Source organism: Salarias fasciatus, chromosome 7, assembly GCF_902148845.1.
Source record: "Salarias fasciatus chromosome 7, fSalaFa1.1, whole genome shotgun sequence".
Lineage (NCBI taxonomy): Eukaryota > Metazoa > Chordata > Actinopteri > Blenniiformes > Blenniidae > Salarias > Salarias fasciatus.
In genome coordinates this window covers 27,564,193-27,686,088 of record NC_043751.1, presented here as the reverse complement: position 1 = coordinate 27,686,088, position 121,896 = coordinate 27,564,193, and the positions used below count along the sequence as shown (strand labels likewise).

Sequence of the window (121,896 nt, the reverse complement as noted above, 5' to 3'; positions counted from 1 at the left end):
ACAAGCACTCAAACACTCGAGTGTTTCAAGAGGTTTACAGACACAGGATTCCAAAAAACACGGCCGTTTATTTAGAGGCCATTGATATGCAGAGTCGTGTAAACGAAGCAGGAATGAAAGCAAGAGTGTTTTGCCAGCAGCAGCTGAATCTCGTGGTGCAAACGGTATTTTGAAGAGACAGTGTAGCTGCATGACTAAAGATGTAAAGAATCTAAAAGAATGCTATTGGCAGTTTATGGATGAGCGCATTTCCATATGACATTTTACAATCAACAGTAGAGACGCAACATGTATTCCTAGGTTAAGTCCTTTTTTCTTACCTAACAGTTGCACTTATTGATGTATAATGATGTGAACCTACTTGTTTCAAAAACTGCTTTTGAAATTAGATACATCATTAGATAATTAGATAAACCCCATGAGATGTATCATCTTGTTTGTAAGCGACAAGACCAAAAATACTGGAGTCCAGGGAGAGGTTAAAATCACCGACCGCCTCCTGAATTTGTTTCCAAGTTTACAGCTGCACTTTCCAGTTTTCAGTAACGTTACATCCGAATAAAGCCACATGCCCACTGTTTCATATGGGAGGAAATAAACCTACGTTGCTTTTGTAGCATGACTGCACAGCTCAACAGACCAGAACGTCGGCCTCTTATTTTACGCGCCGGGACGAAGTGAGGCGCACCTGTGTCATGAGGAGAAGAGTCGAGCTGGACGGGCCGGTGCGCGCCGGGCCCGTGCATTCCTCTGGGCGCCGTGGCGAGCTGGGATCATGGGAGCAGACCTTCCCTGCTAACATGTGAGAACCATTACGAGGCCGGCTGCTGCTCTCGCAGGGAAGGGCCTTTTCGCTTGTCAGCGGGGCCCGGGTTGTGGGGGCGGTTAGGATCCACGCACACCGGCCACATGCACACACACTGCTACCCTTTTTCCATATGGTAATATTTACATGTCTTCTTTGTTGTTGGGAGTTCAAAGCAGAGGAGTTCCATTTGACTTGATTTTATGACACATTTTTGCAAATTTGCAGGGGGGGGGGACTTTAAATGCCCTGTAAAGCCGGTTCCACAGCATGGAAGACCACCCCCATTAAGCCCAATTCCCCCACATGGGGATGAAGAAATCCTGACTTTAAACCTTAGATGTTGGGTAAAAGTCCACAGAATTCATGTATTCATCAGTGCAGATGCACCTCAACAAATTAATAGTGAGATAACACATTAACTAAACCAGGGGGTGTGAAACATAAGGCCCGTGGGCGAAAAGCAGCCTGTCAGAGGCTCCAATCTGGACAAACCACCAAGAAAAATATGAAAAAATTCATATAAAACTTTTTGAATAAACTTTTTAAGAGTAGCAGACACAACACCGGGACCTGAGCTGAGATATCGGTGTTGCTGCCATTAAAGACGGATATCTTGTTGCTATCAAACGAGCCTCAAAGCCATGCTGTCAGGGTGAGTTTGCAAATGCAACTGATGTTGGACAATTTTTTTGTACCAAAATTAACTAAATTTTTAATTCAATACTGACATGAAAGCATTAACTTCAAACTGATTCTGTCAGAGTGAGCTTGTAAAAACACACATGCAAAAGGCTAGAAAATGTGGTTGTACATTTTTACCCAAAGGATTTATTGAGGCAAAACAAGGTCTTAATTGAAGGCTGCTGTGGGCTGAACCCGCTGCTCATCCATGATGATCACAATATCTCCTGGAAGAAGATTCTGTCTGGTGCGCTGCCATTTCTGCCGCTCCTGAAGCTGAGGAAAGCTCTCCTTTATCCAGCGTTTCCAAAACAGATCGGCCATATATTGTACTTGCTTCCATCGTCCCGATGTCCGTAAAGTGGCTCAGATAAACAAGACCCGACTACTTTGTCATTTTCTGTTTCTTCTTTTGCGAGAAGTTTAAACCTTCCTTTAAAAATATCAACAGTCTCTGCGTTTCTGAGGTTCTCCGGCAGGCTGTTCCACAGGCGGGGGCCGTAGTGGCTGAAGGCCGCCTCACCGTGGGTCTTGGTTCTGGATTTTGGGATGCACAGTAGGCCGCTGCCAGAGGACCTCAGGGCCCGCAAGGGTCCATATGGTAAAAACGGTTAAATAACAAGGAGCAAGGCCGTTGAGACACTGAAAACTAATAAGAGAACTTTAGAACCCATCCTGAAGCGGACAGGGAGCCAATGCAGCGACTGTAAAACTGATGTAATGTGGGCCCGCCCCCTGGTCCTCGTCAGCACAGGTGCAGCTGAGTTTTGTAATAGTTGGAGATTTGAGATATTCTTTTTGGGAAGACCAGAGAGCAAGGCATTACAATAATCTAACCGGCAGAAGATAAAAGCTGCATTAGCACCTCTGTGCTGGCCTGAGAAAGAAATGGGCGGACTCTGGCTATGATCATAAAATGATGATAAAAATCAATCTTAGGTATATTTTAATATGTGGGATGAAATTCAGCTCAGAGTCAAAAATCACGCCTAGGCTTTTAACCGATTGTGCTGGTTTAAAATCTAGTAGTTTTGGTAAAAGTTTCTCTCTTTGGCCTTCGGGACCGATAACTAAAACCTCAGTCTGGTCCTGGTTGAGCTGTAGGAAATTCACTGCCATCCATGACTTGATGTGTGAAATACAGTTAAAAAGGGTTTCTATTGGTCCTGAGCCATCAGGAGACACGGCGATGTACAGCTGATCATCATCAGTGTGAAAACTGATGCCGTGTCTCCTGATGACGTCCCCAAGAGGAAGCATGTAGAGGTTAAAAAGAATGGGACCTAAAGTTGAACCTTGGGGAACCCCACATCTAATTTTATGGTTCCCAAGGAACAAGCATCCATAATTACATAAAAACAAACAGCAGAGGTCTGTCCTTCTCTGGATCTCTTCCTTCATCTTCTGACCATAACTTCTGGAGGCTTCTTCATTCAGCAGTGTGTGTTCACTTCTGTAAAAGTTTTCATTTTCATCACCGTCATCTCCAGGTGGTGCTTCATTTCGTGAGTTAACGTGGTACTTTTTATTCCTATTTAAATCCGAATAAAGCCTAGTTCTGCTCTAAAATGACCATGTGAATGCCTGAAAACTTTGAAGTTGAGATTGTACCCGAATTGACCGACGTATTATTCTCCTTTGGAAGCAGACATTCCCGGTTTCATCCACAACATTCATTTCAAGGATGTCCACATCCTGCATGCTCTCGTGATCTTCTTGCAGATCCTCACGTCCTTCCTGAGAGGTGTTAGGTTTAATCAAAGTAAAGAGAAAAAAGTGAAGCCAAACTGAGGGCACAGAGGCAGTCATATTTTCTGTTGATGAAAATAACTGCGGCAAAACAAGGTGTTAACTGAGGGCCGCTGTGGACTGAAGCCGCTGCTCTCTGCCAGACGTGCGTTCCAGTCAAACCTCCAAGATTCTTTCTTGTCAGCAGTGATGGGTTTATTCTTTCCAGTGACCAGTCCAGATGAAGAACAGAGCTTTTACAGCAACACTATATGATATTACGAGCTCACCTCACTTCCTCATCCACTCAAACAGCCAGTGACCCCGGTGAGTCGACACCTTTCAGACTCGGTGACACTCCCACCACCACTATGCTGCACTCATCTGTGCCACGTCACAATCACCCATCTGGCTCCTGCAGGACTTCATTAAATAACTTCATGTTGAGATGGCAGCAAGTTTTGGAAGCAAATGTTCATATTTGGAAAAATAGACATTTTTTTCATTTCGTATAGTCTCCGAAACTGTTGGGATAATGCAGTTATCATCACTGTTTCATGCTTACACTACTGATTTCTCATGTCTGGAATATTTAAACCCTTAAGGGCCCATAAATAATTATGCATATAGTGGAAAATTACAAGCATGTGTACCCAGAGAAGAATGTGCATTATCAGACTGTAACCGCCCACTAATATCCTAATAAAGAAGCTTGGGGATGAGCAGCTCTTTGCAGATGAAGGAAGCTGCCCTGATGGAGCAAGCTGTCTCTCCCTTCACGAGTAAAACTGATATGTCTCTGCCTGGTTCCTCTCGCTGGTGTGTTCTCTTGTCTCCCTATTTCAGGCTTGCAGCTGGGCTCAAACCTGACAGAAACATCAAAGAAACCTTTAAATTTAAAGGTTGCTGCGACACTATTTTACCTGTTCGACCCACTCAAGATGAAATCAGCCTGTATGCTGTCCCTCCACTAGAGTTAATTTGACACCCCTGAACTAGACGCGCTCAAATATTTATTTACTTTGAATTAACTGATCAGTCAAAATGTCCAATATTCCTAAATATCTGTTGGACAGCTATATTTTAAATTCTAATTATGACTTAAAACCAAAGAAGAAAATAACAGTGCTTAGATTTTTTTGTGGAATTAATTTATAATAAATTGAAATTTCCCCACTGTATTCATATTTTTTGAGTAGTCAAAAATAGCTGCAAAAAAAGCCAAACACCATAAATTTTATTGTGGAAAAAAAAAAGCAACATTGGGAGAAAAAAAAAATCTGTTCTGGCACATTGTTCGTTCTTTTCATCTTACAAAAAGGAGAGAGAGGCTACAAATCTTGATAATTTATACAAATACAACTTTCAAAAATAAATTTTAATTTAGTAAACGCTTTGTGAACAAGTGTCTGCAACAGCCCACTGCTTGAGATCCCTGAGCAGAGACACAGAGTGAAACACCTTTTTTTCTTTTTCTTTTTACACCTTCACTCAAGCAGTAACAATATGGGTGTTTCTTCATAAACACTTCATATATATAGATATATATATATATATACACACATGTGAAATCTGCACATCTGGACGAGGGCTGAGTGTGAGCTGTGACTGACATAATGAACATTTTCATTTCACCGTCGTAGTCAAAAACGCAACGGTGTTAACAGCATTACGACCGCAACAAAGTGACAAATATTCAAAGACTTTATCTTCATTTGTGTGTGTGTGTGTGTGTGTGTGTGTGTGTGTGTGTGTTGGTCTGTTTCTACCTACAGTGGGACATTGAAGTGTGTTTGGAGGTATGACTCAGTCATGACCACAAACATACACCTTCCTTCAAGCTTACTTCATTTTACATGAGAAAAACTGAACATAAAACACAGTGCCAGCTGGTTCTGTTGCAATAACTTACTGATAGCTGAGGAGCTTCGTGGCCAATAACTAAAAACGATCACAGATACTGTACATCTCTGCCTTCCAGGAAGGTGCCGTTCCACTTACTGCAGAATCAAACACTGTTCATCACACAGAATATGTACAAATGAGACCTAAAGACTGAGAACATGGAATTATGGGTAATACTGGTGCTGTAAGCCAAAGTTGCTCAGATTCCACGTTTTGCTGGCTACTTTTTCGCTGCATGATTTTCTGTCTACTGTACACGATGCAGGTATATATTAGGATTCATTTATACAAACACACTGAAATCACTTTATTCCAACACAAAGGTATCAAGACGTTTCCCTTGGACGTGCCATGATTGTGCACTTTGTTCTGCGTTTCCGAGACGTAGCTTTTTGTATTTGGTCAGAGGAACTCCTTCATCCGTTTCAGCTCTGCTGAACACACCGGGGTGTGTTTGAAAGCCTCGTACTCAGCTAACAGTACCGTCTCTTAACAGTCTGCGACTTGGAGACCAGAAGGTAGCTTCATTTTTCTGTTTTCTAGCTTCTTACTGCTACAGATAGATTTGTTGTTGTTTTTTATGTTGACTCTCTAATCTTAGCAGAAGAAGTAGCTGTAAGTGTCACACTGTCTGCGACATACAATGTGAATTTTATTCTTGATGTTTATTTTCAGCCTTGAGGCAAGAACATGCTCTCATTTGGCAAAATTCAGTCTTGGTGGAGGTTGCTGCTGTGCTGCAAATGGCTAATAATGTATATTCCCTTTTCAAGTTTTCACTAGATATTAAGATGCCTGCTACACAAAATCTGGAAATCCTCACAGTGTCGTGTGAGAAATCCCACAAGTAAATTAAAGTGAAACAAACACACAGACTGGAGATTTGAGGCGAGATGATCTTAACTTGATTAACTTGGATAGTGTCCACCTTACTGTTGCCACTATATGCTACAGCATCTGGACAGACGGACAGTATGAGACTCTTCGTTTCTTGACATGTTAGCATGAACAGCTTTAAGAAAACAAAAACAAAGTGTTTTGAAAGAGTGATTCATCACAAATGTTGAAGGATGTACCTAAGGTCTCGCTTCAAGTTCAAGTGCTATTGTTATTATAAAAGGAGAGAAAGAGGGAAAAAAGGAGACGGAGGGGAGAAAGTTCCACCAAGTCCAAATACCACAACGCGCCTGCCAACCGGTGAGCAATGCCTGTGAGGAAAGCTGCTAGCCTGAGGTTGTGTGCAGAGCTCAGGAGTCATTAGGAAGGCTGTGCGGCGCAGTCGTGGCCTTTCCGAGCAAACATCCTCCCTGAGTCTCTCCCGCTCGCCACGAGCGAGCGAGGAGCCAAAAGGGTCGCCCTTTCCGCCAATCTGGCGCGCAGATGGCAGGTGGTCGGGCCGGAGGGGCGGCGGCGGCGCTCAGGGGCTCGTGGTCCGCAGGCCTTGCTTCTCCATGATGTTCCACAGCTTCCGCAGGTTGGACTGCGTGATGGTGTCGTCCGGCTTCAGCTGCAGCGCCCGGAGGTAATTGGCTTCGGCGTCCTGCAGCTTCCCGTTGAGGTGGAGGATCGCTCCCAGGTTCATCAAGGCTGCCGGATACTGAAAGCCACAAGAAAATAAAGAGAGAGAGAGATACGCATCGTTTTAGTGCCTGATTAATCGGTCCGATGACTCAAAAAACCCGAGGCTGCTGGTTCGACGCCGAGCTGCAGAGATCAGCCGTCTTGAAGTCGGCCTGAAGGCAGTGATTCAGTGGCACAACAGCAGTGAGCTCATGGACGAATAATGAGAGCGATTTGCACACCAAATGATCTGTTTAGACGTAATCTGATAAAAGATTCACATTTTTAATCCGGGCTCAAGAGCAACCGCCCAATTAAAAGTTCTCTTTTTTAAAAACATACTCGGGTACTGCTCGGAAATTATTACTCTTTTGATTTTATGTAGAGATTTGATAAATTCCTGGTTTCCAAATGTTTGCATTTATATGCATTTTTAGTTTTAGAAAATGCTGTATAGCTTTGCTTCAGTCCTTCTATTCCTTTTTTATTTAGTGTATTTTCACAAAAGCATACATTTACTCATGAAAATGACAACAATCTCAACATAAAACCAATTTTGATCATTTCTGGAGCCAAAATACAGTGAAATATCAAAACCTCTCATGTCATCTGAAGATTCCTCATATCGAAGGAAGTGAAGCAGATAACTTCTGCTCCATTTGACTTCGTGCAACGAAAATGGCTCCAAGCTAGCTTGGCGCTATTTGAGAAAGTTTAGTTGTTTGTAATTGTGGGTAAATGGGTGAAAGCGAGGGAAGTTGGGGACTGAACCTGAGCAGCAGCGCCTCACATGCTGCTGGCTCATCGTCTCTCCCAGACCTCTGCCGCCTCGCGTGTCGCCGTGTCTTCTGCTCTGGAGCCACAGACGACAGACGCTGCTAACCGCCGCTTTGAAGTGGCTCGGGAAGAAAATGCTGTTTACTCCGGCTGGTGCCGACGGGCAAAGCCATCGTCGGCGTGCCGAGTGAGTCACGCGCACGTAAAGTAGAGGAAGAGTGTCGGCGGCGCAGTCGTATCGCCGTGGAGCATCCAGGCCACAGGAGGGAGGAGGAGGAGCCACATCTGATCATCATTTAAACCCCTAAATGTGGAAAAGATGTCTCACCCTGTAGAGAGGCTACCGTTTTACAGCTTTATACCGCCGTAATTGTTCTTCCTGGGAAACAACGGGCATTCCAATAACAGCTGCAATAAAAAAAGGGGCAATTGTGTGTTTTTAATTGCAGCATTTGTGACTTTCTAATGTTTTTATCGCCCTCGTACATCAACGTCTCCTCATATGAAGCACGGTTATAGCATCCTGACGTTTATGTTTGTGCCGTGCCACAAGCTAACAATTTTCTTCTCACTGCCTATTAAGTCATTAGCAGTAATTCCTCGCTCGGTGTTTGCTTGACAAAATGTGTTGTGATGAGAAATCCGGTGCAGGGTTATGCGAATGAGTAACGCAGAGAAGCCACACAATGCTGAAAAAAGCAAACCCTTAACCACTGGAATAATTGGCAACTGAAATTTTTGTGTTTTTTGTTTTTAAAGAAGAATACCTTGGAAATTATGAAAGTGCAAAAACAGTTTCAACAACCTAACTTTTCTGTTATTAACAGTTTTTCCTAAACAGGGCTTTAAAGGTCAATTTGGAAGCAAATACAGAAGCTTCCAAAAAGAGGATTTGAGTTGATATAAATAAAATTGCACTTTAAATAAAATACTCTTCATGAATATAAGCCTCTGAAAAACTAAATGCCCTTTCATCACATGTTTAAAATAGGGGGGTTGAAGAGTAACAGGGAGGTTTCTGAACTCAAGTGCTTACAGATATGAAGACCATTTATCTTACTTTGTCCATACTGTTGATTGCATGAACTGCCGCCCTCTTCACTGCGCCGCTCCACCCGAGTCGCGTAACTTAACTCTCAAAACATCTCTGTTTTTCCACTGTCAAGGTGGGATGAGCGATGCGCCGCGAGAATGAGAACAATATGTTGAACAGTGCTGCGTTTCTCATAGGCAGAATTAAACTGCTGAATAAATCAAACAGACTGGAGAGTAATCCCACTGTCCTTTGGAAGGAAGCCATTTCTTTCCTCAGCAAATATGAAACATAACGCAGACGCTCTGCCAGAAATGAAGGCTGGCATGACTAACAACTCTTCTGTTTTCACCCCAAAAACGAACATCCGTGCCGTTTCAATGTGAGGCGATTCCTTCACAATGTGCAATCAGCTCAATCTTTTAGCCAAACAGAAATTAGTCTCCGTGTTTCAAAAACGACCAGCGTTCTTGAATTTAATGGCCGGGGTAACTCCGAGGCCGTTTGCTCTTTAAATTACCCCGTCTTTGACTCCACCACTCCGGGGTCAAACCACAAAGTTATGGAGGGGATCAATTTGCAAGTTAGTGATACTTTTTTTTCTCTCCTCCGTTGCACTAGTCTGAAAATTGCTTCCCAAAAAGTAATTCTGTTTTCACATGGGCACAGTGAAAAGTGGCAGTGAAGGGACCACACAGAAGAAACTGCAAACGGTAGGTGTGAAGCAGTTTTCAAGTCATCTTTGAGGATTTTCTGTTCAGCGGTGTGCCAGCGAATGTGTCTGAATGGGAAGATCTTGGAAAGCTCTTTTAAACTGAAGAAAATTGTTCTATATTGATAAAATCTTTTTTACCATTGGGTCGGTCAAGTAGGGAAGTCAGTGACCTCTGAAGACGTACAGCTACGCCTCAGCGTCAGACGGCGTGTGTCACTGAAGGAAAACTGGAATCCAACGTTTGTGGAGGAAAAAGTAGAATTGAATTAATGAGATGCCGGTGAAGAGACTGAAGTTACACGACAATTCAAACGAAAACGCAGCATTTTCAAAAAGTAGCATTTTCAGTGTCTCCCAGCATTGCTTTCTTGTAAACCGACACCTAAAATGCAAAGAAAGTTTTTCCATTTTCACTTGAAAACGGCACTCAAAACAATCGAGACGTTGATCAAATTGAAATCCCCGGTTTAAGCAACCAGTGAGCAGAATCTAACATATTTGTTTGCACACCGTCTCGAGCCCTGAAGATAGATAGGAACTGAGGGGCGCAACATATGAAACGGTGAAACCCGAAAACCCTTGGGGCAAAAAGTCAACTGACTCCTGGTTTCCTTCACAGTAAAGCTGCAGCGCAGGTTCAAAAGCCGGTTCCCTTCACCCCATGCAGAAGTGATCAATTCCTGAGTTTATGTTCCTTTCTCAAGTCTCCCCGCAGGCCGCGGCGAACAAACACTGCCCTCTCGCCTTCATATATTTAGGACTTTGTGATTTATACCCTTTCTTGTGGATTCTTCTCTGCACTTTGCAACACTTTACAGAACACAGCCTTGTCAAAAGCTTTAATTTTTTTCTCATTTCCTGCTGCTTTGTAACCTCTCTAACTCTCCGCCCCTGCCAAAAGTGGCATGTAGGAGCAAAACCACGGCCAGATGTAGAGGCGTATTAACCTCCGCTGTAAAGCGCCATGTGCCGTGTTCAGCGTGAGGCTCGGACGGGGGATGACCTGAACGTAACGACTGCAGATCAGCACTTAAGCAAAAAAATACCAGAGCAGATTGGGAAAGTTCTGGGAGTACAGATGTTAAAGGTTGAGGAGGGCAGCCGACGCCAAGCGTGCATCCGATTGGGCTCAGTTCATCTAGATAGAGGGAATCGTGGGACTAAGGGTCTAAATCCCCTGAATGAAGGGAATTGTCCTGTCTCGCTCAGTGGGAGCAGACGTGTGCGCTTAATAAGAAACACCGGTGGAGAGCGAAGAGTCGAGCCGCAATAAAGCGTGAAATGACAAATGAAGATGGACAGGATACATGGCTTTAGTCGAGTCCCGTCGCAGAGAACAAAGGATGATGGGAAAGAAGATGGATGAAGATACTTAATTATAATCGTGACTCCGTATTAAGCAGTGCAAATGGCAGACGGCGGTCAAACACAAGCGACCAAATAGGGGCAAAAAAAAGTCCCTCTCTTTGGAATTTTCATATTCTTCCTCATAATGGTTCAAACTTCAGTTCCTATTTTTGATGGTGGTTTTCTTTCTGCTTTCTCGTTGGAGGCAAGTTGGAATGTGTTCCACATAAAAAGGGTCCCTGAGCACCCTGACCTCTGACCTCTGTCTCCAAGAAGACACAACCATGCAAATATGACGCAACGTGCACGGAAAGAGACGGCCTCGGTTGGTCTGCCTACAGGGCAAGATGGTATTTTACTTTATAAATACAACCTGTGCAAACAGCTGCTGCAGAGACTGTATCTGTACTTCAATAAAGTCTGTGTCAGACTGAAGGGAACGCTGCTGGAATTTGCTCATCAATTTTGTTCACAACAGAAAACAAATATGCAAGATATAAAGACATGATGTGGAAACAGTGGACGGAGGATGCTAACTTCAAATCCAGAGCTCTGTGTAGGTGTAAATGAGGGTGTCATGTGAAACTATAGCTATGGAGTTTGATAATGAAGTGTTTATTATGCTCAAAGTTTCCATCTCATGTCAGTGCGAGCAAAGCATAAATATGCGTCTGCACCAGGAGGGGAAACGTTTCCAACGCTCACCTTTAGCTCTGTGGTTGTTCTTCATTATTCATGTATGCATTTAAACTGGAGCAATAGGAAAAATGATTTTTCTAACTAACTCTCCACATGGCTTTAATTAAATGTTAAAAACTCAACGGAACCTGATCGGAGCTCAGATTCATGGCCTGTGTGGGCATCTTAAACATAACCCTTTGTGATACTTAACTTTCTCTGTTGTGTTTTGTTGAACTTTGTGTAGGTTAAACCTGTGTTTGTCTGCACACACAACCAGACTTTATCGTCTGTGTATCTTTCTTCAGATGTATTCCATCATTAATTTCGCTCCTTCTTCTAATCAAGCTTCAGACATAAACACGGTGACCTGATGCCAAACAAACATCCCTCCCCATGTGGCCCCGGACGTAAAGAGCTTGACCCATCCTGTCAGGGCTCTTAAAGACAGAACCCTCATTCATTCTCAAGATGTCACCGTCCCCTGACGGAGTGTTATTTTCATTATTCTTTTCACTTTGCTTACCCTGGCCTCAGCTTTGAACTTGGTGATGGATGTTGCACAAGCAAACCTCTGAGCTCAGTAAAGACCGAGCCCCTCATTTCTCCGAGCTCGGCTGACAATGAGGGCTGTTGTGAGGAGGCAGAAAGGGCAGTAATAATATCGGAAAACTACCCGACTGATTGCACCGTGTCCATCAGGGCTTTCTTTCTTTCTTTTTTTTTGTTACTCACGTTGGGTCTCAGGCTCGCCGCTTGTTCGTAATACTTCTCGGCTGCCTCATTTAGGCTGGCTTGTCTGCAAAGGGAAAAGAGACAGAGAGAAAGAGGCAATCATTACTCATTTTTATTGCTGCTGGCTTCAGATGAGGCCTTGTACCCTGTGTGTTTACGGGCGCTCAGGGGTCACTGACAGAATCACAGGGAAACAACATGAAGGACGAGAGAAGCGGACCTGAGCGCCCGCAGCTTTCTCCTCCGATCGCATCTTCCACCAGATAGCATCTGAGCCGAGCGGTGCAAAGCAAGCATTTTCGATTTTAATTGAACCTTGAGGTCACGACATTTGGCTCATTGGCTGCTTGAAGAAATAAGGAAAGAAACCGCGGCTGATCAGGAATATTTACTGGACATTTGTGTTTCCATCTGGTCTGGGGAAATGTGGTTTGTCGTGCAGAAATACTGGAGAGAGAAAAATAATTTCATAACTGAAGCAACGGCAGAGCTGCTGGAACAGATGCAGCGAAGTACGGCGTCTATGTGGCACAATGGGAGGAAAAAAGGAGTTTAAGGGCAGATGGTTTGTCTGCATGAGACCCTGAAACCGAAAATACTTTGTTCCTGCGGACATAAAACCTGCAGTGAACGTCCTATATTACGCCACTTATCTTCTTTCATAATCCACTGCTCCACCTACTGCTTTACACAAACCAGCGGCTCCCCATGTCACAAAATACTTCCTGTTCTTAATAGCCTGGTATCTCAGAAATAACTTTTATGATCCGCAGCTGCGGGCTTTTCACTGATGGTAACAATTGTCTAATTGCGAACAATTTCGCTCGACAAAGTCAAGGACGGAGTGGATGACGGCAGACTGCGGAGCCCCTTAAGTCGTAATGATCAAAGGAAACAACTCCTCTGGAGCCGCGGCTTCATTTCGGCTGTCGCAGTGTGTTAAGAAACCATCATTTGTACGATTCCAGATCGGAGCCAAAGTGACCCGAGCGCACACGTTCATGCTTGGTTTGGAAAACGGTGTCCTCTGAGAGCAAAACGGTTTGATCTCTGACGACAGGAGGGAGAACTCTGATATTCCGTGGATCAAAAGCATTCGTTTTGAGCTTCAGGAACAGTTAGGAAGCATCAACGAGTATTTGATGTGTCTCCTCGAGGCCGTGATTCTCTGAAGTATTTAAACTATTGCCTGAAATATGAGTGTGGAGCGTGTGGTAAACAAACTGACACTCCTCCAGTCCCAGCGCGACTTTATCAGCGTCCATCTCATTTACCGACATTCTCAGAAATCGACATGACTGTTTGTATTTATTTTAGCGCGACTGAAACTTTCCAGCCTGCTTCCGAGGAAGCGTTTTACATTCCAGCGATGATCCAAACTCCAGCTGGCGTTGCTGAATTCATCCTGAGATTATAAATATGGGTTTTGCGTCCAACCACAACCATGCGTTTGTTTGCCAGCATAATATTTAGAAAGCAAAACCTTCTGAGAAGAAAAATGGACATATTCATTTGTATAATATTATAATCGCATTTCTAAATTATTAGATGAGAAGTGGCGAGCAGCGGGACCTCCCCGAGCCGTCCCATGTGAACGCCCGCCTGGGCTTAACGCGTCGGTTTGAGATGAACGGTACAGGAACAAGCAGAGAGTGATGAGAAAATTGAGCAAAAGTGAAAGGAATGAGACTCCCTTGAGGAAAATAAAAATTCTTGACCATAATTCAAATCCGCACCCAAACCGCGGATCTCCCAATTTTTTATTTTTTTTTGTCTTTTTTAAGGAAGCGCTATGAACTCCAGACACACACTGACAGATATTGCTCATATGCATGTCATAGTTGGATGCTAATGACTCTGAGCGCAAATTGCATTTTCAACAACAGACATCGACTGGTGCTGAAACCGCAGCCGTCCCATCCGTCTCCGGCCAAAACAATTACATTCTGTCGGAGCGAGATCCTGAAAAACTGAACTACACACAAGCATCTTCCCCAGGGCCAGTAATGGATCTGAGCAGCACCGTATTACCATTATATCATCAATAGTTCCAAACCGTTCTTGACAAATAAGCACACAATGATATATCTGATATCATGACAGCATAAAGTGATATTTCAGATATGGTGGATTAGATTATTGTAAATGACATACAGTTTGAATGAGTTAAACTAAGAGTGGGACTATTGGGACTTTTCAATCACTTCTTAAGTCATCGTCTCATAGCTCTGCCTTCATGTGAATTTGTTTTTAACCCTTTATTTTCATCAATATTTTAGCTCATTTATTATAGTCTATTTTCAAATATATCCACGCTGAAATCATATGTATACTTTAAACATACATTTTATTACAATGAAATCTTAGTAACTGTGAGAATGAAGTGTTTCTACTAAAATATATCTGAATTCAGTCAAGCTGGGAAAATGGGACATTTCAGAATGCTTCCAGAAGCATGTTTTCCATCAAGATGGCAGTGGTTTGGTGGAAAGTTAAAAAAAAAAAAAAAGGGCTTGTTCTGCACACAAATAGGAAATTTTCATTTGATACCTGTTTATTTTATTTTGAAACTTCAGTAAAAATAATTTAAAAAAAGCTTTGAATTTAACTACAGCAAAAGGTTTCGGCTGCTCAACATGCGCGTAAATGTGATGTGAAGGAAAATGAAAACGTTCTTCCTGAGCTTCATTTCATCCTGGCTGAAAAAGATTCACAAACAGCAGCCTCTTTCACGGAGTCTGACAGTGGAAATGGAGCCGTGCTGCTGGAGATGTTTCCTGGTTCTTCCTGTCATGTGAATGATGTGAACTGAGAAAACAGACCTTTCCAAACTGGTCACTCTCCTCTGTTCCTGGCTGCATGGATGGAGATAAACAGTACAGCTTTTTTTTTTTTTTTTTTTTTTTTTGGTACCATAGAAATCTAATAAATTACAGGAAAGCACAAGTACACACCATTTAGCCACACTACCCAACTTTTCTTGACCTCCTTTCACACTATGAAGGAGACGTAGGCTCAATGAAACATGAGGAAGACGGGACATTACTAGAGAGGAAGCAAGGTGGTCAAAAGCCAAACACCCGGGAGGGTAGTAGACGACATTTGTAAATTTAAGAAGCCCTTTTGCTCCTTCTTTTAATCTCCGCTTCTTCTTTGTGCGTAGATTCACTTGTGTCCCCACCGGCCGAGCGCCTTTCCACGTCTGTGTCCAAGACAAACACATAAAGAACCTGAGCCCGGGAGGAGCGGGACCCCATGCTGGGCAGGCGGAGATGAGTTCAACCCCGACCCTGCTTGAAGCTCTCTTTAGCTGCCAGAGGTCCGGACCTGGAAGAGGCCCGAGACCGAAACCGGCTGGTGGTGAAGACCCTCCATGACGGGGCCGACGGGGGAAGAGCAGCTGTTAGTCTTGCACTATTGCAGCACTACTGGGCCGTTTTATCAACGCTCAACGAGCAGTTTCACCAAAAATCCCCAGGTTATTGATCAGGACTTTGACTCAGTCCAAGTTGTAGCTGAGATAATAAAAGCCAGTAACACTGGACCTGTTTACACGACAATGTTTTTAAATGGTTTGCAGCAGAAACGCTGCTACTGCGCATGTGCAACACGACTGCTTTAAAAATCTCAACAACTTCCCAAGTAGATGAACAACAACAACAACAACAACAACAGTAGCAGCTTCCAGAGTGTCAGGACTCCCAGTCCAGATTCTGCTGGGACTTGGTAGTTAGTTGAGAGTCAAATGTAATATAACTACACTAATTTGTAAATGATTACAGCGTGTTGTTCTCTGGACATGTGTGTGATTCCTGCCATTTCTGTGTAAACGGACATTGTTTTCAAAACGTTGCTGTGTAAACGCGAAACTTTTCTGAAACAAAAATGCCAAAATGTGTTGTCCCCTGAAACATCAGATAGACGGGGCCTCAGTGAATGGCTGTATTTCTGCACTTCCACTCCCGATGCTCTGATCATCGCTAATACAGCACCTCGAGAGCTTTTTCTGTTTTTTCTGATTAAAAAATGTGAGTGAGGGCCTCCGGTGAAAGAATGAACCAGGGTGAGAGACGGCTTATGAAGTTATATGACTGCGCTGTGCACTAAGACAAACCAGCAGTTTCTGGGCTGGCGAGAGGATTACAAATCACAGCCAAGCAAAATCACGGCAGCTGAAGAGCGGCGTAAGCTCCCCGGATAAACCGTGCAGACAGCAGACCTCCCCCCCTCCTGTGGCCCACCCATCTCATCAACACAGGCTCAAACGCCCGCTCTTCATCCATGGAAGTCACCAAAATAAAGACCCTGATCAAACACTCACCTGAGCATGTGCGCTGCGCTGAAGACCACATCGAACTCGCCGCTGTCGAGGCGCGCCGCTTTCTTCGCCATCTCTGCGGCTTCCAGGAGTCGTGACTCCTCCAACAAAAACTGACCTGGTAGGAGAGAACGGCACCGCTGTTAAAATGCAGGGACACACACACACACACACACACACACACACACACACACACACACACACCATCTAATAATGTTGCCTTTGGCCTCAGAGAGGGGACAGTCTAGACTCCCTCAGTAATAAGACGCTGAAACGTTAGAAACAAGTGCATGGGACCGTCTCTGCTTGGCCATCTTTCAGGCCCATTTGTTCGGATTAGCCGACCTTGATGCCTCAGTTTCTCGAGGAGTGAAATGTTTCTCACAGGAGGGTTGAGTCTCATTATGGGCGCGCCAGGCCTGCACTGAAACATCTAATAAGTTTGGGTTTGAGGACGGCTGACAAGGCCGTGAACCGAGGGCTGAGCCTCGTGGTAGGAGCAAGGTTTGGACAGGAACTCACACCGTGTTGACTTTGGTTAGGCCGTCGACTGTACCGGGATGCCGGACCACTGAGTGAACCTCGGCCTGTTTTTCTTGGTGATTGTGGATGAAACTGTAGCGGCATTACTAGCCTGAGGTGGGACATGGATTTAAAGAGTCTTTAGACTATGACTCAGAGGAGAAATCCTTCTGGCTGAAAACATCCCTGCAGCCTCAGTTTAGGAATCAGACGGCACTTTAGATGGAATTAGAGACAGAATTAAGACCAGCCTCTATTGGACAATGTGATTTACAGTGTGAATGCTACGCTTTAGGGTCTGACCCTCGTATTTTTTCATAGATGATGCAGTTAATAGAACAATGAATCATTCTGACTCTTTTCAATGAATGAATAATCAGGATGAATTGTTAAAATGGACATAATGCTGTTGACAACAGACATTTTTTGAAATACCTGCAGAGTTTCATTCAGCGTTATCGCAGCAAATAGCCTTTTTCAACAGATTTACAGTTATTAAAATGCAGACTTTACAATCTGTCCCAACACACACACAGTAAACAATACATAAACAAAGTATGACTCTGGCATGAAAAAAAGAAAAGCGACTCGCTGCAGTTTAACCTCGAACACCAGGCGTTAGCCCTGTATGGATTTCTTCACTCCAGTCATCTGAATGGTGCCACAGCCTGTTTACCTGGACGGTTCAGTTGGAACGCCACTGTCTCTGCAGATCAATACAGCTCATCGTATCATTACCAGATTGATTAACCTTTGGCGATGACAAGCCTCAGATAGTTCCTCCACAATCATGAACGTGATGCATCAGCTGCCTTAAATGCCCTTTGTAAACCAGAGCAGTGCTGGTAAGTCGACACGTCAGGCCGTTATAAACAGCTGCTTCAGACAGAAAAGGCTTTCAGACACTGTGGAAGCAGGAGAGCAATTAACCTGTCGGCTTATTCAAACTGCTGCTATGATGGTGATTAAATCGAAGGAGAAAGACGGAAACTTAATTCCACGTGTGAGATTCTGAATGCATTAAAGATTTAAAAAAACAGTATTGATTCTTCTTGTGTTCCTCTAAGACGGGGTGTCAAACATAAGGCCTGTGGGCCAGAACCGGACTGTGGGGAGCTCCATGTAGGGTCATCAAACCACCAAGCAAATTGTAAATATTTCAACAAATTTAGAGATTTTTTTCTGAACATTTCTTAAGAGTAGCAGACACAACACTGAGATTTGAGGTATTGGTGAAATATAGCTACCTTATTGATCGTCTCAAGGTTATTTACATAACAACGGCAAAAAAACCTTTGCAGTTCAAATTTAAAGGTTATTAGAGCACAATTTTATTCACTCAAGATAAAATAGGGCTGTTTGTGTAACGTGAACTAAAACATTTTTGACAAAACTGCTATAAGAAACACACCGATTCTGATACTGTGAAATTGTAAATGCACTAAAAGCTGTTTAAATATCTTCTGAGGCCTTGCTCAGGTGACCCACTGGCAGCGGGATTCAAACCAGTTGCTTTCCTTCTTCCAAATGGACCAACTCTGTCCATCAAACTTCTCCATAATGATACAGAACTAATGAAAACATAATTAATAGTTGAGCATGAACGTGTTAAATTTCCACATCGACTATTGGAAACATCAGAACGAAGTCGGTTTATGTTAGAACCAAAGGAAAATAATCGGCGCTTACCATAATGCATGTAACAGTTGCCTTTTGTGGGGTCGAGTTGGATGGCCTTCAGGAAGAACCTCTCCGCTTCTGTTTTCTGGCCCTGAGAGAGATGGATTAAACACTGTGTCATTATTGTTTCAACTACCCCTCAAAACCCCTCATTATAAAAACACCGCACTCAGCCCGACAGCCAGAATACCTTTGTGTGTAGCTAACGTCCCCCTCTCCACCGCAGACCTGCTTCAACAATAAATCCTAATAAACAGACATGAAACACGCGGACCACCACTGTTATTCTTCCAGGCTCATGTGTCGCGCCGTCAAAGTGCGCACTGTCATGTTTGGCACCGGGAGGCCGACGGGCCAAAGGCTCATTCATTACACACTTTTATCTGCACAAAGAACACTTCCAGAGCACGACCGCGGATCGCTGGCGTGTGTGGCCTGACCGCCGCGGCGCTGCAGGGAGACGGCAGGAGAGGGGAATGGAGACGCCGGGAAACCGACGGAGAGGCTTCACTGGGGGATTTCTCTCATACAGGTGTGCGACGAACGCGCACATTCCTCTCTGCGAGCACAGTGTTGTTGCAAGCTTTGAAGAGATGAAAGAATCCATACCGCGAGGGCGAGCATACCGTGATGAGAAGAGAAAACAGCGAGGGCCCCGAGGGGCCGAGAGCTCTCCCCCGGGCCGCTCGCGCTGTGGCACGTAACCAATCACGGCTCAAACAGAACCGAGCAGCTGGCCGGGGCGCGCGCCAGCTGGGGCTCCGACACGCCTTCGCTCGCAGTTGGGCACCAGATGCCATCTGATCAACAATTAACAACGTGCACTCATCAATAAAAGCCGATGCATTAATAATGCAACTATCAGTACGCGTTTTAGTCCGAGAGCTAATGTCCTCTCCTGAATAAAACATGCTATTAAACCGGAGCTGGAGCAGTTGTGGAGACTTGAGATAATTTGCCAAAGCCTTGGAAAAGATAAAGGAGGATTATATAAAGTCTGAATAAGCCAATAGAAAACTATTTATACAAGTGTGAAATACTACAAATTGCTTGCGTTGAGTCAGTTATGAGAATGAGCTCCAGTCAGTCGGGCACACTGGCGGTATTAATGAACGTGCATTTAGTCAAGCGGCTCCATTTTCACTGAGCAGCAGATTCAATAAATACAGAATTTTCTAGTGTAAATACCAGAGTGCGGTTTCTCTCGATGCTGCAGAAAATCCAGCCCGTGCTAAGTACATGTTTAACACAGCCTGACGGCGTCCAACAGCAGATCACGGCCTGAAAAGCATCATTTCTGTGTGTTTTTACACTCCTGCTTGCAGATGTAGGAATGCATACATTAGAGGACCAGCTGCTTTTATAATAACAGAGGTCAACGCCGCTTTGGCAAATCTCCCAATTACGCTGCAATGAGCCGCAGTAATGTGTGGATGGAAGATTTATGTATGAATGGAGACCATGTCCGGAGTGACGAATATGGCAGTCGTTACTCTGAACTGCTAAAATGTGAAAAGGAGCTCATTTGTCATTAACGTCGGAAGATCTTAAAGCTTCGATTGTTCCCTGAGGTGCCATCCGTTTCACTTTTCGCTCTTAAAAACCCCACTATCTCCCTCATCTTAACATTTTATTGAGGTTTATAACTCAGTTTCTGTTTGACTTTGATAATCACAAAACTCAGCTGTGTGAAGATCAGTCATGGTAATGCTTCGAATCCAACATCAGTCACCCGCATCACATCTCCTCTGAACAGTTGTGCTCAGAAAAGGATGTATATTTTTCTTCATTCGGTCGTTCTCTTTGTTTAAGGAAGGGTTGTATGGGCGGATGTAAAGCTTCAGGCGTGGATATGGATCAAGTTTAGGGATAGTCAAATTTAATTTATCAGATATTTCTCTTTCTTCCTCTGGCTTGTCAGTCTGCGCCCTCCAGGTGTGGATATAGAGAATATGATTCACCGAGTGACTCAAAGCCTAAAGTTTGTGTATGATTTGTGTTCGGGTTCAATCTGGAAGCCACATTTTTTTAAAATTTCAAAAGAGACCACTGATTTTTTTAAAAAGTCATTTCTTAAGAGCAGCAGCCCAACACCACACGAGACCTGAGCAGAGATATCGGTGATGCTGCCATGAAAGACAGCGAGCCAGCATTAGCCTCAAAGACACGCTGTCAGGGTGAGTTTATAAAATATGCATAATGTTTCACTGTATTTTGCCCCATAAGCTTTCATTAAAATTGGCTTTAAGTTGAGAACGTATTAATTTTTAGATGTAATTGTTTGGTCTTTTTTTTTTTTTAAAAAAATGGACATTTTCATCAGCTATACTCTCTGCGCCACAACAAAGAAAAACTTTAAATGTAGAAGTTGTCAAGGCACTGTTTCACTGGTTTGGCCCAATCAAGATAAAATCGGTGTATGCGGCCCCTGAACTGAAACGTTTGACATCCCTGGCTCATTTTCTCATGATTAGAATCCAAACTGAGTTCAGTCGCCATTATCATGTGAGGAATTCTCCAGAGCAGGGGAGACAAACGCTTGAGGCTCCCTGATGATTATTGTGTACTGAATGTGATTGTCTGGGTTTGATCTGTCCACTGTGAACCTTCTTTCATCCACAGTCAGCTGGAATCAGCTCCAGTGGTGTAGAAACTTGATTGATGGACAGTCCTTAATCCTCATGTTGAAACCATATTGGAAAAAAAAAAACAAGAATAGTTTGTGACATTAATGCGCACTCTGCCCGCCTGCTGTCGCTGCACGCTTCACGAGGTTTAGGAACTCCTTTTTTGTTCGACTGAAGGCACCTTGGGGCCACAGAGAGCTCTCAGAAGTATACCCACTTCTTATTCCAGTCAGCCCGTTGTGGGAGAGGTGCATCCTCCCTTTTGTCACGCTCACGCTGAGCTCTGTGGAGCGAGCCTCACACCTCCGATCTGCTGATAACATCAGACAAACTGCAGATGTAGCTCTGGCTCTGAGAGCGCCGCGGTGATTATGAATGAAGCCTGCGTCGTATTAACGGAGGAAACGAGTGACTGACTGAATCCAATATTTGCGAGCATCGCATGTGGCCGAGGACATCCTGACCAGACCGGCTGAAGCACATCTCGCTCCCCTCGGTTTTAAGAGAAGGGTCGGCGCTGCAGGCAGGCACTACTTATCTGTGTGATTTACTCTTCCTGTCCTTCTTTTTTTGGGTCATGTCTTCATTCACAGATTGCAACAACATTCTCCCCTCCCTGATCAACGCCACTCCACCATCCACCTCTCACCCTCCTCTGACCCTGCTGCCGAGCCTTATCTCGCAGCTCCTGCGACCCTCCCGCGGGGACGTGAGCCTGAAAACCCCTGACAGCATCTGAAGTGTCTTCATCAGTCACTGCGATGCCACAGGGAGCGTGCAGGGAGGGGATGACGGACGACTGGCGGGCGGCTCAACTTCCCGCACTGCTTTTGATCAGACTTAAATGCTGTTGTCATCATGCAGAGGCCACCGCCGCCGCAACAGGAAGTTAGCCTGCGCCTACTGGTACGGAGTTTCATTGGAAGTGGCTCTCTTTGGACCGTTTGTCATGCGGACACTGTACAGCAGCTCACTTCTCTCGTTTCATGGCATTATTTTCTCTCAACCGTCTCAGCATCCATCATAATCAGGGATCCGCTGAGATTCATCCCTGCAGGTTTAAACTCTTTCTTCCAAAATCAATAACACTTTCTTAAATAAAATGAGTTTCTCTTCACGGCTCACTAAATTCTTCCCCGAGTCCATTTCATTGGGTTTTAACTCTCCTCTAAAGAATTGTATGATTCCCCAAAACAGTCTTTACTGACGAGATTCGGGTTTCACTTAATTTTTCGGTGTCCTGCAGCCACTTCGGCTTCTCACTTCTTCACACTCATTGTTTTCATGACAGGACTTCATGTCAGTTTAACCATTGACTTTTATCCGTGGTGCCAGATGACCTATACTTTCCAGATGACTATCAGTCAGAGCGCAGGATGGAAAATCAATCCGGTGTGGCGCTGGAGCTGGAGCTGGAGCTCGATTTGATTTGGGCACAGGATGATTGACCACCGTCCAGCTACGTGTTGATAATACTGAGCCAGAGCAGCGCAGTGCCGTGGTGGTTAGCAGTCGGCCTGAGGGTCTTTCCCTTGACGTGTTGGGTTAGCTCTGAGTCGTCTAAGGCCAGGTTTAAGAGACAGTGTTTGAAGTGAAAAGGCATAGTTTCTGCGTTTGCACATTTACATGGCAACCATTTGATCACGACTTTGGGAATCGGACTTAAAAAGTTGTGTTTTCAGTGACTCTGAGCACGCCTGTCGTGTAAACAGACACCCAACGTGCAACAAAAGTTTGAAAGAGGGCCTGATGTCACGGTTGGTCTCTGTTTGCCCTGTGATGAGCTGGAAAACTGAGGCGCAGCGTGCCTTCGTCCATCATTAGCCAGGATCCGCTTCAGACTACTGCCACCCTGACTTAGATAATGTTTTACAGAACATGGATGGATCCTGAGCCAACAGTCTGCTTCTCTGACAGTTTTTTGCAGGGATTGCAAAACTATTTTTGATCTCTGGCTCAGCGGCTGCTGGCACTCGGACGCCTGTGTTGTTGAAATGTGTCGTCCTTAACGCGTCGGTTTGTGTGGATTCAACAGCCAAAATGTAATGTGCTAATTACTGATCCTTGGAGGCCCTGGTAGGTGGATTTTTCTCCCAGCCAAGCTATTCCTTTTCCAACTGGCAGTAGCAGTCTACTTAATGTGGAGATATAAAAAGGGTATCTGCTTCTCAAAGCGGATTTCCACAAATGTCAACTCCGTCTAGCGTAGGCTGAATCCGCGCCGACACAACATCAGACCGTAATTGTAAGTAAATTGTGGAAAAATAGGTGTGCCAGTAAAAGCTCTACAACTATCAGTGAGGATACAGAGCAAATCCTGATTTAGAGAAGACTACAAGTAAAAAAGAAAGTTGAAAGGAGTGCGTTTCCATGATGGAAATGAGATGGGACGGGGCCAGGAAGATACCACTGCCTCGGGCGTCTGAACACATTTATGTCCTTTCATTAGGGCTCAGACAGTGGGAGAGAAGGGAGTCGGAATGAAAAGAAGGCCTCCACCCCTTCTTTGACCTCCGTCTTGTGAGATGTTTATTTCCCTTCCGATGATCAGTTTCAGCTCCGACTGGTCTCCCTGATCAGCCATAGCCGCCTCCTCATCAACTGGAGGATTTTGGAAATTGCCCTTGCCTCTGGATGGTCCCCCCCGCCTCAGTTATTCCCAGTCCAGACTGCAGCAGTCCGTGACCCTAAAAGGCCGTTTGCTCCGCAGACAGGAAATGGAGGACAGATGCACGATTGTTTCTTGTCACAGTTTCTAAAGAAGTATTTCTTGATCTAAATTGCTGTCATGACCATCTCTAAAAGCTCGTGAAGCTGTTTACTTAATAGTTGGCAACGTCAAGATGTGATTCTTCTTTCGGCATTTCCTGTTGAAACTTTAAATATGTCTCAGTCTGGGTCACATCTCCAGCATGTCAACTGCATGAAAACACAGCAGCAGGAGAAGCGCATCAAAACCACCTTCGTTCATCGTTCTCTTACATCTCCCGTCGACATTATCATCTTTTTGTAAAGCCCACACACTATTGATTAACAGACTTCAGGAAGAAATTAAAGCCTTCAGTGCAGAGCTGCAGAGAACATGAATGGCCCGTGGAAATGGAAAAATGTGTATCAGGAAGAAAATGAAAACAACTGAGGCAAACAGTCCACGTGAACTAAATGATGCCTTTGATGTAAAAACACAATGACATGATCCCAATGGCATCAGAATCCTCTTTAGGCAACAGATCAGATGATCTGAGTAAATGAAAGAGCAACTCACAGGTAATGGTCACCCAAGTGTGCCAAAGAAGTAAAAGTACACTGCAAAGGTGAGTCATGATGTGGTGTTTGGCACTGTTACCTCATTTTGAGAAGGCTCTGGGGGATTTGCATGTTCTCCCTGCTCGTGCTTTCTCCACGTACTCTGGTTTCCTCCCACAGGACATGGATGAGAGTTTCAGAGATCGCTCTGAACTCGCCTGTAGTTGTTTGTGTGTGAATGTCTGTTCCTGTGATTTCTAACGCCCCACAATGACTGATAAAGCATAGAAGTTGTGTGTTTAGCTTCTCTGTTTATTTACATGGGGCTTGCCGCAACAATTTATTGCCTATTGCGTCATATCCTTGTTTCTAGAGGCTTCTGCAGCATGCATGCTGCTCACAGTACGGTCTGAGTGTTTTTTTTTTATCCATCTCTCTGCAGCTGGTTGAAAAGTTCTCAGTCTTAATATTGAGAAATTACAGTTAATGTTTTCACTGAGAGCCAGACTGGATCTTCTGGTGGTCCAGACAGCCCTGCTGTAGCCTTTATTTTACACTTCTTAGACAATTAAACACGCACAGTTACAATAATATTCTTTTCAATCAGAAAGGAATGACAGTTTAACATGTTTAACAGTTTAACAAGTAAATGAAAGAAGAAGTCATGGTCGTACCGTCATGGCCAGGAGTTTGCCGTAAGTGAGGTGTGCAGGAATATGGTCCGGCTTGGCTCGCAGTGATTCTCGGTACCAGTGTTCGGCTTCAGGCAGCTTGTTCAGTCTCATGTAGGCCTCTCCTGTGGGATCAAACAGACGACGGGTCAAAGTGGAAGAGACCGACACGCCGAGGAGATTTCATTTTCATGACAGGTGAGCAGTGAAGTGTCAAACTGGAGCATGAAAAACTCCATTGTGGGTAAAATGCATGGACTGAAAGATTTTTGACCCCGACATCATTCTTACAAAATAAAACAAATTCTCTGGCCATGGCTCGGAGCTCTTCCTGAACGCAGCCCCCTCGCTCTACGCCCCCGATCGGTGAGACATCATCCGATACCTCCCCCACTGCCCGCTCTGGACCCGTGCCCACCAAACACCTGGAAAAACAACCAGCTCTCCTTCCAGGCCCTCCACTAATCCCCATGTTATTGCAAAAATTCTGACAAGATCAGCTGATAACACAACACAGCGAATATCAACGGCGTCGAGCATGTCGAGGAAAAGTGAAAATGTATCCCGCTTGTTCAAAGTTCACTTGTCATGTGGTGTAAATTTCAATCTACATTAAGATTCAGGAATTATCAAATGACCCGACAAGTTGTTTGGACTGGAGCAGACTGAGAACTGAATTCAGAGGGGATTAGAGTTAATCTGTTTCCTGAAAACAAGGTGATAAGCAACAGGTGACAGATGTCTTATCAGCACTTTTAATTTAACGAAAACATCTTCAATGAGCGATAACGATGTGTAATGAAACCTAACTACGTTCACGATCTGCCCTTTATAGATAACAAAGCTCAGAATTTAAGCCCTTTAGAAACATGTGTTTGTGCAACATCATTCAATATGTTCTAAATTAGGACACAATCAGAAATATCAGTTCAAGCCTAACTCTGCAGTGTGGCTTTAATTTTGAAATAATCTGTATTTTCATGTAGTCAAAATAAGGAGGTTTCAAAATCCTCCAGTAATTTTAGATTTTCAGATTTATATTCTGAACTGGAATTAAAGTTATCGTGTTTGTTTAAAACAACTCAACAGAAATAACTCGAAAGGAAAAAACAATTTTTCCCTTAAAATTTGAAGCAGTCATAAACACTGTAAAAGAGAAGAAATTGATTCATTTTTTGCTAAAAGGCAGTGTAAGTAATTTCTTTTTTTTTATTTTAAAGGAATTTAAGCCAGAATCGATCTGCACTTTTGGATTTTCCCTCATTTTGATTTTATGGCTTTCAAATTGTCAATAATGTGCATTGAGTGAGCGCTATAGCTTGTTTTTTTCCAAACGGCGAGACTTTTGTAAGAAACAAGCATTTCTAGGATGAGCAGTAATGTTGCCAAAGTCCAGGTTCACATACAGCACCATTTCACCGTCAGCGAACCGGACCAGTAAAATAGCGCCATATTGAAGTTTTTCTTCGTCGTGGCTCAGAGTATATGAGGTGAAAAAGATGACGCAAATTTTTCCACGATGGAAAATTACTGCAATCCCAGTGTTGTGTGATGTCTGCTCCGCTCAAGGAATTTTTACATAAAAAAAAAAAAAAAAAAAAAGGTTCTTAAAATTTGCTTGGTGGAATTTTAATTTAAATTTTTTCTATTTTTTTGAAGGAAAGTAAAATCAAGTGAATTATCACCTACCCGGTAAGGCGGGATTGTATGAATTTCCAAATCCGAGGTGCTAAACAGTCAGAAAGTGTGTGTCCTGCTCTGTTTTGACATGACCTGATTATTTCTAAAAGGTTTAAAAGCAGCACAAACAGTGGAGCGCTGGCGCTGGCGGCAGAGCCCCGTGTGAGATTAGCACCGACGTCGACGTGCAATTAGAAGTGACACGGAGCCCGAGGAGGACTGGAACATTCCTCGGCCCACCGGGGAGAGCTGGAGCGAGACCGGCGGGGGCGCAGATTACCACCCAGGTCCGCCGCTGCTCCCAGCAGCACGAGCGCGGCGCGCTGAGTGAAAGTGAAAATGGATACGGGCAGGTGTGCCAAATGTGCGGATCAGTTCAGCGAGGAAACAACGCTGAGCAGCAGAAATCAGGGATCTCTGGCTCGGAGCCTCCGTTCCAGACGCAGCACAGCTCCTTAACGCCGCCCGCAGCTTTCATCAACATTTTGACATAATCTCAGGAGCTCTGTCAAAACGCATTTTGCCAACTTATAAGCAAACCCTTGGCACTCCCAGGCCTGAAAAACAAATGTCCCAGTATGCACGGGTGAGTGTGAGGAGATGTGTGTGTGTGTGTGTGTGTGTGTGTGGGAGAGGGATAGTCTGAGGAAAAACAGCTAAAAAAGCAGCGAATTTTGCAGAAATAATGAGCCTGAAAGCAGCTGTTCTACAGCTGGAATACAACAAGCCAGGTTGTTCTTGCAGTGAAGAGCAAATTAGGCCTTTTCACCGAGACGCGGTAAAGTTTACTGCTGTCCAGTCAGAACACTGTCGACACCGTGGAGCCAAATTAATTCCCTCAAACAAGGTTTTTACAGAAAATAAATCACTATGCATTTTTAAAAATGTGAAGATAAACCTGTATCTGTAGTCTTCGTCCTCTTCCAGCTGAAGAAGAGGCTACAGGAAGCCAAGTGTTCGCTTTACTCTGTTATTTGAGGCTGAGTTCTGTGGATCTTGAGGCCGGCAAATTTTTGTAAATCTGAGTGATCCCCCCCCCCCCCCACACACACACACACACACACACACACACAGTATATTTGCAAAAACACATGAAGGCGCCTCATGACACACATATATGTGAAATACAGTTTCTGTGTTGTATTCTATAATGACGAGTTCCTTTTCTCTCTGGTGCCACTTCAGCTTTAACAGTTTCAAACTTTCATGAGTTTTTTATCACAAAAGAAGCATTCAGCCCTGATTTTGTCCATTACTTCTATGAAGCTATTTTCTACGTAGCTCTTCTGAGCAATCCATCTTTGTTTTTAACCTGACGCTCTGCTATTTTTTTCTCCCGCTGCTAATTTTTCTGTATATTGGAGACAGAATGCTCATGTTCAACACAATAGAGCCTCGCATGGAGCCTTTGAGTGATTGGTGACTCTGGAGTTTTGCAAACACGATGCACGACTTTTTCCATTCACCTGTTAAAAAATAAAAAAACAACCCAAATTGGATTTACTTGAAAAGTTTTGGATAACACTGTTTCCCGAGTGACTGAGTCAGTTCAGTCCTAATAGAGCTGTAAACACTGGCTTAACTGGCAGTGAGTAAATTCCTGGTGTGTATTGCAAGTTGGTTCAGCTAAAACCATGTTTATCCACAAGAGACCCCCCCTCTGCCCCCGCTTTCTTAATCCTAAAAGGTTCCAAGCAGAGAAGTAGAGCAAAAATGTTTGATGAATATCTGCCAGTTCAACAGAAAAACACACAGATTAACCGTTTCTCCTCAGTCTCACTGTTAGCTTTCTCGTCTCGCCGCCTCTGTGGCGCTGAACAAAAGTCGCTCTTACCCATCATGTTGTAGAGGCTCTGTGGTGCAAATTGTCTTGGCATTTTCTGTATTGCTTCTTTAAAGACGGAGAGGGCCTCCTGTGAATGGAAGAGAGAGAGAAGGTGGGGGATGTTTGCATTAGCGAGCGGAGCGGCCCCGCCAGCGGAGCCGGCTCCGGGCGAACTCGTCATTCCTCCCCTGCCGCCGGGGTTCTGACAATGTGAATACGCAGCGTGGAATTGGGGGTCGCCGGGAGGCCTGCTCATACAGAGCCCGGCACAAAGCGTCTATCCTCGGCGTCACGCTCGTTAGGATGACTAGAGCAGTGTCACTTATTGACTCCAGTATGTATAGCGTGGCGGTCCGGCAGTTCACCTCCGAGCCTCTCGGAGTTTACATGGCAGACGGACCCGATTCCTCTTTATTGCTGGAGCAAATGTTGCGGTTAAGAGGTCAGAGGAAGTGGGATTGCTCCGTTCCTCCGCCAGGCCAACAATTTATAAGGACCTTTATTGAATCTGCAGCGCCGCTGCTCCGGCCGTGATCGAATCAGCAGCATCTCAGTACTTATGTACAATATAAATGTGCGGCATTGGAAAAAGCAGCACTTCGACCAGCAGCGCGGGTCCTCGGGGGCGCCGAGGAGAGTGGATTTGTTAGGAACAGCCCGAGGATTATCTGCACAAACACTTTGTCCCCGATGACAGAAGCAATTTTGGAACATGTCCATTTAAAAGTGAAGCCTCTCTGTGTCCCCAAAAGGCTGCTTGGCTACCTGCCTGCGTTTCATCTCAGCTCGCTGCGCTTTAAAACGTTTCCAGCATGTACAGTATGCAAAAGGGCAAAGTTTAAACTCTCACTGCAGCAGCGGGGATGTTGTTTTAGACAAAATTTATAAAAATCAATAAGGGAGCGATGGATGCCGACGTCTGCATCCTGTAGATTATCTCACCTTCATTTATTTATTTTTTTGCTGCTTCAGTTGATGATGCGCCTTAATGATGACTGATTAACTCCCACTGAACTTAATGAACGAGCGCCGACGGCACTTCTTAATGTGTCACAGCCACAAACATGCTGGCTTAATATGAAGGCACGCTGAATAAGATCAACCCTTCAGATTCCCTCATGAGTCAACGGAGTACAGACACGAGTTAAATAAGCGTCTGTCTCTGAAGTACAAATGAAAGCAGGCATTCAGGCCCAAAGACTGTTTTTAGCCTTTAAACTGCTTTACAAGCATTGATTCAGTTTGATTTAATTTAGAAATACAGTGTCAAATGCAACAAGGTCATTTGACAACACCGTCAAATCGAGCTCAAAGAATTTGTGTCTTTTTGCAAAATTAGTTTTAAGGACCTCTGGTCAGGTGTAAATAATAATGTAGTAGCTGTATGAGTTAAATGGAGCTGTATGAAGGTGATTTTTTTTTTTAAAGAAAACAGCTAAATCATGAATCCATTAAAAATCCAAGAAAGCCTGGATGTGGATGTTAAATGAAGATGTTCCACATTATTTTCGATCCACTCAACAAAAGCGATTCTTGCAGCGCGTTACCTCCTGGTGTCCCTGTTCGTGGAGCAGCTTGCCCAGATTATAGAGGCAGCTGGCGACGGAGCTCTTGTGGGCGTGGGGGTCCTTCAGGTTCTCATCTGGGATGTCGGCACAGGTCAGGAAGGTGCGCTTGGCCTCGTCCAGACGACCCTGGTTCATCAGAATGATGCCCGTGTTCAAGTAGGCCGCTGCAGGGAGAGACAAATGCATTGAGGGAAGGTTTAATGAGCCAGAGACTGAGCACCGTCAGCTTCAGTGGAACAACATTTGGTTTATGAGTGACTAAAAACGTGTTGACTTTGTGAGTTGAGTGATCAGGTCATTATCGGATCTCGCAGCTCGCTGTGCCACAGCGCTCCTCGACGAGCTGGATTCACTCACAGAGAACAAAGACAGATCTCTTCTCAGAGGATTCACACCTCCAGGGCTGGAAGAATAAACTACTGCTGATCATTTCCAAGCTTCATCGTTTGCACGGGCGACGTCTGCACGCTTACTTTGACGCTTGTTAAAGTTTTCCTTGAGTGGTCGAAGACAACATCCAATGATCAATAAGTAGCAGGAGAGTAATTAGTCTCTGTGGACCTTTCCCTCTAAGCAACTCCCCGTCAAGTCAGCCCGCTGGAATAAATTAGTCGGATACAGCGGATCAATCTGGAGAGCTCTCCATGAGGGTGTTGCGGTATGATAAAGTCAATGAGGATCCGACGGGAATCAAACCTGTTTTCTAAAAATAATACCTTATTTTAGTTGGATCTGCATCTTTTTCATTCATCCTTCATCTTTTTTGTTCTACATTCTATTCACTTACTAAAATCTAGTCTTCTCAGCATTATAATGAACTGATGTTTACATGTTAAGTATCTCATGCAAATCAGCAATGCTTTATTGCTGAACAGGACATTTATGCATATCGAAAGGAAAAGCTGCGTTTTTCTCTCCTCAACTCCCAACCAGGCAGTGACTAATGGAGTAACCTTGGAAAAAATGCTTTAACTGTCACATTTTCATTCCGGCTTTAAAACGTCTGCTGCTTTGCGGTAATTAATTAACCTTGTTACCGACTTTAACAGATTGGATAATTGCACGCTGAATGGGAATTTTCTAGTCTAACCGCGATCTTGATTAGGTGTATAATTAATCCGGGGAAGAAAAGAAGAGACATTTAAGATCGTCTGTTTATCTGTCAGCGGCTGATACGGGGAACAATAGGGAGCTAATTTAATGCATGATAAGTGAAGACTGTAAGTGATTTGTATTAATCGGGGGATTGGGCATGCGAGAAATGGTAGAGAGGGAAACTTTATTCCGGGGAATCGTAAGAAATTCATGCTTAAAAGAGGTGAAGGCAAGAAACAGGGAAACATAGGGGGGTATAAATTCAACGGGTGCATCGTGGCCTGAATTCATAATAAATGACATCCTGCATTTCCCCGATCTCTTGACATAACTGGGCTCTGAAAGGCGGTCGCACAGCTGTGCCGAATGTTTAATTCAGCCGTACACCCACTGCCCTTTGCCACCTATTCCTTTCCCTGCACATAACCGCAGCCAGTGTTCACTGTTGCCTGGACACAGCACAGCCACAACCGCAAGAGCTGGAGATTGTCAATAAAAAAAAAAAAAAAAAAAAAAAGAAGAGCTGTACTTACAAGCCAGCGTTGGCCGGCTCCCAATGGCCAGCTTATAGTAGTGGAGTGCTTCTGAGAACTTGTTGCTCTCCTGGAGCAGCAAACCGCTGGAACCAAGGAAAGAATGACAGCTTAGAGGTTTTACAAAACTCTCCAAAAAAAACGGAGGACTTCATGTTGCTATGATGATTAAACTCAAGCAGTTGATAAGGGTGAGGAGGCGGAGGAGGAGGAAGGGGGCGATCTGGCAGAGCAGGACGTTTGACCACACTGTGAGTATTGGCCGGCGGCTTTGTGTTTCCCCCTCAGACTAAAACAGCACCATTAATAACGCTGTCAGACAGACAGCACTCTGGGGAATAGAAGACAAGGAGGCACTTCCTCTGAGAGCACAGCGCTAATCAATACACATGCGGAACAATTGTTTGCGCATACTTTGGTCACATATGAGTGCAAGCGGACGCCGCCGACCCGGAGACGGGATCAGAGCTAACGGGCGCGGAAACACTCACAGGTTGTACAGCATGTCGGCCATGTTGCTGCGGTAATAAAGAGCGTTCCTGTACGCCTGCTCGGCTTTCTCCATCTTCCCCTGGCTCTTCAAGACATTTCCGAGGTTCCCCCACGCTGACAAGGGCACAAAAGAAGAGGTTAATCAAAAGGATTAAATAAACTTCCAGGCAAGTCTCCTGAATAACAATTGTTTCAGCGTCTTGAAAACTTGTGAATTACACCAGCAGGAGCCAACATTTCTATGACAGGGAATCATTCTCTTTTGTGGCGCACAGCTTGTTTTCGGCCCCGGGCGCGGTGCTTTTTCACCCCGGGAGAGGCTGTTGTTCTGCTGCTGCAGCTGCTGGACACACAGAGCAAAGCGGAAAAGGGAGATGTCGCGCTGGGGGAGCTTTCAGCGCAAAGCACCAGTCTTTCCAATCAGAATGGGTTTAAAGGAGACCACCACAGCGCCATTGACCGGCTAATGGCATTAGGGTTTAATGGCATGGCGCTCCCACCCTGACAGGTGATATAAGGCTGCCAGGAGCTTTTGTACATTTTCTTCACACTATAGAAAGTGAGGATTATTACAATGTTCACTGAGAGTCAACTAATTGTGGTTCCAGATGGGGAAAAACAGTTTGATTTATTGTCCATAGCAAGCCGGGTTTTCATCCCGGATGCCTCAAAATATTAAATTCCTCATATTCACATAAGCAAATAGGCACAGAAACAAGCCGGCCTTCCTTCATTCACCTGGCTGTACATCTGGACGTGTGTTTGGCTAACAGAATGTATTAGACTTTGTGATTAAGATGAATATTGTGTATTATTTTGAAAAATCATTTTAGGTAAAACTGCTGTGTTTGCATGTGCATGCATTTATATTTATCAGTGTTGTGAGTGTTTAAATCTCTTCATGCACAAACGATAAATCCTTTCTTGGTGCAACAAAAATCCTTTCCCATGAGAAGGCACTAAGACTGCACTAGACTGAGGTCAGGCTGAAGGTTGATATGTGGGTAATCATGCGTTAAAATATTTGCAGGAAATAAATGTAAAACAAAATGTGATTTGTGAAAACAGTATATATTTGTGTGCAACTGTGCTTTTGTTTCCATCCTTTGTGGCCTTCAACGCCTGAGAAACAGAGATGATGTACTTTGATGGGTGTTTTGGGACGTTGTTGTTTTACTTAACGTGATGGTACGCTGGCTACATTAATGAATGGGCCCCACAGGTGTGTGTGTGTGTGTGTATGTGTGTGTCTTTAGAGACCTCTTTTCATTCTTACTGAATGTGATTTGGGGACACTGCTGCTGCAGCGCTGCAGTGCTCAGCTGATGGTGGTCTGCCAACACAAACAGCTGTCACGCCTCAGCTCCGCAGCAGAATCTGAGAGGGAATATTTAGCCATCCCAACACGTCCTCCTGTTGTTCCGTCAGGCCCTGACCTCCTTTCTTTCTTGTCCGCTGCATGAAGAATTTGGCTGCTGAGGGGACCGTGTCCCCGATGACCTTAAATGTGATTACTGACTGAAAGGTGCCCTTCTAAATTAGTTATTTAATGTCTTACATGATGTGTGATCACACGTCCAATCACTGAAGACTTGGTCAGTTCATTCTCATTAGCAGGTGATGAGAGGCATGGCTAAAGCACACAGACTGTAGCAGTTAGCTTAAGTTGAGCCTTACCTTTAGCAGGATTGACATAAATCCCTGACTTGTAGAGCATCTCCTCATTCTGCCAGTCCCGGTTCCTCAAAACAGTTTTGACGCCAAAAATCAGAACCAGGGTTGCAGCGAGGTACACCATAACTGTCCTGGTGGACCTGCGCCGCAGTCGGACGTACAGCGATCTCATCCCCGCCGCAACCAGCAGGCAGAAGCCCATGCTGGGGATGTACAGTACTCTCTCCGCGATGACGAATCCCACATAGAAGAACAGGTTGGTGGCGGGCAGGAAGGGGATGGCCAGCAGGCCGAGAGAGAACACCACCACGTTTTCCGTGGTGGGCAGTGGAGTCCTGCTCTCGTAGTGCTTTTTGATGCCGTTCTGCGCCCCGACCGCGTGACCGTCCGTGTGGGAGTTGTTCATGTGTTCGTGGTAATTGTGTCCATTACTGCTTCCATTTCTTCCGTTGGTGTAATGATGCGCTTTCCCGTTAGCATCTTTAGCCTTGGACGTGTGGTTCGTCCTCAGGCCGAACCAAGCCAGGAGCAGCAACCCAACGTAGAAGACCGCCGTGTGGACGTTCCTGCAGTCGGCCAGGCTCCTGATCAGAGGCAGGGCGTCCATCGACCAATCAAAGCTGAGCGTGTCCGGGCACAGGAGCAGCCAGAGGTTCACGGCAGGAAGGTGGAGGAAGGTCAGAGTCCTGGTGAGGAGCGAGGGGGAGTCTGCGGCTGGGTTGTCGGAGTTGGAGAAGTTGGGGGGTTTGTTGCCCATCCAGTAGAAGCGGCAGGCCAACAGGACGACTCCCCAGGCGCCCAGCAAGAAGACGTTCAGCAGCAGGTGGATATTCTTCCTCTGAAAGACAAAAAGAGCTGCCGTCACACACAGGAAGAAAAAAAAAAACTGCAGAGAAGAATACACCGCCAAACTCATTCTCTTAATGGTTGTGATATTTATGACTCTTGGCGGCGTTGTATTAGTTTTGATGGAGACTCGGAGCTGGAAATTGATCAAAAGGATCATCTCATCTTACATCACCTCAGCTTTAAGGACTGAGAAGGTAAATTCAAGGCCACAGCAGCAGGGTTGCGTAATGCCAGTGGGAACAGAATAGTTATAACTCTGATATGTGTTTAATCAAGTTTAGATTTCAGTCTTTGAGAACTTTTTTAAAGCCTGTGAAAAGGAACAAATAGGTTTTGTTCGTCACATTTAACACTGAGACAAAAAGAACCCTATTAACTTTTATTACAGCCAGAATCTCCACACTGAATCAATTCATTGATTCTTTTCAATAAAGGTGACCTTAAATCATGCGTATTATTTTCTTCCTGACTCCGCGGCCTCCATGGACATCAACACAAACACTGCTATACAAACTCCAGTCACATAGTCTTGATATTAAACACTTTTCCGAATGTGTGGATATGAAGTTATGAAATATTTATGGAGTGTTTGGTTGTTTAACGCCGTGCTGGCAAAGCAGAATAATGACTGGATATATTATCCCAGGACCAACTGGCCTTTCTTGTGATTTAATCTTGGAAATATGACTTAAAATACATCGGCAAGGGCATGCTAATGAAAAATGGAAAATATAGCCTACCAAACACTAACTGTGGCCTGATGGTCTCTGCTTTTAGTTTCAGCTCTTTCAATCTGTTTTGCCACTTGCTATTAGTTAAAGCAGAACCCAGGGCGACACCCCGCATTACCTCCATTCTAATGGATACGATCGTTCTGCAGTTCCACGCGCCAAAGGGCACGAGTCTCATGTCTCATCTGCGATCATAAACATCACGTCACCCCCGCTTTGGGGGGTTCTATTGATTTCCTGGTCTGTCTGTTGTCATTTACAGATTGTATCTTTGAGGCGCGGCTTCGGTAACCTCTGGGGACAGCCGCTGCCTGCTAATGATCACAGCAAATGCAAAGAGCTGCAGCCAGACATTTAGGCGAAACACGGGAGAGACAACACCATGAAGATAATCTGCAAACAGAAAAATGTCCCGGTACACAATGTTAAAAGAGATAAATACTGGTTTGTGGCTAAAGCAGAATATTGTGAAGCTAAAGAGCTAAATTGCAGTAGTCCTACCATCTTCTGAAAATATCACTGGCAGAAAGAAGGGGGGGAAAAACCACGAGCATAAGGTCAGCTCTGTCAAAACCTTCAGGAGAGACCTGATCTCTGTTAGAATACGCCGGGATCCACCACGGTTGAAGAAGCCGTTCATCCTGCTGGCCACTAAAGGTCATCGTCTCAATCTCGATCACCGTTTCTCACCAAACTCAGTCAACCCAGAAACTGTAATTGTCAGCTTGCAGTGGAAACAACACGGTAAAATAGCACGAAGACGTTACGATATAGGAGAAATTACCGCCAGACACTGAAGGATAAACATACAATCAAGTCATTTTCAGGGCCTTAATGGATGAACCACTTTAACCAGACGACCATATTCAGACTACTCTGACCTCGTTTTGAACATTTCTTTAAACCAAAATACCACAGCGAGACAACTAAGCACAAAACATTAGAAGTGACGCCAAACAATTCACTTTATTCACTAACATCAGCAAGGATGAACCAGAAAACAGTGGAATCAGAACATGGCTTTGAAATGTGATTGATAACAGGGTCACACATCACGAATGCAGTCATTACTCAGTGCCTGCTGACGGAGGTGTGCACACAACCAAAACACGCTGATGGAGACATGAAATAATTGTCTCGCATCAATAATAAGCCTTCAGGGCGTTATAATTGTATTCTTGCTTGCGGTAGGTTAATGGTCCTGCGGTCTGTTGTCTCACTTCAGCATCTTACACACAAAAAGAAAACACGGCATTCAAATTCAGTCCTGCACAGATGAAATGCAACACATGAATTAAGAGTTTAAATGTTGCCGGTAAGCAGAAACGGAGCCAAGCCAACGGTTTCGCTGCGTTTCCAGTAATTTCAGCGAAGTAAACTGACCTGCTGCTGGCTTGATATTTATGGAACAGACTTAAGGATAAATCTTTTCAAGTAACTCTGGAACAAGGCCCAAAATGTCAAATTCATTTAATCTTGGTGTTGTAATTCATGCAGTAGCCTATAAGACGTGGAGATCATGAATTATTAGGTCTGAAGTAAAAGCCGCCGATTCGTCTTCTATCCTGTTTTGTTCGATTTAAGGTCACTGGAGGCTGAATTCAATCCCAGCCTATAACAAGGTAGACCCCAGATTAATCACAAATTAGTATTCTTTCTGTGAATCGACCACCATGCAGCTCTCCAACATACATTTCAAACCATAATCCATCTTATAGTGCACCATCAAAACCATGAAGAACCATATCTGAACTGGATGTCATTGAAAATTTGGTTTTTGTGACATAAATATTCAAAAAGTCAGTCGAGCTACTGGAGAAACGTCAGTGTAGCTTCCTGAGAATATCAGCATACTCATGAAACTCCAGTCGCTTCTGTCTGCAGAGCACATTTCAGAGCTATCACGTGAACTTTACATGAACCTGGAGGGTGAATGAACGGCCGGACGGTCGTCGTCCTCTTCAAATTTCCCCAAGTGAAAGTCTGGGACTTTGAAGAAATCCTGAAATTACAGAGGAGCTGCAGCCCCTGTTCAGTCCAGAAACCCATCGGAGGGATGAAGTGGACTGAAGTGGTCCGTGAGGCCCGGGGGCTACACTCCGTGTAGATTTTACCAGGGAGGCTCGCTGAGCAGTGTTAATACGCTGCAACCGCGGCTTCAGGAAGATCCAGCTCGGATTTATGAGGATCTCAGATTGGCTCGTAGGTCCAGCACGAGCTTACAAGACACTGCGGCACTGTTAACTTAAAGCACTCTACAGGATCTGCAACAAAGGCTCATATATTATTATTTTTTTCTTTAGGGAGGGAAAGAACAGATCATTCAAAATGTCGAGCTGTACGGACAGGAAACCGTGTCTGATTCCCAACCAGAACACACTCCTCATCTCCTCACAGAGCCTTTCAGTGTTTCTCATGACTGATTCATGCCATCTTCTTAAATCTGCAAACCATTTCTGTCCCCGCTGTGACGAGACCACCGTCTGCAGGGCGGCCAGTTGGCATGCCTGTTTGTGTTTTTGGGTGTGTGTGTGTGTGTATGTGTGTGTCTCTCTAAAGGCCTGAAAGTGCTGCTGCTGCTGCGCGATACCCTGGAACCGCTCCCACACACACTCATTTAAACCTGGCGCTGCGACAAAAAGATATGTCATCCTGACTCTTCCCAGACGCAGCACACACACTCAGACAGCACCACCTTAACCACATCCATATGTCCACACACACTGGACTGGGGCGGCGCTTTCATTTACATTCTTGCGCTGCACTTGCACGTTGATATTTCCCTTTTTTTTTTTTTTCCTGCTTCTTCTTCAATGCACGATAAAGTACTTGGGTCGTCGTACAAACATTAAAAAAATATCTTTGATGGATCTTCATTACACATTCGTAATCCCACAGCTCCTCCTCTTGGCCTACTTTACAAATCCACCCAGACTTTTGAAGTAAAATAAAGGTGAAGGCAAAAAAATATATATGTGGGTAAACACGACATTAAGAATGTCTCTGGAGCTCGTCTGGAGGATACATTACATGGGGGCACCGTGGATTCTTGTCTATTATATCTTGAATAAACAAACGTGTGAATCCTCCATCATGTGCCTCTGGTTAAACAGTCTGCCTTTCAAAAGTTTAATTACCAGCCGGGCTGCAGCTCCCGAGGTGCCATAGTTCCATTATACACAAAAACCAAGGCGTTCCAGCTTTGTGTGCTTTGTCAATAATCCAGTTTAGTCTGAAATAAGTGGTTTAGCGCCACCCCTGAGGAGGCATGAGGGCAGTGGGTTTTCCTTTTTTTTCCCTCTTTTCTTTTGTGTTTCAGGCGCAATCAGTTCAGAACTGAAACAATTTAGGCATTATAAGGCGGGCATGTGAATAAAATATCCTTGGAGATTAAATGCAAAACAGGCCAATTACAGAATCCCTATTTGTGCCTGTTCCTGCCTTTTTTCCCCTCCACACTTTGATTAGCTTAATTTGACTGAGGAGAAATCTCAATCTCAGAAGTTTTTTTTTTTTTTTCGGAGACGTTAGCTCAGATGTGGTGAAATAAAATGGCAAGGGCTCACAGAGAAATTCAATTAATTAGTTTCGAGAAAACATTCTATTCTGGAGCTGCACCCGGGCCCGTTTTTGCATAATTGGCCGACGCACGCCATACCATTTTTCAGGAGCGCCTTAAGAACGATCCATCACATGTCGCTTTTAACTAGCCCATCAAACCGCCGCGCCGTGACTGCGGCTCACACTCCGACGAGCACCTCGCTGAAAGAAGTGGCATGTCTGACCTATCCCCTCCTCTTCATCATTACTGAGATCAATTGTCTGCAGAAGGCCTTTCATCAAGATCCTGCCTCACATTGATATACTTGTAATGGAAGTGAAAATGAGCTCCGGCTACCATTCAGAGAGCATGTCCGCCTTCAAACACACACACACGCACACACACACACACACACACACTTCACATTTGTCGACGAATGCCAGATTGCCTTAAAAAGTCTGCATAAATCTCTCAGATGGATGGAAATACTCGACTTGTGTCCTCTCGCCTTTCCTGGATCTACTAATCAAGCCTGTGGTTGGCGCTCTACAATTTTCCATTTAGCTTCTTTCGTTCTCTCTTTCTTATCAGCTCCAGCTGCTGTGTTCCTTTTCTGGCTGATGGTAAAGCACCTTTGGGTGTGAAGATGTGATTGTTAGCCTGAAAAACAAGATAAGAGCCTGACTATTCACTTCCTAGCGGTGTTTTATAGATCACGGAGAGCTGGCTCACGTTACGAATGTTTCAGCACACAAAGGCTGCAAACTGTTGCGTTTAGTTTTACCTGGTGTAAGACAATATGTTCAAACAAGTTGACTGTTTTGTGGAGAAATATCAGGCGTTAAATGGATATGAGTGATGTTATTTGGGTTTATTGGAGTCTATGGGTCATATAAACTCTTCTTTTCTTCCATTTATGTTGTTTCATTAATCGTCAAATATGTTTTTAAATCTGGAAATGCCAATAAATCCAGATACTATTCCCATGCATTTGTGGGATGAGCAGTGGAGCTGAGTATGTGGTTTGCTCACGTCAACAATCTGTCTAATCCTCTCTGCCAATGCCAACAGTTTGTCTTTGCTGTTCGGTCTTGTTTGGTGTTGTTTACCGAACTGGATGATTCAAATCTGAAGACAGTTTAACAAACAGGAGCCTGGTAATCTGCGGAGGAACCACAAACGACAACAACAGCCTGGCACTTCCTCCTCATGGCGGCCGGCAGCCTGCTCCGCTTCCTTCAACGTGCCGGCCAATGTGGCTGTGTTGACCATAAACAGTCTGCCAGGTACCAGGAGCTCCACACGAGAGGTAATGACAACAGCACAGAGAAGCTGTTTGTGATTTACGGCGAAGATCGTCATGACTGGGATCCTCATTCTCTGCTCTGATACTCATCCCGCAAATCTGGCACAAGTTGAAGACTAGATGTGTTGGTTTATACGGAGGGTATCTCAGAGTATAGCTGCTACAGGAGTCTGGTGAGCCAGCGCCGGACTGAGAGCCACATGCTGCGAGAGGTTATGAAGCCAAACCTCACAGTGGACCTTAGTCAAACTGCTTGTGATCAAAGCTTTTAACCCCCATGAACCCATCAGAGAACTCCCAGAGTCAGCTGGGCGGGCTGCACACAGACGCTGCAGGATTTACCTCAGGAACAGCAAAGCAATGAAAACCAGACAGGTGATGTGTGCGAGATTAAAATGCAATCACACCGACTGCCAGATATTAGAGGGCGAATGCGTGTCGGTCCCAGCAGGGATTTGTGTGAAACCAGGAGAGAAGCGAGGGGAAGAAAGGAGCAAGATACCAAAAGGCAACAAACAACAATGTAGAAAGTCATTTTGGATCAAAGGTATTGAGAAGTTACACTCTCACTTTCGAGCAGCCTATCTCTGAAGGTCTGCTCTGAGTGGAGAAAACAGGCTGCTGGAATCGAACCGTATGAAGAAAGCAAATATATCTGAGCAAGAAAATGTCTGACCCAGACGCGGTGAAAGCTGCCAGCTCATGCTCTCTTGGTCAGCTTTTATTGACTGAAATCACTGAACCGACACAAGATCCATTTCTCTCACCGCCTTCCAGCTCCACTCTGCCTCCGTGAACACACTTATTTTAAGGATCCGCATGCAGGTTGTGCTGCAGAACCCAGACGACCCCGGCTCAGGGGGTCACCAAGTGTGTTTCTCTCTCCATACCGTGATCAGACAACACTTATATTATCATCAGCGGTCATCAGATGTCAACACAATCACTCAGCCAAGGCGTATCTCTACCAGAGTGGATGAAATCTGAACATCTCATCGAGAGTAAAAGGAGAAGTGTGTTGTAGGTTGTTAAGGGGTGAGGTGAGGGAGGAACTTAAACATCGAGCATAAATAGAAACTCAACGGAAAGACTCAGAATTTGCCAAATTTGCAGCGGTCTCTGAAATCCGAGTTGAGAAAAAGCGACAGTAAAAAGTACAACTTCTGGCTCGGTTTTTTTTGAAAGTCAAACCAGTCCGTCGCCTTTAACCACCTCCAACTCCTGCACCGAGCCGGAGCGGTCTGTTTCTGCAACTCCTCCGACATTTTTGGAAATGCTTCTTCTGGGTCGCAAAGCCACAACAAGGTCACACATCACATTCCATCAAGCAGAGAGAACCAAACATAAAACAACACAGACTTGGTCTTCATTAGTATTCAGAGCTAACTAGATCCATATTTTAAAAAACCAGAAGGCTCAGGCAGACCAAACAATAAGGATATAATGACAATGGAAAACACTGGTCGAAGAAAACCCTTAAGTTTTCAGAGGAGACATTTATTGAGTGAAACCACAGTAATGGCTTGAAAAATAAACCGACTGGTCCTCATTTCTGCTCGCTCGTTTCCCATATTTATTTGTACAGCGAGGGCCAACTAGACCGTGTGACCACCACTCCACCGCTGCGACAGGACGCCGAGTCCAGCTCCGGCGAAAAGCGGGACGGAAGCGGTTCTCCGTGCCGCTCAAGGACTCTAAAAGGCCTGGTGAATGGAAACATGTCTGTGAGGCGTGTCGCCGGTCGTGTCCAGGCTGGGTCTGTCGTGCGCTCGCCTGGATTCTCAGTCATAACTAAGCCATTGGGAAATCGGCGCCGCTGCGTTGCCAGGCTTCGAGATGCTAGAAGCTCCTGCAGTGCAGGGATGAATGACACCCAGCTGGAGCAAAGGTCCGGCGCCGAGCAGATGGACTGTCAGAGGGACGTCGTATGCTACACGCAGGGAAAAAAAGAGAAAAAACCGATGCTGATTGCATTCTTCCTCCTCTCCACCACTTTTTGAAAATAGCCCTCTTGTGTGTCATTTTACAGCTGACCACCACGGTGACGGCACGCTGTTTATACTGGCTCGTAATGAGCATGGGAAGCTGACTAAATGTACAATCAGCGGGTGACTCGCCGGGCGAGACGATGATAAACGGCAGATCGGAGCCAGGCGAGAAGCGGCGGAGTTCACATTTGAGCGGAATCGGGAACGCTGAACGGTAGCGCGGAACGTTTTGAGATGTGTCTGCATGATGAAAGAGAATAAACACTACGGGCTACGGCGAACACACGGACACGCTCACGGTTTCTGAAATCCAATCTGTTGACATTTAAAACATTCCCAATCGAGCACGGAGCCAGAAATAACTTTTCATGGGAATAGGAGGCGATAATTTGAGAGAGGAGCTAAATTGTAAACAACTCAGTCTATCAGTCTGCGAAGTAGCTTAACAGAACCGTTTAGAATTGAAGCTAAAACAACCGTTTACACGACCAAGCAACACTGAAAATGATGCAGTTTTCCTGTCTGGGTGTTATTTAAATGTAATCAACACACTCAGAAATGCAGAGAACAGTAGGCAGTAAACATTAAAGCTCCTCTAAAACTTTCCTCATGGTTTTCGTCCGCTCGGTATCGGATGTTCATAAGAAATAAAATGTGTCTCCACAAGACGATGACAAACTAAAAGTATAGTTTATTGGCAAAACCCAGCTAAATTCAAGAGTGAACGGCACACACTATGTTCATTGTTATGTGCTATTAATAACCACTTATTAGGATCATAGTATGCATGTGCAGCAGCAGCGTTTCAAAAAAAACTGCACTGACTCCATTTCGTCAATCTATGTATAAAGTCACGATACACACAATGGGGAGATAAAAGCAATATGCTTCTTTCTTATTTCTTTCTTCTTGTATGCACGTACTAAAATTCATACCATTTGATTTTTTTTTTTAATCATTTATTCTGTTTACATAAAGTATAAGTCTGGAACTCTTTAGACCTTCATTGAGCATTTGTGAAGATGTGCTGAGATATAATTAAAAAGACCATTAAAAATGTTGTCTTGTCATAAAATCATTACAGAATCATAAAAGAAACTTAGGAACTGTGAAGACAGTTTATTATGCAGTTATCAGCACGGACAGTAAATCCACGGTCGCTCCTGAAAAAGCTGCTCTGAGGAGATCAAAGCTGAGAGACTCTTATTGTCACAGGAATCTTCCGACTGCAGGTTTCAACACTCGTCTTCTCAGAGACACGAACTCACGCAAGGATAGAATAACTCCACCCTACAGCTCCCTGCCTCCAGATTACTGGTAAATCTGTGGATTGAGAGGAAAAATTCCCAAATGCGCCGGCTCAGAAATCCAGCACCTGTCTGCTCCCTTCTGCTGTTGCACAGCGTTGAGTCACATCCACTTGTTTTCACCGAGAATACACAATGACACAAGTTCCAGTCACTCTCTGCGTCTTGACAAGACGCTGCAGGCTGCAGCTCACAAGAAACAAGGTTTGAACAATGAGTGGGATGATTGAATCATTTCTAGTGTAAATACGACGGGAATTTCCTCTCAGGGATGGAGATCGTTTCCACGGCCTGTGTGTCCGTGTTTACGGCTGGGAGATCGTCTCGTGTGGATTTACTTCAGCGCTGCGGTAATCACTCCCGCCTGTGACAGTAGAGGAATTATAACTGGGCGTAGACCGGAGTCCATTAGTCCACATGCCTGACTGAGCGTTTAAGGACAAAAACTGCAACTCGGCAACTAAACAACAACAAATGGAAAACAATTACGGAGCATTGTCGGGGCAGAAAAACGAGGGGGGAGCAGCTAAAGAGCTCCACATGGCTTCATTAACATGCCCAACAATCTGCGTGCGCTTAATCGCAGTGGGAAATTCAGAGAACCCATCAACGGCACTGAGCTGATGTTAATGAAGCACCGAGGTCAAAGAGCAGCTCTCATGACATGAAAGGGAAGAACGAAAATGACTGAGAGTGAAGTGAGAAGAAAAAGCATCAATATCCTGACGGGACAGTCAAGATTGTGGTAAAATCATGATAATTCAACTTAATTAAAACCGTTGACCTTTATACTCGTCCTTGACTAAAGTGAGTTATATCAATGTCATCCAGCAGCTGTTGGGAAACATTTAACTGAAATCTGTGATCAGTGACAGCCAATCTTTTGATTTTATTGTCGTTAAAAAAGAACATTATTGGCATTTTTCCATTCCTGACACCAGATAATCTTTCAGCTGATTGGCAGTCTGGAGCTTCTGCATGAAATCCGCCTTCTGAAAACTCCAGTCTGACGTCCCGCCAGTCGCTCTGTGACATCTGTCACCGCTCGCCATGTCTTCACGTCGTCTCGTCTCCTGTGCACAGGCTCCCTTGATGCATAACCAGGGTTGTCATTTTTTGTTGCACTTTCCAAACATCTTTCAGCAGCCGAGAAAACTGCTACAGATTACTGCCATGTGGCAACGGTCCTCGGTACATGAGGTCGGTGACATAGTGTGTCCGTCTGCAGTGCTTTAAAGAGGATTGATCACGGAAAACAGGAAAATCTGTGTGTTTTTCTAGTTACAGGTGCAGAAGACTGCAGATGATAGCCCTTAAAGCAGTTCTCAGTGTGCTACTAAGAAATCAAATATGCATACAAACTGTGTTTGCCTTAAACAGAACAGGTAAGCTGCAACACAACTGTGGGATTTTGAACAGTCCAGTAATTACCAAAGAGCACGGAGAATAAGTGACACAGCTCGAGCTATAAACTGAAATCATTGTTGTTGCTCTGAGAACAAAAAGGATCTCCGTTTCTCAATAATGACAAGTAAAACCATATCGTGCATCCCTGACGCTGCCTGGAAAAAAAGCCTTTCTGTGACCCGAAGTTCTAGTAAGAGAGGGAAGTTAAAGGTATTTTCTTGTAAATCATAAGGAAAAAAAAGTATTATTTCTTATTTTCTATCTCAGTTCCCAGATGTGACTGTTAATTATACATCATTAATCACATATGGAAGGAAAAGTGGAAAGAACCAACAGGAAATGAGATGTGAATAAAGAAATAACCTCTAACTGTGACAGAGCAACTTCAATATCAGCATTGATAGGTTACTCTGAAAATCAATCCAAAAACTGACCTGCTTGGTCGATAGTTGGCTATTTTCATTGTCATCTCCCGTGCCTTTGTTGGATGTGTTGTTATACTTATCATGCAGAGTTCAGCATCTCGACACAACGCAGCTCAACACAGTGAGTTCAGAATATATCAGTTTCAGGAGCGAACACACAGATAAACATAGAATTGATATCCTGAGAGAACCTTCTATGACTGATTGATGTCCAGAGTTCATTACTTGCCGCCGTCTGAGGGTGTTTCCTTGTCAGGGCGATCTCTCAGCGAGCCTCCGGTGGCTTATGGGCAGCGACAGGCCATCTAACAGCAGCACTTCACACAGAGGACTGGAAATATGTGGCGCACTCTCTTTCTCACTTTCTGTCCCTCGGCTGCCACATCCATTACCCCCCACCCCCCATCCCCCCACCCCCCCCATCCCCCCCGGAGAACATTTCTCCTCCATCTTGCCTGTACACACACACACACACACACACACACACACACACACACACACACACACACACACACACACACACACACAGAAGCAGGTTCTCTCCATTTCTCTTCGCTCTTTGCAGTAAACAGCCAGTGCGATGAGAGGACCGCTGCTACGAGGTGTAGCGGCTCTTTGTAGCAGCATGCAGGGAGGGGGGGGGGGGGGGGGTCCTGCAGGGGCCTTTCCAGGTAATAGATTGTTCCTCTCTGCCTGCAGCAACACCTGGATATCACAGGGCCGGATGAGAGGATGCAGAACCACCAATAGCTTCTAATTTCCCTTCCTTTCTCTTTTGTGTACAAAGAGGATTTTTCCATTCGGACCCTGAAGGGTTTAAATAAAGGCAGAATGTTGCTGCATGTCAGATTAACGGGTTCAACGTCAACCGAAAGGACATCAGAACCGGCTGGATGGAGGATCCAACGTCCAGCTGTCTGATGAAACATTCAACCAACTCATCCAAACGTAAGATTATATAAGAAGTAAGCACAAAGACTGCGTGAAACTGTTATTATATGTAAATATAATAATGTTTCTGGTGATCATTTCTTTACAGTCTTGAAAGAGTTTTGTTTTTTAAACTTCTTTATTTGCTGAAAGTCTCCAGTTGTAGCTGAATGATTTCAGATGACAGTTTCTTTTTTTCTTTCTGAGGCAATGAAGACGAACCATAAATAGATTTAGTTTGAACCTGAAAACAAAGGCTGCGTCTATATTTCACCTGTGTTGAGGTTTTTCACTTCAGTTTGAAAACATCAATGCATTTTCAATTCTTGGTTGAATTCACAGACGTGAGTCTGCAGTGCTTCTCGGTTAATCGTTGTCTCTTCTGAAAGCTTGATGATTGTGGGAAAACAGACAAACCAACGAGCCAGTTCACATTTCCACCAAGACGTCTGACGCGCGAACCGGAGGGATGGTGAGGGACATCGGTGCTGCGGGACTTTCCTTTTCCAGAGCTGACGGCTTACATAACGCGCCGCGATCGATTCTCACACACTGGCTATAAAAATAACAAATCGCGCTCAGCAAGAGGAGAGACGGAGGACAATGAGAAAGGCTTCAGGTTCATGCAGCAGTTTACATCTGCTTTTCTCCCGAGACGAGGCTTTATTTGTCTCAGGCTTTTTTTTTTTTTTTTTTCCCGCCCTTTCAGTGGGTTTCCACCGTCTCGCAGCAGGCAGTGTCGGGGCCACTGTGCTGGCTGTTGCTGGCAACATGCCTGTCAGGTTCACTTACGCCTGATGGACGGCGTGCTGAAGCAAACCCAGCCCGAGTCACTTCCTGTCACTGCGGCTGCACTCGGCCTCGTTTCACCCCACAGCGAAGACACCCGGGGCTCCCAGACCTGCTCGCTCGTTTGCATGTCCAATTTTTTTCTCCATTTTGCTCGGCTGTGTGCAAGAAGATTTTATATTTCCTCTCAGAAGCAACCGTTTGACCTTCTAAACTAAAATGTAATTTTCTTCAGCTGGAATGAGATGTTTGGGTTTTTGTATTTAAAGAGCAGAGATGAAGGCAGCAGGCTGTTCATTTAGCAAAAACACTGGTAATGAAGGAGCAAACTCGACCTAAAGTAAACAGAATCTGCCTCCAGCACTTCTAAAGCAGTCCATTAGCATTTCACACTATATCACATCTGGGTATTTTGCTGAATTTAATGAATAACAAGTAAATTCCATTTATAACTGCTTCATGCATGAAGCTTGGACACCAGAGCTGTCAGACTTATAGTCGATAGAACGAACCTGCTGAGTTTAGTACTTGTTTTAAAATGTTAAAAAGAGACAGTCAAGTCATTTGATCCATTTTCAGTTGTAAAAATAAAATGGAAATAGGCACGCTACTTTGACATTTCACAGCATTTTGCACCAAGTAGCATTGTTAAGAAAAAAAAAATACTTGCTTTATTTTGTAAATTTCAACTCGTTCATCTGAACAAAAGCAAAGGGAAAAGAGTTGTGGTCATTTACAAGGATTTATGAATTAGCATTTTGTCATTTCACTGGTCCAGACAATGAGAGCTGGCTTCATGTGGCTCATTCACTCTGATCTTTAAACATTTTATCTGAAATATATAAATATACACACATTAAATGGCACGCAGGCTTTGTTTCAAAGAGTTTTTAACACTTTGCATTGTGGGATAGTGGCTGACGTACATTAATCCAGTACATACTGACATTTTTTCAAATTCTTAAAAGATGTACAGGTAATATTGTGCATTAGAGAAACTATAGCGCGTTTGCATGGAGTTTAGTTTGAACACATTGTGTCAACCTGTGGTCATAAGGTGATGGCTGTAAATTCACATTCACTCCATCCATATATTCATACATTCATGCCACCCAGGATAGAACTGTGCTGCATGTGGAACTGAACTAAAACGTGTTTCACACCCCGGTCTTTGAAAATCAAATTATTTGAGTCAATCAACTTATTAAATGGTTCTGCTAATACTGCAAACTACCCCTTCATCAGTTTAGATGTGTATTATCCTTTTGTTTTCCCGGCGATATGTTTGCTATAGGCAGAGCTCTCCAGCCTGAAGGCGGCGGTGTGAATCCCCATGTGGGAGGCAGGTGGGCGAGGGCAGGGGGCACTGGCTGAGCCCACCAGGCCCAATCTATCACCCAGTGACAGCAGCCATTAGAGCATGGAGGAGCATCTGTGGAGCCCCAGGTAAGAATGTATGGAGCGGTTCGCGTTTCCCTTTACCTCATCTAATACACAGCGAGGGGATGTATGGATCTCCTACTCTGTATGCAGGCCCCACGGCTCCAACACACACACACACACACACACATGCATCATGGCGTGTAAACATGTTGTGAACACAGGCTTGAGGCTTGGAGCGACGCCCCTCCTCCTCTTCACATGTGCCCTTCAACATCCCTCCATCTCCGACACCTCGCATCACCATGCCTGAGCGCTGTGGCCAGGTAAACCATGCCAGCTCCGTCACCACACACACACACACATACACACACACACGCCTTCAGCAGCGACCTTGCACTAATAGCCGAGGTGTGAACAGAACAGGGGAGGTGTGAAAAGATGAAGTGTGTGACTCTGACATTCCTCCTGGATTTGTAAATCATTCTCCGGAGTGTGCGTCATCGGGAGAACGCACGTCTCCGGTTCTGAGCCCCGGCGGCTCTGGACGCAGCGACCGACGGTTTCCCCTCATCCAGCTCACGCTTCCAGAGCGTCACGTTTCGAAGGGCCGCCGTGGTTCACGGTCGTGTCGGGAGTGTCATCCCTGCGGGACTTGAGGTCGGATCGCGCCTCCACATCAACAGTCGCTGCTTTTCTTGCTCTGCAGTGTGAGAAAACACCAGCTTCCTCCTCTCGGTTTTGTGGGGCTGCAGTGTAGAATTATGTGGACATGATAATTCAGACAAGAACAATGGGCCCTCTGAAATAAGAATAAATACCCAGCGACGCATAAAGGGAACAGTAGCATTGATGTTTACAGATGATTATAAGGCCGAGAGAGTCTGGTTTCCTCCATTGTTGCCGTTTGTCTTCGGGCCAGTTTCACTGATCTCAACTGTCATTTGTTTCATTGATCAACGAGCAAACAAAGATCCCCGTAACAAAATAAATGATTGCATTGCACTAAGCAGTAAACACTCCCACTTCGCATGGAAATGTATTCTTTCCTCCAGTGAATAGGAGGTCCAATTAAGGCTCAGTGTCTGTTTTTAAAAATAAGCCTCTTAGCTATCACTGAGCAGGAAATAGTCTCATAAAAAGCACAATTTTTCCACATAAATTGTGGTTACAGCATTTATGCACATTCGCCAACTGTGTTACATTGGAGTGCTGTAAAGCCATTGCCAGAAACACACTGTGAAGACTTTAATCAGGCACGAAGCAACTCCAGAATAACAGCGCCGCAAAGGTCAGCTGGAGTAAACACTTTAATGGCAGACATCAGATTTTTACTCTAAACGACGGCGCACATCTTGGAGAGAAGCGATTGGATCCCACTGGAAGCTGGAGGCGAGCACGAGCAAAAGTTATCGACACCCAGAGTGACGGCGGCTTCAACACTTCAGCACTAACGGCTCGGGAAGGAAAGCAGGTGGCGGTGACGGCCGCTGAATGAAAAGAGGGCCGAAAACCTTAAACTGCAACCAAAGACTAGTGCAAGAGATGAAGAGCACACAGCGGGCATGCAGGGTCATCTAAAATGTTCACATAAATTAAGTCAAATACTTAAAATACCACATAACTTGGATTTAAAATGGAAACATTATCCTTATAGATCCTGAAAATCTAAACCAGATATTGAATGCATATTTTTTCCCCAAATTTTATCTTAAAAATACTTGAAAAGTTATTTATATGGTCACAAATAACTGACAATTTACCTTCTGAATTCCATATACCTTCTGAGAGCTCCACTGACACACATTCATTTATTAGAGTTGAGAGATTTTTTTGAGAACCAAACGACAAAATATGTACTTTTTTTTCTCCTCTCGTTTCAATACCTTAAGGGAAAAAAGCAAGATATCAAATTAAATTAGCTACACCTCTCAATAAATCATAATTAATTGATGAAAATGTGCAAATTTGATGAGATAAGTAATTCATGTGACATTTTTATGCAAAACCAAAGCTGAATTCAACAATTAAGTTTTTTTCAAACATTACAATCTTGCACAAAGATTGAAATAAAGAAACTACACCTGTGATGTCAACAAGTCAAATCAACATATTAGTTAATTTTGCAGCAAATAGAGAAGTCAAAGTACATTAATGCATCACTGCTAATTTGTAGCACTTGATATTCTGTTTCCAAGACCCGTTATGCAAATTCCCACAGATTAATCACTTGTCAGGATAATGCCCTTGCATTACCTTTCCACTCTGATTTGTATTCAGAGAGTCTGCAGTTAAAGTCTTGCTGAAATGAGCGATGAAGCTACGTGGGATCGCGGTGACGCTCTCGGTCTGGGCGGCCCACGCCCTTCCCGCAGCACAGCAGCCGTAACGACACAACGGGAGATTTGCAGCAGATATAAAACTCTAATGTAATTGAGTGCGTGCCACAATCTGATAAGCGGGCCCACTTCGCAATTTCCAACATTAAATGTCAAATGAGTTCAGCTGAGTGGGAAGCTGGGCGATAAAAAGTGGTGCCGGCCCATTACGGCCCGTCAGTCGGGCAACAAGCCCGCCGCGCACGCTGAAGAATGACTTTTATGTACTCAAACAAGGAGAAAGCAGGAACACGGTGACAGTTCCTTCTTCCATATCCGCCCCGTTATCGCAGAACGTCAGCGTCACGAAGCCGCTGTGGGAAGTTGGCGTTTTCACCACCTGACAGATCTCCAGCGTGTATTCAGGAGGAGGGGAAGAAATATTTATTTTTCCTGTGGTCATTTCGAACATTTTATGTAATTTAATGTCCTTATGAGCGACTGGAGTCCCAGCTTGAGCCCCAGGAATAACTCCCGCTTCCCCACCATCACTCAAAGTGACTGCCTCGCTCCAGAGACCAATGGAGACGAATGGATAAGCTGCAGCGGTGGACTGTTCGCCATGTGGGGAACAGATCGGGTCGCAGCACTCAAACGCACGTACCCAAGACCGTCTCAGAGCTCTGTTACGATAAATCTCACGAGAAAAAGAACAAAATGTAAGAATCCAGCCGAGCTAACGTGAGTGAAGTGATGAAGACAGGCCTCCGTCTGCCCACTTTCATGTTGTCTGTGGCGTGACTAAATGACATGTTCCCATAATGACAGTTGTCAAAGTTGCACGGTAGGAAAATCAAGTCATGCATTGCAGACTCACTTCCAGAAAAATACTCTGTTTTATAGTCCTCTCCCTAAACTGAGGCCCGGCTGCCCACAAAGCGCCTTATTCTGTCTCCGCCAGCCAAAATAACTCGCTGTGAGTGTGCTGCAGCTTTATGCATCCAACAAAGTCGAGGAATTTAATTTCTACCATTTTTTTGACTCCATTTCTTTTGCATGATACATTCTTTTTTAAATGTACAACAGGAGACGATGCACAACAATTTGTCATCCTTCAAATGAAGCAAAAAATCTTGACAGTTGCTGTGTGTAAAGCTGTAGCTTGTTCCCTGTTGTGGAATGAGTCGAGGTCCCTGGTTGCTCTTGAACACACAAAGAGGCGTGGGAATTTCAAACACACAGGATTTATGGATAGGGAAATGGCAAAACTGTTGATTTTGGACTTTATGAACTTCGAATTAAAGCGATTTTCTGAACAGAGAACAGCGTAAAGCATTCAAGACACGAGGTCCTTGAAACTCAGAGACAGATAATCACATTTACAGGCAATTGAAAGTCAACATTAACCTCAAATGCATGTCTTGAGACTAGAAGGAAACCGACGAACCCAGAAAAGACCCATGCACAGTGAGAAGATGCAAACTCCGCACAAAAACACTGGAAACCAACACACCGCCGAGCCGCCCGCCCCTTCGACAGTTAGTATAAAATCAAAAGTAATAAAAAGCTTCAATCTCTGCACTGTTTACCCAAGTTCCTGGTTCCTTCTCTGCTCCCTGAACATAATTACACAGAGCGGACTTGTAAAAAGAGAGACCAAGTGCTCACCACACCCGTTTTAGCAGCCATGCGCTGACTCCATCTCTTTTGCAGAATAGATATGAATTTTTTATCAGCACATTACATGATTTAGCACTTCAGCCGGAGCTGGATACCTTCTCTTCTCCAGTCGTGTCTGAAACCTCAAGCCAACCCGCATTACGCCATTATTTGTGAATGCAGCAAGAGCTACATTTCCCATTACGCTTCCTAAAGTGCCTTTTTGATCTTTTTCTCATTGCTTTGATATAATTCGTCTGTTCATCTCATTGTTGCATTTCAAAAGTTGATGAGCTTTTGACAATTTAAATAAGTTGTCAGGGAAATTAAGTTTATTTATCCTTTATTCAACACTTTGAGCAAGGAAAGTTTTACCCAAAAGTTACAAACTGAAAACTATTGGCAACATCTGAAAGTGGGAATTGTACAGTATAATTCACAGGCCACGCTGTATGTGGTGTGCAGTAGCAGAACACTTCTGGCCCTGGAGACATTTGCCAATTTACTCAACCACGATGGCAAACCATGAAAGAAATCCATAGGACCCGCTCTGTGCCAGAACGCTAACTACCCCGCAGTCCCCCTTTTCTCTCCCAAAGACAATTGGATCAGCAGGGTTTGTGGACTCTCCATCAAAACGCTGAAAAACTGTCAGCTTTGAGGCATCATGCTCTCCCTCGGCCCTCTTGGCCCTGTTTCCTCTCCCGTCTAGCCATGCCTGACAAGCCATTAGAAGACTTGTCTGCCTGCAGCAACGGATGGGCCATACTCCAGAGGACACGAGGAGTCAGATAAGGCTTAAATCATGAGACGAGGGCATCGAGAAAGGAGCCAGCAGAGGCCCTCATTCTTTACTTCTCAGCACTAAAAGTGAGACGATAAATTTAATCTTCAATTAAAAGATTTTTTTCTCCTTTTCGGTTCTAATCTGCCTCCATCGCCACATAGGTTTTTGTCTGTATTCCCGCTGACCAAAACCTCTCCTTGACACATGCTATTTCTTAAATAGTTGTTTTTTTTCTCAGGGACGAAGCTCTCATTGGCCGCTCCCGAGCCCTGGTGTCACGTCGGTGCACACGTCTTGTTGAATTTGTTATGATGGGCAGAGAGTCATCGATGTCACATTGACTCGGCGGCAAACTGTAAATTCTTGTGACAGGAGCTGTTGGGGAAAAGAGCTTCTTAAAGGATGGATGCATCTCAGGCAAAAAACAAAACACACAAATGGCAATCTTCTTCTTTTTTGTTGTTGTTGTTGTTGTCGCAGCTGTTACAGTTGCACATATTAATTATGCAAATGTGCCTTAGACCCACGCATGGGACAAAAACCAGAATGACACAGCTAAGAATACATTGGGAAACGTTTTTCACATCATATTAAGATGAAAACCAAACAAAGAACACACTAGAGTAACACACACTATGTGTACGTTTCCAATCCTCTTTGCCAGACATGTAAGTTGTGGAGCAGATGCAAGAAACAAGATACATGCAAAAAAAAAAAAAGAAGCGTCTCCACAGGACGTGACGAGACCGTTTACCTTGTGGAGCAGCGTGATGATCTGCCGCAGCTTGAGTTTGTGGAAAATGCAGACGTCGTACAGCGCCGACACGGCCAGCACGGTCACTCCCAGCTCCTTCCACAGCATGCTGCAGGCGGCGCAGCCGAGGCTCCCCAGGAGCCAGGCCAGGGGCCGCCAGGGGCCGGCGTGGCCCCTCAGCCCGCAGTGGCGGACGTAGCAGAGCAGGGACAGCAAAAAGAACAGGGCGGCGCCCTCGTCGGCCCGGCCGACGACGCCCGCCACCGCCTCGGTGTGGATGGGGTGAGAGGCGAAGAGCAGGCCGGCCAGCAGGCTCCAGAGCCCCCCTCCCAGCAGGAGGCGGGCCAGGCAGGTGAAGAGGCCCGTCACGGCCCCGTGGAGGGCCACGTTCACCAGGTGGTAGCCCCAGGGCTCCAGCCCGCCCACGGCGTGGTTCAGACGGAAGGAGAGGGTGCAGAGGGGCCGGTAGGACTTATGGCTGCCGCTGTGCGTGAGGAGGGTGCCCCAGAAGTCGTCGTAGAAGATGTTGGTCCACGGCGTCTCTGGAAGCAGGTCCTGATTGGTCTTGATCGCCCGGCTGCAAAGAGAGCGAGACAGCCCGGTTAGAAGAGTTTCTACTATTCAGTGCATCGCTACGAAGCAAAGCATTATATCTGATGCATTTCTAAATGCCGTCTCAGTTCAGTTGGAGTTCCCGTGTTTCACTGCCCGGCCACGTCACCGCCACGCCACATTCAATAAAAACGCCGCATCTGGAAATGGTGTTTATGGTACACAATATTTTCTCTGGCAGGCCGCAGGAGATCCTGTGACGAGGATGCACAGCTATTCTTTACCGCTGCGGACTAAGCAGAAAATATAGGTTGCGATGAAATGGAACTTTTGCATTTGCGTACAGCTTTACCTCGAGTGTGTGGTCAAGTGGCGTTCACAAACAGAGAATGGGAAGCAGGAGAGGGCGAGCTGCGAGCGCCGGGCAGCACTGCCACCGCAGCCACAGCTTAAAGTGTTGCGGACACAGGGATTAGGCAAGAGCACCACACCCAAAGCAACAAACACAGGCACGCAGCGAGGGAGGCGCTGGCAGAGAGGCGCCGGGACAGGAGGTGACCCGGGGTGACGATCGGCATGCCAGCTCCGAGTCGCTCCGCCGCAGAGTGCAGAGCGGCGGCGGTGCCAGGCTGAAAGACGCCCGTTAACAATCCCAAACATGAGCTTCTGTGGGAGGATGCAGCAGCTGATTAACAGGAATGAACCTGCGTGACCTCTAACCCCTCGACGCCGGGGCTGCAGACGTCCAGCAGGGGTCAAGGCAGGGAGGAAAGGAAGGCACGTTCCTCTCGGCAGGCGTCCTTACAGAAACCCGGACTGCTTCCTCATCCTTTCTGTGATTCAGACGAGGTGTGAAACAGAGTGACAAGCCGCCGCCGCCGCTGCTTCTGTCTGGGACGCCGGAGCTTCATGATTTGCTTAACGAGCCTCCCCGGAGCGAGGGCGGTCGGAAACGCGGAGCAGAGGTGTTGTAATTGCGAGGGTGATAGATGATACACGATAACCAGCCACGTGCCGCCGCCTGTAATCCGTCCTCACCCCGTCACAATTAACACACATAATTAGTTTAAAAGACAGATCGGTGGAAAAGTGATAGCGGGAGCTCGAACAGCGCGACGGGAGCTAAAAAAACATAAACGTGCGTTAAGTGTATTAATCAAAAAGTTGGCTGAAGAGGAAGGAGCTGCTTCCTCGGCTGCTCCGAGGCTCAGAAGAATAACACTTTACCTTGGCAGGAGCCGGCTGAACCACTGCCACCACTCAATACCGGAGAGTTCGGTGTGCAGCAGAGGGAATTGACATATTCATCAAATCAAGACGTGGGCCTGTTCCCTCTGAAATCTGAGCAAAAAATAGCCCTTTGATGACGGGCCAGACGGTAATAAATAGCAGGTACGAGGATGTTGGCGAGGCCGTAGGAATGATCAGTGGGGATATGATGATAGAAATTCCTTGGACGTCGGCGCCCAGATGATTGGATTTCTCTCCCTTCTTCACTCACACCGACAGAGGCTGAAAACCTGGTGGCCCGGCTCTCCACTCCATGACTCAGACATGCCAGTTTATTTTCTCTGGCCCATTTGTCAAGTGAGATCTTCATTCCGCCGCAAGACGCTCACATAAGAGGCATTATGGTTCAATTACATCGCAAAGCCATTTTGGAGACAAGTGCCCTCTTTTTCCATTGCACAGTGCGGTGGAGCCGCTGAGGCCAGATACATTATATATTGCCTCAAAACCACACCAGATTTTTCTGGCAGTGAAACGCAGACGCAGGCCAGCGCGAGGCGCTCAGAAGGCCCACTGCAGCTTTTACAGCCTTGGCTTCCTGCGTCGCCGCGCACGATCGGTCCACCTCTCAGACCGTCTCCGTCCTCTACGACACTTCTCAACAAACTGAGCAGCGCGTAGGAAGAAAAGGGGGGGGTTGTAACTTCTTTATCCACGCTGCGACAACTACCCGGATTAGATGAATGAGATACGGCCACAGCTGAATAAACACATTTGCATTAAAGTCCAACTAGTCATGGTCAGTCTCCCCGATCTACAGCAAATCATTAATCCACTATTATCATTATCAAATCCTGCGGCTCTGCAGGCTCAGAGGCCAGCTGGAGAGCGGGATCCGGTTACCGCTGCTGGATGTGTCCATTTCTCAGTGGAGCCGGCGGCAGGAAGGACCTCTCGGTGCACCGTGAGCCTTTTCCAGCCGGGAGCACATTCCTCCACCAAACCGCCGGGCCGTGCACCGACTCCCAGAGGAACCGAAGGATCATGTGGCCACTAACAAGAGAAGCCTCCTAAAGCAAAAAAACACCTCCCTGCCTTCCATTACTCTCTCCATTATGTACTCCGACACGCCGTCCTGATATTTGTATTTCATTCGCGCTTCCCAACCTGTCACTGTTTGAGCTGTCAGAAAGTAGAAAGAGATTGTACAAATTTCGCCTCGGTGACTTCTTTTTCATATTTTGAAATCCTATGATTGCTTACGTGTGTTTGCTCGTGCAGGATGGAATATTCAAAGTTTATTATGTCAGGCTCTGGCAGCTACTGTGTACATTTTATACTCCGCATTACCACTAATTAGAATAACTGTGGCGAACCCAGACACTTCAAATATGTTAACAATCCGCCATTTGCTGCATATTTTTAGAAGTGTGTGACATGACCTCACCAAAACAAAGACATATGATTCCACTCAATACACAAAACAAATGCAGCTTGGTGTGTGTAACGCACGCTCGCCGCGACGAGCTGCAAAAAACCCCATCATCTTAATTGAGAAAGTACTCCAAGAAGCAGACTTGTGGCGTGGAAAGCAGCCTGTTTCTTCCACAATGCAAGGTTGCACAATAATGGACATTTAATGGGATCTGAAATACTTATATTTCCCAAATGGTTTTGGAGGATTGCCGAAGCGAAGTATCGATTATATTACGGAATTATCGTCATGCTGACAGTTAACATAATGACTTCCTGGCAGATGCAGATGAAATGTATTCGAAATGCACACCACAAAATGGCTGGGCAAAAAGTGAACCGACACTGAATATCAACAAATCTGGAGGATGCTCTGCAAAGAGCTTAAACATGAGGCTCAGTCTGGGTTGATGCTGATGTCTCATGACAGCAGGATCTTTATTAACCTCCACTGATGACAAGCTCACTTTTACTCTACAAAACGACGGCTGTTGTTTCTGCCAAAACGTGTGGCACCTTCTTTTCATTCATGCTTCACAACTGAAACACCCCCAAATTAAATCGGTTCAAAAGCACTTCTATAAAAACTGATCCTGCTGTCGTTGTATCTTCACGGATGAGACATAATCACGTGAGCGCGAACCTCTTCACCCCTGGAACCATTCCGCTATGAATGTGGAGGCAGCAGGAGGATGAAGAACGATGGCCGACGCCCACTGACCAGAGGATCTCCGGCAGAGCGCCTATCTAAAATTGAAGATTGATTGGCTTTTTGGGGGAGACACTAAGAAGCGGCAGCAAACAGGAGATGGGGTTTGATATGAGAGAGGAGATTGAAAACCAAGGACATGTCATCTGGATTTTCCCTTTACAACTTCTGAATGAATTTTAAATGAAGCTATAAGGCAAAAAGACCAGCGTGGCCAGAGTGAAGCCGCACCGCAGATATCTTCTAAAGCTTGAAATAAAATCGTAGGAAAACAGGCAGACCATCCCGACCCAATGAAATGCGTGTGGTGGAAATCAATCCAGAAATAAATCACACAAGAAAAGAAAGAAAAAATGTAAATGTAGGAGCAAACTGAAGGGCAGGAAGGAGCAAACTATAAGTATAATACACCCACAATGAAAATATCTTGAGCTTTCTGGGGAAAGTTTCATAAACATAGAAAAATAAATAGGAGGCTAAAAACGTCACATTAAATTGAATGGCTAGATTCTTGTATTCAAACTTATTTAAGTGTTTTAAAGCACAAAATTCATCATTTTTTTAATGCTCTAAATGTAAAAACACAAAGGCAAATTAACCAATTATTCAAAAAACAATTCTGTATTTTAATACGCCACATACAAATAGGATCACTTTTTCTTGTACGCTGGCATTTATCAGCGACGAAATATTGATGCATATTAACCTGAACATGCACCCCTACATATGAAGCTAATAAATATTACACAAAAGTGAAAAACTACAATATACATGAGGACGGGAAAGAAAGTAACCAGCTCACAGTTTGGATTCTGACACGTCAACAGGAGAGTATCGCAGGACTAATAAAGATTTCCATTTGTGGTTGCATATGAAAAGAAAGTCAGGTCTGGTGGGAGTTCGGGGAAAGTGATCGAAGGTCTGCCAACTACATGTCATCACCCAGATTCAATATCTGAAAGGAGCGCCGTTGTATTTTTGCCTGCCCACAGAGACGCAGGGGTAGCCCGCGCCGTGTTTCCGGAAGGCTCTTTGTCTAACGTTTCTTCCCATGGGCCGCCAGCAGGTCGGGATTTCTCTCACACGGCGAGCAATACGTTGCAATTTTCACTATAACGCAGCATTGCTAATGGATTTTATGCACTTTCAGCTTTCCCCCCTGAAATATTTAACATGATCTATGTGATAAAACATTAAATCTTCATATGTTCCTGTTAATGTAATAGCCTACATATTCAGTAACATCAGGAAAGCAAACTCTCAAATGCTAATGGAACACATTAATTATAAATGGTGCAGAGGAACTGTGTTAAAGTAAGGGAGAAAGACTAACATCATGGTAAACAGTGTTATCGTCAATATCGTCATCAATATCATCAGTGAGATGCAAAGGAAACTATTGAAATTCATGGATTTGTGTATTATTATTATTATCATTATTGTTATTAATATTATCGGTTTCTGGAAAGGAGATAAGGAAAATGAAACAATCTGTATTAAATGTTGTAGCTCGGCCATGAAGACATGGGATCATCAACATGGAGGAAATAGAGAAATCCAGATTTGAATTGACGTTGTCTTCATTTTATTTATTGATTTTTTTTATCTTCAAGCTCCAGGTTAATGAGTTAACTGTATCGCCGACATGTGACCGAGTGTCCTGGTGTATCTGGGATTAAAGCAGAGACCATCAGTGAGAGTCAGGGAATCTCTCCAGCAGCCACCATCACACTCAGGCCGCTGTAAAATCTCTATGTGATCAATGAAAGCCTTTTTTCTCTTCTTTGACAGATGCGCTTAGCAAGCAAATAATACAATTTACAAATAATTAGAAAACAGTCTCAATGGACGCATTAGTGCCATTTTTTTTATTTATCGTAAAGAAACATTTCTAAACCTATTTGTTTGTATTGATTGCCGTGCTCCATGCGAACCATGATACTGTACTGTTTTTCATGACAAATGAACCAATTACAACGTGTACAAAAGAATAAGTGCAAGTCTGCAGAACGAGCCCGTTTCTTATTCCCTTTATCAGGAAAACAACGTGAATTAAAGCACCATTATTTCTTATAATGTTACCTGCCACTGGTATAATTGATGAAAGAAGCACAGATGAGACTGAGTATAAAAGGTCAACAAAGAGGAAAAACCTGCAGTGCTGCATTTTTCTCTCCTTTTCTTGCATAAAACCAGACTAAACATTACTGCTTTAAATCCATCTGCTCTGCCACTCTGTCCAGCTGGATTTGATCCCAGCTGACTCTGGGTGGAGGGGGAGGGGGGGGGGGGGGGGGGGGGGGGGGGGCAGATGCCAGTGAGGCAGAGACTCACAGAACCACAATCACACCTATGATTGATTAAAACCCACATTTAGCTTCAAACGCATGTTTCTGGACTGGGGAGGGAAACCGGACGACCTGGGAGAACATGCAAACTCCACAAAGAAAGGCCCGTCCTAAACTTTAACTTGAGATGTTCTTCCTATATCTAAATTAAACTAATGCTACTTTATTGATCTTCTTGGGAAATTCCTTTTTCCACATTGGCCCATACCGTTTCTGGGATGCAGCGGGCCCCCAGGGAGCTGCTGGAGGTCAGGGACCCACCATACTGACCACTCTAGAAATCAAAGTTTCGATTCCATGTCCGCTATTGATGTTTTTAACTGGTTTTCGGAGTTTACTTCTTATCTTTGGAACTAAATCATCAGCAAAGCACTTTAACAGTTAACACCCAGTTTCCATGACGATTCAGGCGATGGTTCTTTAAATCACTGATTCAGGAACCTTTTGCGTTCACACAGCAACTTTTTGAAAATGATTTCCATTTACATGGGAAAGGCAGAAATGCTAAAAACGACATAGTTTTCACATACGGCCACTAGAGGGTGTTTTTTTTTTTTAAATGAAACCACACACATGCGCACAAACAACAATATGCAATAAATATCAACAATGACGAGAACACAGATGCTCGTATTTACAGACGACCACGTTGTTTTTCACGCCATTACGATAACTCTCAGCTTTAAAACTACCAAGTCAGCGGACAATTCGGACTGAAAGTCATGATACTCTTTGGGCTGCCATCGTTGTTTTTGTTTGCCTATTCGTGCATGTGCAGAAGAACCATTTATTCGCTGCAGTGTAGCAGCAGCTCCGTTTCCTCTGCTGTTTGTTTGTTTTTGGGTTTTCAGTGGCTCAGTGCATCAAACACCCAAAACGCAGCGTTTTCCGTTTTCACGTTGTCATATAAACAGGTCCTCAATGTGAAAAATCATCTCATTAAAGACATTTTCTTCATCACGTTGTCAAAAACATGGAAGAAAAAAACCCCATCCATTTTAAATTGGTAGCCAGAAGCACAAACAAACCAAAAAAAACAAAATCCATAGTGAGCAACGCGCACAGCGTCCCGAGATCAAGTGAAGGGAGTCTACTTTTGGGAAAGGATTCAATTTTTTCCCACAAGCAACAGAGCAGAAACTCGAAGAGTTGAACACACACGCATGAATGCACGCACGCACAAAACAAATAAAACATGAGCTCTTTTGAGTGACCTCCAGAGTGCAACATCCAGCACTGTGCCTAATTCACCCAGCAGCACTCCCCGACCCCCCACCCCCCGTCGGTCTTCTCCCCCTCAGAGGAGTGTATTTGCTCCGCTGGCACCGTCATGCACCCTCGCTCCATTTCATGGCACAGTAGACAAGCAAACACCGAGACACTGAGACACCCAGTGTGGAGCGGGGCGGGCCGGTCCGGTCCGGTGCTGCAGGGAGCGGTGAAAACCCGCGCCGGGCACGGCGGGGCGTGACCTGAATGCCGATCGCCCGATCCAGCCGGGCGGGCAGCGACCAAACCCGGCGGCGGGCCACGCTTCTGTTCCGGCCAACCGCGCCGGCAGAGCAGGAATCTTGGCAGGCCGGCGCCGAGTCTCATGGTGTGAAGCTGCCAGGGGTGTGTGCGACTCTTCCTCAATCCTACGATCGCTTAGAAAAAAAAAAAAAAAAAAGCCTATTGGTCACTGCCTTGTTTGACGAGAACACGGCAGCCTCTCTTCAAAACACGAGAGATTCCTCCATAACCGTTTCAAACAAATCCTTTAAACGCCGAGCTTTCAAGTGAAGTGTGAGGCCGTGCGATGTTTAAAGTTGGTTCCAGGTGTGGAAGCCAATTACAGGAGCTGCTCGTGCAGAGCCGAGCCGGGTGATATACACTCCGATTATTGTGTAATAAATCTGTCATCGCGAGCCGGGGCTGTGGCAAGACAGCCGAGAGCCGCTGGGTCACCCCTGCAGGCCTCTCCCTCCCTCGCACACATCCCTCTTTTTCTCAGACTCTAACTCTTTCCTCTTTTGTGTCTGGTGTCTAAAAAGAAACTGCTTCTTTGTATCTGTCACTAGCCCTCTCCGGCTCCAGCTGACAGCCTTATTGAGACAGTGATACGAGCAGCAAGGCCAAAGAACTTTACATAACTGGGGCTCAGAGGGGCTTTAAAGGGTTTTTATAGCTCAATTCCTGAAGGTGAAATTAATGCCGAACCACTTCATTTCCACCTAATGATGCAGAACCACCTGTTTGTTCACAAGCAAAAAAATAATCTGAGGAAGAACAGGGAAAATGAAAGGATGTACGGCAGGAGAGTCAAAAGGGGGCAGTGGGCCGGACATGTAAAATAGTGCCATAATATCCTCTGAATTTAAACTTTGAACCTTTTCACCAAGATTTTCATTAAAAAAAAATACTATTGCAACAGAATATCTGAACATAAAACCAATTTTGATTTAACCTTGGAGTGTGAAATACATTATTCAACAAAAAATGGAAGGAATGGAACATATGAAAGTGGATTTTACTTGTGTGGCTCATCTGCACTGTTTCAGCTGTCATGTTCAGCCATTCACACAAAAACTCACACATCAACGGTGCCACTGCGAAGCACCGCCTGCTCAACCGCAATTTAGGGTCTAAGGTCTTCCTCAAGTTCTCTTTGTCAAATGGACAAAATGAAAAGGGGAATCAAACCCACAACAACCTGCTCAACCAACTTAAAGAAGTATTAACTGAGTGATCCAGTTACTTCAATTCTGTGAGTGAAATCACATTATGGAGGCACCGAGCGGCACAAAAACAGGGAAAATCCTCAAATGAGCAAATGTTTGACTTAATTTTGTTACAAGTTGCATCATGACCGCCAAATTGAATTTTTCTAAGTCTTTTTAAGCTCCTTAACTAATTTAACACAAAGTGGAAAAATTAACCAAACAGGTTTTTTTATTAAATGAACGTCACCGCCCAAAAGGCTGAGGAGGGTTTTTGTTCTTGGAGCAGCTCTGCCTCTGGGTTTCCCCCGAGCCTGACCCATGTCTAATGCTGCGCTCGTCACCGGGGCTCGGCGTGGGGGTGGGGGGTGGGGGGCATTCCGCGGCACTCCTCCTCACAACAGGAGGCTTTTGTCAGGCTCTGACCCTTTCAGCCACTCGGTGATAAATTTGTGTGATTTGTTCCTCCTCTTCTGCTCGGAGTGCTTTTCTTTCACATGCGGAGGGATCAATGGCGGCGGACGGCCCTTTCCGCAGCCTTGTGGTCACGTTGCATGCGAGACTCCTCCGGGGCCAGGCCCGGGGCCAGGCCCACCGCCGGGTCGCTCCGGCGCTCCGGTTTGGGTTCGGAGGATGTTGACCCACGGAGCGGTTCAGGGAGACCCGCACCAGATGGGTGAAACCGGCGGCGTGGGATGGAAACATTCGGCGGGAGCCAGACGTCAGCCGTCTGTGGCGAAGCAACACATGAGTGAATGGCTAATCTATCCAGTGCTTCACCGTCGTTCTTTCCAAACCTTTTTTGCATGGCGGCGCTTCACGGGGCCCAGCAGCCCTGAAGGATGAGCCTGAACGGTGGGACTCCGCCGCAGAGGCCTCTGCCCGCTGATGTTTACTGCAAAGCGGCTTAAGTGCAGGAAGGGCCTTTGAGAATGCCAGCGGAGCAGAAAGGAGAAGACATCTTTAGTGCCCCGAACATCTCGCAGCTCCAGCATTCGAAACAGCTGTGCCTCGTCTCAGCGCCGCGCGCAGCGGCCATGTCTGCTTAAATGCGAAGTAGCAGGCAGACTCGAGGAGCTCATCCTCTCGCGGGCGCCGTGATTAGTGGTTACGTTCTGGAAGCCTTGTGCAATCAATCAAACACAAACAAATATGAAAGAACTAAAGAGCTTCCAGGAGAAGTATAAAAAGACCACGAGAAAGACGGCAATTGATCATTTTGCTCTCGAATCTCCATAAGCTGCAGATTTGCAGCGTCTCTCAGTTAGCTGCAAGGCGTTGACCTGAACGCAGCATGAAAGCCGATTCGGTGAATTAGGGCATCCTTACACACACAAAGAATCATCCCATTAATGAATGGCAGCGTTCAAGGATGCAGCTCTGAGTGATCTCATTAGACGCCACCACAGCAGGCCAGTCTTCTCACAATGCTGCCGAACCCGGACGGCCGCTTTGACTCGCCCATGTGGGCCCCACTTCCAGGCCCTAATTGAAGGCACATGTAGCCCTGCTGCATCAACAGCCTGAGTCTAAAGCCACGTGTGTGTGTGTGTGTGTGTGTGTGTGTGTGTGGGGAAGCTGTCAGCGGTAACGTGGAAGGACGGGAGTCATGTGCTCCTTCAGGCCTCAGCGCAGATCTTTCCATGATAGATTACACTTGGATAGCAGAGATCTCTGCCTCATTAACTTTGGCTTGCTCATAGATAATGACGGCCAGTTTGCACTTAGAGAAAAAAAGAAAAAAAAAAAATTGATTAGGTATGACAGTAATCCAATCTGATTGCAACTTCAATTTGACATGAAAACGTAAGCTGGTGGCACAATGTTGCCAAAGATACTCTACAGTATGATGAAGAAATGAAGCTCTGCATTTACACACGTCGTCGACTTTATGGTGCCTGCAGCACCTCTGCAGCACCGTCGTCCAAACTGAGCTCTTCTGTACTGCCACATCAATATTATATCACTGCCACACATTAAACAATGACAGTTGGTGAAACACTGTTGAAAAAGGAGCAGAACCCCTCCCTCATTGCACATTTCTTCACAATTCCACAGCCATAAAATCAAAAATTAATCCAGGCGTCTCAGTCAGGACAGGGTTAACGGCCTCTATTAAAACAGAAGGAGAGCAGCTCGTCCTGAAATAGCGTCGCCTGACATTGCGTGAGACTGCAACGCCTTGTAAACCTATAAACATGTCCACAAGGAACCCAAATAGCCGACGTAATTTTCGAATGCTTTGTCTTCCACATGGTCTCAATTTGCATTTTTGCAGAGGAGCTCATTTACGCACTTGAAACTTTACAGCCACCAAATCACACAAACCACAACACCCCCACCAGCGGGGGGTTGAGCCTCACACTGACTTCAGGTTTTTCTTCACTTGCTTTGCTCTTTAGAAAGCCGAGAATCTCTAAAACACTCGAATCAACACAAGTGCAAAACGCTTCACCAGAAATCTGGACCTGTTTACAAGATGTTTTCAAGTGAAAATCCCAAACTTTCAGACGTGAAACTTTTCTCATGTCACGTACAGTCGATCCACCTTGATTGCATTTAATTTTCAAATACTCAGAAATATGTCTAGATGTGCAAATTATATATTTTTGCTTTTACAAATTCAGTTTGCATCAATCTAACAGTGGATGCTGAAATTGAAAAAGCTCCTCCATTAGCCGTACTGTTTCCTCCTCCTGTCTCCTCTGTATTGTATTGTCACTCCTGTCGCCGCGCCACAAAACACTTTCTCCAGCTAATCTTTTTTCCCCGAGTCAATAACATTCGGAGGCAATTCCCTTCAGTTCCCATTGTCAGGATAAATTGAATTCCAAACTGAGATGCAGCTCTGCGCCGCAACAGTCAGCAAAATTGGATTTTCTAAAAAAGAAAGAAAAAAAAAAATCATTAAAGACAAACAATCTTGCACTTAGAAAACAATATTACTATAATACATCAAGAAATATATATTTTATATAAAATAATGGCATTATTAGCTCTAATTTACTGTGGAATGAAGTAGAGAGAATCAATTAGATAAAGTGAGGAGAAATCGATGTGTTTGGCGAGGATCCCTCTTCTGAGAGCAGGTATCACACAACAGAAATCTATAGCGTCTCCATCCTGAGGGCAGACCTGATTGTTAAACAGGCAGCCTTTTGTTTTCTCTCGTCTAACTGGCCGCCGTAAATGAGCGGAGTCACGTGACTCCGCAGGGAGAGTTACTCCATTTCAAGGTTTTCCTAAGAGGCGTGAGTTGAAATTGAAAAGCAAGGCCACGGGGCTTGAACCAGCACCTCCACGCACCCACTGAGAGGGCTCCCTCTTTTTGAAGCGTATGAAATCTTTATAGTAAGTAGCAAACCATATTTGAAAAAGAAAAAGATCAGGCAGGCACGTATAAGCCGCGGAGGTTTGGAAGCTCGTATTTTTTTGAATAGGAGTTATAAAATTTTGGCACGACTGAAATGTGATGTTCGAGAGGGTTAGCGGCGGTAAAATGTCCTGCAGTAAAATGGGCTGGAAACTTTACGTGGATCACAAAGATATAAGAATAATCTGAGTCGGTTGACAGTTTGAAGCAGACAGACACGTCAGGATCGCCTTGGAGTTGGTGAAGTTGTGCTGAATAGAGTATAGAACGGAAAAAAAAAAAAATCAAGGTCTTCACTGAGGTGGCTGGTTCTCTTTAATGCTCCTCCAAAATGTATTCCTGGTCAGCGGCAAAACAACAAAGGACCATGTGGCGCGGGGTTCTGCTGGACTTATTACTTGAGCAAACCAGCATGACCAACTGCATGTTATGCTTCCTTCAAGTTGGTCTGCACAGCTGGCCCGGGAGAACCGGCAAATCAGAACCACTCGCATGGTGAACCAGAGCAAACTGCTAAATTATCTCATGGGACGCATTAAACGCCGTCGCGCTTTGCAGTCTGAAGCGGGCACGGTGAGGTTCTGGTAAAGTAAGGATGGGAATTTCAATGAGTTGACCTCATTAGCATCCCGTATGGCTCATGTTAATAAAGTGTTGGGGTGGTACCATGACCACAGGCTTCGACAGAAGGTTTCCAAATTAGCAAGGCCTCCGAAATAATGAAAGAAAGAAGAAAGAAACCTCCTTGACATGTGTGTCAAACATCAAAAAGCCTCAGACTGTAGATTAAAAAAAAAAAGAGGGAAACTTAATAACCCTTAGACATAAAGATTTATGTTTGTTAAGTCAGACATGTTACTGGACGTGGAGAAATAAAAGACACAGTGAGTTTTGAGTTCCCAGACGCCCGTCTCTTCGGCTCTTTAATTCAGTAACGTATGATAAATATGTCAGCGGGTCGGATCAAAAAAGGCTTTTTTTGGGGGGGGATTGATGGGGTGTCTGATGAAGGTGAAACCACTAAAGAGAGACTGTTGAATTGTCTGGGGAAAAAAATAAAAACAGCATGCATGAGGTTTTATTCACTCATTCAGGAGCACATTTTACAAACTGCTTCACGTAAACAACTGAGGGAAAAACGTTAGATGAGAAATCTGCTTTCTCTCACCGACTGCATCCAGATTCATCCACATCGTCAGCTCGGCTCGCAGAATTACCCAAATCATCAGCGAAGCCTCCCGAGCAACACGGAGCCCAAAACCTCTTTTCTCCCTTCTTTACTTAGCCACATTCAGTCTGACAGAAAGACCTGCATTCATGGCATTTCTGGAATACTTGTTGGTGGCATATTGTAGGTGGAGCGAACAAAGCTGAGGGAGGGGACGCAGAGGCACCGGGCCCCCAGATAGCGGGACAAAGGGCCCGGCGGAGCTCGGGGCTCAGTGAAAGAGTCGCACAAAGGGCTGAGAAGAAGAGCGTTTTCTGTGAAGCCCGGGAGGAAGAGGAGGCCGAGCCGGGGCCCGCGCCCGCGGACCGAGGCCCCGGGCCTTGGTGAGGCACTGGAGCACGACCATGTGTGGTCCGTAATCACACCCAGCGAGAGCCACGCCTCCGTCAATGGGAAGACGGATGCTGCCTCGCTGATTGCTCCAAAGCCCGGTAAGAAAAGGCCCGGAGGAACAAAGGCTGGGCCCTGTCGGGAGAGCGCCACTGAAAAGGTCACAGGAGCAAGCCGGCCTGGCTTTACTCCTCTGCTGGCGAGGACAATAGATCTGACAGGTGCTTGCAGGAAGACACACAAGAGGACAGATGCGGTGAAAGGATCCGGGGACGGGTTAGAGTGTGGAGGTGGACGATGGGCTGAAGGGAGCGCAACAAGTGTTTGAGTCCTCGTGTTTGTTGAGGAAACAAAAGAAACCTGCGGAGGGAACGTTGACGACGACGTAGGATCGGTAAACAGCCATGGAGATTGTGTGAGATCATGTTGTTTGAGTCCCAAAGCAAAGCCATCTTCTGTTTTTTTTTTTTTTTTTGTTTTTTTTAACAGACATGTCAATATTTCCAGCCTCACAGGCTGAACCAGAAACTCTTGTCATAACATGAAAATAAAGCTGCGGCTCATCCTTCCGTTTTTCCGTTTGTTTTCATCCGATCTGACTGAACGCCGCAGCCCTCGCGAACAGGAAACAGATGGAGTCGTGTCCTTCATCAGATCAGAAAAAAAGCGGAGGGGCAGCTCAGGCACTTCAGCGCCCCGTCTGCAGCCTCCGTCTGCGTCAGCTGCTCCCCGCACTCTTTCCAGGTCAGCCGCCAAAAGGAGGGGGGGAAGGGAGCGGGCGGCGTTCCTTTTCTCAGGAAACGTTTCCTTAAGGAATTAAGGTCAACGAGGCAGAGCGGCTGACCTCCCGAGTGCTCGGGATCAGAAAATCAGGGGGCAATGGAAGGAAGAATGGGAGGACACTTGCGTCAGTCCTCGTCCCTTCGCTGCCCTGCCGTTGGTGACCAGGTCTCTTACACAACAGGCTTTAGAGCGGCATTATCTGCTGGCAGCAGACGACACAAAGGTTAAAGGGGGGGGGGGGGTGGCTCGTGATCGTGAGAAACTGCGATCCCCGTCCTGTCGTCCAACAGTCCAGACTCTCGACTGTTACTGTCCGTCCGCTCTGAGCGCCGATGGCAAATCCACATGCACACTTCAAGTAGCACTCAGCAGCTTGTTCCACGGCGTGATGGATGCTGAGCGGTGGCCTGGATGTACTCACGGAGCGCACTCCGGTTTCCACGCGGCGAGCTGTTTGAAGATAAGGTTAAACAAACAGCAACCTGCAGAACGCCATTTGTTCTTGAGCACAGTAGTGTCTTCACGTTATTATGTGCGATATTTGATGTTGCGCAGCTGTAAAAGGTTTTACTTTCCATAAACCCGCGCGGCTCTCATGCTCAGATAAAAATACAGCGTCAGTCTAGCGTGCGTTCGCACTGAGTAACATGAGCAACAAGTCACCAGAGGGCCGCTCGCTTCCTGCCGAGTGCTGAGCGAACACAAACACGCAGGCCTGCGCAACGAGATGAGGAAAGCCAACGTCTCTTAACTTTTCGGGACATCGGCCAATTAACAGCCAATAAATTGTATCGACCTTATTATTGGCCAGTATATCAGGGAAGCTGTACAGTCGGCTCATTCTACATGGTTAAATTAGCCAGAAATAATCTTATAAAAGAGTGTGATGGTTTCATGAATGTGAGGATAAAATGTATTTATTTATTTTAAAAAAATGTTTTCAAGTGAAAATAAATAAACTTTTGCTGCATTTTGCATTTCATTAACAAGACAATAGTGTTTGGAGCCACTTTCTTATCAGCTGATACTGTGCATACACACCGTGGCTGCGGTAAATAATTGTTCTGCACATGTGTGAGCAGATGGCCAATAACAATAATGCTTGCCTCCAGCGTGTCTTGACTCCCAGTTCATTTTCTCCTGGACTTGATTTGACAGTCACGATAATAACAACCCAACCTGCTCGTCTGATCACACAGACTTCCGTGTACTCGCCACTGTTAATGCTAATCGCGTGGTTTTCTATTCTAATTCTGGTAACAACAGTGCAACGTAAATTCCAGAAAAATGTAAATGAGTCTGCTTTCTCTGAATCTGTTAAGCAGCTGACAAATATACCTGTTAGAAAGTAATATTAAAGGACTCAGAAACAGTGAAAAAAGAGAAGAAATTCTCCTAAAGTAAACAAGCATTGCCGTTTCTACCATAATAGAGAATATATCCACACGTCCATGTTATTGTGCCCTCACGGTCCAGCCTCGTAACAGAGCGAACCATCTGGCTCACATTGGGAGCAAACTGTTAAAACTGAAGTGGTGAGAACTGTTGAGGCCATCATCAGGACATCTGGAAAGAAAATATCCCCATGACAGTGCAGTGGCTTCATTTATTAGACTCAATCAGCCCAATGCCAAGGCACAAAGCAGATATTTGTTTCACAAACAAGTTGGTAAGCAGGAACTGTGCAGAAGGGTGTGACCACCCATGTCCAGCATCTGGGACCAAGTCAAACACTGACTGGCTTTGTGCTGCACACAACCAGCCCACATGTTCTTCCCGTGGTGCCGAGTCAAAGCCTTTCCCTCACAAAATAAATATCGTCCAATCTTTCATCGTCGGGGAAAAACAATCGCTTTAGAGTTTGCGCAAACAACAAGGAGACAAATTTCCAAAATGTCAGAGGACATCTGAGGAAGAACAATGAAGAGATCCAAGCCAAGAAGCTTTTACTGTGTCTGTTTTCAGTCAATCCGGCGAGCTAACCTTTACTACAGAAGACGCCGGGGCGTATTACTCTCAGTACTGTCTAAATCCGCCTTGGGAGACGGAAAACACACCGGTCAAGACAAGCGCGTTTAAACAGCAGCCGCTTATGGCGAAAGCATCTTCCCAATATCTCCCCGGCCGAAGAAAAGGGTGACAAGTTCATCCTCTCTCAGCCTCCTTCACTCAGCGTTACTTCACTCCCGCTTCACCGTCAAACAAAGACACAATGTCCAGATCTAAACCGAGAGAGGAGATCAAAGATGCTCCGGGCGAGCGGGCCAGAAATACCGCTCCGAGGTGAAAGTTGCTCTCTGAGAATTTGTCCAAGAAACCTAACTGTCATTCCTGGTATGTGCTACTGAATATAACTGGCTGGGAACCATTTTACAGACGTGTGTTTTTTTCCATCCTGCAACACCTTCAGGTATATTTCATGCTCAACCTTCAGGCATAGGTAGAAATCCAATAAATCAGGACAAAAATCACCCGGAGTGCTGCTTTTGGATGTTTCCTACACGCTGGGGAGTAATTTGTTATTGCAGGTGGCCTCTTACAAGCCCAGTGTTCCTTCTCAAGTATCCCAAATAAAGAAAACAAAGCCTCTCTGGAACTGCAGCGTTTTATTTCTTCACCCAAAAAAAAAAAAGAAAAAGCAGAAAAGTGCAGCTTCTCATGATGAAATAGCTAAAAATAAATAGAAGTTATCTAGTTGTTCACAGTGAAACGTTAAGATCAACCCAGAGTTTGTGTGGTAAACACTTTACATGAGTAAAGTCACAAAAGTAGATTAGACTATCTCTCCCATAATCCCCCTGTTGCCTGGAGGAAGGGATTTGTGGGTCAAGCCTGAGGGGGCGGGTGAAGGGGGGGGGGGTTCACTCTGTGTCCACATTCGGAGACAGAGAAGCAACGATGCTCCGACCAGACGAGGAGACGGAGCCTCCTGCTCCCCCCTCCCCCAATGCACGCACACACACACACACACACACACACACACACACACACACTCAGACGCATGCATACATCCTACGTCAGACAGACCAGGAACAAACCATAATGGCACAATGACCTACAAACCACAGCCCCATGGGAATTATTCACAGGCTCTCAAATCAGATTCCATTAAAAGTCCTCTGTAGCGGGAAAACAGCGCGGGGGGGGGGGGGGGGGGGGGGCACGCAACCCCACTACCCCCAGAGCTGGTGAAATCTAACGCCCCATCATTTAATGAGCTCACAACCAAACAAAACACACCATCTGATCATTTCTCATACACAACATATCATATGAAAAACGATTAACTGAAGCCATGAAAACATGAATATGAAAATCAAGAGGACTCACAGGGTTCATCTATAAAGTTGGAAAAATCCAAATCTTGAAGTTATTTGCATATATGATGATTTTTACCGGCTAGAAGAAAGATCTGAGTAATTAACCTAATTAAACCCAATTAAGCTTTAGCGTACGGTGTAATTAAAGATAAGAGTTTTACCATAAAAAAGGCACTTCTGTACACAGAGGGACTGAGCCTCATGAAGATGAGCTTCAGTTCGAATTTTCTAGACAACTGTGAGCATCTTGGTCGCATAAAACCAGACATATTTTCTGCCATGTTCAATCTAGTCTCACATGTTAAAAAAAAAACAAAACAAAAAACACCAACGTACTGACATTGAGCAAATAAAATGTTGAACATCTTTCATCCAGAAATGGCAGCTGTTTGCTTGCCAGTCACTGTGAACTGAAAATACAAACGGAGCTGCAGTGGAAACCTGCTAAACCCTAAAACATGCCAGACTGCATGCTGGGTACCCCAACAATTTGTGAAGCTGAGCATGACTTTCTCATCATTCTGCAGCGTTGGGCACAATCACATAAACTGAAAAGTGCAACTGGAAACAATTAAGGGCATGTTCCACTTTTTTTTTTTTTTTGCAACACTTTTCACTGCAGCTGCATAAACTGTGCTTTTATAAGTCATTGGCAGAGGCATAAAACCAAAAATGGTAAAATTCACACGGTGCTGTCAATAGCTTTAAATCAGTCACTACCTTTCGGGTTTAACTGGCAGGTTTGATCAGTTGCGGTGCAGACGTCAGACTGCCAGTAGCCGGTCTGAGAAACGCTGCGTTGATGGTTCTGTTTCAGGACTGGATGGAGGAAATAAGAGTGAAAAGATAACGCCACAATACAGCTAATGGGCACAGCACGTGCTGACAGCCAGGTTCTCCGATGGACCACCTGTTAGACCCGACGCTCATTAGGCAGAGAGCGGGAGGCCACCAGACTCATCCTGGAGGAATCCAGCAGTAAAACACACACTCACTGGAAAATCTCAGACGACCTCATAAAAAAAAAAAAAAAAAAAAAAAAAAACCCACACAACCGTTTAATCACACGTAAGAAATACACCCCAACAAACATCTTTAAAAAAAACATGGTGGAGCCAGTCTGTCAGGAGTCAGGGGCCCATTATCCAGCAGACTAGGACCTGATTCTCCATCCGTGTGGCTCCAGCCTGACAACTCGCTAATGAAAACAGATTCTCACACCAGGGAGTAAGAAAAAAACTTCCCTGAGCGCACAATAGACGGCGTCTTTAACATTTAGCCGGCCTTTTCTTTGACGGTGTTGATGTAGTTCGTGTTTAGTGGTTTCCAGCTCTGGAGAAAGAGACTCAGCGCCCGTTTTCAGATCCCAAAAACGGTGATATTTCAATGCATTTGTGTCTTTGATCGACAGGTAAATGTGTAAAGTGACAGAAGCATGATTACAGTTTGGCTGCTGTGTTGACAATGGATGCTGGTAAAGCAGCGCTTGCTTTTATGCTTTACTGCAAATGCTGTTGGCTTGTTGAAATTTACAATCACCGATGCTCTGTTATCGCCGCAGGAACAGGAAGTAATTTGTGGCTTTAGTGTGTTTCTCGTTGCACTGCTGCCTATAGGTCTGGCATGCTCATGGTAGCTCTCAGCTCAGCTTTAATGCGAGTTTGTGTAAAAGTTTTTTCAAATATTTGTTTGTTCTTAAACAATCTGGTGTTAACAATGTTATTTCTGTAAACGCTGAGGGGAGAGTATCCGTTTTTTGTAAATACCCAGCTATGTTGTAAATCCTAAGCTTCTGTGCAAGGATGCATCTAAAAACCAGATCACATCTAAACACACTGGAAGCCAAGATCTCCGTCTCCTCTACCTCCATAAATCATACATTACCCATGTAATTTAACTTCACTTACAAAGGCCGCATTCTTGGAAAGAGGTCATGACTGCATAAAAAATAGCCCAGATAGCAGCCCTCTGTCGGTCCCCTGGACTCTTTTGATAACCCATAATTGCGCTCAGTGGAGCAAACAGATGATGTTAACCTCACCTCAGATATTTATAGGTGTTAAATGTGCACATGCTGTTTCTTGACATCATTTTCCGGGCTGTTTTCTATTTGCGCGGATCGTCTCGGGAGGCAGAGCGGCCTCCGCCGGATTGCGGACGATGTCAAGTATCCCGCAAACTATTTAGAGTTTCAGGTTACACTGTTTTACATGAACAGGGGAAGTTTTTCCAGGGGTAATGAGAATCTGTGCCAGCCCCGGAAAAAAAAAAAGAAAAAAAAAAAGTGCAACGCGCACTCAGCGGGCCCCAGGGGCAGACAAAACAGCATTAAGTATTAAGGTTGCTTAAATGGAAAGAAATTCCCTGTGTCAACCCAATTTCCCCACCAAGGAGCGAGGAATCCGAAATCTGAAAAATAACATGTTGACAGAAAGAGCGTGCTGGTCTTGCTACCGGTGTGGTGGTAACGATTAAAACAGTGAAGGGCAGAGGAGTTACGCAGGCCCCAGTTTACGAGTGTCTGACTCACAAGGGCGCATTAGATGAGATGAAATATTCAAGCCTACTGTGGGAATGAATCAGCTCCCACCTCGTGGAGTTATGTGTGATCGCAATGGGAGTAATGGACCACACAGTTGCACAAAGTACAAACATTTTGTGTAAAATAATTAGCTGGGAAACAGGAAACTGCAATTCAGTGAATAAAAACACGTATTTTTAAGTAGTTGTACATTTTTTGTTATGAATTTAACATTTTTTGGCCCACTGTTCGAGCAAACATAATATCTGTAAGGGATTTTTGGGGCCTCTACCTTTAATGTTCATTCATCGTCACATAAAAGGATCCGGCAGCCGCTTTCCTGAATCACCGCCGCGTATTGTTTGTGCCAAAATTTCTTATCCTCGCCGCTCAGATGCTTTGCAAATGAGACATCGCCAGTCCAATCAGGCACAGAAAACTGCATTTGTACGTGACAGTCATCTTTAGCGCGCCCACAGAGCAAATCAGAGCTAACAAGCCCCTTTCTCTCCCACCAATGTACCTAATTGCTGAAAGGCAAAAGTCGGGACACAGAAAATGTGTACAGCATGTAAAAGTGAGCCTAACACAGAAAGGGACGGTGTACGGCAGCTGAGCTAAACAGGGAGTTTAATGATGTGAGGCTGGTGGTGTGTGAGATCCCTGATAATGGAGTTCAGGACTTTTTCATAGGGAAAGATTTTCTGCCTGTTTGACCTCAAATAGATGGATGAATTAGTGGGAGGAAGGTTTTATTTCAGCTTTCTGCCTGGTGAGTCGTATACTATCCAGAATTATGTTGGGTCAAACCTTTCTGAGTGCACACTACATATTTTTGTCCCTTTTAAAATCTTGACTTACAACCCAGGTGCAGAGAAATCCATTTAGCATATTACTGTGATTTTTTTTTTTTTTTTCACTCATGCACGCAGTGTGCGGTTTATGGGTGTTTGTGTCAGTCGGTTAAAAGATGGGCTGTAAAACGTTACCCTGACATTCATAGTGCCCAGCGGAGGAACCCCACTGACCCTGCAGTGGTACCGATTCCCCTGCACCTTGATTTAGGCGTTTTTGGTTAAAGCTCACATGCTGGCTTGTCGGCAGGAAATATTTTACCAACGAGTTCACATTAACATTCACCTCAAAGTGGCACTGGGTAAAAAAGTATGACATTATTGAGTGGCTAACATGGCTGTGAGTTATTTATCAAATTCTTAAAAGGGTATTGAGGATAAATAGTTCACTGCCATGCCTCAAAGCAAGCCGTGCATTCATGGAAAGTTAGGCCCAGTTTGGACGACATCGTCAACTGAAAATGCAACACTTTCACTGCATTTTAGTGCAAAATGCAACCTTTTGAAAATGAGTCCCAAAGCGGAACTTTCTGAGAACGTCACAACCGTTTCCGTGTAAATGTGGGAAAATGTATCTTTTAGAAAAAAGTAAGACAGGATGCTTTTTTTGTTTGTTTTGTAAATATGCACAAACACCATTGTCTTCAGTGTCATTTTTCTTTGACATTAAGATGTATTCATTTAACTCAAAACTCAGAACTTTGAAACTTCCTTTTTACTCACTCATGAATGTCCCATAAATCAGGTCAACTATTCAACCAACCTTACAAGTTGTGTCAGTTTAGCAGAAGAAACCTCCAACCTTGACCCCTCTGCTGGGAGCGGACACCAAACCAAGCCCTCATTTGTCACTTGATTTACTCAGAATTCATCTCCTGCAGTTCGCTTATGGCTCAGGCTCCTGACGCTGGAGAACCACTGCAAAATAATCGAGTACCTTCCTGCAGATGTAATGGAAACCCTCCTCTCTGCCATGCCTGCTATTCCACTACAACAGGGAACATTCCTGGAGCTCGGCAGATATTAAAAATTCAAGTCACGCAAACTATGTTAAAATGCCACACAGCGTACACATTTAGTTCGGCACGGTAGCCAAAAGTTGAAGCCAGACTAGACTTCTGCACTTGTGGCAAAGAAATACTCTCTTCAGCGCTTTGGAGTGCCGGCTGGCGGCCGAGGATGGATCGAAGCGCCAGCAGGAGAAGACGGCTAAAACAGTCCCTTCATTTCTAAAGTGAGGGGGAAAAAAAAGAGGAGGTCCCTTCATTCTTGTGTAACAGCGTTTTATGGCGATGGAGCGGGACTGAGGACTAAACATGCACGTGGGCGGGAGGCGGTGGTGAGTCAGGAGGATACTCGTCTCCCTCCTCCACCTTTCAGATTCACAGGTATCGCCTCGAGGGCATGAAGTGAGAAGCCTTCAGCGAGAGGCCTTCCACAGCAGCGCTGGAGGTGTGTTCGCTGGTCTTTATGAGGTGCAAAGTGAGCTATTATTCCCCCCAAGCCCTTCAACTGCCTTTCCTGAGGGCGAAGACCTCCCTCTAAACCCCAAAGAAAAATACTTGTATATGGATTTTTATGACTTGAAAAGTGCACTTGCGAATGCCCTATGCCCTTTTTCTTGGCTGGCTTGGAAGACGATGCTGCCAAATTCTGCTCTGCATGGCAGGACGGGAGCCTCCACGGGCAAACAGACGCATGAGACGTTTCCTCAAAGTCTGAGCCCCCGAAAACAAGCCCAACGGTCTGCTCCTGAGCGTCCTTCGCTTGTAGTATTCATATTATTCCAACAAATTATTTAGGCACGGCCCCAGGAAATTCCACTCGTGTAATGGGATTACAGGACACCATTTCTGTCCACGGTACACACGGCGAGCGCCTCATCCCCAAGACATGAGCTCATCCATCTCTAATAGTGCAGAATTGCAGTTATTAGTCCTTGTAAAAACCCATAATGTGGGATTTGTCTGGACGTCTGTGTTCGTTCGGAGTGGGGCTCCATGTCAAGGCAGTGGATATTAAAAGCCTTTGTTGGGGATCCACAATGCATTTTATGTCTTTGATATCGCTTACAATGATGGGCAGTTAAAGGAATCGCTGCCTGGCCGTCGTATGAAAAACCACATGGTCAAACACATGGCCTGTAAAAACAAATGGCCTGTGTCGCTGAGATCTGTTTTTTCTAATAACATTCCAAGTGTGGTGCGGCAAAACGGTCGGTTGATAGCAAAGGAAGGCTGAATGAGAACAAAGAGCCGCAGCACCGTTTCCACACCCTCGTCATGTCGTATTGATCTTGCTGTGGGTCATGGATCTGAACCCCCACCCCCCACTCCACTACGCCTCCGGACTGTACTTGTCATCTCATTGCACAAAGCCAGGAGAGGCACTTTCACAAATCAATTACCAGTCCCTGGACCGGTCGGCTTATTTCGAGGCCACAACAGACTCTTCATAAAGGAGCAGAACACGAAACACGGCAGCGTGTGTCCGTCGTCTCAGTCTTTAAAGCTGCACATGTCCTTTCTCACTGCCAGCACAAATTATTTCTCTGATACCAGAAAAGTAAATGAAAATAACGCTTGTCGATATCCGGGGAAGGGTCAGGCTGCCTTTACTCTATGACTCATTTACAAGTCGTTTATGAGCTTCTCCTCATTGGCTCACTGTGAAATCCAAAAATATTTGAACTTATCAAGCTCTTAAAGGTGCTGTAGGCAGGATTTTGCTAGTCAATGCTAATTTATCGGTGTTTTCTTTGGATTAAATGTTAGAGTATCCATTGATAATCCTTTAGGAGTGTAGCATAATTGCACTACCGCAAGGGCGCAGCGTTTCCATCTGTCTCTGTTCTGAGCTGAAAAGGAATCTCGACAGCTCCAGGTATCTTTGACCAATCAGAAGACCCCGAGGCTCTAACCGTGATTGATCGAGGGGCGTTCGTCGCACGTTCTTGTGGGAGGGGCTTAACTTGCATAAGGGCGTGATGTCAGAGAAAACAGGACAGGATTGGCTGTGCTGGGTTTCAAATAGCCATCTTAGATGGGTCAAATCGCCATCTTGCTTAGGTAACCCTAAGCAAGATGGCGGAGATGCTGAATCCTGCCTACAGCACCTTTAACAGCCAGACCGGGTCATATCTTAAAGAGCTGTTAGTCCTACATTACCCAGCAGAACACTTTGTTCTCAGACTGTTGCTTCCTGGAGGTTCCTTGGTTTTCTAGAAGTAGATCAAGAGGAGAGTTTTCAACTATCAGGCTCTTCTCCTGTGACACCAGTAGAGCCAAAACAGTCTCCACTTTAAAGGTCAAGTTCAAAACTGTGAGTTAGGGCTGGTTCGGGCCATGTAGGCCATTTTCTATATAAACTACTGTAGGTTTAGACTGCTGGAAAACCTTTACAGCACTGAGCTTCTCTACCTTCCATTCTCCGTCTCCATACAGTGATCTTTATCATTACATGCCACAAACATCCTGTATCTCTACTGAGCTCTGAGCTCCGTCTATCAATTCTAGAAGTTAATGATCTCAGTCTCTTGCTCGAATCAGACAGTCAATTATGTTGTCTCTTTATGAGAATTTGTTTTGTTGTTGCTCTGTTTCTGCCATATCTTTATCTCTACCTAATAATTCCACCTCAAACAGCAGAAACTCTGCTTCTACAAAGGTTAAAAATGAGAGTTTTCTCTCCACTGTCTCTTCTGCTTGCTCAGTTGGAAAAGTTGGGTTTTTTTTTTTGTGAAATTGCCTCAAGATGACAGCGTTGACTGGGTGCTTTTGGTCAATACCACTAATGTCTTTGCACTGAGAGAGGAAGAAAAAATATTTGAAGTCAATAAATGCACAGAAAGAACATGCAAAACCGAGCCTCTGTCGTAGAATGGAGTAACTTGGTTAATTTTCACTCCCAATATAAGCCTGTCAAACAGAATAAAATCAAATGAAAAGGAAGGTCTGTCATTGTGCACTTCATACACAACACTTTGAGGTTGGACTTGTTCTGGAGCAAACGCAAACACGAAGTCAGACAGTTCAAATCAGCTGGAGCAGCTTGAAAATGTGACGGGCTGTATCGGTAGAAATATATGGACGTCAGAGAGAACAAAGAAACGAACAGCCGCCTTAACTTCTCATTATATGTGTGGCATTATAGGATTGTAAAAAAGAAGAAAAAAATTAGGCCGTATTTCACTCCATTCACAGCAAAGTCGAATAAAAGAGAAGCGGAATAATAACTCTGCTCGAGTCAATCATCTTCGCAGCTCCGCGCAATCACAGAGCATTCAGGGGAAAAAAAAAAAGACGAGGTACCTCCTGTTCGCTCCGAGTCAGACTCCATCATTTCATGGTTCCTGTGAGAGAAGCAGACGATTTATCTCCAGCAGAAGTCTAAAGGAAAATACCGCCGAGGACCGAGTTGGTCTTTCATAAGTGTCCCAATTAGCTGAATGGACCTGCGGACAGTGTTCCCAAATAAACACACTTAAACCCTCAACAAATAAATAGTCCTGTCATCAAGGCCACTGCCAAGCAACACAGACCAGCACAGCTGAAAATACTGCAGCAAATATCTCGCCCGCAATTCGCTCATATTAGAGGAGATTAGGTTTTTTGTAAAGATAAGACGCTTCCATCCACAGTTACTGCATCTCATTATGAGAGATCCAGTTATTTCGGCTAATCGATTGTGAGAGTCTGATGTGTTTTCCCACTGTTGGAATGCCTCATTAACCTGCGTCATTTTCAGAAAACACCACAAGGCATCAGGTTTGATTTCACTGTTATTTCAAAGCCTGAAACCCACCGTGTGCCAAAACCCACCAATGCTCTCAATCTTAATGAGGGAGTCCGGAAAACACTCAAATCTGCATTTCACACAAAGCTGTGAAAACCGAGAGGAGCGGCTCAACGTGCCGGATGTTTATGAAAGTCTTCCTGAGCTCTAATAGAGGTTTCCCGGTTAAAGTAACACTGAGAGCAGCTGGAAGCGAGACGGACTCGAGAGGTTGCACTGAACTTACATCATAGTCGCTTCGACCGAGTGACGGAGTGAAACCGCTCTGTTCCTCCACCGAGGGTTTGATTTATAGTGTTTACTTCAGACTCAGCCATTATCAAACTATTATGATACCTAAAGTGCCATTATGCTGAAAAAATATGATGAGAATGTGACCAGGAAATATGAAAACTAAACTGATTTTATAGCCACAGCTTATAGAAAACATATATACTTCAAAAATGTTAATATTTTGACATGTATGATCTAGAAATGACCGTTTCCTTTTTATTTTTCTGTCACTTGTCTTGAACAAATTTAATTTATCCACCCAAGAAGGCCCCGTTTGCAGGGTTTCTGTTTACAACACAACGGTCTTCAGAATCACTGAAAAAGCGACTTTTCTGAAAGGCTTCTACCACGCCCCGTTGTAAAACATTCCTCTCGTCTGAGTGTTATGAATGTCGACGTGACCCGTGGTTCAAGTCTTCTGGCCGTCAGACTGTGCAACTGTCCAAACATCGTACGTGCAGGATTTCCTCTTTGAAACTTCAGCTGCGATTTACATGCCATGTTAATACTTTGATCATTCAAAAGAGTGAAAAAAATAAATAAATAAATAACTTGATCTTTGATACACTTTGATCAGAATTTCAATCTGATGATGAAATCTTGGGTCAACATCAAAAACGCCGCAAAGGGTTTTTCTTTTCGGTCTTTAAAATCTTGGTGTAATTGCGAAATGTGGAAAGTCACAATGCTGTCATTCTTTCTGGATTTCAGGAACTGAAGCTACAACACCCACTTAGAAAAGTTCTACAAAAGAAAAGCACAAAAGGTCAACAGTCCCGTGATCGGAGGCTAAAAGGTTTTAATCTCATCAAGACGCTGGAGGTCTGCTCCTTCCGCAAATAATTCATCCGTGGATCCACTGACAGCTGAAACACTTCCAAACGCTGAACAAAAGGCAAATATTTAATGATCAGAGGACAACGGCCTTTCCTCTAGTTAATACACACTTATCTATTTGGAGAATGCAGCTGTGAAGACGTAAAAAATGAGTGTCGTCCTGTAACTAACAACACATTTTACAATAATTACAGGCAGTAAGAAGTCAATGTTACTGACAGAGTATCAACTGTTACACATGTAATTGTTTTCAGGTTTGCATAGCCCTTTATAAACACCATCTGATGAGTGAAAGAAGCAGCCCTGCCCAGGTCTGCCCATACTGAGGCCAGAGACGTGCGGCGAACAGTGATCAGTTATATCTGAACCAAATTGTCCCTGGCCAATTTCCCTGGAAAAGCACAAACTATGCAAATTACGATCAATGCCTTGAAAAAATAAATTATCATTTCAAGCTGGCCATTCACTCTCAAACTATCCAATTGTGCGAGACAGCGCTCTGTGTGTTGAAGAAAACCAGAAATGTTCTCATGAATGTATGAAATCGCTCCAATGATGATTTTACAAATATCAGACTGCATATTGTAAAAGCATTAGGCAAGAGACAGAGCAAAAACGAAAGCACATCCAGTTTATTTTTTATATTTCTAACACAAGTCTATGTTATTAAAAAGGATTAAAAAAAAAGAACCCCAGCATGAAAACTTCCCTTGCATTGAGCAAGTTGTGTTGACTAAGCAGGACTTAACCACAACCCCCCTAAAAAAGGAAGTTGACATTTCACAGAGTGAAAGCCAGAATCGCAATTTAGCAGAAAACAGAGTGCCTGTGAAAACAACAGCCAATTACACAGAAATAAAAACTGGATGTACAAACTGCTAAACTGAGAGAGGATGACAATTATATAAGTCAAATAAATACATACATTTGTAGACTTGAAATACAGAATCGTGCCCAATATTCATGTCTGAATTGCTATTTGTTGCATATTCAACGCATGAATTCAAGTAGCTTTTGGATTAAATTTTTTCTGAAAGGTCACTGATGTTGCATTTCTGCAGTCAAACATAACTTCTTCTCCAAACTCTCAATGTATAAAAGAGACAGCAAAACAACAACAGCTGGGCCGATTTGTCTGCAGCCCAAGGCAACTTGAAAGCTGCTCGACTCGACAGTTGTATCACAGAAGTCTGATTTTAAGATTTTCAAACACCTCTAATCCACTGATGTTAGCGCGTTACCGCAAATTAAAAGCTCATTGAGCAGGCAAACACGCCAGCGTGCGTCCTGCCAACTCATCTGTTCGCGGTGACAAGCGGCATCCATCATTCATCAGAGTGATTTACAGCCAAACATCTCCCGCCTGGAGGGTGGGATCGCCACCAGAAACCTCGGCTGGAATAGCCGGACACGTGAAAAATCACAGCGATGTGATGTTGCTACAAAAGAATGAAAATCTGACACTCTGATATCAAAAACAGACTGTTTGGCTTAAAAATATACATGTATATGGTTTTATGGCTCTGGAGCCAAAAATAGATGCAAGTCATTCATGTTACATCATTTAGCATGGGGCCCAACATAAGACCTGTGGGCCAAAGAATGGACCAGAAAGAGGCTTCAATCTGGCCCAACAAACCACCAAGCAACTTGTAAAAATTTCAAACATTGAGATATTGATGATCCTGCCATGAAGGCAAGCTGCCTCGCTCCTCAAAGCCATTTTCTCACGATTAGTTTGTAAAAACATGCAAAAGCTGTAGGATAAGATGTTGAGACTGTTGTCATTTTCTGTCATAAATGGTTTTTGCAAAAAAATAGATATTTTCATTACGTACACACTGTGCCACGACAAAGGAACTCTTTAACGTTTAAATATAAAGGCTCTTATAGCATTGTTTTACCAGTCTGTCCCACCATGTGGACGCTCAGCTAAAATGTGTTTGACGCCCCTGCTTCATAAAAGATCCTCTCAACAGAAAGAGTGGATTCTGTAACGGCTACAGGAAGAAATGATTGAAATCCTGATTCAACTAATAAGGAACAGCCATCTGTGTGCACACGGGGAAACTGTGGTGCATTATTCATTTGCTCTACGAAAAAAAAAAAAAAAAAAAAATCAATAAGCCCTGAATGATCTGCCTAACACAGAAGCTCGCTCTGGATGGAAGTGAGAAGAACAGCTTCAGGATGTGCTGTTTAGGAGGTGACATAACAGCAGCACTAATAAAAGGTCTACCCCCCTCCCCACAGCAGATCCGGGTCTCGGGGGAGCGGGAAAGCCCACACGGAGACTACCTGAGGCCTGCCTGCTTTGCCTCAGCTGTCAGGAGGACGAGTCCCGAGCCCCATCAATCAGGCGGAGTGATGGGCTCTGTGCATTAGCAAATGTTTCCCAGTCACACGGAATGAGCGGCGGAGGCAGGCAGAGAGCTGCGCAAGTCATTTAATCTTGTGTTCGGTGCTGATAATGTATTTTTCTTTACACGAGTGCAAGAAATCTGCCAGCAGCACGAGATAATTTCACTTCTTCCCGGACAGAAATCCGCTCGCCGCGAGTTGGTTTTTTGATATAACTGCCACTATCCTCCAGGCATAATTTGTCTTTTTCTCAAGATAGCAGAGCTTGTCTCTGGAAAAAAATAAAACATTAAACTTGACCGTGGGGGTAAAAAAAAACATAAAAAACCTGCTAAGGTTAACATTATTTTGGCAGAAAGAGGAAAAGTTTGAGGTTTGTGAGTGACGGCTTGTTTGAACAGACATGCGCGGGGGTTGGGGGGTCCTTCATCTGACGACCCCCCCAGTCACTCAGACCAATGAAAACAAAGCTCGCCAGCCAGAAGTGCGGAGCAGGGATTTACCTTCAACTGCTTCCTAATTAAAACAGAAACTGATGTTTCTACCATGTGGTCAGGGGGAAATGTGTCTACTGTAAGTGCAGGACAGGGGGGGGGGGGGGGGGGGGGGGGGGGGGGGGTCAGATTTGGCTCTCATCAGGTACATCTTGTAAGGCCTCATGCAGGTCGAGACGACACGTGCGCACCAACGGTAGAAATGGATAGCCTCCAGGCTTCAACAATCAGGAAGCAGACTTCCATCCAATGCCAGTCGCCAGTCTTTGCTCTTCTCCTCAGTTCTCTTCACTCCTTCCAATGAGGAATTTATTTTTCTTCAGAGCACCTTTAAGGAGTCTCGTTCATTCATTCATTATTCTGTCAGAGCGGCTGACAGTGCGCCTTCTTCATATCCTCAAAAGCAAGCCAAAAAAAAAAAACCAGAGGTCTCGCACACTCTTTCCCAATCTAAACTTTCTTCTCTAACCAAAAATAAACGCAGGCCAGTGGTGTGTATTCATCTCCAGACGAGCAGGGAAGACCTCACTCGGCAGAAACGCCAGGAGGTCAAAGATGAGGAGAAACAGCAGAGCAGCAAGATACCGACGGGCCAGTCCCCTGCCAAAATAAACCCTCGAAATCAACCCTGTAAACAATCACGATCCCATCAATCAGTCACCGGCTTGATTTTATTCATGGTGACAGAAAGGGAGGGGAGGCGAGCGAATGAGAGAGTTGGCTCTGTGCGTGAAATACAATACAAGGCAAGCTGTTCTCCATCTGGAGGGATGTCAGACTCGTCTGCCTCACCGAGCCATGACAAGCTGCATTACAGCCTGTCAATTTCCACCACATTTGATTGGATTGGGTAATACAAAAACACAGCTCTGAATATGCTAAATATGTGACCCGAAAACTGCAAATCAAACGTTTAATTAACAAGTTCAACCTTCTGCAGGTGTAGCGGTAGAAATATACCCTACATATTGATCTAATTTCATCCCTCAGGCGGCGATCACAGCTCTGGATTGGATTCAACTTTTGCCCCGTACCACTGTAGCTATTTGACGAAAGGCTTGAGGCTTTTGTAAAAAAATATATTTCTATAAAGTTCACTTAAATGAAGCTATTGGAGAAGCTGGACCAGACGGGTGGACTGGCTGTAAATAGCCGGCGGTTTCCCAGAGGGTGGCACTCTGCATGGTTGTTGTGCACTGCACGCATTTCGCCGAGTCCTGAAGCTACGCTTCGGGTTCTCGGGGCTCAGCAGTATCAATTAGAGGCAGCTTGTGAAAAGATGTGCTTCCCCCCGTCGCTGTGGCTGAGTGAGAGGTGAGAGAGAGAGAGAGGCAGGAGGCAACTCCGACAGCTAAGACTTCATCTCAAATATAGAAAGGCGACAAAAATACACAAGCAAAGAGTACATCCTGTTTTCACTTCCTTCAAGGGTCTCCACAAACCCTCCTGCTCAGTGAGCGTCGCTGAGGGCCCATCTCCCTCTGCCTCCCGGTGTTACAGGCCGAAGGGGAGCAGCAGGTTACCCACAGCGGCCAAACGGGCTGAACCACAGGACTGCAGTCTATCTGACTCACTCACCACACCGAGGAAGCACAAGATAGTGTAACTGTGTGTGAAAACCACTTAAACCACAATAATAACACAAGTCAGTGAATGTCCAATGGTCGTATCCTCAAAGTAGGAAACACGAAACTGACAGGGAAAGAAACGATGCCAAAGAAACTGAAGATATTCACATGTTCCACTAATGCCGTCACGTCTCTGCCACCTCTTAGGATCCACAATACATGTTTTTCCCCAGTGGTCCTCTATAAGATTAACAGACTGTGCAGCGTTACAAAAGGTTCTTTGTTTATTTCAGTGGAAATCTTGGACGTGGAGCTGCTTCTGTTTCACTTTAATATGGATATAACCTGTCGGCAGCAATCACCCTCAAGACAGAACAAATGTGAAGTGAGTGGAAGTGAGACCTTTGTTAAACCTTAAGATTGAATGTGTAGGTGTGAAGCACTGCTGTGCAGCAGAATACCAAAAAGCAAATAAAGTATCTGATCAGATTTCTTCACAACTGTCGAAGTGACCCTTTCTGAACGCTACGCAAACTTGGTGAAAATAATTTTTCTTTCAGTCTTACTGATAAAACCTGTGACACCAGCTGCATATCGAGACCAAATAGAGTCTGCAGCAGCAAGAAGGTTAAAAAAACAAAACAAAACAAAACAAAAACAGCATAACAACTGCTCCAATTCTAAATTAAAAAAATATTTCATCAGTTCTCTTAGCTTTGGCAACTTTAAGCAGATAACCTGTTCCAATCTGAACATTGCCAAGTGCACTGATTGACACATGATCTTTCCAGTAATACCACTAAGCCACATGAAATGAACGGAGCTGGCATATTCATAACACGGTTGAGCTTCTGTGAGCTTACCAACTGTGAATCCTCTGACCCCGTTCCCGTGCCTCTCCACTTGGAAGCAGAGCCAGGGCTCGGAGAGCACCTACCAGAGCACGCACCGCCGTAATGAGTTGGCCCAATTGCTTGTGACAGGTTAGATCTGCATTGCTGCGGTCGCTTTTCTCTTCCATTCACACAGTGAACATTGAGGTCTTGCTTCTTTGTCCCTCATAAACAACAGGCCAACACAACCAGGGATTAATTCCCCTCTATTTGGCAACAAATGGCTTCCTTTACCGAGTCCAGGGAGAACAGAGGGACCACACAAACCCTTCTTCTCACAATGGACAAAGGCTCAGCCTCCGAACCGGCCAGCTTGTGTCATAACCTTATCGAAATGAGTCAGTGCTCCTCGACAGAGAACACCACTGAGACCGAGAGGCAGGGCCTTCTCCTCTTCCTCACTGAACGGGACAAACCATTGCATCCTTGTTGGATGTGGGAGACAGGAGAGGTTTTGTTTCTAATGGCTCGGGGTTCTCTGCTTACACGTCGTGCTCCCACTCATCCGCACTGCTGTTAATCCCATTAATATGAAGAGGGCCAAGAGCCTGAGAGTGGCCGTGGCTTAAGAGCCATCAGCCAGCATTAGCCCTGGAAATCCAAACCCTTGTCTAGACCCATTAACAACTTAACCCAGTACAGTCAAATCATTTAAAATGTGTGTCTAACGATGTCAGTGTAACCTGTAGTCAACCTCTGCTAATCAGTGCGCTCATTAAAAACATAGCATGGAGTCGGCGCTCCACATTCATAACCCCTTATCCTGAATTCGACCGGTCGATATCATTTTATAAAACAGCTCATTAGTTCAATTCGTTGTATTTCTTGGGAGCTTTAACGCCTTTCTGACTCAATTTAACTGTTGTGTTGAACGCGTGCCACACAATACCGAACGTGTGAAGGATTTGCTAGCTGGGCGATTAGGTCTGGAATTGCACATTATTCCCATTTAGGGCAATTACATGCGTGTGTGTGTTTTTGACTCTGCAGTGCACTGTCTGTGCCGCCTTAACCACATGATGTATTAGCCGAGATAATCTGTTGGCTTTTAATTAAATCGCCAGGCAAGGAGCGGCACGAATACCCAACGAGGACGAAGGTCAACGTCATGTGCAGTTCAGCGAAGACAATCTCTAATGCCTCAATCCACCACCGGCTAGCAAACCCGACAGCTACATATGCTCCATTTCTCATCCTCCTGCATACCAGGCATTTGATTACAAAGCACCAGAGCCTGATTAATGCAGCTTAAAAGCAGCTTGCTCTGGCCTGGCGAGAGCACAGTGAGGGCTTTCAAGAAACGGTGGGCATGGCGACTGCTCATGATCAGCTTTCAGTCCAACAGCACAACCAATGGGGGAATGCTGCGGCACTCTGCAAATAATGAGCTGAAGTGGAAAAGATCAAGCGGTCTCCAACGAGCCAGACGTATTCGGTATCACCTGGCAGCAGATAGCGCTGTGCGATCAGTTGTAGATCAACTATCACAGGTATTTAAGAGTCATGCACGTATCATGTTTCTGCAAAGTCTAGACACCATCTGGACCTGGAGGCTGGAGGTGTCCAGCATTCCCTGTGTTAAAAAAAAATGCCACTCAGGATTACTGTGATTAAGAGAAAAACTTAAACTATGACTCACTGGTGGTACCATGTTCAGCATTATAACCTGCTACTGTTCACTCACTAATCAGCTTTAGCTCAGTAATGCTTACTTAAGCCACAGCTTTAACATATATGGTGCATTCATGAGAGGCTGTGCTGTACTTCTAACTCAACAACTGGAGAAATAAAAGGTCAATATATCATCAAGCTCTGAACAATTATAGGAATAAAGTGGCTGCACATAAGCTGAAGGTCAATTAGATCGTATTTTCGCGATGCTGGAGGTAATGACACACTGGAGTGTAGCAGATTTACCATCATCACCATCATCTTATTTGAATGTGTTCCCATGGTAACATGTGCTAATTGGCTGCACCTCATAACTGAGGAGCAGGCTCATGGAAATCTCGTCTCCAAACTCGGCTCATATCGAGGATATAAAGACACAGGATTGCCCACAATATTGGAATTGATCCTCTGGGGACCTTTAATATGCTGCAGTGAACATATTTAACAGCAATATATTCAACAGTACAGAACAAATATTCGTCTCACTTATGGAAATATTGTTGAATCTCAAGTCACGAAAGCTGTAAAAGAAGGGAAAAAAAAAACCTAACTCGATACAACTTGATTTGTATTTAGAGCTTTTCTCATTCCGTCCCTGATCATTTTTGAAACATCTGTTTCTTCCAACTCCACCACTAATGCCCGTGTTCTGATAAAGCAGCGTCTCCTGAGCTGGATAAATTATTGATATGTCCACAGTTTCTACAAGAAAACTCTAAAGATCCATCCGTCTGCGGAAGCAATAACAGATCTACTGGAGAGAGCGAGTTCACCTCAGCACAGTCTGATCCATCAATACGTCGAAGCCGTCTCTTCCCTCGGAGCCGCAGAGAGGCCTGCGCAGTCTATTGAACTGTTTTGCAATTCAGGATGGAAATACAGGGAAAGGGATGTCCCCTGTAAGTCTACAGGAATGTTCTAGTCTTCTCTATTGCGTGTTTCCATGCTTTAAACATGTTATGAAGTACACCGATAAAACACGTTCTCAAGTTTGATCACTGTTGCACATTTTCCAAATATGCAGGTATTTCAGATTTTCCCTCTCAGTTCTTACCACAGGGAACGCAACTCCACGGCCAGCATTTTCAACGTGAACTTCAGGAGGTAAAACGCCGCGATGCAGTACAATGTTGATGTAGTCTAGACCCGATGACAGCGAGGAAGAGAGCGGAGCATCATATAAAGTCAGCTGTTTTCTATTAACCTATTTATGAACTCCCTCCATGAAAAGATGCTGCGAGTTGTTCTGTGGGGTAAGAGAAGAACCTCGCAAGCACGTCAGAAAACCACTCATTAATGGTATTTTTAGAAACAAATGGTGTTTTTCCAGGGTATCTTGTCTCGCAAGTGTGGTGAGGGTGAAAAGAATGATATCTGCTCTTACTGATTGGAAATGAGAGCTTTGGAAAATGGAGTAACAATCTGTGGTCAAATCTGGGCTGATGTGTGGTGAATCCTCATATTTTGGGTAAAATATGAAGAAATAAATTCAAATTAGGTTGAAAAGCACCTCATATTAATCACAAAGATGCAGATTTCTTCGAAATCTGATGAACAGTAAATGTATCTTTATAATCTGAGAATCAGAAACACCCACTTTGCCTGGACTGAGAATATCTAGGAGAGAAAGTATTGGGCCAACAAGATTGGGCAGGATGCCTCCCACATATCTCCTTCCCTTCCTGCCAACACTCCCTGGTCGTCTGAGGGAGGAAATGCGGGAACAAAGGTTCCTCCTGTCGACAACAGATTCATCACGGTAGAAAAAAGCCGATACCACACACGGCTACGGGCGCCATTCATCACCTGCTCCTATTGTAACTTACAAATACAACAGATCTTTCTTTTAATATCTAAAGATACGGGGTCGGCTAGATTGAGAACATATGAATTTACATATGTAGTAAAACAAAAAAAACAAAGCACAAGATTCAACTTCAAATGTGTGTTTTTAGCTACGTATCCATTCCACAGCGGCTGAGGTTGTCTGGCTGCCATTTGGTGCTGAAATATGGCGCGAAGCAGCTTTTTGTTGGAACGCAGCTGCCGACCATCGCAGAAAACACTCCGGCAGCAGTAAGAATGGAGCAAAAATAGTCAAGCTGCGAGCCATAAAACCAAAAGAATGATTCAAATCGCGGCGTAAGGATCCCTAAATTAGAGACAAGCAGCTGAACCAAGTGATAATTCCAAGTGGGTTCGTCACTATAAAGTGTCAGTAAATTCAATAGAAATACAGACTATAGTCGCTTTGAAAGAAGGACTTTTTACATATAAGTTTGCTCATTTGTCACGGGGCCATCTTCGCCGACCGTTCTGTGCCGTCTGTGTCACTGGGAACTTTGATGTCTCCATCCTGGCAACTGCAGGCAAACACAACATCCTCCATTTGAATCCACTTCAAACGTTCCCCTTCAGACTGGTGAAGGAAGAAAAACCCTTAACGGCTCACCAAACGGGACCATCTGGAGGCTCTGGATGATGAGAGCCGAGGGCCTAAAAGGTTTTTGGGACGAGTTGTAAGGGAAGGCAGACAGAGAAAAGGAAGACAAGCGGAGCAGCTCCATCCACAAACCCATGTCGTGAGTGGCTGTGCAGGCAGGACGGTAATTACAGGGCGCCGGCAGAGAAAGCCCGACGGGGGGAAAAACGCGGGGATACGCAGGCTGCTGGGGTGCCGCCCTTTAGCTCCTCAACGGAACCACAACGCTAAGCAGGCAAAGCTTCTGTCGGGTTCCAGTTCGCTGGAGGAGAGTCACCCTGGTCCACGTTGGACCAGGTAGGACGGGACGGGATGGGCTGCACCTCACAGACCACACACAGTCAGAACCGGGGTGTTTGGTTCACTTCCTGCACCGTCTTCACCAGACAGAGCCGACTGCGGCAGAAGGCAGGGTTCACCCCGAACAAGAGGCATAAACACCCCACCAGAGTCAGAAGTGCCCACTCAAACATGTCAGCGATATCATGAAATCAGGCAGCAAACAAACACAGAAGTAAATAAATTCAGCAGGAATGTTTTCCATGAGCATGTTGGTTTGATCAGTACACAAACATGAGTCACCGCACAAAGCTCTGGGTGGCTGCTCACCCAGCGCTGCCTCGCAGCTACGCCTCCCGGCCCCGGCTCCTCCAGGAAACTTTCTGATGCAGCGAGTTGACTGGCCCCGTCTGAACACGATAAATCACAGCTGGCGTCCGGGGAGGCCGCGTCCTTCACTGCGTCCTGCAACCTTCGCACCGGCTCGCACAGTCAAATCGCACAAGGTCGCAGAAATGAGGTGGGCGCAGTTCGTCGCATCCGTCAAGCCCCTGACGGCTCGCAATAACCCATCAGTCCTGCGTGAGAAGGCTGAGGTGGGATTTATTTGGAAAATAGTGTTTTTAGCTGTTAAATGAATGATTGCATGCCACATTAGGAGCACGTTTGTCTGGATTTTCCTACTGCCTTCAGTTTTAACCTTAAAACCAAAACCGAACCGTAGACAGTCAAGTCTATAAGGCCTTCGCTTGATTTTTCTGTGGAACGGCGAGTTGCAGGCTCACAGCAGGTCTGGGGATATTGCTCCAGTATTTCTCCTCTGACATTTCTCTGCTCTCCCATTCCTTCAGTCAGCCCAACGCCAGATTAGAGCAGCGCACAGATATGAGCTGCGTGACGTATGATTCCCATTTTCCAGCGCAGGTGTCAAAGCTATGTATGTGCTAATGATGAGTGTGTCCAGGGGAGGGGGGGAAACGCTCCCTCCGCCCCCGGGGCCATTTGGCGCCGTGCAGCAGGTCACTCTTCCAGCCTGTCGTTTCTATCAAGGGAGGAGCAGTGACTCAGAGCGGGGTCAGAAATCTGCCTTTTTCCAGGCACCCAGGAGGATAGAATATCAATAACATGTAAAGTGCTTATTTTCCTTGTTAATTGTGACCTCCTGCTGGCCTTGGGAGCCTGGTGAGGAAGGTAACGAGTGGCCGCTGAGCACACCGAAGATGAGAAGCTGAGAACAGAGGAATCCACGGCTGAACTTTCCCAAGCACGAAATCATTTAAGCATTCCGCACCGAAACTATCAGTCGATCGATGGCAAATCCTCAGGTGTCTTTCAGACTGCAGGCTTCCCAGCCCCCACCCCCCCCACCCTTTCTACACACAGCCCAACACACCACCACGGTGTTGGACTTTAACTCCAAATCACCAGCTGAGTTAAGTCTGAGCTTTAGTTTCACAGCCGCGAACAAAGAGGGAACAAAATCTGCCTTTTCGCACAGACAAATCAATGCTGCATTATGACGATTATAAATATTCACACTGGGTTTTTTTTCCCTTGAGCTTTTGAACATAAACAATCAATAAATGGCGAAGGGATTCTGTTTTATTTAAATTCACACCGAAGAGGAGCGAAACTACCAAATGTCATCTTTAAGCATGTAATCTAATAAAGTAGTGCTGTCCTCTCAGTTTGTGAGAAACATTATCTCAATGATCCATAAATTACCGTCGAGCTTAAATAAATTCATCTGCAGGCTGCAGGGTGTTAGCGCCGGTTTGATTTATCGCCATCACACATTCTGCGTTTTCCTTCACGACTGCTCCTCCACCATCACAAAGTCTCGTCGGCTTCTTCTTCTTCTTTCTTCCCCTCTTACAGTAACACAGCATTTGCAAGTTAAATCCGTCCTGTGTGTGTGTCCAGGATTGTTTAACTAAATGATATATCTGAGTCGCAGCCACCCTTCCTCCATCTCCGTCCCTCCCCCTTCAGCTGAGCCCGAGGCGACAGGAGATGGCTGCTAATTGCAAGCCTGAACACATGGTGCTAAAAACAGATAACGCTGGGTGACACTCAGCCTGCAATTGAGGAAAAAAAAAAAAACATGTGAAGGAGAGAAACATACATAACTGCATGCTACTTTAACTTTAACCCAAAAATCTCATATTATCAATAATACTGATAATAAATAATATGTTAAAGCCTTTTTACTAGAAAAATCTAGGCGTCTGCCTCGCAGAGGCCACAAGCAGCAGAAGCCGCTCGCCTCTTCACAGCCGCTCCCCGACAGGTTTATGGACACAAACAACCATATCTCCGGCACAGATGTGCCCGAATCACCTGACCTCAGCACAAAGTACAAACGCACAGCAGCACATCCACCCGGAAAGAGTCAGACTTGTAGCAGAAAGGCCTTGGGAAATGTGCCGAGCATGAAGCACTCGATGTGTGGAGCTTTACGGGAAAATACGCTGGCGGCTGATTTGAGGGGTGTTAATGTCCTGTTTGTTCACTCATCTCTGTCCTCCGGGCGTGTTTAAACCATTAAACAACACTTGTCATAAATAACAGAGCACATGTATGTAACTGTAAACTGATAATGAGAGACTGTTGTTCACGTCTGTATTAATGATGCAAGTTTATACTGACGGCAGAAAAATGACCTACATCAAGGCGTGGATGGCGAATAAAGAGCTGGAGGCTCCGACAAGCATTCAGCCATCAAATATCAAGAGGCCAGCTCTGAGTAATGCATTACTACAACAGCTGAAGCCCACAGGACCGATGGCTTCCAGCAGATAGGGTGACGGCGTTCGGCTATTTTTAAGTAATATAATAAGAAAAAGAAAAAAGACAAGCATGCTGGAAGTTTCAGCAGGCAGCAGAAAGTGCTGGAGAGCGAGCAGAGAGGAGACACGTCTCTCCTCCAGAGATCAATTAACTCCACAGCACATCTCAGGACTCTGAGTTCAGGCTCTGGAGGGTTCGGGACTCTGCTCAGAGATATCGCTGCATGCAGCTGATTCCACACATCAACCTGTGGGGAGGGCGGCCAGAAACACAGTGGATATCAGGATGATGTAATGGATTAATAAATGAAGCATGTTTGTGTCATTCAGGTCTGAGCTGAATCGATTAGAATCAAATCTGAATAATCCAAATAAATGAGGTTATTATTAATACTTTGAAACACTTTTTTAAGAGTCTACTCTTTACTTTTACAAGTGTTTTTAGCAGTCTTTTCTAACAATTGTGTACAGTTTAAACAATGCAGCTGTACTTGAGTACATATTTGTTGTCCTCTTTCCACATGTGGTTTTAAACACAAAGAAGGAATGACCTCCTCAGAAACCTGCATTCCAGCAACAGCAACTGTTACTTCAGTACTGTGACAGCAGTAGCTACAACTTGAGTACAAATCTTCAGATAATGGATAAACAGAGAGGCTGCAGAAATAAAAATACTTCCACCGAGTTAAGTTCATTGTGATTTTTTTAGTACTTGTTTTTGCAATAGAGGAAAAGCAACTTCACTCTTCCTACCTGTGCTAAAAACACAAAGGGATGCAGAATGTTCATATTAATGAAGGAAATCACTTGCTTCGTAATTATTGCGCTTTGGGGGGGGTCACCACACTCTAAACACACTTGGCCAGACGCGTGTGTGTGGAGGAGTGTGAAAGGTGACAGCGGTTTTCTGATCAGTCTTGATACCTGATGCCTGCCTTCAGGGAGACAGACTCAGCTGAGATGCTGCAGAGTTGGAGCAGCATGGCGATTAAAGCCTCTCATCATCACCGCTCTGCAGGACCGATCCGCTCCACACATACACACACACACACTCACACACAGACAGACAGAAACACACACCGATTCCTCTGTCATTCATTCACTGGAGTACCTGTCATCGTAGCAGAAATCGGCGCCCAGAGTGTTGACATACAGGACCAGAGCCACGGCGCTGCACAGCAATTCTGCAAACATTTCTGTCTCGCTCACGCGCAGGGGAATTAAAAAAAAAAAATAAGAAAGAAAGAAAAAGAAAAGGAAGATGCACAGCGAGACAGAGACCAGCAGCGAAATCCCGGTCTCCGTTCCCTCTTCAGTCCCCGTCTTTGTCAGGATGTCTCTGCGAAAACAAGTCCACCTCGCCCCCCCATCATCCTCGCTGAAGTGCACAAAGTGGATAATCCATAGGTGGCTGCGTCTCTAACCCATGTTGGGTCTGAGCCCGACGGCGTCTGTTCCCCCGCTGAGAGTTGGGCACGAAATAAAACAGGAGCAGCGTTTAGTCAATCTGTGACAACATGCCGCCGCACGCCTCCCAGACGCACACACACACACATACACACACACACTCTCTCTCTCTCTCCCTCACACACACGCGGAGGAGGAGCGCTCCGGTGCGCAGCGGCCGCTGCTGGAGGAGCGTCTCCGGGCGCATCAAGCCGCCGCAGAGGAGCGAGCAGCATCCGGCTCGGCTCCCAAAATAAAACATCTTTACCGGGATTGTCGTCCATGAAGGAGGCAAAATCAATAAAACTATATTCTCCAAAAACAAACAGTAGTCCAGAATATTTAATAAACGAGGCAGTGGATTTTACTCAGCTTTACTCGTCATTAATCATTAGTTGCTCACACAGAAACATATATTATATTCATATTTATCATATTTAATACGTCAGAATTTAAATATATGCCACTGTACGTGCCATTAATCTGTCATTTGCACCCACGCACACACACATAATAATAATAAAAAAAATATTATTCATTACTATTAGAAGGCGGAACAGGGCAGTTTTACATGATTCTATTCAACACTGAGAGGCCTGACACACAATATTTAGGCACACGTGCGCTAAACTATATTAGATATATAATTCTGTTATATTATTTCCGAGTCCTCCTACACTCCCTGCGTGGATTCCTCCTCAGATTCGTCAGATTCCGTTGTCGAATGGTGTTAAAATAGTATTTCAGGCTTTATTCTGTGACCTAATCCCCTCCACTTCCGCTCTTCTTCCCGGCGTCTCTCTGCGCTTGACGCAGCTCCGACCCACGCGCATGTGGCTGAGCCCGCTGCGGCGCATGCGCACACCTGCTGCTGGCAGTGGGATAAATCACGCTCCATGATGCTGAGACCTTCTGGGATGGGTCACCTGCGAGCACTAACAGCCGTCCACAGCCTGACGGTGGTCTTTACAGAAGCGTTCGGGTTCTTCTCCTCCCTTCTGTCATTTAATTCAGTGAGAACTGAAATGCTGCCTCTGTCCTCATCAGCCACCTACAGCAGGCACAGTTTCAATTTCAAGAGATGGATGAATGCGCTGCTTATTGCTTGCTTGGGAAAAACAGTCATTAACCATCTCTAGGTTTGTATTTCTGCAGAAGCACCCTGCGTCTTATGATTACAGTAATAATCTGACTGCAGCGTACATAAAAGAATCCCCTGCTGGAAAGAGAGGGACTTTGTGCTGACTTCAACCTCTCATTCACTGACAAAACATGCTTTGCTTCTCTAAAACTCTGATGGATTCATTTCAAAATGAGCACGTGAGCCTGCTGAGTGGATCCAGACAGAGCTCTTCCAGTTTGTGCATGAGGACAAATGTTTTGCTTTGTTTTGTTTATTTGTTTGTTCATTTTTCCCCCTCTCAGGTGACACACACGTTGCATTTGAACCATGGCTGGACAGTGATCACAGTCTTTTCTCCTGATTGAGTTTTAACCAAACTTCCAGGGAAGGTGGAGTTGGTCTGTGAGTCACCACTAGAGGGCGCGCAGCGCACCAAGCGTCCAGTCATTTGGATTCCAAATGTCCGATTTGTATGACAAAGATTATTTATTTGTTGAGAAATATTACTTCAAAAACACATAAAATATAACATTAAACAGGCTTGTTTTCCCTCTTCAGAACGAAAACCCCAGTTACTATCACATAAAACATTGCTCTCACGTGGTTTCACCAGCTTTTTTTGTTTTCCAAAGACAACAAGCAACAAATCATGACTGTTGATGTTTTTGGGAGAACTTTCAACTGCAGATATTTCACAATTTTAAGACAAAAAGAAAAAAGAAATCTGCATGTCGAGAGATAAGAGAAGGGAAAAGTAACTACTTCCAAAGTGCTTCATGGATGAGGCCAAGTCCTTATTGATTCGGGGCTGTTTCAGCAGATTTACACAGGACGGCCACAGGTCACCGACGTAAATCAGTCTGATTAGAGCTTCAGCTCAGAGACTCCATTTGACTTTTCAGTCATTTGTTTCAGTCGATTCAGCGCTGAAACATGAATCACTCGTTGCTTTATTTCCACATGTGTGTTTCCTTTTTGATCATGATGAAAAGAAATAGTTGGACGGTCTAAGTTACATTAGTGAAACCAGTTTAATTGTAAATATACTGGGAATTGGTTTAGAAGTGGTGCTGGGCTGCACGGTGCTGCAGTGGTTTGAGCTTCCATCTCACAGTTAGACGGTCTGGGTTCAAATACTGACTGGTGGCCTGGGTTTCCTCTAAAATTCTAAAGTGATTTGCTCCTTGTGACCCTGAGCTGGATTAAACAGTTCCCACACACACACACACACACACCTGCATCTTCAAACACCTGAAGGAGCCTCATAAACATCTCCTCATTGAAATCAGCTGTGTTGCACCTAAAACAGGCATGAGGGGTTCCTCCAGGAGCAGGACTGGACACCCCCGGATTAAAGGTTACTCTCTGGAAAAGCTTTATTGGATGGTAAAAGTTGGAAAAAGTGTTCTTCCTGTGGAGAGTGTGTGTTCGGCTGGATGTGGGTGTGGGTGTGTGATTGATCAGAATGTGTCTTTCTGTTTCCTGTGTTGCAACATAAGAGAAAAATTGATAGGCTTTATTGGTTAGATGCACTGATGGAGCGTTATACTCAAATCTTTGAACAATTTCTTTGATTTAAGATGTTCAAGGTTTTTATGACTCATTTATTAAACTATTAGAGGAGTTGATTTTTACATTTTTCCACCATTCAGCTAAATACTCCTACATAGAGGCATTATAAGTTGATGTATTATGTTTTTGGCTGAATTATTTATTTCTCTTTTTTGAAAAGTTTCTGTCAAATAGTTAGAGTCAATCTAAAAAAAAAAAAAACAACAACCAAAAATCCCTTTGTCTTTATTCTTGATTAATGTGTCCACAATATGAAGCAGATGGAGCATGCTGACAGATCATTACATTGAGTATTTATGAATCTTTGTATGTTTCTATATGATGACCGACCTAATATTAAAGGATCACAGAGGTAGGAAATGAGACCCAGTCAGAGGAATGCATAGCGTATACTTTACAGTTAAATCACTGGTTTAGGTTCAGGAGTTCTGCTAAACATACATCATATTGACAACTTCTCAATTTCACACATGCCACCGACCAAACAGCGTGTGGTTGAAAAATGAAAAAAACAAGAGGCGGTCGGTCGCACGATGTTTGCGACGGAGGAAGACCTCCCGGAATGGATCCTGGAAGGCTTGGAGGAATTACAGGGACACTGCTCAGGCTGCAGCATAATTACAGGTTCAGAGTCTCCAGTCACTTTGACATGGGAAAAAGACGGGGATGTGAGTGCAGTGGAACAGAAAGCAGAGCTTAATGCCGGCCTTCTTAAGGGCGGCTTTGTATGAAATCAAACAGCTCTGAGTGCTTTGTGGGTGTTTTTGCAGCGGCTGACATCCTGAGTGAGACAAACAAAAACGAGTTTCATATCAGCGGCATGAGACTGATAATGACATGGTGCACAGGTAAAGAACAGCAGGAGAGAGAGAGAGATGAGAAATGAGAGGTGGAAATGCAATTTTTTAAGGAATTTTCTGGGGAAGCAGCATTATTTGGTATCTAATTACTATTTTCTTAGGCTTTCCAATAAACAATAGACTTATTTCATTACTTTTGTGTCACTAAATCTTTTACTTTATTTGCTCCCAATGAATTATTCACTTTATTTTAATGTTTCTCATAATCTTAAACTCTGCAGATTAAAATCCTTTGTTTTCATGTATTTCCTTCATTTCTTTGTGAAGCACTGCATTGTGAGTCGCCTCGTTTGTTTCAGTTTCTTTTAAACTATTTATGACAATCTGAAAACTATCAGTGATACTGAATGAAGAGTTATGTTAAACACTGAAATCAGTGCTCCTGTTTTATGTATGTGTAGGAAGTTGATTTCCCATTTTGCTTGTGAAGATTAAAAAACTGACATGTCTTGTGTACATGTTGTGTTTCTAGTAAATCATATTTATAATGGAGCATGTTAAGTAGCCAGTATTTCACAAAAGTCATGTTAGAAATAATATAGTTTTTTAGAATTACTTATGCAAAAATGATCCGTTGTGTATAATTCAGGACAAGTAGAGTACCTATATGTAGAGCTGGCTCAAAGGAGTATTTATTTATCCTCATTGTAATGTCTTGAAATATGTTTGAACATCATACAGTTGACATTTTTAATTAGAGAGGCTCTGAAAGAGTGCTCTTAAGCTGGTGAACGATCTTTACAGGCTCTTCCTGCATCTTCATTAACTGGGAAATTGCTACCTGAGCTTCAGGCAATCAAAAAGAAAACACCGGATCATCAGTGTGGGACATAAACTCTGAATACTCATCTGGACAAAGCTTACTCAGCAGTAAACTACCATCAGCAAATTGGTTCCTGGCTCCGGAGTTGATGGTGCAGCGGCCGAAAGCGTGATGCCGGCCGACAGATTGAGCGGAGGTAGACGACAAAGATGTCCATCAAACAAGGAGCTGTGGCATTTCCATTAATAGAATTTGTCATTGCGGCCTTCATTAGGGAGTTAGCTGGTCTCTTTACATGGCAGGTCCATTAACTGCGACAGGAAGTGCGAAGCAGGAGAGTTGATGGTCGTTCTGCAGAGGGTAGTTCAGTGCGAAGCGACTGGGGTGGAGGGGGCGGTTTAAAGTGTCTGCTCTGGTGCCACGTCAGGAAGATTACCCCCAAACTACTCCTTAATATGGAAATAGCAGCTCTCTCAGACACATATACTCTCTCGCCATATCTCTCGGTGTGCACTGGTGCAGAGAGGAAAACATTTCCAATCTGAAAAGCAATTAAATTCCAAGCAGAGACGCAATATCCATTGTATTAATAACACAAAGCCGCAGCTTGCTCTTCTAGTTGGGATGAACCAGCCCAAAAGATGAAATCTACCTCTGGTTTTAAAGAGATGTGCCACTATTTTCCTCCAGAAAACCGTGTTGGGAGTCCGTCAGCACACTCCCTGCCTGGCTTTGAACGCTGATGCCCCCTGCAGAGGCAGGCAGGCAGGCAGGCAGGCAGTACCCCCCTCTCTCGCTCTCTCTCTCTCTCTCGCTCTCTCTCTAAACTCGAAATGGATGAAAAGTCTTGATCTTTGGCGAGGAAGGCAACACCCACTCCTCTCTTTAAAGTTTATGTTCTGAAGCGGGTTCCTACTTTTTGCCAGGTGAAATCAAAGCAAGCTGGTGAGGGCGAGGCATGGATTAATAAGTTTGATTTTAACCCACCTTTTTTTGTGTGTTTTTTAAACTTTCATGTCACCAGGAACCTCAAATAACAAGATAAAATTGGTGAGGATTCAACACGAATTTGAGCTGATAACCTATAATTTACTGGAGTTGAAAAAGGATCAGTCGCAGCAGCAGAAGTGGTTTAGCTTTAACGGCCCGCCAGAACAACAGGGGTGAAAATTTATGGCACAGAGACAGAGAGGAAGGAGAACAATAAAAACTGTCTGCAACAGAAAAGAGCCTGGAAAAAAAAGGAAAAAACTTCAACAAAATCAAACAGTTTCCATGGTACATTTCAACACGTCGCATGAAACCTGTTGTATTAAATGTCTGCTTGAATTTGAGTTATCATTAGCGTTCAGTCACGACCAATTCCTTTTCTTTTTAGGCACCGAATTTCTTCACAGAGAGAAAAATGCCAGCGCGGCAGCATGAAGCCCTCTATAAATAAAAACAATAGAACGCGAAGTGAAGTTAAGCTGAGAGGTTCTTCGTAGCCAAGAACTCCCATCTGTTTATGCTATGCAGACATAGGCATTGTGGGAGGAATGCTGCGGCTTCTCCTCGACGCCATCTTTCTCTGTTAACTCCACCCAAGAAGCGGGGGATAGCTGTAAGTGATCAGGAGAGCGCTGCGGTGGCCCCGTGCTGCCAGCCTCGCGCCGCTGTGTCCTTCTCGACACCGGCAGCTCTCGCACCCATCTGCATAATGAAATTACCCGCAGCAAGGTCTCTCCACGGATGAATCAACACGGCGACTCCAGAGACAATCACGACAACTCGTGTTATTTCTAACCCACACGCCCGGTACGGCACTGACTCCGCTGCAAAAGAATATGGCCTCCTGGAGACAAACCGGATCCTTTTGTAACCTTCAAACGTGAAAATGAACAAGGACACTGATCTCATTGCCTCACGGAAGCACAGAAGTGACTTTTCGCTGCTGTGAGCTTTGGTTTTTCCCGACACTGTTACTTAGATCAAGGGTGTCAAACTCGTTTCAGAGGCCAGTTTCACGTTAACAGGCCCCAGACCAGTAAAAAGAGAGCATAATAAACTGAATAGTGACAACTGCACATCCTGGAAATGCCCCTCTTTCACAAGTTTTCTAAAATATATTTTCAAACAACTGAGTTGAACTGATCTCTCTTTTACATTCAACCGTACAAAAACAACTCAAAAACTTCTAGAACTAGAAAGAAACTTCTCTTTTGTTTAGAAAATGTGGAGGGGTTTTGAAAAGTCCAGCTTTATTGAAATATCTTTTATAAATGTGAGCATCAAAGCAGGTGTTTTTCTGTGTCAGTGTGAGCTCGGATGTTTCCCGCCTTAACACACTAGATTTGTCCAAATCTTTATGTGCAGATTTATTTTCTTTCCCTCGGTTTGTCTGAAAAGCAGCTCTCAGCTTTTACATGTTGTTCAAAGACTAGAAGCATTGCTGCTGTAACATTAGCTTTCTCTGTACCAGATCTATGAAAAAACGATGTAAACCTTTCATCGATGTGCAGCTCCACCCTGGACAGGTGGTGAAAAGTAGATCTTTCCAAGAAAAAGAGGATGCCTGGTCAACTTATCCTATCAGTCACATTTTCTTTTTTTAACATATAGCCTGCTTGTTTTCCAACTCGGGCTCTGATGCTAATTTTTTGAAGGATGATTGACATAAGATGGCAGAAACAGCCAGAATATGAGGAGCGGACTGAACTGCAATGAATTCTGAATGCAGAATGTTGATTCATTCTCTTCATATCTGGCTCATTGGATGTTGCACCTCTGCCTGAGATGCTGATCCCACTGTGCAGACGTGCGTGTCTGAGATGGCAGAGTGTGTGGAAAAACAAACCAAGCTTATCGGATGTTTACTGATATCGTGCAGCTCTAAATTGGAGACAGTTTGGTTAACATCGAACCTCCAAAATATCTTGTTTTATAAATAAAGTTGAAGTAAATGTCAAATAAAAATACATTAGACAATAATCAAACTTAAGGGATAATAAATGGAAGCGGTTGATAATAATCAGTTCAGCTTCAAACCACAGTTCTGTTTGCATGATAACTTTAATGAGTCACAAGAGGCGGCTTCGGTTTATTGAATCTGTCATTTATCACCAGAATGTTTACAATACACATCAAGCTCAATATGTCTCTGCAACCCGATCTGTGAATCCCAGGGATACGCTTGGCTAGCGCCAGAAACGCGGGGTTTTGGGTGTCTGGATGCTTTTGTATATTCCCATAAACCAATGTGTCTGTTTATAAGAACAAATCTCAGTTGTTTCTTTGTGGGTTTTCTTTTTTTTTTTTTAAGTGCAACATTGGGTCCTGAGACTGAGTGCATCTGATGAGAAGTGCAGCCGATCAGGTCTGATGTGTTCAGCAGACGACCGAGGAGCAGCGCCAAGTCCAGAGATGCTTTAAACGTCGGCTCAGGTCTCCTCTGCCGGCTCCCTCTGCTCTGCTCGGCGCACGCCAGAGGACAGCTAACAAAGAGTAAATGCCTCGGTGATGTTAAAGAATCGTGCATTGTTTTATTTCATGTCGTGAGACCTGCGCAAAATTACACGGTTGTTGATCATGAGTCTCTTGGCTGTGCTGCGCCGAGGCAGATGTTTAAATGAGCAAACTCTTTCTTTATAGTGACACAGACAGCCAGAAGAGGGGAAGAAGGAAAACTCTCTGTGTGATCGGTTACTTACTAGAATACCCGCCGTTTAAAAGATGGAGCTGGCTCACAGAGCAAGTGTTTTCAATTATTTTTGGCTTTCTAATCGATCCTCCGAGCCACGTCAAAAAAGAGAACATTGAAAACGCATCAGTTGAAAGTAATTCTCTCCAGAACTTTGAACTCAATTTGTGAGCTTCTTCAGACGGTCGGATTTCACACCGGGGAGCGTCTCTCTGATGCCATGAGGGTCCTGTCGCTCTCACACTCTATAAGCAATGCACGTCGATCTCCTGAGTAACTTCAGGTTTCATCCACCTGCAGAATGTGAGCTACTCATGCTGGGTCCTGGCTCCACGAGTGGATCCCATCATGTGGCCCGGGGACCGTAATCCTGGAATGGCACGAATTATTTAGCATTCTCATTCTTACGCCATTCTTGTTTCTTTACCTTTTTTTTTCCATGTTTGATAAGTATGTGTATATTTTTCTCGAGATTGAGCAGGTTGTGCACTGGGAGGAATGAGATCTCCTCTCTGCGACTGCAAACTACAACTTATCATGGCATCCAGGTAAAGATGAAAAGAACCACAGTCTTGAGGACAATCGGGAAAACGATGGAAAGAGCTTCTTGCCACTATGAGAACCAAGAGAACACAGTGTTGGTGCGTCTGATGTTCCTTTCTGTACGTTTCTCAGTTAGCTCCTTCTCTGTCTGCCTCCATGTCTGTTTCTCTGCTTTGTACCTTGGATTAACTTTTCTGGACTTGTCTGCCTTAATAAACCTGCTCTGACTCTAAATCGACTCCAGTCTGCTTCAGGTTCCCCGCGCTCCGTGACATTCTGAAGAGCACAGAGAAAAGATCCCAGCCTCTTCAGATGTCAACCCTGGATGACCATACCAAGAGCCAACTGCTTCAGACACCGTCGCTCTGGAGGTGGCGAGATCACTGGATCTCTCGAGCATCGACGAGGCCAAAGAAGCAGCTGAGGAGGGTCGGACATCTGATTATAAGCTCCTTGAATCTATTCTGTCCATTCAAGATCTACCAGCCACATCGAACCTGGAGCAGAGAGGCATATAAAGCACATTAGACTGCTTGAGTGGTGTCAACACACTTTATATCAGGGGGGTCAAACATAAGGCCCATGGGCAAACATTGGTCAGCAAAGGACTGTACAAAACAAAAGTCATGATTTTATTGGAAGCTTCCCAAATCGCAAAGTTCCCACAATGCTCCATTACCATATCCTCAGCAGGTACGTATCTCCTCTGTGTCTTCAGACATGAAAGACAACATGATGGTTGAAATCCCATCGTGTGGCAGAAGAGGATGATTTTAGCGTCACGTTCTGAGTTTCATACTCAGTACGTAAGAATAAGTCCTCCTGCTTCACTTGGATTTCAGCGGACGTGCCTTCACCGTGTGCTCTGAATGATCCGGCCCTCATTGTCTGCTGCATCACCGCCTTCATTTTTATTTCGCTTCTGGGAGTGGTGCCAACCTTTCACTGTCTGAAAGTACCGCATAAATCCCAGTAAGAGACCCTGATCAATCAGAGGTATCTGCACATAATTTCAATTTGGAATTCCCATTTAACTCAGAGTAGCCACAGACATAGTTAGAATGATTTCACATGCTTGAACGTCCAGAGCAGGAATCAGGTTATTCTAACCTTGGAACAAATTTCTTGGGAGAGATGTCAGACGTCAGTTATCGCTTAAATCGACTTCATCAAAAAGTTCAAAGGCAACTTGGACTGCAGGCTTTTTCTCATATATATCGAAAATCAAACGTGAAGCATGCAGAAAGGTCTCGTGTTGTGCCTGGCAGTGCTCGGCAAAAAAACCCCTCCGTCGGTCCACTCCTGTGCTGTAAACATGCCGTTTGATTTATAGTGGAGTGAACACATAGTGGAGAGTGACTCGTCACTGAATGCTAATGTGCCAGAGCGAAGCCTTGCATACAAATGTCTTCCTCCTCTCGTCTGTGCCAGCACACTTCTCGCACTGTTTTCCTTCTGGATTTCTCTGGTGTGCCCGCTCCCCTGCTCTCACTGTCATTCCGACTTACTTCTTGCGCTCGCTCTCTGGAGACAACACGCTGCTGACAAATTGTTTCGCCGCACTCTTGCTTTCAGGGCGGCGGAATAGTTTCAGTGGTGAAGATAACACGCAAGCCCGGAGAGCCAAGTGTCTCCAAACCCTCCAGTTCTTTGTCTTCCCTTCCACTGGTTTCTTTTCTTCTCGTCTCCAACGGGCAGCCAGAGCCAGAAATCGGCATGGTGTTGCAGTGTTTAAGTGGAGCCACACACCAGGACATGAGGCCGGATTGATATGGCGGGGACAGGCAGTAACCCCTGTTTCAGGCTGAAAGCAGTGCGCTCCGGCAGCAATTTGTCCATGTAATGTGGTTTCGGCAATTATGTGTTATTATACTTCAGAGGAAACCAACATCTCTGTCTGGTCGACATGTCGTTACACATATGACAGAACAAAGATGAGGTTTTTCAGAGACAAATAAGCGGGATTAAATCCATTAAAAACCTTCAATAGTCTGCGGTTTTTGAGCAAAATTTGAAGCAAATATTCAACATATTGCATACGACACTGCCTAATTCTAGGATTTTGGTGACATGCTCTCCTAATCTTGTATTTTTCGTGTTGGCTTGAATGAGGATGATCACCAAGACCCACAGGGTAATGCACGTTGCTCAGAAGTCTGATTGAAGAAGACGTCCTCGGTTCGGGTTTGCTGTTCAGCGATAAATGAGTAAAGCTGTGTCAGTGTCTGTGCGGACGGTGGAGACACTGCATCTGCACACAGCTGGAGTAAACAGAGCAGATGGACACTTTCATTTGCCTTCAGGGCATCAAGACTCCCAGGACTTGATAGTTTCATAGTTGAGAGCAATCCAGCTTGGTCATCAGTCCAAGTATTTTTTTCAAAACGTTGCTGTGTGAACAGGAAACTTTTCTGAAACGAAAACAAGAAAACTATGTGTTTTCACTTGAACCGTTGTCGTGTGAAAGGGCTTTAAGGCGTAGACACACACTGGCAAACATAACACAGCTTAACTGTTCTAGAAGCACCAATTTATCAAAAATAAATATTTGTGGTGGGAAACAGTAAAACTGAGAAACCCCGCGCAGGTACAGGAGCAGCCGAAGGGAAATGGAGCGAGCATGTTGAAACTGTCAGCCAAATGAACTAACCGCTGCTGCACCATGCCACCCGGAATGAGCAGCCGTTAACAATAAACAGGCTTCACTTATAAAGTGTATTTTTTTTATCCATTGGAAGCAGTGTTTAGTGTCTCACACGAGGACACTTTGACATCTAGACAGGACGAGATCAGAGATCAAACCGCCGAGCCTGCAGCTCGCCCCGCCGACCGCGCCGCAGTCGCCCACTTTTAATTTCATGAAGGTCCTGGAAATGGCTGTGGTCATGATTTCCATGTGAATGCGGGTGCAGATGATGGAGGCTGGTGAAGAAAAAAAAAAAAAAAGGGATTTTTACTGTTTTTCTGGATGAGCTTTGTTTCAGACTTGCAGTGAGTGAGATTGATGGTACAGTAAATATGGTGTCATGCTGAGAAACAAAAGGATTGGATGCCAGTATATTTCAAGCCGTTCTACTTAGGCTAATCCTGTGGTGTGAAACGTAATATCTTTGGCTAAAAATGGCAATGTCATTTTGGTGGAAGGTACATGTTTTCAAAAGTGAACCCCAGATGAGTTAAAGAGCTAATTTTGGAGCTTGTATCACAGTTTGAAAGACTGTGTGCTGCATAATGTTTTTTGTCTAACCTCAAAGCTTCATTCCGCTCTTAAAAACAGTCATCATGTGAAAATTTAACAATATCCAATATGGAGACTTTGATTTTTCTTTCCATATTAACAGGAAAGTGTCTTTTTCGAGTCGAGAGATGGAAAACTAAATGTCTTCTGGTTATAACCAGATGCATAGACCAGAGTTTCTGCACTGATTCATGTCTGCAGCATGACATGTTCTCTCGTAATGACCAATCTCAGTCTACAGAGCCTTTATTTTTTTTCTTCTAAAATAAGCGGAGGACAACAGAACACTGGCGCTCGCTGCATTTCTGTTGGCCAGCTCACGCAATGCAAGGCCGAAAGATGACAGATACCAAACACGAGCTGACTGCTCGAAATACCACAAGACCACGAGCAACATCAGCATATTTTCCATCTAATGTAATGAAAGTGGATTTAAATGTCGCATGTGCATGAGAACATCTGCTGGGCCCGCCGAGTCAGACTGTGAGACAGTTCGGTGTGATATATCCATGTAAATAAATGTGTTGTTTTGAAGGTGGGGGAGGGGCCGTTCCGGATGTCGAGCCGGGCTGTTTCCCAATGTTTCATATCGATTACTGCAATTCTCACTTTCTAAAACTGGCAAAATGCCAAATCTGATGCCACAAAAAATGAAAATCATTTTCACGAGCGCCTCCGGTGTGGATAATAGAGCGTGTTGTGTGTGTGTCTGTCCAGCATACCAATGTGACAAACACCCATTATTGTTAATCAGGGTTGGATAACTGATATGCACAAGAGCATATCTGAGAGTGTGCAGAAGCGTCTTCAAAGCATGGAAGATAATAAAAACAGAGCGAAACGTACCCGACTCCCCTCTGGAATTACAGGGAGTTCTCCGATACGGCAGCTCAGCAGCACCATATCACAAATAATGACCATGAGTGGAATTACTCGGCGGGCATAATGATATCTTTTGTCCTCTGCAGTGCTTTGGGTGCTGCAATACTTCAAACTGTTTATGTCATCAGCTGGAATTACAGAGACCCTCTGCACTGCGATTGCACCGCTCTCCCCTGTGATATAGGATCCGGTGTCGGCGAGCCTCTAATGGGGCCTTTAATCTGCACATCCTTTCAGCGCGGCGGCCGGGCACTGCAGACACGGGTGGGGACAGATGTGGAGGATGTCGGGGAAAATATTTAGACTCGTGATAAACAGTGACTTGATAATGTTTGGACATTTTTCTGCAACATTTCAATTTTGAAGATGATTGTGTTGTGCAGGTCCGCATGTTTATTTGAGCTTATTTCTGTCCTGGACATCTGGAAGTGATTCAATGAAGAATTTCTTTTTGTGTACTCAGGTCAACTGCATCCACTGTTTTTTAAATGTATAGTTTAAAACACAAAACGTATTTCGCTAATTTTTCAACATTTTTAATGGCAGAGCTTTAACAGAAGAACACACAGCTGCGTTTTCCATGTTTTCCTCTATTAAACAGATGCTGTTGTGCATCCTGATGTCGTGCACTCTTGTGAAATAGTCAGTGAGAATAAATGAGGGATTTTCCAGCAGGGAGTTTCCCTGCTACTCTTCGTCGTCCGAAATTGTATGTCCTGAATAATAAATTCCCATAAAACAGAGTTTTTGACCTTATGCAGAGAATCTTAAACACAACGGTACAGTGGGGGAAAAACAGTCCCGGGTAGGATCACATAGAGGAGTTGGGTCAAATACAAAAAAAAAAACAAAAAACAAGATTTATCGATCTGTGCTTCGCTGTTTCTGTTAAAATTGGTCCCTTGTGAATTCTACAACTTTGCTAAACTGCTGCATCAGCACAATATCATAAATATGACTCTCCATTTAGAAATCTGCTGTCTCTCCTGTGTACCTCACCTTGGTGTTACATTCAGAAATGATTATTAATGTAAACTTCTGAATATCTCTGTGGCAAATTTCTCAGTGTGGGAGCCTCTGATGAGTCGTGGTGGATTGTGGAAAAAGGACCCAGATGTCTGAAACACAATAAGGCTTCTCACTACGAAGAGCCAAATAATTCGATAAAGATGAACTGGAAATCCCTGGAGGAAGAGATGAGGAACACGAGGAAGGAAGAGAAATCACACATACTGTACACTCACTGGGAGCGAGAGAGCAAGAAGACACAGCTGGACACACTCCAGGGTAGAATGGGCGATGGAGCGCAGGGGAGGAAACGTGGCGAGGGGCGAGATGAGGGGAGAGGAGCAACATTAAATCCCGTTTATAGGTGCACAGTAGCAGCATTTCAAAAAAAATGGTGCTTCCACCATGAAAAAGTTCCATTTTCAGTCACTCCGACCACCGCTGTCGTGTAAACGGAGGTAAAATTTTTCACAATATGTCGTGAAGATGGAGTTTAAAACCAAAACGAACATAGTGTCAGCAAAACAGTCAAGAAAACAACTAACTAAACGCCAGGGAAACAGTAAAATTCCAGACTATGTCTTCAGTTATGTAATATTAATTAAATTACTTGAATTTTTCACCTCATTCTCAGGTTTGAATGCGGATTTGTTAATCCAGCTCTGAAGTCTCAAACACAAACACGACGACACGAGTGAATCCAAGAAGTTGTTGAGTCTGTGTTGTTCGTTTTCTTTTTCCACTGGGACAAACCACCAGTTGAACTCCGGTAAAGTCAACCATCCATCCATCTCCTGAGCGGAGGGTCACATGGGGCTGGGCCTGATCCAGTCCTTCATGGCGACCACACACACAAACACACTGGACTCTTTCAGAGCACACAACTTAGTCACTGTCCACATGTGTGTTTGGTTCAATGCAATAATATTGTTATTGTTCCCATGGGTACATTTCTTCTGGGCGAGTTTATTTAAAAAAAACAAAACAACATTAACACAAGTCGTGAGGAGCAGCGCTGTGCTTTGAAATCTAAAAAAAAAAAAAAAAAAAAAAGCCAAATCTGATGTTTGGTGACTCTGGAGCAGGTGAGGTGTTCAAGATGCTGAAAGAGTCAGAGATGTCACATTTTCCAGTTTATTTCAGCTACAAGTTCGTTGCTTTCTTCTTCAAAGAAGGACCTTTTTGTTTTATTTACGATTCTCTCGTTCCAGCCCAAACATCTCTTGCAACACACAGAGTTTCCTTGGACTCAGTGGAGGAACTGATGGAGTTGTTTACCTCTGGAGGACACACAGCGACCCGCGCTTTCGTCTGTCAGTGGCCCGGGAGAGCGGACAGTGTTACACACAACAGGATGTGACAATGCAATAGTCCTACTGGCCCTTCATCACTCAGCTCCCAACCAACATGTGAACATCTTGAAGTGCTTCATCACATCAAGGCGGGACTCGCTGTTTCAGAAGTGGCTGGATGGAACACACTCCGCACCGAGCGTGGACTGTGGTTTGTGAAAAGTAAGTTAGCCTCTGGCTAAAGCCTTTGATAATTTGGAGCAGGGATGCAGCCAAGGAGAGTTTTCACCTAAAAAAAAAAAAAAATCTTGTAGTTATTGTAACTTTTCAGTGACGTTTGATCTTTATTCCACAAAATGAAGCACTTTGAGTGAGCTGCTGTGAAAAGCAGAGCTGTCTGATCACCTAAAACTTTAAACTCCATCAGCATGATCTGTGAACAAAGCACCAGCCGAAGACTGAGGGGAAGCATCAAAGTGTGTGATGTGTAAAATTTAAGACCATATTGTACCAAGAAGACACAAAAGATTGGTATTATGTGGAAACTATGGATAGAAACTATGATGAAATGATTACTGAACTTCATAGACATAGAAAGCACATAACCGTCTGGCTCATTTCAGACAATATGACGCAACTGAAAGGGGTTTTTATATGATTCACACGAAAAAGCATCTTGTGTTGTGTAATACTCCAACATTTGGCATCAAGTGTTAAAGGCCTGCAGACTCTGGGATTTAACCGTCTTGTAAGTTCACAACTCGCCACACTGTAGGACGGATCGAAAAATCTTTCCCACGACGGGAAGTTTGCTCTGTGCAGACTGAACCCTGAAGTAGAAAGCTGATTGGAGGTGGATGATGGCAACCAAAGGCGTCAACAGAGCACCAGTGTTTCACCAAAATCTGTGATCCATCACAATCTGAGACTGCAGGGGGCAGCACAGAGTTTTTAGACTATTTTATTTAAGTTTGAGTTTATTATAATGCAGGTACTGTAAGGTTACACACATCTGTCAAACTGGCCATGATGAATTCCAGTGTCATGTTCTGCTCCTCTGCAGCCACAGTGGGGCCCGTCGTCTTGTGTTTTGTTTTCCTGTCTTGGTTTCAGGTGGGCGGTGCCAGGCTGTGTGAAGAACCAGGGAGGTGGCTGCTGATTGCAGATTTGTTTCACCTGCGCTGCCGGGGTGGAGATCGTTGTCCTGATGAGGAGCTGCTCTATTTAAGGGGACTTGATAGGCCACTTTGAGGTGGACTGAAACATGACAACCGCTAATTGAAAGGAGTGGCTTCATGCGTCACTTTTGTAACTTTTTTTTTTTTACTTCATGCTTCTCTGCCTCCAGTCTGACAGCCTGTGCAGCCAGCAGGGATACAGTCAAGTTGGCCCTGATCAACTCGGCCCCAAGCTAAGTCGGCCTCATGCAAACTTGCAGGGCTCTCAAATCACGCATTTCAGTCTTTTGTCATGCACTCACGCCACGCATTGTATTTCACGTGCTGAAAAAAAAAAAAAAAAAATACCAGTAAATTTGTCTGGTTCGCCGCTGCTATGGAAATGTAATTCCCTGCTTTCAGCCTGGTTTTTCCTCCTGTTAAGTCCACCTCAGCTGACATGTAGTTTGTGCAAAGAATGAAGGAACCTTATTGGTGCTGAATTGAATGATGAGTTGTTTTATACATATTACAGTGGCAAAATGATTTAAATGAAAGCACATAATGTGAAATATTAATATTTACATTAAATGCTTAATGATTGAATTAAATATGATGGACTTTATTGTATTTTGCAAAAAAAAAAAAAAAAAGAGCTTTAAAACTGACACACTGTTGCCAACTCCTGACTTAGGAACGTTCTAAATGACGTCATCTTCTAATTTGTATAGAGGCTCATTTGCATATCTAGGTCAGATTAGATGATGATGTCATTTAAAACGATACATTGTTGCAAACTCCTCAGTCAGGAAAGTTCCAAAGTGAGTCACGTGAAGTGACAGAGCTACAGCCATAGAGCCCTGATCATTCAAAGGCAGCTTTTAAATGGAAGTACAGATATCTATTGTCATCTATCGTGTTTCATTATTTTTTTTGCAAATGCAGAAATGCTATCTACAGTTACACATCAAATTTGATTGGTACCTTGTCTCATTTTATCACACAGTGATATTTGAATAATTTACATTTATGTGAATTGATTGCCAGTCCTTTTATTTGTCCCACAGGGAGAAAATGCAGTGTTCCAGCAGCACAGATCAAAGAAATATAAATGGAAAAGAAATGTGAAAATTTACAAGGCCCAACCATACATAGAAAAATTAAATATAATTCAAATATGAATTTAGGAAAGATATAATTAAATAACAGATGTAAGCTAGCCAACACAATTAAATATAATTTAAATATAAATATCACTCTCTAGCAGACTCATGTGCTGTAACAATGCTTTTTATCATTGGTTGTTGCACTATTTTAGCCCGCCCCTTTCCTTTTTTGACTGACATGTAAGTGACAGGCTTGCAGATGTTTGATTCCTCCCGGTTCCATAGCAGTAGTGCACCAGACAAATTTACCAGTATATATATATATATATATATATATATATTTTTTTTTTTTTTTTTTTTTAGCGTGAGAAATACAGTGTAGCGTGTGTGCATGGCAAAAGACTGAAATGCGTGACTGTCATCTCTCGGTGTGTGAGACTTGGAGCCCTGCGAGTTAGCAAGGGGCCGAGTTGGCTGGAGCTGACTTGACATGCATCTAGCATCTAGCATTTTACAATAGCACTGCATGTTATTGGCAGCTACTGACTGTCATTTTCCTACAAAACACGCTACATATAAATATAATACACATTGCCATGATCACAGCAGCAGTTCCACCGTCGGCCCAAATTTCTGACACTCTCAGAGTTTTATCACAGCTGATCGTTGATCCCAGACACAGACATCAGCTGTCCTTGACCCAGGTTCACAGGGCGATGTGTGACCACGGATTTAGAACCAAAAGGAACAATATTACCACGATTCTCTCACGACCGGCCGAAAACCGTGGAGTCTGTACCAGCCATAAATCAAGTAAATACTGGATCAGTATCGTCAATACCAACACTTTTTAAAATCTGAGGTGGTTAAACTCTGGTTTAATATATCGTTGCAGAAACATGCCAGAGTACTGTTCAACACCCTCTGGACTCAAACGTGGAATATTCTCACAAAACCAGCAAAAGACAAACACGTTGAAGGAATCTTTGAAGCTGTGAGGAACTACAAAGAAAAACAGATAAAAGAGAAATACTCGGTACAGGTGAACAAGAATCAGGACGGCAGATTAAAGGTCGCACCCATAACTAAAAGGATCCTCTCCAATGTGACGGATTCTTTCCCGACTTGAATCATAATCACTGCCAGAAGTGTTTCTTTCCCCCTTCCCAGTGTGCTTCAGAAGAAATCAAGCATCAGTAATCAAACGGAGCTGCAAGCCCAGCACAATTTTAAATGGAGGCAGATTCTTGGTGGTGTGGAAGCAGCAGCTCTGAGATCACAGACCTCCGTCCCGTCCCACATGTTCATGTTACAAAGCCACTGTTTATCCATAAATCTCCCACCATCCAACCATCTGCAGCCCATCTTCACAATCTGAGACGCAAACTCTTTCACAGGCACCGACCTCGCTCCAGCAAGTGATTTCACCCCATCCTATCTCATTCTGGACACTCATCTGCTCACCAGACCCCACATGTACAGGCGCTTCACTGCAGCCAGGGTCCAGGTTCATCCTGACCTCATAATCAAAGAAGGAAGCGTTATTACAGGGGAAAAATCAAACCAAGTGACAAAGAAGTTTGACAAATGCAAGATTTCTGTTGGTTCCTCTTGGACCACTACTGACTGCTGCTGTTTGCTGTTGTAAAGAAAAACCACACACACATTCACAGACAACAATGCCGAGTGCACGGATGACCATGTTGAATTGTTGTTAAGAGTGACTAAAAATATGAAACTATAAATCTACCAGATCTCAAGAGAATATGGACTGGGAGTCATGACTCGCTGGAGGCAAACGTTCTTATTGTCCGTTTACTCATGCATGCACCGAAGAAATATTTACTCTGGCCGTGGTGTGCATACAAAGCAGCAGCAGTGTTTCAGAAAAAATTAATTTTCCCCCGTTTCCATGGAGATGGAGTCGGAGCGTTTTCGAAACGTTCCACCTTGGGAGCCATTTTAAAAAAGTTGTGTTTTCACAAACCCTTAAAGTGCAACAAAAGTGTTTCTGTTTCACTTGAAAACATTGTGGAGTGAACAGAACCTCGATTAAAGTCTGAGAGGTTTCTGTCAGTTTGTTGTGACAAAACCTGAGACGGAAATCAAAGGGTCATAAGTTCAAACTGTGGAATAATTCAAATATAATGTAAATGTAAATACATTTAATGATGAAGGACCAGTTATCAGCAAGTTTCAAAGAACCATCATTTTTATATTATCCCCCTTCAGAATCAGAGTCAACCATTTCACCACATGCATCTATTCAGATTTCATCTATTTGTTCAAACTACACTTAAACAGTACTTGGAAGAAGCAGAGCAGTGTTAGCTTGAGAGAGGATTGAGCCCTGATGTGTCTCAGACAGATCAGAACCGTTTGGTCAGCAGGGCTCAGCAGCGAGGGAAACATAGAAATGACTAATTCAAAATGAGGTCAGACAAACAAACTTTACAGTCTGAAGGCCAGATAAAGGCCAGGGCAAATACTGCAATGGTCCAGAGATACACAACATAGTGAGACAGAGTGTCCACTGAGATAAATATAGACTCAGCAGGGAGTGGACAAGGAATCAAGGATTGGGAGAGAAACGGAAAATGACCTCAGGGTGAAGTCAGACGACAACAGGAGGAGAAAACACACAACAAGAAACATGAATATCAGCTAGATACAAGAGCCTGAACCAGAATCAGCCAGTTATTATAACTACACCTTATATGAACATCACACTTCTTTCTGCTTTGCCCTGATCGACCTGTTCTCAGTGACTCAGGACAGCTGTTGATCTTAGTAACCTTTGCAGTGTGTGGAGAAAGGAGGGTAAAAACAGACCGAGTTTAGAGTACACACCGTAAATCCTGACATCCAGCGTCAACACTTCGAATGAAGTTAGACTAAAGTTCAAATTCTGAGTAACTGAAAAACTCTTGAGCTTTGATTTCACAGCATTTCACTTCCAGCTTGCAGGTGAAGATCATTGTTTGGACCACAAACAGAGAACAGGCTGAAATTTTAGGGGTTTTGTTCTGAAAATGAAGCATCTCAAATTTCTAACTATAAAAAAAACATCGACTCGAAGCCAAAGCTCCAGTGAGAGCAGAACAGCGTTAGCAGATAAAAACCCGAAGACGCACAAATTGAGACGAATGAATGAAGAAATAATGGAGCTGGCAGAGAAAAGCTGTTTCGTGATGTTCAAAACCTTTGCTGTTATCTTCTCCTGGTCTCCTCTTTCTCTGATATCAAAAAGTAAATATTAAGAGCTATTGGAAAATCTTTTGCAAACATCTCATACCGAAATGATGAAAAAAAAGGGAGAGCGATTAGAAAAAACGAAAGTAGTTTACTCTATCTTTTTTTTATGGTCTAGAAATGGATAACAAACAAAACAACACAAACATTTGAGTGATTGTTGTTGTTCTCTCTAAACACCTTCAATGAAAAGCAAAGTAAAAACATATTCCCTGTAATTTTGTTGACCTGACCCTTTAGGCAAAATATGCAAAGCATTCCCAGATTAATGCAAAAATATCCTTTTGAGAAGATGCATCGGAAAGCAGACAATAACTTATCCAGCAAATCTGACAGATGTACCTTTTTTTTATTGTACATATAGTCGCTATTGATCAGCGAGGCCCAGTCCACCATGAATAAAGACTCATGTAAATTAATGCAAATTCATGCTAATGCAGGTGGACCAGCCGACCGCGTCCATCAGGAACCAGCAGGTCGGACATGAAGCCGCTCCTCACAGACACAACAAGACAAACTGGACGTCCTCTCAGCGCTAATTAAGATGTTTCAACGGATCCTGCAATTACACTAAACGCTACGCTGACAGACGTGTAACCTCTCCATTATCTCTGTTTGTATATCTGTGTGTGTGTGTGTGTGTGTGTGTGTGTGTGTGTGTATGTGTGTGGGTGGATGCATGTCTCAACTGGCGCCAGGCAGTTCTTGGAAAGGCAAAGCTGCCCAAAGCTGATTCAACTTGGAGTTTTGCACATTTTTCACAATGACAGTGAAACTATATCTAGTTGAGGAGCCGGGTGTAGAATCCCGCTGCCGAAGGTGGAGTCAGTCAGGGCATCCGGCGTAAAGCTCGAGCCAAGTCCTTCATATGGATTCCAGTCTGCGACCCTGGAGAAAGACCATCATCCTCAAGGAAACCGTGCGTTGCCTTCAGCAGGCTTCCTTCGTCTTGCTCTTAAGCGATGTCAGGTGTGTGTGGAGGATGTGACGGGTTGCCGTGGGCATACCCAGACATCAATGGCTGAAGAAGAAACCTTCCTGGAGGACCGGAGGGGGATCGGTGTGTCCTGGGCCAGGGTCACAGCTGCCCACCATCAGACGCCGACTGTCGGCCTTGAGAAACCCATTCAGGAGGAGCAGAGGCTCCGTTTGAGATCTTTCCATAGCTGAAGCCTTCGATATTGTGTTTGTGACTCCCTCCTTCCAATTGTTTTCTTATAATTGGTTATTCATTGATCATTTTGTTTGAGCGGCAGTCTCCTTTAATTCACTCATTTGATGTCTGTTTTCACTCTAAGTCACTTCATTTTGTTGATACCAGTTCGTTTTGGGGTTTTTTTCATGACAGCTATCATTCAGAAGTGAGAAAAAATAAACCAGCCTCCATCTGGTTTTGATGTTTTGTCCCTCTTTTCCACTTCAACCCAGGGTCTTAACAGGATTGAAACATAACATTAAGGTTTTTATGCCAAAATGCAGTGAAATGGAGACAAAAATACAAATACATCACTCTAAATGAAGCACAGTAATATCAGAAACAGTATTTATCTGTTCATTTATTCTGTTATTTATTCATTTTGTTTTTGTCAAAGCCTTGACGCAGTAGTTTATATGTGCTGAGGTGAGAAAATAACACAAACGTTTTAAAATGCTCACTGAAAAGACATTTATATGAAGGAAATGTTCATGACCTTGTTTGCTATGCTTACATAAATCCGAGGGAGAGCATGCCGAGATAAATAACCGCTCTCTGGTCAATAGGATCCAAGTCCTGACGGGGAGACGGCGGCGAGCCGTCGGCACGCACTTGACATCTATATTTTCGGCTAATGCTGCTACATTCTTCTGAGCTGCAGTCTGGAATAAAGGGATTGTGTGACATGCAAACAATGCAGAAGACTGGGCGGGTCTTTAAATCATGGGCCATGTGGGAGCCATCGGCTCTATATGGGATTGCATCATGCCCATAATTCACCTCTCATACACTCCTCCAGGACGTGGAGTGGCGTTCGTGGACAAGGCGCCGTAATTTGTGATCTTCATGGATACACAGGAGGAGGCTGAGCGCTTCTCCCACCAGGTCCGGAGACACCGGGACCCCAGGTGTGAGTGTTTATGAAGCAATTACTTGACAAAGCGTGTTCCCTCGCCGGCTGCTCGACGGGCCTCCAGAGCGCCAAACAATTTGTCCCATAATCGGCTGCTTGGGATTTGTCTGCCGCTCTCCCCTCATTTGTGCAGGGAAAAGTGAAAAACACTAATTAGAGCATCATGATTCAAAGCGAACACCGTTCGGCGATGCAAATTTGAAATCTGAAGCGGCGGGGAAGATTTGTTGCAGCTCAAGCCCATCTTTACTGCATTACAGGAAATTCCACAGGATGAAATCCATGAGACGGCGAGCCGTAAAAATGAAGGATGGAAGCTGAGAGAGGCACCTGACCTGAGGATTCGATCGTCCTGCAGCAACGACTCTGCTCTCAGTCTGCTAATCCTGCCATGGCTGGTTTTATAATGTTTTGACTGAACTGTTACAAACTAGGTTCAGTCTAAATCCAAGTCAGTCGAATTTTTTCATTATTGTATTCATTTTGTGTCACACAAAACTGCTTAAATTACATAAATCTACTATTTGCGCTCCCATAATGACTGATTAAGGTTGCTTAGCAGAATAAATACGTGTTTTTGTGCCACATTAAACAGATTCCCTCTAAATCTACAATGACAGAGGAAAAGAGAAGTTGTTTTTCAACAAAAAAAAAAATCAAAAATACCATTTTGAAGAGATTAGAGTTATAATGATGATAATTTATTACAGCACACTCATACACAGAATGCAGCCCGCAGTGGTTTTTACATGAAAGGAGAAAATTAAATTAAAGGACATCAAAAACAAAAAAAAAAGAGTTTTATAAACAGGGACTGAAAAAGCACTTGGTGTGCGGGCAGCGCTCTGGAAAACTGTGATCATGATGTTTTTGTGCTGACATTCGCAGATTTGTACATTCACTATCCTTTAAACACGCGAACAAATTAAAAATCAGCACAAAATGTGACGAATGCTGCTATTTTTTAACTTCATGGTGCTTTTTGAAGCTATTGAGCTGCGTTAAGTGGATTGATGATTCCAACTTGAGCAGAAATGTAGTTTCAGGTCTTAAATATAATTAAACGAAAAACTTCAATTGAATTTTACTGTAAGACTTATTAGAATTAACCTAAAAATCACAGTAAAACAATCAAATCAGCTGTTTTAAAACACCTTCTATAGAGGAAAAAATGCAATATTCAGATTTTCCAGCACCGATGAAGATTAAAAATACACGAAAAGACCAAAAAAGAGCATCGTGGAGTAATCAACTAATCTGACAACAATGTGTTTATAATTACAAGGCACATTTAATTGGTTTAAGATGATGGTAAAATATCAAAGAAGGAGCCAATCACGTGCCCAGGATGCAGCACTGGTTAGTGCAAACAGTCCAGGATTCTCCGTGGGAGGCCGAAACCTCACGGCATCGGTAACAGAAGCCAGAGCTCCAGTTTCATTAGTCACACTCCTGACAGGCTGCACCAACCCTGCTGGAAAAATATGTTTTAATAATCACTTCAAGGAATGAAAGAGCAACATCTGGCGGAGAACTACTGGAGCCCCCCAGCATCCTGCTAAACAAGCCAAATTAGCTAAAATCATCTGCAATCTGGAGGCCTTGTGTTTCTGATTTGATGCGCGTGAACACACACTCTATTTGTCTCAAGGTCTTCAATTAGAATTCATCTTCTAGAGCAGAGAGAGGGAATTACAGTGTTTGAGGTTGTACGGTATTTTTCTGATAATAAATCAGAATAATTAATAATATGAATTGTAATCACCACCCAAATACTAATTGTTATTATTTTCTCATCCTGTTGAACAGCTTTAGGACACTTTCATCTTTTTTTTTCTTCTAAATAACACAGTTTGTGTGTTCTTTGTGACTTTTCTTTGTGAGGTTTCCATGTTCTCCCTGAGCTCACAGTGGTCTTCTGCTTTGAACTGACTTCCTCTGTTAATCCAAATACACTCCTGTTGTGTCTGGAGGCGTAAGCGTGTGTGTGCAGCAAAAACCGAAGCTGGTATTGCCAATACGGATAAGTAACAAAGGCTCGTGCAGGGAAAGGTCACGGATGTGCCGTCACGTTAAAACGACGTGTTTGAATTCCCTTTAAATCTGGGGAGGAAGTTGAGGGACAGCATGAGGAGGATCTCATCAGGAAAGTGTCACAGTGTGATGAACTGGTTTTTTAAACTGGAGCTGGTTTTTAAAGTGACACCTGAACGCTTGGTAAATACAAAAACAAAAGAGTGAGACTTGCTTAGATTTTAAGGGAACTATTTTGATGACATTTTCAGCAAAAACACTAAACTGTCAAAGTTTTCATGCCAAACTGTTCGTGTTTTTGAATAAATAGTGTCTAAAGATTGATCTTAGACTTCACTGGTGGGCGGTGTGGAGGTTCATACTCCTTCTGTGTGGAGTTTGCATGTTTTCCCCGTGCAGGAGTGAGACTTCTCCGGGTTCTCCATCCACATTTAGCTGGATGGTGGCTTTAACAGGTGATGGAAAAGTAATTCAGCTTGTTTCACTTGATTTGTTTTTTTTTTTTTTTTCAAAAACTAAAAGAAAATGTAATCTGTTTTGGTGGAAGGTTTCATCCTCCACAGGAAGTTGCTGCGATGGGTCACCCATTTATTTATTACCCATTGATTTATTTGAGGTTGCTGAACTCGACTTTTGAGTTTTACCAAAATGGGTTTTATTTCAAAGAAAGACTTTAATAGTTCTCAGAACTTTTTCTTTGTTTTTTTTCTTTTGTTTAAGTTCATTTTGCAGTTCGTGAAGATGGGGTAATACCAAACTATAAAACAGAAAAGGCCGTTAAATTGCTCTGGGTGATATTTTCCGTGGTAAACTCATCCTAAAAGCATTTTCAGTGGAGGAAGTGGACGAGATGCTCATGAGGCCAGACGAGAAGATGCAGACGACCAGATCCGCAGAGCCAAAAGAACTTTCTGCTGTGAAGCTGAACATTCAAATATGCTTGGCTCCAGTTTTATTGTCAATCATGAGGCTGAACCTCGGGGTCACAGATGGTTACAAAACATCTGAAATATCACACAAATGGCAAATGAGATGATTGTGATGTTGCTTCAGATTACAGACAGGAAACTTTACATTTATTCAGGGAGACAGATCAAGGCTCCAGAAAAGCACATTGATGCCAAAGACAGAACAGAGGAAGTAAAAAAAAGAAAATGAAATCATGATTAAGAAACAAAGGTTCATTATGACGCTGGGTTCAGCTTCAGAGTCCAGCCCGTGTAATGCTGCTGAGACGTGAGTTTAGTTTCGATGTAACATCATGTTTGTATTGTATTCAAAGTTTAACCCCCGAAAAAACCAACATCCCAAATTAATATTGTGACTGTCAGCAAGACGAATGATGGCCTCGGGTCTGTGTACGTCCAAAAACTAATGTGGGATCGTCCAATCAGGACGGATTACTCTAATACACGACACACATAAACACATATGGTTCACACACCGAGCACTGATTGGACTTCAGCGATAGCTTCCAGCGTGTGTGAGTGTGTGTGTGTGTGTGTGTGTGTGTGTGTGTGTGTGTGTGTGTGTGTGGTAACAAAACTTGTAAAAAGGAAACACTTCTTGTATTCTTCTTGATTCAACTTTACATCATGAAATATTTAGGAATCAGGAACTTTCAGACGTGATGGTGTAACTTTCTTTTTTAATTACATGCAAGAAAAGCTTTAAATGAAAGCAGATTCAGTTCAGTTTTATCTATAGAGCTGCCAGTCACAGCATCTTATTGCACTTTTACAAATCAGCACACTTCCCCGTGACGACGGCGAGGAGACAGCGGAAAGGAAAAACTCCTGTGAAAGAATAAACCTCAGCAGAACCAAAACCCAGAAGTGGCGTCTCTCTGCCACGAGGCACATACCAGTCAACAGACGCAGAGAGCAGCAAGCAAACAAGACGA

General features: G+C 44.4%; 1 protein-coding gene across 1 annotated transcript; it reads right to left on the bottom strand.

Annotated features, from left to right (window-relative positions):
• Positions 1-6,173: 6,173 nt before the first annotated feature.
• Positions 6,174-95,480, bottom strand: tmtc2b (transmembrane O-mannosyltransferase targeting cadherins 2b). Its single transcript, XM_030096114.1, has 12 exons — positions 95,042-95,480; positions 54,070-54,646; positions 33,902-34,736; positions 32,224-32,338; positions 31,733-31,818; positions 30,084-30,268; positions 28,546-28,624; positions 25,035-25,156; positions 18,497-18,578; positions 16,289-16,403; positions 11,968-12,031; positions 6,174-6,719 (listed from the first exon to the last, which is right to left on the bottom strand). Exons 1-12 carry the CDS (start codon positions 95,122-95,124, stop codon positions 6,540-6,542), a joined length of 2,523 nt encoding a protein of 840 aa, XP_029951974.1. The 5' UTR covers positions 95,125-95,480; the 3' UTR covers positions 6,174-6,539.
• Between the last annotated feature and the right edge of the window lie 26,416 nt (positions 95,481-121,896).

What these genes read in the sequence shown, in the direction of transcription:
- tmtc2b (XM_030096114.1), bottom strand. Translation starts at nt 95,124, where the DNA reads ATGTTTGCAGAATTGCTGTGCAGCGCCGTGGCTCTGGTCCTGTATGTC. An exon ending in GCCGACATGCTGTACAACCT is followed by an intron (nt 31,819 to 32,223) that starts GTGAGTGTTTCC and finishes CCTTGGTTCCAG; the next exon opens with CGGTTTGCTGCTCCAGGAGA. An exon ending in GAGCCTCTACAACATGATGG is followed by an intron (nt 25,157 to 28,545) that starts GTAAGAGCGACT and finishes TTGATCCCACAG; the next exon opens with GAGAGGCCTACATGAGACTG.